Genomic DNA, 144,179 nt, shown 5'->3' with positions numbered 1-144,179 from the left:
CTATAAAAAATGTCTGAACCTTTTTGTGTTGAGTGTCTCATCTATTTTACATAGAGCCTATAACACATTTAAACAACAGATGTTGGCCCAAGGTCCTTTAGAGACAGGTACATTTACATCCCAGGTCTCCAAGAAACCCAAGTTCATAGTACATGAAAACCTGAAAGGTGTATTTTGTAGTATTAACTAATTATTTTAGAGAGTAAAAATCAGAGTGATTTTGTGGTCATTAGAATGTGTTGAGTTTGCCAATTGATTAATATTCATCTCATAAATCATGACACATTGCCACCCACTCCATAAGCTGCCTTTATAGGTTAAAAGAAGTATTGGTATTGGCAATACTGGCCCTGTAATTACTTGGTATAAGATCAATACTAAATTTGCACTATTGCACTGTGTTACTGGATACCTTGCCATCACTGAGTCAATCATGAACTCCTCTGAATACCAAAGTATTCCAGAGTCAAATGTGAGGCCATGTGTCTGAAAGCAAAAGCTTTGCCTAAATTGGGTCACGAAGCAGGGCAGTGATCCTAAGCACAGCAACAAATCTACAAGAGAATGGCTGAAAAGGAAAAGAACCAAAGTGTTGCAATAATGCAGTCAAAGTCCGGACTTCAATCTGACTTAAAACCTGTGGCAGGACTTTAAACAAGCTGTACCTAAACAAATGGCTGGAAATCAACTAGATTTTTTTTTTTAAATGGTCCAAAATTCCTCTACAATGACGTGACTGATAAAGTCATAGAGAAAATGATTACTTTGAGTTATTGTATGTTGTCTGGATAGTTTTCACAGGATTACATAAAGTCCAGTGAAACCTTTTGAGCACATCTTTATTTAAAAATTGAGCAGCTGGTTTCTGGAGAGTACATTTTCTCTTTGTCTTTAACAGTTGAACACCTCAACTGTCCTCTGGATTACCTGTAAGAGTCCTTCACTTTGGCTGCAGGTCAAACATCTTGCCAGCAGATCTGGCGATAAAAGATCACTGGCGGTGCTGTTTCACCTTGTTCAAATTTTTCTCCTGTGTTCTGCGAGAAACGCATCTGACCCTTGCCCTCTATTTGACCTGCAGTAAAAACAAAGGTGACATTGTTCCTTGGAGAGCTTCCCCTTTCTCTCCTCATTGGCTAAATAAACCAAGAGATAGCACACATCTCCTCTCTGACTCTCCTTTTAAACCAAAGTTGCTCTTTTAGTTCCTCTGTAAGCCACAGGCCTGATGATAAATAGACCCCCCCCACACACACACACAAACACACACACACACACACACACACACTCTCTGCACATTATTGCCTGATCGGTCCATTAATACAAGCAAGCAAGTAATAATGTGACGACAACAGGTTCCCTTTGGATTATGACATTTTTCATAGAAAAACATATTGTTTTAATTATTTTCTCAACTCTATACTCTATACTATACACTCAACAATGCCAAGCATTCCGGCTTCATCACTGTCCATTCCTTGCATAAGAGGGCAATTCACAGCTAGTCAGCAATGTAACTTTCCACTAGTCCAATGAATTTCTAGATTTATTTAGACTCCTATCTATCCTCCTGAATAGAAGTCTAGACATGCACCTCATCACTATTCTTTTATAAATGAAAAGGAGTTGGGGGGAAAAAGAGGAATGGGCACATTCCTTCCTATTCCTAAAAAGGGAATACAAAGACACATTTTTGCCATAATTCATGGAAGAATGAAACAGAAAAGACTATGATGGATAGTTTTTGCAAAAGGAAGGATTATAGGTGAATGTGCAATGGCACGTGAAACAGAATAGTGTAAAGATAGACTGAATGCAATGTTAAGCTAATGGAATGAAAACAGTCATTCGTCAGCTTTGATTAGGCTGCTTTCCAGTAGTTTGTGGCTATTAGAGAGGCAGTTGTTATTTGACTCATGGCTAGGTCAATGAAAAAGCCTTTAGGGAGCAATTCACATCTCACTATAATAATATAATTTCTGTGAAACTCCTAGTGTGTACATCTTCCAGTGTGTCAAAACTGCAAGCCTTCAACTTTAATTACAATTTTAGGGAAGAGGTTCAAGTTGCAAGGAACCATATCTATTGAGAAGGGCGGATAGAGAGTGAAAATGCTGTTTGTCTCAAAGTTAAATAACAAGGTCAATCCCATTGCAATCTTTGACTCAGAGGATGAGGAGATGGGTAAGTTGACGGAGAGGTTGTGGGTTTTAGCATGTTATAGTCAATGGAGCTGGCCGGGTGAGATGAACGAACAGAACAGTAAAGTGTTCCTGTGACAAGAAACCAAATTATCAATAACAAACAAAGATATTATTCTCAGTGACTTGGTGACATTCAATAGGGGCTCAGAGGAGAACCATTATTCCTCTGAATCCAAAGGAGCCAGTTGAAGTTCAGGCATCTGACTAGGATGCGTCCTGGGTGCCTTGTGGGTGATTTGTTCTAGGCAAGTCCCACTAGGAGGAGGCCCCAGGGCATACCCAGGACATGCTAGAGAGATTACATCTCTTGGCAAGTTTGGGAACACTTCACTGTTCTGAAGGAGCTGAAGGAAGTGGCTGGGGAGAGGAAGGTGTGGGGTTCTCTCCTTAGACTGCTGCTCCTATGACTTGGCCCCGGATAAGCAGAAGAAAATGGATGAATGAATGAATATTATTCTAAACATTTAGACTATGGAGCCTGCCATTGCTACTACTTCTGCAAGCAGAACAACCTGGCAATGGATTGAAGGGAAGCTGGTCCTCATTGTAGTATTATGGTTGATGAAGTAATGACATACAGATGTGACACAACACAGTTAAGATGACCTCAGAGGGGACAGTAACCGAATTGTAATCAGACTGTAATGAGAGTCACAAAATCTCCAGGTGCTAAACTGTTCCCACAGTCATCTGTCGCTCCACTGAAAGATGGAAATGGGTTTCCATCTAGTTTGATATAACAGGTGTATGTTTAAAAGTCACCTAGTTTATTGTTGCACTGTGTATGCTTAAGCTGCATGCACACTACGTGGATGAACATATAGGAGGTGAGTCACAATCAGTGACTGCAGAAAGTGAATAACATTCAGCAACTTCAAGCAATTATGGGCAAAACAAAATGCTAGCATAAGTTAGCAGGACCTGAGATAAACTTCTCTCAACTTCCAGGCAACCGACTAAAGTCACTACCAATAGGTGCATGGGATGCTGATGATTGACGTTTGACCAGGTATTAAATACATCAGAGCAGTGATGTGGGCCAGAGCCCTGAAGTGGGCTGCCAAGGTACTGCAGGTGGGCCATAGTAATAACAGAAATTCAGTTTGAAATTACTGGCATATACAGTTATATATGTACAAAAATGTATTTATTTAGATAAAAAAGTTCAAAACAACTGGCAATAAGTGGTGGTAAGCTGCTCTGAACTAAATTTACTGCTCCATTATGGAAGTTTGTGTCCCAGTTGAAGGCGCGTCACACATTGATCTTAACACTTATGTTATTAATGGTAATGGCTGCAGCATTAGTGACATAAGTGACTGTAGAAATGACAATTTATAGCCAAAAGCTTGTGTTGTTTAGTCGGCCCCATAGGATTTCCTGGTTTTTAAGTGGTCATCAGTAATCTTCCATCCATCCATCCATTCGCTTCCGCTTATCCTTTTCAGGGTCGCGGGGGGCGCTGGAGCCTATCCCAGCTGTCATAGGGCGAGAGGCGGGGTACACCCTGAACAGGTCGCCAGTCTGTCGCAGGGCTAACACACAGGGACAGACAACCATTCGTACTGTCATTCACTCGCACATTCACACCTAGTGGCAATTTGGATTATCCAATTAACCTATCCCCACAAGCTGCATGTCTTTGGACGGTGGGAGGAAGCCGGAGTACCCGGAGGGAGCCCACGCAAACACGGGGAGAACATGCAAACTCCACACAGAAAGACCCCGGCCTGATGGTGGAATTGAACTCAGGACCTTCTTGCTGTGCGGCAACAGTGCTAACCACCGTGCCTTTACTTTGGCTTATTATAACCTGCCAAAGGCACAAACATGCACACTTCAGCACCTCCATGTTCAAGACTCTTCCCAAGCCTCTGGGTAAAACAGTAATGAGTCAAAATATTTGTAAATTTTTCATATTCAAAAATAGGCAACAGAAACTGTTGGCTACACAAGAAACTTTACGTTTGTGGCTTTTGTCAGGAAAAAAACCCAATAGGTTCATCTTCAGTCCAGCAGGCTAGCAGAACAAACAGATTATGATACCAACATTTCATCTGCGAATGGACTCAGATGATGATCTCATCCAACTTGTATGACACTAACGAAAGCCTCGAGTCCACAGACTGGATCAAATCAGATTGTCCTCCTAAGGCCCTAACACCTTTCACAGACAAAATTCTGTTTTACATTTTCTCCTCTTCTGTGGCATTTCTAATACTCATGCCAACCTTTCTTCACTTGAGCCAGTCAAAACATATATGGTCAATGTCGCTCCTGTCCTCTCTCAGCATGTATGATCAAAGCCTGTTGTCGAGCGTTTTGCCAGATCCCTTGTAAACCATCACCAGATAATTCCAAAATCCTGCGCAAATCCAGGCCATGGAATTGTTCCGAGCTTCTTCCGGAAATATCAATCAAACCATAGAGGCAAAACATTTCCAAAGCTCTGAGCGGGCTGCACACCTGTGACCACTTGCGGAGGGGAAAAAAGAAAGAAAAAAAAAAACATGATACGCTGGGACAACGTTTTGGAACGGAGAAATGCTAAATATTTATTCTAGCTCTCGGGAGAGATGATGGAACATTTTTGTTTTGTGTGGTTGAAGAGAAGATTTGAAAAGAGTGAAAAACCAAGAAATCGAGGCGGGGGATCACGAGAGCTTGTCCTTGAATGACAAATAAAAGGAAAATGGATTTCATGTTTGCGATCATTGCACAACTGAAGTGTGCGACCAAAATTCGCTGTTTGTTTTCTTACTTTCATTTTTTCCTCCTCTATTTTGGCTTAAACAAATTTTCTCATTCTTACCAAAATACACAGCTGTCACTTCTCCAAATTTTCAATGTCTCTAGGAGAAGAAATGTTGATTATTTGCCCGAGAGTTCTCCAACGGCAGCAACCCCACAACTGTTTCATCCGTCATTTCCTATTTACACAGTCCACAGCGATGGGTCTAACTAGGCTTGCTTAACACATTGGGAAAGGATCTATTGTGCAATTATTTTTAGTCAGGAATTATCGAAAAAGCCAAAGTCATTGCAGAAATGTTTAAAGAGTCTGGGGAGAAGTAATCCATATTCATGTTTCTATCCAACTGTGCAGGCAATCTTACTTAAACACAACAGACTCACTTTGCTATGAGTTGTGTGTTTTTACTTATTCAACGTAAAAACGTGTTCCTTTGTTTTTTGGGGTCTTTTTTCTTCAAGGATAAATGAATCAATTTATTTTTCAACCACAAGGACTTATTTGGTTTTTGGTTGTGCAAAGACCCTGAATAAAGAGAGTTTAACAACTACAATCAAATTCAGTCTAGTTTTTAAATAAAAACTACTTTTAAGGCCATTACACACTGAGCAAAAAACAACACAAAATTACAGTTTTTCCAAGATGCGGTGTTGTCGTGTATGCAGTGGTCTCATTGGTCAGATTCATTGATTCACATCTGAAAAATCTGAAAGAAATCGAGGTCGGTTTGAAACAATAAATACCGCAAATTTATCCAGCAAAATTACACGGCCCATGTGAACAGCAGCATTAAGAAAAGATGAGTCTGAAAATTATTTGTAAGAAGCAAAATACTTGCATGGCTTTTACATTTTACATCCAGTGTGTAAAGGCCTTTAAACACAAACAACAAAAGAAAAAAGATAAAGATATTCCCAAAGGCATTTCTAATGTCACCTAATCTAGACCCAGGGTTCAATATCCATCACAGTCCAACACAGGCTAACAAAGAGAAACAGACAAGCATTCACACCTACAGTTGATTTGGAATCAGATAACATAACATGCATGTCTTTGGACTGTTAGAGGATGCCAGAATACCAAGAGAGAACCCATGCAACCACTTAAAGAACATTCAGACTTCACACAGAAAGGCTTTTGGTGGAATTGTACCAAGGACCTTACTACTATAAGGCATAAGTGCTAACTACTGCATCACCGTGTTGTACATATAATGCGTATCCTTCCATTTAAATTATATGTAAAGCTAACTTGTTTTTAATTATATAAAATTGTAGCATATTTTTCTATAACCACCACCCGCTGCTCTATCGTATTAGAAGCTCTACAGGGTAACATGAAGAGGAAGTCTGCATATTTAGTTTTATTTCTGTTTATTTCCATTTACTTACCCTGTCAGGAGATTAAAAATGATGGCCTTCTTGTCGTTAAGAGACTATCCTAACCCCTATACTGTCCCATTTAATGTATTTGACAAAATTAAATGAAAAGAAACAAAGTGAAGCAACCCAGTGAAATAATAGGCACAGCAATAATGCAGCAATTTTGGTTTACAGCACCTTGTAAAAGTTAAAACTGAATGACTTTTTACAGCATAGCATGCTGCCATTTATTATGTGGCCACGTAATAAATGACTTGCTTTGTTTTTTAACGTAGCCTCATGTCAAGCCTGTACTTACTCAGAGTTAGCTTCTTTCCTGTCTGCTGTGATCTCCATTTTCAAAGTGAGGGTTGCATGGCAATAGTGTAGTGCTTGTCACCCAGTCACAACTTGCTCCAAGTCCAAAAACAAGCAGCTACAGATTGCCAAAATACAAATAATTTTTTTAAAAAGATATTTAAATAATCACTCACTATCACCGTGGTTATATTAGATTAGATTCTTTAGGGCCTGGATTTCATTGCCATGTGTAATCTGAGTACTGTACACTTAGGGCCATAAATTGTTGGCCAAAGAGACAGTTTTTGTGCATAACACCTAGATGTATTTGAAAACAAACATCATCATATGTTGACTGAAGTGCAGATTTTACAGCTCGTAATCCAAAACATACTATATTATCTGTCAATGTTTCACATAGACATAGTTATGTATGTATGTCATGTATGGCTGCCAGTGGAACCAGATCACTAGCGATTACTGATGATCTGACCGCTGATAGAAGAAGCAGGCTGAACTGTAAAGTGTACAGGGCTATATGTTCTGCTCACATTTAGCCAAACACTGCAAAACTGTTCAACTGCTTATTAATGCAAATATCTAATCAACCAGTCACATGATATGAACTCAATGGGTTAGGTGTATAGACATGGTCAAGGCAATGTCCTGAAGTTCAAAGAGGGCATCAGAATGGGCAGAAAGGTGATTTAAGTGATTTTTGAATGTTCAATTCAATTCAATTCAATTTTATTTATATAGCGCCAAATCACAACAAATGTCGCCTCAAGGCGCTTCATAGATACAGAGAAAAGCCCAACAATCATATGACCCCCTATGAGCAAGCACTTTGGCAACAGTGGGAAGGAAAAACTCCCTTTTAACAGGAAGAAACCTCCGGCAGAACCAGGCTCAGGGAGGGGCGGCCATCTGCTGCGACCGGTTGGGGTGAGAGAAGGAAGACAGGATAAAAGACATGCTGTGGAAGAGAGACAGAGATTAATAACAGATATGATTCAATACAGAGAGGTCTATTAACACATAGTGAGTGAGAAAGGTGACTGGAAAGGAAAAACTCAATGCATCATGGGAATCCCCCGGCAGCCTACATCTATTGCAGCATAACTAAGGGAGGATTCAGGGTCACCTGGTCCAGCCCTAACTATATGCTTTAGCAAAAAGGAAAGTTTTAAGCCTAATCTTAAAAGTAGAGATAGTGTCTGTCTCCCGAATCCAAACTGGAAGCTGGTTCCACAGAAGAGGGGCCTGAAAACTGAAGGCTCTCCCTCCCATTCTACTTTTAAATACTCTAGGAACAACAAGTAGGCCTGCAGAGTGGGAGCGAAGTGCTCTAATAGGGTAATATGGTACTACAAGGTCATTAAGATAAGATGGGGCCTGATTATTTAAGACCTTGTATGTGAGGAGCAGGATTTTGAATTCAATTCTGGATTTAACAGGAAGCCAATGAAGGGAAGCCAAAACAGGAGAAATATGCTCTCTCTTTCTAGTCCCTGTCAGTACTCTTGCTGCAGCATTTTGGATTAACTGAAGGCTTTTCAGTGAGTTTTTTGGACATCCTGATAATAATGAATTGCAGTAGTCCAGCCTGGAAGTAATAAATGCATGAACTAGTTTTTCAGCATCACTCTGAGACAGGATATTTCTAATTTTAGAGATGTTGCGCAAATGGAAGAACGCAGTCTTACATATTTGTTTAATATGTGCGTTGAAGGACATATCCTGGTCAAAAATGACTCCAAGGTTCCTCACAGTGTTACTGGAGGCCAAGGTAATGCCATCCAGAGTAAGAATCTGGTTAGATACCATATTTCTAAGCTTTTCAGCGCCGAGTACAATGACCTCAGTTTTATCTGAGTTAAGAAGCAGAAAGTTAGTGGCCATCCAAGTCTTTATGTCTTTAAGACATTCCTGCAGTTTAACTAATTGGTGTGTGTTATCTGGCTTCATGGACAGATAGAGCTGGGTGTCATCTGCATAGCAGTGAAAATGTATGCTATGTCTTCTAATGATGCTGCCTAGGGGAAGCATGTATAATGTAAACAGAATTGGTCCTAGCACTGAACCCTGTGGAACTCCATAATTAACCTCAGTGTGTGAAGAGGACTCTCCATTTACATGCACAAATTGGAGTCTATTAGATAGATATGATACAAACCACTGCAGTGCAATACCTGTAATACCTACAGCATGTTCTAATCGCTCTAACAGGATATTATGGTCAACAGTATCGAATGCTGCACTAAGGTCAAGAAGGACGAGCACAGAGATGAGTCCACTGTCAGAGGCCATAAGAAGATCATTTGTAACCTTCACTAAAGCTGTTTCTGTGCTGTGATGAACTCTGAAACCTGACTGAAACTCTTCAAATAAACCATTCCTCTGCAGATGATCTGTTAGCTGTTTGACAACTACTCTTTCAAGGATTTTTGATATGAAAGGAAGGTTGGAGATTGGCCTATAATTAGCTAAGACTGCTGGGTCTAGAGATGGCTTTTTGAGTAAAGGTTTAACTGCAGCCACCTTGAAGGCCTGTGGTACATAGCCGATTATTAGAGATAGGTTGATCATATATAAGATCGAAGAATTAATCAATGGCAGGACTTCTTTGAGCAGTTTTGTAGGAATGGGGTCTAAAAGACACGTTGATGGTTTGGAGGAAGTAATTATTGAAGTTAACTCAGAAAGATCGATTGGAGAAAAAGAGTCTAACTTAACATCAATGGAACTAAGAGTAGCTGTAGATAATATTACATCTGTGGGATGATTATTGGTAATTTTTTCTCTAATGATAAAAATTTTATTTGTGAAGAAGTTCATGAAGTCATCACTAGTTAACGTTAAAGGGATGGTTGGCTCAAAAGAGCTCTGACTTTTTGTCAGCCTGGCTACAGTGCTGAAGAGAAACCTGGGGTTGTTCTTATTTTCTTCGATCAGTGATGAGTAGTAAGCTGTTCTGGCTTTGCGGAGGGCTTTTTTTATAAAGCAACAAACTATTTCTCCAGGCTAAATGATGATCCTCTAAATTTGTGACACGCCATTTCCTCTCCAGATTACGAGTCATCTGCTTTAGGGTACGTGTTTGAGAATTATACCACGGGGTCAGGTACTTCTGATTAGAGACCTTAGTTTTCACCGGAGCTACAGTATCCAGAGTCGTACGTAGCGAGGAGGTGAAATTATTAACAAGATAATCGACCTCTGTTGGGGTAGCGTTCAGATAGCTGCTCTGCTCTGTGTTGGTACAGGGCATTGACGATGATAACAGTGGCTGGATTATATTCTTAAACTTAGTTACAGCGCTTTCAGAAAGACATCTACTTTGATAAAGTCCACTCTCCACTGCTGCGTAATCAATTATTGTAAATGTAAATGTTATCAAGAAATGATCAGACAGGAGAGGGTTTTCAGGAAACACTGTTAAATGTTCAGTTTCTATGCCATATGTTAAAACAAGATCTAGAGTGTGATTAAAGTGGTGGGTGGGTTCTTTTACATTTTGAGAGAAACCAATTGAGTCTAACAACAGATTAAATGCCATGTTGAGGCTGTCATTTTTAGCATCAACATGGATGTTAAAATCACCCACAATAATTATTTTATCTGAGCTCAGAACTAAATTAGATATAAAGTCTGAGAAATCAGACAGAAACTCTGTGTAAGGCCCAGGTGGACGATAGATGATAACAAGTAAGACTGGTTTCTGAGTTTCACAGCTGGGGTGGACAATGTTAAGCATCAGGCTTTCAAATGAATTAAAAGTCTGTCTTGGTCTTTCATTAATTAATAGACTGGTGAGAAAAATTGCTGCCAAACCGCCCCCTCGACCTGTGCTTCGAGATTTCTGGTAGTTAGAATGACTCGGGGGTGTTGATTCATTTAAACTAACATAATCATCCTGCTGCAACCAGGTTTCTGTAAGGCAGAGTAAATCAATTTGTTGATCAATTATTAAGTCATGTACTAACAGAGACTTGGAGGAGAGAGACCTAATATTTAATAATCCACATTTCACTGTTTTACTCTTTGGTTCAGATGTGGATACTGTATTGTTCTTTCTTTGTAAATGTTTAAGTTGTTTGTTGCTGGTTTTTAGTTTGTTTTTTGTCTTTTTGGAAGCTGACACAGTCTCTATGGAGATGGGTTTTTGGGGGGGTAGCAGGAGGAGAGAAGCTGCAGAGAGGCGTGTAAGACTGCAACTCTGCTTCCTGGTCCCAACTCTGGATAGTCATGTTTTGAGGGGTTTAATAAATTTGTCGATATTTCTAGAAATGAGAGCTGCTCCATCCAAAGTGGGATGGATGCCATCTCTCCTAACAAGACCAGGTTTCCTCCAGAAGGTTTGCCAATTATCTATGAAGCCCACATCATTTCTGGGACACCACTCAGACAGCCAGCAATTTAAGGAGAACATGCGGCTAAACATGTCACTCCTGGTCTGATTGGGGAGCATGGTTGCATGGTTATTGGTGCCACACATTGGTCTGTGTTCCTGAAATTTCTGGTAATTTGCCATAAATGAAAGAATGGATCCATCCTGTTTTGAGTGGTGGTATTTCAGTGGTTAAGGCTGCTGCTGATTATTGGGGGATATTTTCTTGGCACACTTTGGGCCCTTTAGAGCCAGCTGAGCATTGTTTAAATGCCACAGCCATCCTGAGTATTGTTGCTGACCATGTTGATTCCTTTACAACCACGGTATACCCATCTTTTCAACCATCTTTGTGTTATCTTGTTTTTTATGAGGATAACACACCATATCACAAAGCTCAAATCATTTCAAACTGGTTCCTTAAACATGATGATGAGTTCATTCTACTAATATTGTCTCCACAGTCAGCAGATATTAAACCTTTGGGAAAGGGAGACTCACATTGCTGATGTGCAGCCAGCAAATCTGCAGAAACTGTGTGATTCAAGGTCAGTATAGACCACAATGTCTGAGGCATGTTTCCAGCACCTTGCTGAATCTATGTCAAAAAGAATTAAGGCAGTCTACAAATACTTATGCTTACTTTGAGTATGATTTAATACTTAGACCATGTTGCTGCTCTCACGCTTCCCTGTGCAGTATTGGAAAAGTTGAGTGACTTTATTGCTGTGCCGGCTTTAGAGACACAGTGAAATCTCCTGCTGTGTAACTAGACAAGGATTGATGACACGGCTTATAGAATAGTGGCTGAAGCCTAAGACTTCCAGCTGCTCTACAGTCTGGAGGTCCACTTATCTACAATCTGCTCCCGTGTATGTGGCAGCCCCAAATCTCTCATATTGTACCTTTATATTACACGGCCACACACACAAACACATGGACACAAGCACACAAACATCAAAAACATGAAGTTACTGCAAGAGCTTGTATGCTGGAAAATACATGCAGACACACACACGTGCCAAGAGAAACCTCAGCTGGTAATCCAGCATCACTTAATTCCAAAGAATCAAATGTACAAAGGTTATCTGTGTTGCTTGGCTTCATGCTGTTGTAATAAATGCAGAATGTTGTTTGGCATTATATTGCTGAAATAAGCAAGACCTTCCTTTGCAAGGACAGACTGGGTGGTCCAAAACCGGCATGCAATGCTCTTTTAATATCAAATCATGTTTTTAACCTGTTGTCAATTAATCTGATAAGAAGTGTGGGGGGTTTTGGCATTGAGCAACTTTTTTCATCTTTTGTTGCCCTATCACAGCTTTTATGAAAATCGTGCAATGTTCAAAAGAATACAGTAATAATGAGAATATAATTGGGGGGAAAAGCTTTCAAATTCAACATTAAATGTTAATTTTGTGCAGTTTTTTCCATCCCATTCAGTCATTGCAATCTGTTTTTATTTACAGTTGGGATAGTTTGCCAGCGCCTCTTCTGTGTTGAAGAATTGTTATCAACAGAGAAAAGTAAACTGGACATTTTAAATAATGTGAGCAATGCTTTTCACACAGCTAAGGAGCAGAGGCTGCTGTTGGAGCTGTTCAAGCGAATAGGCTTGGCACAGCAATTTTTGTGTCCTCCATCTGTCTTTTTTCCCCCTTCTTCATTCTTTTTTGTGCAAACATTAAGGGTGAGGATCCTACATACCCCGTGGAATTGATGCATAGCGTCAGCCCTTTTGTGTAAAGTGTAAGCACTTTATTCCAAAGATCTTAGTTTTATTTTGAAGTTTTAAATGTGAATGTTTTTGAGACATCAGTAACTTTTTGGGGGGGAGGGGGGGGGGTGCTTTGTTTTGTTTGAAAACTCAGACTCTTCACATCTTCCTCACAAACTCGGTCCGTGGGTAGTAGGGAGAAGCAGTGGGCCAGCTAATCATTTGCGGAATGTGGCGTGGATATAAGATAGGGCCAGATTGGGAATGCGCGGAGCCAGAGGAATGGTAATTACTGTGGAAATCAAACACCATCAATTGTGAGGTTTTTCAACATTTCACAGTGTCCCTCTCTCCCTTTCCCCTTCCAAAGCCCCTTCATCACTCGCTCCAACTCAAACGGCCCTCGCTGCCACTCCCTCAGGCCTTCAACCCCTCCCTCCCTCCCTCCTGCCCTCCTTATTTTTTTCCCACTATTTTCCACCCTGCTCCACTCTTCTACTTATACTTGCCTTTTTACCCTCCCATTTATTTTCCTTTAATTTTCTCCACCTCACTCCACCCTCTGCTTTATCTATCCTCACTTTGTTTTCCCCGTCTTTCGCAACGCGCCCACTTATACCTAATCCCACGGCCAAAATGCGCTTCCCTTCCCCTCCTATGCGCTCCGCCCAGGGCTCATTTGCACACAAACATGCATGCATCCAGGCGCTCACACAAATGACCACATAACACAAACGACCCTCATTGCTGTATGTCTGGAATGTAAAAACACTGAAAAACTGGGCCCGAAACATTTGTTACACATTCCATATGGTTTTGGAGACTTTGCACTATGCTGTCTAGCTAATACTAATTCACTCCATGGATTACATTTGATTAATGACTTCAAATGTTTTTGTCTTCTCCAGTGTCTGTCTGCCCTGTTCGTCAGACAGAAAAACACACACCGTGATTACTCTGGGCCTCACGTCTTCTCACATATACACTGGGGTGGCTGACACACACATGCAGAGTCAGTGCAATCAAAAGCACTTTTTGACAGTCTGATACATGTGCTCCTGCACATTCCAACCACTCTCTAGCCGTGAGTGTGGGTGTAAATATCAAAGTGGTGTTGTTACATAGCACACACTCTGTTCTGTCCTTCATCTCACTTGCCTTTATGACAAAGAGCAAATGTGAATTGAACAAGCAGGGCCTCTGCCATGGGAGACTTCCAGCGATAAGGAGGAGAGAGCCCCTGAGAGGGAGCCAGGGCCCACACTTCATCCATCATTCGAGCCCTGAAACCCCCAGCTTCAGTCTCCAGAGCCACTCCAGTCAGCAGCTGTAATATTCCTAAATGCAGTTCTTAATTGGCTGTTGAGCAGAGGCATATGCCCACACTGCTGATTTGGCATGAAGGATATGCTTGGCCAAGCCGAAGATGTGGACATTTGTCTTATTTTTGACACTTTCTTGAGTGCACACGAAGGCTTTATTAATAGCAGGGATGGTATTTGGTGATGTAAAGGTCTACAGGGCTGTTGAAAGTGTCAGAGCAGGACAAGTTGAAATCTTATCTGAGTCCACTTTGCAAAGACAGCCATCCGTCTGCGAGAGGACCAAGGAGGGAGGAAAACGTGCACAGATTCAGACGCACGCACGCGCGTCTGCACATTCGAAGGCGGTCCAGACAGCAACAGCGTTCCCTGCCAAGTGTCACTGGGCAGTGTTTGTCAGAACATAACACTCACACCGCGCCATGGCAACAGGCACTTCCTGCTTCCTGTTCTCACTGCGTGATGAGACAATCTGAGGAAATCAATTTAGCTGCAATGCTGCAAAGCAGAGCAGAAACAAAAACATGCATAAAATGCATGGATGTTTTTTTAAAGCACTATGGAAAATATTGGCACAAATGTAAGCCATATTAAAACAATCGTTATTGAACCAGTTACTGCTTTGGAGAAAACATTAGCAGAATGAATTCCAAATATTTTTATATGATGAAACTGAAAAGAAAAACTATTAATTTGCACGCAACAAAACAATGAACTTTTTCCTATTTTTCGTGAACTAGGAAAAACCCAAAGCCTGGTTGATAAACAAACTTCATAAAAGACCTTTCACTGCAATAAATGGATCCAGCCTCCATGTTTCATCACCCAGAGGAGAAAGTAAGTGTATCAAAATAAATGAATTTGCATACAATACTGTTGAAGGAAACTTTGCTCAGGTCTAAACAAACCGTAATCAAAATAAACTGCACTGATGCTTGGGTTAAAATGCTTCCTGTTTGAGAAAGTGTGCTTATCATAATATCCTGTCTGGGCTTAGGCACAAACAGCAGATTGGGCATTTAATTTCCCAAACATCTGACAGTCCAGGCTGGCCACGTGGGAAAAGTGAGCTTTTTGGTTGGGTAAACTTAAACAGGTGGACCTCTAGAAATACAGCTTTTCAATGCGAGTTTTCTAATTGAAAAACAGAAAGAGATCAAAGTGCTGATGATCTTGGAAAAAAGGCACAGATATAATTTTTACAATGGCATAACTGTGATATTAGAGCTTTAACTTTTTACTTCACTGAAACTGTTTGAGTTTATCACATTGGCCTCAAAACCTCAGTTGTTCCGTTATCAGAGTAATAGAGGAGATTACTACAGTAGCTGAAGTCGGTAAACAATAATTATTGTTTGACCTAAAATTACTCTGTGGCCTTGGCAGATTTCTTATATTAGTCTGATGAAAAATCTTGTTTACGTTGTCGTCCCAGCTAGCAGTAAACTGAGGCCACAGCCAATGATAGAGGAACATACATCAACTGACATAACTGCAAGATGTAATGATAAAGACAGACCATCAGCACTGGCTATAAAAATATTTGGAGACAGAGGGTCTCATTTCCACAGCTACTTAAATCTTTCGGTATGTTTTTTTACAGCATTTTTTACTTGTGAGCTCAAAATTGTTTTACAGAATCTTAAATTGCTCTCAGAACAAATTGCTCAAAAAATTGCACAAATTGTTTGTCCATCATGACTATGTTGTCTCTCATGGAAAAAAAAAAATTCACAGCAATGTTGTCAGTTAAGTCAAAAGTAGGCATGCATTTGACAAGAACTTTCTCGGTCAACCTATTTCACCCTGAGGATTTTTCAAAGTAAGAGCCTTAACCTCAGGAGGTAGACGGGTGCAGGTGCATGAACTTGCATTCAAAGATGCTTTTCATCACCAACATTAGAGGTGCATCAATGAGAGAAACCCATAACAGGAATGCTTTTACAGGTGGAGGCCACGATTTTTCCTTCCTGATCTTTAGTTTTTTTTCACTAGTTTTGCATTTGGCTAGGGTCACTGTTACTATTGGTTTCATAACTGGACCCTACAGAGGTGCAACCTCTGTAGGGTCCAGCTCCTCCAGGATGCCACATCAATATATCCCATTACCTGAAGGTTTGCTGTGTCTCCCAGTACAGTGCAGAGCTTGGAGGAGATTCCAGGAGACAGGCAGTTAGTCTGGGATAGCTGAACAGAGCCATAGAAGGTCCTTAACCCAATCAAAGGGCTAGTATCTGTTCCTTTGTACAACAAGGAACAGGATGAGCACTGCCAGAGCTACAAAATGACCTCCAGCAGGTCACTGGTGACCTGATGACAAAAAGACCTCATGAGAGTTCCCTGAGGACCTGACATCCTGTGCTCACTGCTGGGCACCATGGAGCCCAGTTGGCATTTGCCATAGAATACTAGAATTGGCAGATGAGAGCAGGTTCACCCTGAGCACATGTGGCAGACATGAAAGGGTCTGGAGAAGCCATGGAGAACATTTTACTGTCTGTAGCATGACCGGTTTGGTAGTGGGTCACCACAACTGACAATAGCTATCAGGTATCACCCTGAGCACATGACAGATGCTGATGCTAGGTTGATGACAAAGATATCAAGCTTGTTAGTCCGATTCTTTTGCAGCTCAATATTTTAACAGAAAATGGAACCATTTTTAATGTGTGTGTGCTTCATTTTGCTCTTAAAACTGAGCTGTCAGTGTCAACTGAATAACTGGCATCATACTTTTCTGTTTAGGGTGGAATTTCTGGTTACCACAGATTTTGCTGGATTTTTCTTTACATTTTTGCGTAGTATAGTATCATCCTGCTTTAAAATCCCTAAAAAGAGCAATCAAAAGCACTAACCAGAGCATGCAATAAATGCCGTGAGCTATACACAGGTCTACTGTACATTCTTTTATCCAGACTATGTGCGATTAAAGACAGAAAGAAGCCAGTGGTGTGCCTAAAAAAAAAAAAAGAAGTAACAACACTCTAACATGTCACTCAACTTTTATGGATAAAATTCCACTTTTAAATTAATCATCACGGATGCAAGTACCCATGAAGTGAATCGACCCTGACACACACATGCGCACAGACACAGAGGCAAACATAAGGGAGCTAATAAAGGAAATCAAAGTAGAGAGCTGCACTTGGTGATGACAGAGTGCCCCAGAGTCTTCGTCGTGCAGCCCCCGGATGGTCTGTCTGCTCCCATGGCAACGCCCGTTCTCTGATCTCATCTCTCTTATAAACAGCATTCGATACTCCTGTAAATACAAACAGTGCAGCCTGCATCCATCATCCAGTGGCCAGAACACACTATTGATTTACAGTTTACTGCTTTGGTGGCTAGTTTTCCCAGTTGTTCCCAGAATTCCTCCTTTTTTATTTGCTTTTGCATTCCCATGTTATGACCACTTGCTGCGTTGAAAGTTTAATGAATGTATGTGTGTGTTTGTGTGTGTGTGAGAGACTCGGTGTGAATGTCACTCATTGTGACGAATGCCTAACACCAAGGGCTACTGGGACGGGCTGATACGACAAAAGTAAACCCACCATCTCGTAAAACTTTCATCCGTTTTATTCTGGAGTTTCGTGATGGATTTCTTGACCCCAGAAGCATGTTACAACACAAACACAGACAAGGAAAAAGAAAAGCATTAGCCTGTATGTGTGAGTGCCAAACTCCCTCATGGAAACTAATAGTTTAATTTAACAATCTACGGCTTTCCACAATTTTAGGTGACTAAAATATATAATTTTAAACAGCATAATTTAGAAATTCTTTGCATGTCATGTCATGGTTTTGAGTTTCTGTTTCTGTCACTTAAAATTGTATTTAGAAGTCTCTTCCTATATCTACTTCTTGTGTTTGTTTCTTGCTTATCTTCTGCCCTACCTATTAGGGGTGCAACGATACTCGTATCGATATTGAACCGTTCGATACAGTGCTTTTGGTTCGATACGCATATGTATTGAACAATACAAAATTTTTAATTTATTTTTATCAACTTTCCTTCTGACGATGCTGTCTGTGTTGAGCGCTCAGTGGATCTGAGCGCAAACTAGCAAGACAGAAGCTAAGCTCTTGTTGCAACATGGCAAATTGAACCTCCCCCACCCTCATTCAGATCTGGCCTTTGGAACTATTTTGGTTTTCATGTGACGTATGACCCTGAAGGTAAGCGCGTCATGGACAAAAGTAAAATATTATGTCGGATGTGCCACGCAATGCTCAATTACATGGGTGGGAACTACTGCGTTAGCGCAGTTAGCTCGTTAATGTGTTGACGCCGTCCAGCCCCACGCACGGGGCGATCCGCGGTAGCTTGTTAACGGAGATTTGCCGTGTTGTGGCGTTAACGTCATTTCAGATTAACGCTGACAGCACTAGTGGGAACAAAATGAATATGACTGCACATTTACGCCGACATCATCCTAGTGCAAAGACAAGTGGAAGCAGACAAAAACAACAAGCACGCATGCTACAAACTTTACCCGAGTCATTTAGACAGCCGTTAGCACATGATTCTCCTTATGGGGACCTGATATGTTTAATATTGTGCTGAGAATATAGCCCAGAAGAAGCATATAGTATAGCTTTTATTTTGGAAAGAGCCATTTCTCTGTAATAAACTCTCTTTTCCAAAGATGAGTGATTTCTCGATCAGATAGATTTATTATTTTATCCCTTTGTTGTTTCAGCAACATTAAATTTCAAAACTGTACGTTTGAGTTAAAATATATATTTATAATTTTATTAAATGACAAATTAAAAAAGCATGAAAATTTTTTTGTATCGAAAAAAAATATCGAACCGTGACACCAAAGTATCGAACCGAACCGAACCGTGAATTTTGTGTATCGTTGCACCCCTACTACCTATGTCCAATGGGCATAGATTTTAATGCTGGACAGCAATTAACTGAGTAAATACAGAATACAGTCTTTCAATTTATTCATTAAGGGGAAGAAAACTATCCAAACCTACCTGGTCTTGTGTGGGGAAAAAAAGTCATTCTCCATTTATTAAATCATTAATTAACTGTGATCAACTACATTTTTGGAAAGCTGAGTTCGATTTCACTTGCCACACGTGGGTCTAATTACTGCCAGACCATAAATCGCTTAAACTGAACCTGTCTGAAAAGTGAAGTAGAAGATCTCACAAAGAAAAACATCATACCATGACCAAGAGAGTCAGCCATATCCACCCACCTGGCCTGATTTAAAAGAATAATTCCCCCCAAACAGAATAAGCTGGAATCAAGCATTTGTGATGAATGGTAATACGTCTTCACATCACTGTGGAGGAATTCTGACCCACTTTTCTTTGGGTAAACGTTGCATAATTCAGCATCATTGGAGAGTTTTTGAGGTCATGCCAAAACATCTCAATCTGATGTAAGTCCAGACGTTGACAAAAACGTTTAATTTTTTTATTTTTTGGGGGGGCCATTCAAAGGTGGACTTGCTGGTGTGTTTCGAATCATTGTCTTGCTGCATAATTCAAGTGCTCTTGAGCTTCAGGGCACAAACTGATGGCCAGACATTCTTCTTTAGGATGCTAGTAGAGACTAGAATGGGTCCATCTATTATGAATATTCTTACAGGCCCTAAAGCAGCAAAGTACCCTCAGACCATCAAACTACCACCATGTTTGATTGTTGATATGGTTTTCTATTTATGAAATGTTTTGTTAGTTTTATGCCAGATATGTAAACCTTCCAAGGAGTTCAATTCTCAGTTAAGTCCACAGAATATTTTCCCAAAAGTCTTGGATTTCTTCATGATGTTTCTTTGCCAAATGTGAGACAAGCTTTTGTGATCTTTTTGCCCAGCCGTGGTTTTCTCCTTGGAACTCTCCCATAGATGCCATTTTTGTCCACTCGCTTTCCTATTGTTGAATCGTGAAATCTGACCTGAACTGAGGCAAATGAGGCCTGCAGTTCTTTAGATGTTGTTCTGGGTTCCTTTGTGACCTCCTGGCTGAATCGTCGATGTGCTCTTGAAGTAATTTTGTGGGCCGGCCGTTCCTGGGAAGGTTCACCACTGTTCCAAGTTTTGCTCCATTTGTGGATAATGGCTTTCACCTTGATACACTGGGGCCCCAAAGTTTTAGAAATAGCTTTGTAACCCTTTCCAGACTGACTTTGTTTCCCAGCTGGGTTTTTTTGTTGTTGTTGTTGTTGTTTTTGTCACGTGTTGCTTTTTGATGTATTTTGGCCTACTTCACTTTGTCAGACAGATTTTTTGAGGTGATTTGTGGTCTGGCAGTAATCACGCCTGGCAGTGGATAGTGAAATTGCACTCAGCTTTCAAACACAATGTAGTTATTTGCAGTTAATTCATGATTTAACAAAAGGACAATGGCTTTTTCAAACAGGACCAGGTAGGTTTGGATAGCCTAAGTAGTAATATACCTGCACTTTTGCGGTCTTATGAATTACAGAATGTAAAATTCAGCTTTTCAGTAAGTTTCAGTTGACGTCACTGTGGCTCATTTTCAGGCAGCCAGTCATGGCTTAGATGAGGAACATGTGATTTTAACTTATGAAAAGGCTCTGCTTTATCCAAAAAGAATGACCTTTTCCTTAACACATATTCACATAATTAAGTGAACCCTCCTGGTGTAATTATCTGTTAGTTAAGGGCTTTCCCAATTCTGCATATGTTGTTTTGGAAGTGCAAAGTTCAAAAAATAAAGATCAGGCAAATCACACTCATGAAAGCAAAAGGCAAGTCACACTTTATTAGACAAAGATAACTTGAGTAAACACAGAATACAGTTTTTAAATGATGATTTCATTTATTACGGGAAGTAGGCTAGTAGTAATATACCTGCACTTTAGCTGAGAGGAAGAATTCATCGCTGTTCATAAGAGTTTAATTTAATCAAACCTCATTTTACGGATCTGAGTGGCTCCTCATCACTAGCCAATTCACCATTTTATTTAAATATCTGAATTTTCGTAATGATGATCCAAGCGGGACACAGAGGCTGCTAGTTTTAACACACCACAGCGACACCTTTCTTTCACACGGATGCCTGGATGTGCGTTGGAGCCGACTTTGCTACCCGCACAGAGCGTTTCTGACAGTCGGGCGTTGCTTATACAATAGAGAAAAGCAACAATACAGCGTGTTTCTCTGCTCCAAGACATCCGCGGTCCTTTCACATGGTAAGCATGTCTGTTATACCCAGCGCATAAATGTCTGTATGATTATTCAAACCCTGTTTAAAATGTGACACATTTGTTGTCCAAAAACATTTCCTCTAAATTTGCAAAGTTACGGATTTAAAAAATATATTTTTGAATTTTTAATTGCATGACAAACATATGATAGACTCTTGAGCATATTTATATAGCTAATTTCACAATGGTATAACCGTGCTAAATAAAAGATTCCCAAGCACCAATGCACTCTAATGCAAGCCTCTGAACTCTATGTTGATAAGTGCATGAAGTATACCTCTACCTCTACAGCTGAAAACAGTTTGAGGATCTACTGAATTGTTTTTAATGGCACTTTTTTTTTTTTTTGACGAACTGCAGATGATGAATTCCTCTTTATTGCAGAAACTGTCCCTAAGCTATTGTTGCTCATACTTACTGAGTTCCCTAGCTACTTCCTTGCTATGTCAGTAAACTTTTTGAACAATAAAAGGTATGATAGATTTAAAGACACATTTTAATTGAAGCAAAGGAAAAATTGGAATGAATTTTATGTGACTGTTCATATTAAATCCAACAATGAGTGAAAATCCCAAACCTGCTGCAATCCTTTGTATTAATGACCTCTCTCTCTCTCTCTCTCTCTCCCCTGTGTGTGTGTGTGTGTGTGTGTGTGTGTGTGTGTGTGCGCGCGCGTGCGTGTGCTCGCAGAAGGAAGGTCATGGCTCCTGCTTTTTTGAATGCATTTCCAATCAGTTTTTTTTTTGTTTTGTTTTTACAAGAAGTGTAGTTCATACATTGGTATAAATGTATTCTTTTCAATACTTTATAAATATGAAACTCAATGACGTCTATAAAAACATGTTGTTTATGGGGATAATGTGACAAATCTTTTGTGTCCCTATTAATGATCAATGGTAATTGAAGAGGAAGCTTGAACCCTGGCTCTGGACATTTTCATGACAAGTGACAGCGCAGACATTTGCTAACGCGAGAGCATGTTTTATCATCATAAAGACTGTGATATGAAGCATCGTCAAAGTGTGACTTCAGTAATGGATCACTTAAAACACCAAACTCTAATTTCAATGGTTTATTTTAAGTTTACAGAATATAACAACTGGTAAGACGATGAGTTTTACTTTCCACTGTCCATGTTATGTGTATCCATTATCATGTATGCTACTTTGCTCTGTGGACTGTAAGATGTTTCACTGCAGACTTTTACTGTCTGCATTTTTTTCTGTTTTTGTTCACTCCAAGTTTGACAAAACCTACAGATATCCAGAGTTGACTCAATAACAATGTGGAGCAATCTCAGTGTATTTAGCTGCTTTTTCCCTAAACACAACCAACTGAGAGAAACGCCTGTAGGCCTCATTGCGAATGTTGAAGGAGATTTGTTCCATAGACACCTTATACTAGTGTTTCCTGCACTTAATCCAACACTACTATGTTCTATTTAAATCCAGATTCCTTTTATAGTTTTCAGTGAAATTTGTTAAACCGTTGCTTAACAGGACAGAAGTACAAGTTACTCTTTACTAACACATTGTAGATAAGTTTATTGCTGGACAACATAGTTAGCAGTCTCACACACTCTTTAGATTTTTTAAGTTTTGTGTGTAAAGTCTCTCACACCTTCCCTGTTTCTCCCAGTATGACTCCCAAAGTACGGTTCAGTAAACAAACAAGGACTCTAAATTCAGAACAGAAAGATACAGCTGGAAGATGAATGATTGCGTTTTGTATGATGTGTAGTAAACTACACTCTCTTCTTCTTCTTCTCTGTGTTGTTGTTCTTGTGCGTGTGTGTGTGTGTGCAGCGGACCATTTTGCCAAAGTAAAAGTCCTTTCCATTAATAACAGTTTGAATGTAAAGACATACCAATCCCATTCAACTCAGTTATATCGATTCACTTTGCTCTCCATCTTTTAATCTCTGAATCGCATGCAGAAAGAAAAAGGGGGTTATTTCAGGAAAGTCAGAATGTATTTTCTTTCTAAACTCCTTCCTTTGTTCCTTTTTCTTTGTTTCATCCAGGACTCCAAGCTTTTTTTTCTTGCAACAGGAGCAAGAAATGTTAGCTTAAGGAATAACACTCAACGTGATGTCTTAGAAATCATGACAGCACTGCAGATGGAAAACATGCAACCAGTGTGCACTTGGTTAAAAAAATATAAGAAAAGAAAAGAAAGAAAGAAAAAGTCCTGCCATCTACAAAACCGCCTCTTCATAAAGGAGTTTTAAACTTTATACTAACTCAGTTTGACATTTCGCTGCATGGGACAGTCGGCTGTTGTTAATGGTCTTTAACAGAAAATTGAATTTTCAAACATTTTTTAAAGGAAATCTAAGGATACTAAAGCTATTGTTCTTGAGGAAAAAACAGTTTTATCTGTGGAGACAGCCTCTGAGCTCCAAGCCTGGTTTTTGTTTTTTTTAAGTACAAACAGTTTGACTTAACTTAATATCTGTCTTTTTTTTTCAAGATTTACCACTTTTGTGGACCCACTTTTTTTATTAAATCCCTTAGATGCTAGCTAATTTTGCCTCTATTCTGAAACTGAAAACTACTTTGATTGGTGGTGGCAAATGAATGTCAGGTTTGTCACTTGTTGGCTTTGTTAATCTACTAAGCATATCTCAAACATGTCTCTATCCTTTTGGCACAACACCTAACACATAGTTGATAATCACTGTCATGATACCTGTTGTCTCTATCTGGGAGTTTTAGGTTTTGTTGACCTTTTGTCTACGGCAATAAAGCCTGGCTGTGTTAAACTTCATATATACTATACCCTTCTGTCCATTAAAGATGTCTGACTATGACCTGTGTTTGACTTCTTTAGATGAAACTTTTATTTATATTAATCAGAATAACAGTTGCCTCAAGATTCTTTACATTGTAAGGTAAATAACCTGCAATTACACAAAAAACTGAGAAAACGCCAGCAATCACATGACTCACTATGAGCAAGTGCTTTGGTGACAGTGGGAAGGAAAGACTCCCTTTTAACAGGAAGAAACCTCCAGCAGAACCAGGCTTAGGGAGGGGCGGGGCCATCTGCCATGATCGGTTGGAGTGAAGTAGTCCCTGATCCAAAGAAACGCTTCTTAGGATAACAGGTGATTGTGTCCCTAAGTTGGATAAATGGTTAAGAAAAGTGGACTTTTAATTCCCTTTTATGGTTTTCTCATATAACAACATATATTGTCACATTTTCCCAGACTTTAACCTGCAGCATTGACATAAGGCCAGGTTATGAAATACTCATAAGGAAGTACAGAAGTGTGAACAATGAGACCAATAGATTAAAAAAAAACTTGCATATCTGGAGCAAAACAGTTCTGCAGAAAGTCCCATCGTTCCACAAATTCACTTGTGTGTATTTATATGAGCCAGACAATTTTTCAAAACTAAATCCCAAGCCGGCCCTAAAGTTATTATATTTTTCACAATTTCCTATGGAACAAACAGAAATCAAAGCATCGTGTTCTGTATGGCTACTATCAATTTAAAGTTATGTTAACAAATCTGAATTATTAAGCAAAATCCATAACACGTGAATAAAGAAAATCATCTGTGTCTGAGTTAGTGAACACAAACAAAGTTTTTTGTTCCGTTTCTTCATATGATAAATATTTATACCTTCATACAAAGAAAATACACAGGCAAAAAGGCAATCACCTGGCTCAGCTCACATGGGCCTTAAAGCCTGCCAAAGACTCAAAGCTCGCATGAGAGTTGTAAGGCTGCGGCGTGTAGGAGTTGTTCTCTAAAAGCCTTCACTGTCTGGGATCTGATCCTTGAGCTAAAAATAAAAAGAGCCTGCAATGTAAAGTTCTCACATTTGATTATATAACGGGATATTGGCTCTGGGGGAAACAGTATGAAAGCCGTATAGGATCAGGGGTGACTGGGTTCATAAAGTAGTGACATACACCTGTTTTTTACATGCTCCATGTGCATGCACATGCACGCAATTATGATTATATAACGTTGAAAAAAAAAGCCTAGATAGACAATAAAAAAGGAAATCACGCTATCTTTTTCTAAATAGTTTATACTGTTCAGGGTCATCCTATCTTATACGGAATACACAAACACACACAGATCCCGGCACATGCGCGCACACACTCATGCAAAATGTTGAAAACCAAACAGTGCAGACATAGCCTGGAGCAGAGTTCAGCTGTGGTGCAGATGTGCGGCAAAGAGTGGACAGATGGAGTACAACATACACACGTGCACATATTCACACACACAGTTTCGCGCAATTACTTGTCAGTGGAGATAAAGAGGGAGTCTTAAGACGAGGCGAAGGGTGAGTGAGAGATAAGCGTCACATAACCTCTTCAAACAGGTACGATATTAAGATGGGGGTTGGAAGAAACAAAGGAAATATTCCTCAAAAACAGCTGCAGGGTCAGGAAGACAGAGTGAGAGGAAGTTGGAATGAAAGAGCAGAGGAATGAGGATGGCAGCGAGTGGAACTAAGACTCTGACATGCAATTCAGATTATGATTCGCTGCCATGGGCATCCTAAAAGGAGAAACCCGTGCGTCGATCCCAAAAAAAAAAACTGGCATTGTGGGGCTGGAGGCTCCTGAGAGGGCATGAGCGTTCTGCACTACTGGCAGTGTGGTGAAACAGTGCACGAACAGGTTCATTTATTAAACACAGTACTTCCCTGAAAGTAGGGACATTTGTGTCCCGTAGGGAAATAACTCACACAACATTTAACACACTCAAACAAAACCTTACTCACTTGTTGGCCATTCCTGTTCCCACGCTGTGTCAGACAAAGTCAGCGTGCATCTCATTTTAAATAAACTGTTTGGAAAAAGCCAGCTGTCATTTGCACACACAAAGCAACATGAAATGATTCATATTTTTTCAATTTCTAATCGCTTGTAATCATGTTTTGTCAGTTAGGCAACGGAAAGCTTGCTCTCATGGTTTTTTAATTTAAAAAAGGCACAACTTTTCCCGAACAAATGATTTATGTTTTTGTTTCTGAGGTCTTAATGCACCACTGATAAACAGGTAACACAAATTAGGCACAAACTCTCATATTGAAGTAATCAAAGTGAAGTAGTTTCTAAATGTGTTCCTAATAGGGGCCAGGGTGAACTGCTACAGGGTCTGTTTCTGATCTGCAAGAAAACAAAACAAAAAATTCCACTGAACTCCAAGCAAAAAGGAGGCTCCAGCATCCAGAGAAGGACCACAAGCATCATGTGGACAGACAGGAAGTTATTAGTAGTGTGTGTCATAGTAACAGACAGCCACAATACTTAGTCATATTATTGTTATATCATCTCTTGTTCTCATGTTCTGATAAGATGTCCCCCTAAAGTAATGGTGTTTGTTGGAGTGCCTCTTTGTGGTATTCCATCTGTTCCCCTAGCAGGTACAAATAGTATCTTTTCTGTAAAGAATGGGTCTTATTGCCATAGCAGTTTACCAAACCCTTCCACACCAGGCTGTTTTCACTGATTTGTCATAAGAGTCCTCGGGTCCTCAAACTCATCTGCGCCCCCGAATGGCATTAGGAAACCAGACAAAGACAAAGACACCACACACATTTTGGATGGACTCTACTATCCCACAGATATAATCACTTCTGGAAGAGTATCCAATAGTCTGTTTCCCATTTCAAACCTCAACGAATCCCATCCTTATCCTTTAAAAGCACACAGACGCGCGTGCACACCATGGCCTGAAGACATGGTTACACTATGTCTACTCAGTGGAAAATTTCAGAACCACAAAAACAAAGGCATTTTTGGTAGAATAGAACTTTCACACCGGTCAGCCACAACACTAAAACCACCTGCCTAATATTGTGTGGGTCCACCTGATTCTCACATTACAGGTCACTGCTGTTGGTGTCTTTTTTTTGTCCTGACGGTAGTGGTGGGATCTCTGTGAATCAGGCTTTCTCCTTGAGTTGTTGGATTAGACTGGAATCTGGGGAGTGTAAACCAATGCTTTATTGTGCTTCTTAAGCCTTTCCATGAGCAATTTTTGAAGCGTTATACAGGGGAGGCTGGTCCAAGCGAGCTGGACTTGGATTAAGAGAACTAAACAGAAGGTTAGAAGGTCCTTAACCCATCGGCAAGACCAGTATGTGCTCCTTTACGCAAGGAGGAACACTGCCTGAGATACAAAATGCCCTCTGTAGAGTAGGTAACAGCAGCCTAACTGCCATCAGGTATCAGGATGAAAGCGTTGGACCCAGTATCAGACCCTACGCTGGGTTCTTCATGGTGAACAAATAAGGCCTCCTGGCCTTATTTGGCGGGAGGGTGCAGGCAGTTCCTTGACAATGAAGGAATGGATGCCACTGAATTGCCCCCACACTTGCTGACCCAAATCCAATAGAAAACCTCTCACATATCACATATCAGTACATCTAACTCAGCCAGGTTATAGATCAGACTGCCCAGGAGGATGCCCTAACACTGTTAGGTATGCATGAGTACCATTTTGAGCTGCTGCAATGGAATTTACCGTATCCTTTTTTCACTTTGATTTTCAGGGTGTCTTTGAATTCAGCCCTCTGTAGGTTGACATTTATTATTTCCCTTAAACAATGTGGCATCCTTTCTTTTCTAACACATTACCCGTTCCATATCAGTATTGCTATAGTCATGTTTTCTTCATCGATCTTTTAATTTTACATATCCCATTGATGCATGAAATGCCTTTTTCATTTAGTTAGGTTCTATGCTGCCTACTTATTTATCCAGCTTGTCAATGTCCTCATCATGTGTGTGATAGGGAAATCAATAAGTGTTTAACCTTTAAAGAGAACTGGCTTTTTTTTTTAATTCCAAATTTGAGAAATAGTCTACTTAGATGTTTGTGTCAGATTAAAAGCCGAATGTTCCTCATTCATGTTTTTGTTTTCTTCCTTTTTTAAGAACAGCAAAGCTTAACCTTCCAATGAGTTGATCTATTTAAAGACAGTAGTAAGTCCTAAAGCATTCTGCTCTTTCCTTTTCCGTGCTGTATGTCGCAAAAAAAGGAAAGCGTGTTTTTAAGCTGTAACATTCGGTCGTATGCCCTTGTTACAAAAATGGTCTTGGCTGGAGCTGTCTGTTTCCAGTGTGGGTTCTGAGGATCAAAATGGAAACATATTGAAACATCGGTACAGATCCAGCTCTCTTTGAGTTGTGTACATTCTTCAACAGCAGTGAGCACTGCTGAATCAGAAAGACTTACATAACAAAGTTGCGAAACAAAGAGTCGCAGGGCAACCAAAAGCTCCGGGTTGTCCTGTTTGTGGTAGTTTTACCTCAAGTCCTTATAAAAATGTAAACAAATTCAGTGCCTTTCACCTGTAAGAAAACCTGTGCATATTTTTGCCATTTCATTACTGTGATCATTCCTGAGAATCTTCTTTTAAAGAGTTTGCAGGATATGATTGTAGCCTGATAGAGGCCTGCACTGCCAGTTTGGCTCTGCAGATTCAGCCAGAATTGGACAACAGCAGTTTATTTTGTGCCTTTCCATGGTAGTGGTGGGAGTGATCAAATCATTAATGTCATCTGTATTTACAATTCAATTCACAAGGGAAGAAAGCCAGACCGACCACAGACTGTGCAACCTCAAAGTGGGCCTGAACACAACCATATCCTGCTTGCATCTGATTAAAATCCAACGATACAGCAGAAATGCTGTTACCATAAACAGGGATTACAGTGACACAAAACATGTCTCGTGCAGGGTAATAACAGGATATTAGGGACAGTGTACAACCAAAACACACTCGATAGTGCTGAGAAAGAGAGAGTTGGGGTAATTATTGTGATTCTAGACATGCAATGGAGCAGTGGTGATGTTTTGGTCTCACTTGCCACTCTGGGCCAAACTTAAAACTATAGGACGGTTTGTTTCTCATGTTTATAGTGCACAGAGAATATCTGTGTGTTTATTGGTGTTCCTTTTTAATTAGCACCAAAAGCAGCAGCAGTGAATCAAAGTTGTTACTTGTTAACTTTTCGTATTAACAATGGCTAGACCAGGAATTTAGGTGCAGACATTCCGTATAGGAATGACTTCAGTGATTTTAAATCATTTGTCATCTAGAGCTAGCACCCCTTCAGCTTAATTAGTACTTTGATTTCTGATCAATACTTGAATAAGTAATTACATGCAATACATTTCTAACAAATGCAGTTGTATTTTCTGTTTTGTACTAACCAAGCAGCCCCAAAGCTGAAAAATGAAGCCACTGCACTTGTGCCAAAAGCTTAATGGAATTATTTCAAAATAATATTGCTCATAGAAGAGATTTTGCCTCAGTTCTGGTGTGTGAAATGCTAGAATTTCTTATTTTTTAGTATTATTATTATTATTTTTTTTTATTTTTTTTTTTGGTTTTCTTTCATCTGCTTGTTAGCGCTTAATGACTAGTGGTAGTTTCCAAAATGCTAACATTAGGGTTTCACACTACAGAGTCAAAAAGCCAATGAGTGGCTTCACTGTGGCTACAGTCTATGGTGCTAATTAGCTTATTTGTACTGACCTAAAATGGCAAGCATGCTAAGTACTCCATCCAGCAATCAGCTTAAGCACAGATGCCCAGACCTCCCTCTCCCTGGCCACCTCCTTGAACTAGTTCCTTAAACTCAGCCAAGCCAGCCAAGAAAGATATTCTTTGCAACATGTCCTACGTGTGGCTCCTCCTGATAGGCCATGCCTTTATCACCACACTTAAGAGAGCCAAACTTCCTCTGGCTCCACAATGAAAGGAAGAATAATATCACACAGAGACTGATGGTGTCCTTCTATCGAGCTACCATTGAGAGTGTACTAACTGATGACATATGCGTTTGGTACTGTACGGCAGCTCAGAGGAAAGCACTCCAAGGGGTTATTAACACCGCCCAAAAGATCACTGGCTGCCCTCTCCCTGTGCTGAAGGATTTACATGAAAGCCATTGCTTGAACAAAATTCAGAATATCATTAAAGACTCACCCCGGCTATTCCTTGTTGAAACTGCTGCCCTCGGGCAGACGGTATAGGACAGACAAAGCAAGAACAAACAGACTTAAACACAGCTTCTACCCAACAGCAATATCATATTTGAACATCAGCATTAGCAACCGTACCCTGTACCATGCTGTGGAGTAACCTGCAACTAATTGATCAGTATGTATTGGAATGAATGTGAATGTTCTGTTGTTTTATTGGTATTTCAAGGTTTTTAGCACTGATTCAAGACAACTGTTAATCTCGTTGTTCAAGCGACAATGACAATAAAGATATTCAGTTCAATAAAAACAGACATGTCTGCTCACCTTTATGAAGCTGGATCCATATGGCATTATTTTTGTGCCACTATTCTGAGCGCACGTAAAAAAAAAATTGCAGGTGCAAGTGTTGCATTTTGAGGAGAAATTTATTTTGAGCGAAGAAAAGCTAAATTTGAGTGAACAAAATTCATTGCTGCATGCAAAAAATGTATTTCAGTGTTTGCTGTTATCCATACACACACAAAAACAGCCCCTCTCACTCAGTTTTTGGTATTTCTGACCACTTTTTTAAATAATTTAACATTCGAGTCTGTTTCACAAACGTGTGTTTTTATCATGCATTCATTCTACAGAATGTCTAATAATCAGGTCTGGGTACTGCTGTAATTTTTCATAATTCCTTCCTCACTTAAACAGCAAGAGGCAGGGAGCCATTAAAAATACTCTGCCTGTTTTAGGCAAGGAATTTGCTTGGATTAGATTATGAAGGAGACAGGGCAACCTCTCGCGACCTGCAGTTCACCTGCACTGTTCTAACATTATCCCATATCAGAAGCTGGCAAGTTAAAGACTGTTTAGTGTCCAGTCACCATTCTCACATGTACCTACACCAGGTAATACTTAGGAAAGTTCAGGGTTGCAGTATGTATCTGGAAAAAGTTGATGAGAGACCACTTTTCACTTCTGGTGGAGCAAATCAAAACAATTTCCTCCGATTTTAAACACACCAGTTCTGATAAACCTTCTGTCTGGACCTCATACAGCTGCTTATACAGCTGTAGAGTCTTGTTGTTGTTGACAAAGTAGGTCAAATTGTCCTGTACTGCGCATTGTGCAGTAACTATGAATGGCTTAATAGCAAGCACAAACTGATAAGAATCTGGGCTCTGATAAATTGTAAAATGATTCTCAGATTTTCCTTTGTGTGTTGAGTCTGGACTCGCTTTAGGGTTTTACTCTGGTCTTTCTTATCATTCTATTTATTTATTTATTTTATGCACATTGTCTATCCAAGCAAAATTATTTTGAATGTGTAGACATGATGTAACAAAGACTGAAATGGTAATTATGGTGCAAATTTTGTCTGGCTAAATGTTTTCATCCATGAACCTCAAGGCGTGCGTAAGGACTACCACTGAAACCTCCTGTTAATACTCCCGTGTACAATAAAAGCAACGCCCACCCTTTGTCATGCCCACTGGTGAGGAAACAAATAGAAAATAGAAGCTCAAAGTGTTCCGCAGACCAAAACAAACACGTGGGATCAGATTTGTGTATGAGCGACTTTTCGGGTTTTGATTGGGAACATTCCACATTGGTGTTTACATTTGAAAAGCAGAATGTACAAAATATATCAGCTATTGGAGGGGGAAAAGATGGAAATAAGGTAAAAGTGGAGTCTCTCCAATTAGAAAATAGAAAACACATGTACAGGAGGAAGGTTGCCAATATGTTGTAAGTCTACAGACTTCAAGAATGAAAGCTCACATGACTGCTGTGCTACACATGTGCTACCCATATCACAAGGTTGAAAATTCATGCGTGTTTTTGTACTCATACACACACAAACCCATGCACATTTATTTGCACCACTTTTGGATCCCATGCCATGATTAGCACCGAGCTCAGCTTCTCTAGGGAGTTCAGCAGGGGGGGCAAAATTCTCTTTTAGGGCTCGCCACTAAAAATCTCCAAGGCTTTGCAGCGCATTGATGGCCCAGTGCTTCAAAACACAGTCCAAATCCTGGAGATCACGCTGAGAGGGAACATCTGTGGACTGGGACAGGCTGCAGATAAGACTCCAGAGTGTGTGTAGGCATGCATGTGTTTGTACGTCATTGGCAGATTGTGGCTGTGTGTAGTTAAACGAATAGATGGGCCATGATTTATGTGAAACAGTATTTAAATTCATGTACACTGTATTAGCCCTAATTACTGTGGTTACTGTAGTGTGTGTGTGTGTGTGTGTGTGTGTGTGTGTGTGTGTGTGTGTGTGTGTGTGTGTGTGTGTGTGTGTGTGTGTGTGTGTGTGTGTGTGTGTGTGTGTGCATGCGCACTATCAAGTGATCCAGGTCTGACTCTCTGAAATCCCAAAGCCATCAGTGTTTCTGGGTATATAATTCTGTAATTGGTATCATATGTGTAAAGAGACAAAAAGGAGGTATGTGTGAGGTATGTGTACATTATGCTTACATTTAACTGACAAGTGACCTCTTGAGTGCATTTAAATAATGATTACAACTGTATAAAAAAAGAAGGATCAGAGTTTTCTTTTCACCATCAAGTCCAAATTTAAACACCCTTAATCTTGACCCTGATGCAGTTTTATTGGTTCAAATGTAAGCATACCTTAAATAGGAGGCAGGTTACAGAATGCACACATTCTCAGAAGGATTACACTACTAACAAACTACCTCCTTGTAAGTTCGGTATAACGACTTGGAAATCCCGCTTTGTGCTAAGGCTGCAAAGCCTACACCTCTCCCAGCTACAACGGCAACAACAGACATGCTGTAAAAGTTCACACACAGTCCAAAGACCTGATTACTGTGCAACCAAATAACCTGAACGTTATATGGACAACGTCCTTGAGTCCACATCCACATCCCTCACACATGCTGCGCTTCGAGCCAACAGCAACTCTGACAGCTTAAGCAGATTGAGTCTATTTGTGCCCGTCAGGTGCGTTGACTGGCGAGCAGAGGGTTTAAATCCAAAACGCCACTCTAAACAGAAAGTGGGCGTATATTTAAACCGGTCACCATCAACTAGCCAAGGAAAGCAGTGCTAAGTAGCCACCTCAGCAAACAGCTCGATCAAAAAGGATCTACCACCGATTTCTGGGTTAAAGTTACAGTGGAAACATTTGGAGAGAGGGTTGCTATCAACATGAATTACCATTGACATGTTAGCACATTTCAAAAGGAAGGGAAAGGGGGCATGGCAAACAACATAGCAAGGAGTGGAGAAATACAGAAAACAAAAGAAAAGAATAAGGAAGAGGAAAGCGTGGTGCTGATTTTATGAGAGGGGCCAACGACTTCCCCGATATGCGTTTCTCTGCGGGGAGCATGTTGAAGGCTGAGTACGCCCTAGTATGTGGTTTTTCCAAGGCCGAGCTACACCAGGCTGGCCCATCTCTTTTTCATAGATACACTGAGTTATACAGCACTTCTCAGAGGGAGGGAGAGGCCGGGTTTTCCTGTTCATGTGGAAAAAAGGGAGGGAAGAATGAGTGGAGGTAACCCTAGCCGCCGAGGTGGCCCTCTGGTAGGGCCCAAATTCTGCTATTCTCCTTCCTGAATGTCTCAGCCGCTCTCACATTTACAGACACATACGAGCGAACTGAACACATGGGGCGAGGCACCATGTAGGGATGTCGGTTGGTAGGGTGGGCTCTGTATGCTGCTAAAGCCTCTCCCTGTTTTTGACCACAGTTATGGTACTTGCCAGTGGGTGTCTGGTTAAGAAAATAAAGCAGCGTGTTGGACACGTCCAGGCTCATATATAAAGCATATGTCTCAAAACACAGGAATCCAAATTCCAAAGGCAGGAATTTTAGCAGAGTTCTTAAGTTCTACTTCACTGCAGCATTGAGTGCTTTGGATCCAAAGCGTGATTATCCTCCTAACAAATTGTTTTAGAAATGCATGGGTTTGCAGCATTGTGGAGAACTGGATTTAACTATAACCGTCAAACTCAGGGTTATTTGTCTCTGTCCGTATCTGGTGTCTACTTTCTTTCTGCTCCCTCCATCATCATGTCTTGCTCTTTCCTTCTCACTCCATCTTTCCCTTTCTCCCTTTCTTTCCCTCTCTGAGACACTGTGCAGGCAGCCCTCTGTATCACTGCTCAGGTCCCAGCGAGGGCTTGCTGAAGAGGGATGTGGATTCCATAAAGCGCTCGGCTCTATAAACGTCTCCAAATCCACATTCAGCACCTGGGTAAATATTATCCCAGCAATGCTGTGGTGACATCCTCAGAACACACGACTGATAATTAAGTTTAAAAAAAATCGTTGTACAAACTTCGTACAAAAACCAGTGACTTCTTAATGTTTACTTATAACTCATATTTTTTAAAAATGTCAGGTCATAAATATTCAGTATTGGGCAAAGGTCTTGAGACAGCCCTCATGTCAAGGAGCCACACTCTTTTGTAATTTTTTTTAAAGTGGTCTTGAGCAACAGTTCTCCAGGTTTTTTGAAGGATGTAGGAACGAGCCAAACAGGAGGATCTTGAAATTGATTCTGAACCTCACTGGCAACTATTGGAGAGCTAAAACAGGTGTGATATGATCTCTTTGTCGGGTGCCTGCGAGGAGCCTACCAGCAGCATTCTGGACAGGCTGGAAATGAGAAAGAGAGGACTGAGTGAGTCCAGTATAAAGTGAATTGCAGTTTTCCAAGCGGGAGGAAATGAGAACTGAATGACAATTTTGCCATCTCTCACAGAAAGGAAATGCTTCATTTTTTTTATGTGACGCAGAGATGGAAATAACCTCATCACAAATAGTAACACTGGAAGGACGTCACGGCGGCTTATGGAGGGAAGAATCCCAATTTTACATTTTTAGTTCAAGTCGTCATTATATGTGAAGGAGAGAGGTACAGGAGTGAGTGTCTCCAACTATCTGTAAAACACAATGGAGGCTCTGTCATGGTTTGGAGCTGCATTTTAGCCAGTGGTTTGGGGGGGGTCTAGTCAAAATTGATAGAATTATGAATAATGACGAATAACATCTGCTTTTGATCCACTATGTTTCTGATTGGCAATGGCTTCATGGTAATGACCCCCAAACACTCTGGTAAAGGCAAACCTGGATAAAAGAACACACAATGGGTGGTTGTAGCTCAGGGGGAAAAGCAGTTCATCTATTAATGGGAAGGTTTTTGGTTGAATCCTTAGCACTATAATGAATTATCCTATGAAATAGGAACAATGCATTTTAAAACCTCATACAGGAATTTACTGGAATCGTATTATTTATGTCTGGCTATCATAAGTTAAGAAGGTTACCAACTAAGTTTAGCAAACTCTCACTTTAGGTATAACTAATTTCTATCTTCATATTCTTATTCTTGGACTAGCATTGCAAGAGTCACAGTTCTAAACAACCCTTGTTTATCTTATACCAGGCCTTGGTGCAGCCCCTCAGTTTACCCACAGTCTAAAAAGAGACATTTTAGTTCCTTTCCTTTTAAGGTAAACTTGGTTTTTTTATTGGCTGTAAATGGCCAATTTGAACAGCACATGGGTGGGACTATTTCTGCCCTCACTGACATACGGAGCCAGCAGTTCTAACAGTTTAGACTAATGTGAAGCCTGAGATTTAGCATACATAATTTTGCACTCTATTACCTTAATTATCTGCCACTTTATAACATTATAACCTTTATTAAAGCGCTTTGGGTTCCATATGGACTAAGTAAAGCGCTATACAAATAAAGGCCATTTACCATTTATTAGAGTATGTCCCAAAAGGTTGATTCTGTTCATCTGGATATAGCGTTTTCAGTGGGAGAAACCCTTCATCACTTATACAAGAGACTTCTTCAGTCTCAGCTGACTGCAGGTTTCCCCAACCTTATAAACAGTACATTTGCACAATAACTGAAACCAGCCCACTGAATGAACAATGGGCTGTGAGGTCAGTTCCTTGATCATTAATATGCAAATTGTCATGAACATTGATCAACAACCACTGATTAAAGCCCATTGATTAAAGGGTGTGCAAAGTAAATGACAAAAAAGTATAAAAGTCTCCTTTAAGCACGCATAATAATAAATACTTACATACATAATTTAGGTTTTTTTAGTGGGGTTTAATGCTACACATCTGTTGTGTGGCTCATTTTTATTGGCTTTGTTTATGTGACCTGTAACCGCAATAGGAAACTAAGGTAGGAAGTGAATGGATGCCTCAGGAGAAAAATTTGGTTACTATATTACAGCAGATGAATGCAGCATTCAGCCCACGCTTAACACATTTGCTCTTGTGTCTGAAAAAGCATATCTTCCAAACTCTTTGAAAGCTGAAAAGCTCCCTTAGATACCCAAGAACACTGCTTTGGTACACTGAGAACTGGCTTGCTGTGTTTAGTTGCAGTTGCTAGGCTAGGGCTGGACAATCGCTCCTGTGTGGAGCAATTTTTCCACTCACACGCAGCATATTGTGTGTTTGTGAAATAAGTAGTTATTTTTGACTGAATCTGAAAGCTGAAAACACACACATGTAGGGCAGACCTAATATGTGACTGAGACTGTTTATTAGAGCTCCGGCACCAACCTCCTCGACCACACGCAACTACAAAATCAGAGAAGTTTGTGAGGATGAAAAAGACTCGAGGGTATGGTACTTGTTAGATGTCTGTTCTATTTATTATATATTACCTTATTTTGGGTGGTTTGAGTAATGTGACAAATAAATGGCAGCACATTAAAAACTTAAATTACCATACTGTATTTAATGAGAGAGAGTTCATGTGACCCAAACAACTAGAACAAAAGTATGTGACAGCTTTGGCCCCCAGAAACTCTCCCCTCTACTTGGAATGAATTCTGTTCAATCTCTGTGTAAAAGAATGTGTTGCATTTTGAAGTACGACCACAGTCACGTTTTTAGGATTTTATGACGAGAATGTCTTAACTCAGAGGCATACTGCACCGTTAATAACTGCCGGCTTGCTGAGGAAACAGGCCAGGGGTCGTTACGGACAAATGAAGGGGAAGGAGGAGTAAAGGAGCGATGTCTCGTCTCATTTTAAAGAATCTGTGAATTAAGGCGTTTGATAAATTAATAACACGTCACTGGCTTGCAAATCAGATGCATTAGCAGGTCTTGTTGCAGCTGGCTTAAAGTCGATCCAAGCCTCATTTTAAATCTCACGTGAAGTCAACAGATCTTCGTCTAGAGTCAATCTGATTTTAAAAAAAATGGTCCTTTTAGTTTAATCTCATAGCTAGGCCCAGAAGTCCAACATGCTCATTTTTAAAGGGCTTTGGTGGTTCAAAATAAAAAAGCGCTCGAGTTACCGCAGCTGCACTCTGCACGGATCAATTTGGGAAACCAGTTTGGAAGGATGGATCCAAGATAGAGATGGGTTCCAGTGGACTCGATGCGACCTGGACTACCTCAGCCAGTGCACACTGACAGTGATGGAGAAGAAAAACAAAGGGCCGCAGGGAGGGGGGGCGAGGAGTCGCAGAGGAAATGAATATCTTACAGTAACACATGGTGTGAAAGAAAGAAATGGCTCTCCGCTGACCTCCTTGTGCTTTTCATTCCTCCTCTCTACACCCCCCTCCCTCTTGTGCTCCATGGCGATTGAAATATGCAAGCATAATAGTCTGGGAAATAGGATCAAGAGGTTTATGTAGAAAAGTGTGTTTGGGCTGGGGCTGCTATGCAGTGGTAAATGACTGTCTTTGATCGACAAAAAAGATTTATGCTCTTTAGGTAAAGTGAAGTTATCACACTGCAACCACAAAAATGATGCAGAGACGTGTAAAAGACGAGGATAAAGGAGAGTACTGAAGAAAGGCAAATTAATCAATGGTTTAGGCTTGAACGACTTACTGGACAAAGGGGAATTTTACTTATTTTATTCATCGTGGGCCTCACAGCCTGATGCAGCTCTCCAAACTTTAATTGCTAGCTCACCGACACATGCTGAAGAACAAGCTGGACCTGGATAGTGACAGCATTCAAATTGAACGCGCGAGTCGGTCCATACAAGGAAAATGGACGAGCCAGGCAGACTGTGGTCAGACTACAAAGATTTAAAGATAAACAATTAATTTTCTCATCTGCCAAAAAACTGAAAGGTACCAATCTTTACATCAGCGAGGAAAAGGAAAGAACTGTTACCACAGCTGAGAGCGGCCAGAGACAGAGGTGATATTGCCGTCCTGAAATATGACAAATTAATTGTTAAACCGAGGTCACAGAACACCAGAATTAATATTTAGACTACAGCAATGTTGTCATTTGTAGCTGTTGAGATCGATTGGTCTGCAAATGTCTGACCCTATACTTATTCCCGGATTCTCCAGTAAAGATTTTTCAGTAGCTCATGTCAATATTTGTAGCCTTAAATATAAGATTCTGGAAATTCAGTCACTGTTGTCAACAAATACGATAAGTGTGCTGGCTATTTCCGAGACTCATTTAGACGATGCCTTTGAGAATAATGAATTTGAAATAAAAGGTTATAAATTGTATAGGAAAGACAGAAACAGATTTGGAGGGGGCGTAGCCCTATACATTAATGATAATATGGCAAGCAAACTACGTATGGACTTAACGCTTGACGATCTGGAAATTGTGTGGGTTCAGTTACACCCGCTCTATGGCAGGCCTGTATTAGTAGGTTGCTGCTATAGATCCCCAAGTAGTAATATGTTGTATGTAGAACAAATCTGTGAAATGCTGGAAAGAGTAACTGAGGTGTGGAAAGTTTTAAATAATATAATGGGTAGTAAACTGTAAACTGCTCAAAGTTGCAGCCAAGTTTTTCTCCCTTCCTATATGTCACATATTTAATAGATCTTTGGCATGCAGCTTATTTCTATTGCAGTGGAAAGAATCGAAAAGAATTCCCATTCCTAAAAACAAGAATGACGTTTTTAATGGTGTCAATAGCAGACCTATTAGTCTACTCCCCGTTCTAAGTAAAATTATGGAGAGGATTGTCTATGAACAAATTCAACATTACCTAACAGAAAATCAGTTACTCACTCAGTTTCAACATGCTTACAAACCTGGGGTGGTGTTTTTGGATTTTAGTGCTGCATTTGATTTTGATAAATCATGATCTTTTGATAGATAAACTAAAATGTTATGGATTTTCACCAGCTGCTTTGTGCTGGATGGAAAGTTATTTGCCTGGAAGAAGGCAAAAGGTTTATTATAATGGTTATTTCTCGGAGGGCTGTGAAATTAACTGTGGTCTACCCCAAGGCAGCTGCCTCGGTCCACTTCTCTATTCAGTCTTCACGAATGTTTTTCGGTATGTCCTGGATAAATCTCATCTTGTAATGTATGCTGATGATTCCACCGTGTTTTATTCAGACAGTAGCTACTCTGAATTGACAAGCGTATTACAACTAGATTTGCTGAACGTGTTTGACTGGATAAGTAAAAACAACATGATTTTAAACGTGTCTAAATCCAAATCCATGTTAATAGGAAGTAGAGTACGCTTAGTCAACAGCCCACAACTAAATCTTTCCATAGCTGGATCGGTATTAGAACAGGTCAACCAGATTAAATTACTTGGTGTTACCATAAACCACCACCTTTCATGGTCTCAGCACATCAACTCTTGTTATTAAGAAAATGGGACAGGGCATAGCTATAGCTAGGAAATGCTCCTTTTATATTACTTCTTCAATTATGAAAGATGTCATTAATGCACTAGTATTATCTCATCTAGAGTACTGCTCAATAATTTGGTCAGCAGCTAATAAGACAGATCTGAACAGACTTCAGTTAGGGCGGCCAGGTTAGTGTTAAGGTGTTTATATTATACAAATATTGATAAAATGCACGATAAACTTTCTTGGCTTTCTGTAAGCAAGCTTAATTTAGCTTTTCAAGCTAAATTATACTATGGCTTACTTGTATTTTTAAAGAAAGCAATACTGGTAAACACACCACACTTTTTTTATGCTCAGTTGCAGTATCCAGATGAAATACATAATCATGCTACATAATTCTCAACTAACCACAATTTAGTAACTCCTCGAGTTAAAAGTAACTTTTTGAAAAACTCTGTTATATTTAGAGCATCTTTTCAGTGGAATAAGTTGCCTTATGCAATTAGAGAATTGGCTTCTATTCATAATTTTAAAAATCACCTAAAAGCCTATTTAGGCAGTTTTTAAGAGGGTAATGTCACTTGTAATGGAAATTGTGTATTTTGTTTGAGTGTTTTTTATATATTTTTTTATATTTACATGCTTATATTTTCAGAATTGTAAAACCTTATTGTGGATGTAAGAGCCAAATTATGTGGATATTTTGCATCCACTTCATTGTGTAACATTGTATTCGATGGTATTTGATGGTTTGGGCCCCAGGAAGTCTAGCAACCACTGTTGTGGAAGCTAATGGGGTTCCTTATAAATAAACAAAAAAACCTGGCAGATGATATTTACCATAATAAAATACACTAAAATACTCAAATAGAGATGCCTTTCAGACAAAAGAGGGCAGTGTGCAAAAGCCCCAGCTAATTGCACAGTGCTAATTGCACTGTTGCCAGTTTTGATGGCCCTGGAAATAGTCCATGAAACATTGCAGGCATCAAACACGAGAAGATAACTACAAACATGAGGGGAAAATAATAAAAGGACACAAGGAAAAAAACAAGCATTTTAATCTCAGAGCTGATGCTGGAAAACTTTCCAATGTGTTACTTCCAATCAAGGCATCAGTAAGGTTAATATGGGTTCAAACAAGGATGGTCAAAAAACCTGAAAGGATCCTAGCTATCCAAGAATCCTTCACAGCATTATATGTTCTGCCCAGTTTCACCTCAAAGTCACTTTGAGGTAATAAAGGCAGAAGGATGATGAAGCATCTATCTCCCCTCTTCTGCATTACAGCTTTGTCTGCCTTCACTCACCCAGGAGGATAATAGATACCAATTATCCTGCACCACTGATTTCATAATTGCTTTAAAGGGATCACTACAACACACACATTCCCATCTTTGCCTGTCAAGAGAAGCTAATAAGATCCCTAAATTAGACTGAAGTGATAGACTTGTTAGGGACTAATTTCTGTATTGCTAAACTAACAAAATCACCTTTCCAAAACCAGCAAAAAATGATGGTCTTGATCATGTCTAGGTTGTTCTGATCACAGTGACATGTTATCCCCAGAGAGCACATCACTCCCAGACTGCAGGCTTAGTTGTAGGTCCCAGAATTTCAATGATTAAGATGTAAGACAAAGGCTTTTCCAGCTGCATTAATGCATTAATCTCAATGCATGATGCCCTATCAAAATTCAACACGCTGCACTGATCAGGTGCTATTGTGAGGTAAATCAGACAGAGATGACCTAAGCCAGCCCCAGATGACGACTTACATTTCCTATCCCCGGTAGACAGGTCACACAACTGCATCCTACTTCCTTTTCCTACAGGCATGGACATTCGTCACACCTCAGTCTCCTGGTGGCCTAAAACGGAAACATCAGATGGGAAACGCTGTTAACACCCTACAATATTCCCAACATGGGGTTGTGACTATTTGCGTACAGAAAGTTTACGATGGCTAAGACATACATCAAATGATTTAAATAAATCATCACTATAAAGATCGTAGTGTGTCTGCATGTTTGTTCTGAAACTTTTCCTAGCTAACTGATAATATAATATATTTATATAGCACCTTTCAAGAAACCCAAGGTTGCATTATACAGAAAAGCCCACAGGCCTCCAGTATGTGAGGAAAACTGAAGGCGTTTTCATCATCTTTGGGAAATTAAAGTCATTCTCTATTGCTTGGCCTTTAGAACACCAGAAGTGAGGGTGGATTCAGAGGTGGTGTGGTGTGATGTGACTCTGCACACATCATACCACCACATCATTTTGGTTTTGAACACGTCACACACTTCCATTAGTGGCCAAAATGTGCAGATGGAAACATCAGATGGAGTTTTCCAAGCGTGTTAATTCTTGCTTCTATTTTAGGATGCAGTGTACCTTTTTTAAATGAGGTACACAAGTCTATAAAGAGGTGCTAATGAATGACTCACACTTCATGGAACCCTCCACTATGTGTGTCATTCTTTCCTTGCTGGGTCCACACCTTGCACCACTGACTACTGACTAGAATAATTCTATTATTTTCATCACAGTAGCAATAAATACTAGTCACAGACCATGCCAACTCTCTTCTATCATTGCTTTTCACAAGCCCTTCATCAATCCATCTGTTACTGTTTCCATCACCAGTCCCACCAGTCTTTCTGGAAGGTCTGTACACCAATCATAAATGTGTTCTACAATTTAGGCAAATTCTACTACACAGTTTCTGTTAACTCTACACAAACCATCTGAATAAAGTTGCTTGTAATTCATCACAAACTGAGCAATATACTTTGTGACAAATGCTTAAAAAGAAAGAAAAAAAAAAACATTAATCATGGGCCAGTAAATTCAACCCCCAGGTTACGTTTGCCATGCTGGAGCTCTACTGTAAAGTCCTGAGGTGTCTGACTGAGGACACTCAGAGCAAACCAGTCTTAAGTTTGGCATGTACCAGTATTGCAACCCATCTGCCCTGCTCACCAAAGTTGGGTCCTTGTAACATGTGTCCACTTCCACCAAAAAGAAATTCTAGTTAAAGGTTTGTCATTTTGAAATGGTGAAGGACATACACATATTTTATCACACATATTAGTGACACACATATACAGGATATTAAAAATTGCATTTGAAGAGGTCTAGAGGTGTAGAAGGAGACAACCTTGAAGTTGCCAATAAATCAGGTAACTTTTTCAAAACTTCATCTGTGTAAGTTGCAGAACTTGAGTTGCACCGAATACTAGGAGAAAGGTTTCATAAATATGTTTTCATAGTGCTTAAACATTTGAAAATAACTTTTGCTGCCTTTTCATGTTTCTGCAGGTCCATACAATGGACAAACCAAACACTGAGAGTCAGTCAGAGCCCCTTTAGTGTTTCTGTTTTTGTTTTTTCTTCCTACATATATTCAGCTGGTTGTAATCTGCAACCTCACCAGTAGATGTTACTAAATTCTAAACATTGCATATTTAAGCAATTGTAGCTTCTGGGTATACTGAGGTCTACACTAAATGTATAGTGCATTATGTTGAGTATAACGATGTTGAGAGGAGCCTCATGTGTCATAAGACCCACTGTGTCAGTATTTTCGCCAGATGTGGCTCATGGGTCACTGGGGTGTGAAGAAGATGCGGGAAATGAAACTGACGGCACCTTGTTGCTAAATAATTACAGCTATGTTCAACCCCAGATTTCTTCCGAACACATTCATGTCCTGAATTGTTATTTTATGTTTTGTTTTGTTTTTTTCCCTCTCTCATGTGCCGGTCTCAGTTATATCCTCCACTGACATGTTTTCTCAGAGTCTGTGTTATTGCATATATGGTTAGAGCTGGAAAACCAAACAAAGCCTGACACAGCACTCCATCACCTGGCCCGATGATGTCATGATGTCTTAAGTATCCCACTTTGACTGTGGCCCCACCTTCCTCTCAGCACATGTCAGAGGTTGGTGAACCATGCACAGGTGTGTGTGTGTGTGTCTGCGTGTGCAAATCAGTGACATATTTTTGGAGGCTGAGAACCCCCACAGGTTGTAAAGTTGTTCCAGACCACGTTGTACCGGAGCTGGGTGTGAATGGGGGTTATGTCTCTGAACAGTCCACTCTTTGAGCTTCATTTCCAGGTCAACCCCTTCCAGAGCATGGTTCATGGTAGAGGTGTCGTCATCTGACTGGTTAGAGCTCCTGGCCTCACATGTTTGTTAGAGTACATTTTGCTGTTCATCAATCAAACCTAGATTTCCATTACTACCAAGTAGACCTGAAATTTCATATTTCCGCTCAGTCTTCTTAGTACACGAGCCTTGCTCACAGTGTGCTGCACTCATACTCCATTGACCTAAGTTCACACTTGCAGTTTCTTAAGTGCTAGTCAGAAGTTCTGCTAGTGCTTGAAGAAAACACTACTATAATTAAACATAATGATGATTTACATTGGCCAGCAGTTGAGCATGCTCCTTACAATGAGAGTGCCAAGATGCTGATGTTTGTTGGTAACATTTACCAAGACAAAAATACTCCATCCACACATTAAAGAGGTACTCATGTATTGATTTGTGGTGAGAATATTTGCTTCTTCGGAAAAAGTTCTGGATTTGCTGTCATGTGGACAAAGCCATGATCTAGTTACTTGTGCCAAATAACCGGACTGCTTGAAAGAGCGTGTCATCGCTTTCGTCTTGGACGATCTACTTCCTAATTTTTCTCACAACGTCACCTATTTGTGCTCATTCACATCTGCCAAGAAGTAGATAGAACCGGTGGGAGGGATTTTGAATGTTAGATATCCCTTCACATTCACAAGTCATTCTTTTGCCTTCCAAGGCACATCTCCAAGGACATCCAGGTCTCATTCACTCAGCCCCACTGGCTTTTATGTCCACTAAAAATGTCTCAGTGGTGTGTGCCGCAACTTGAGTGCAAAAGAAACCAAATGTGGTATTCTGAAAACAGACTGTTTATGTGATTTTGTTACATTGTCTTTTGTTTCTGTGGAATACAGTTTTGGTTTAAATTATTAAGGTTTAATGTCTAAATCAAAGAAACACTTTGATAGGATTAAAAGAGAGGAAATGGGAAATAATTATCTGGTCTCACAACACATTGGCAACATAAGAGGTTCATTGTAACAGTGGAACATGAAACCACAGTGTGCTCAAATGATGGTGGCTGGAAATACTACAACAAACACAGAGAGAATCTCAGTTGATGACAATCAACTGCCCTCTGTTTACTGAAAACAATAAAACCCCTCTGCTGACATGAGGCAGGCTTCTGGTAGAGTCTGTCCGTAGAAGAAACATTTAATGGCTCCATGTGGGGTTGTTTGCTGCTTAATCTGTGGTTGTAACATCCACTCAGACATGTGTGTCTATTTTTTTCCTTTTTCAAAGCGTATGACATTCCTTTAACCGGATAACTGATGTGGATTCTGACAGTTGGTGGGGCCAGACGCTGACCTGGCTCATGAGAGCCCTGGAAACAATCCAACAAAATGCTACACAGCTTTGGAGAACTCCCTTCCTTTTTACTTGCTCCATGTATCCCTTTGGAGCAGGATGTTGCAGGTCAGATTTACAGTAGATCTATGCGCCACTGAGCCTAACTTGGGCAAGCTAATTGAAAAAAGGATGTGGCCCGCAGCGGGTCCTTTCAGCAACTAAGCAAGGAAATCACAAAGGACGGCACACAGGTGAAGCAGATGTACATATGAATGTGTGTAAAGATATATCCTCCACAGTACGCATGTGTGCATGTGCACACAGAATGTTTTGAAGACCATAAAAAATTAAGAAGAGATTTTGGCACGCTGCTCACATTACTGAATGACATGAACAAGGAAATGAGGAGGTTGAACTTTAAGTTACACATGTCTGGCAAGCACATTGCCATCGGAGAATACACTGACAGCATCCCAAATATATGTATGCATGTGTTATATATGAAGGGGAAAAAGATCAGGCATCTATACATGTAGAAATATGACTCATTTCCTGCACTGAAAACACTGTACTAATGGACTGTTCTGCACTCTTCTCATGCAATTTTAATTCTATTGTGTTTCTAACCTCGTTTTATCTCTGATTTCCATTATGGATCGCCAAAGAGGAACCCTCTGTCTGATAAAAATGGTCCATTACATAAATGGCTCATCACTCCGAGGCCTTTGTGTGTCTGCCCAGCAGGTGAACAAGAGGTCTTCAACTTGGCAACAATAGAAAGACTTTGAAGACTTTACAGTTGGAGAGACACATCATCACAGACTCCAGCAGTAATGGGACACAGTAACACTACACCTGATGAAAATAATACTAATAGTGACAACGTGAACAATAGTCTGGTCTTGTCATTCATGACAAAAGGTTGATGTTCCAAAATGATTATTAAACCTCATTATATCTTACAAGTTCATTTACTACAAATGTTGAGTTAACTATGTGTAACGTTGGACCCAAGAAACATATGCTGGAGCGAATATGTTGACAGCAGAACTTTTATTTGATGCTGTGGTTTTATTGACTGGGACACAGACACTCACGCTCTCTCTCTGCTGTCACGTCCGCTCCTCCTCCGACTGTCACTGCCAACATATAAAGACACACAATCACTGTCAGATCCCAGCACACCTGTTCACCCCGCCCCTGCGCCGCCCCGGGAGCTCACTGTGTCACCCCTCCTCTGCAGCTGGCCAGAGACCACACCCACGTCACACTATTATAGAACAAATTCTTGAAGTTGGTTGAAAGTGATGGACTTGTCTACCAACACTAATGAAACTGAAATTGAGACTGTTTGCCTTCAAAGTAAAAGTTGCACCTTTTGAAACATGTTGGTTGCAATGCTGAGGCACAACTTTACTACAAGCAAATGTGGCAATCTACTAGAAACCAAAGCAATTACTGAGAGGGGAATACAACCTGTGGTTGTATCACATCCAATATGGCAGACAGCTGTTGAGCATTGTGCACATGACATCACATGAGAAAGATGGACGTAGCCTCTGCAGGGCAAAAATGAAGCCAATGTGAAAGTGCCTTCTAGTGAAAACTGCATTCTACCTGAAAATCACTAGATGGCAATAGCTGTTGTCTAAAAAGATTTCTGCTTAAAACTTTATGGTAGAACAGCGTTTTGACTTGACTTGAGTCCAAAATAAGGTCATTTTGTAAATCTTGGTCATACAATGTTACTAAAATGAGGATTATCTATGGTAAAACCACATTCTGACTAAACAGACATTTACAGTGATGCAATGTTGGCTTCAAAACCGGGCTTTAGAAACCGATCAGTGATGTCACAGTAGCCATATCCATCCTTTATACTCTCTATCCGGTCGTTAAGTCTGACGTCACTAGCCGTGTCTGGGCCTAAACTCCACTGCAGGTCCATATATCAAATGATCATTACTGAGAGTTGAAAAACTGTCTAAAGTCTTTCATCTTTAATAAAATGATCACCGTTCTGCTCTACCAGGTGTAACAATTGAGTTTACCATCCAGGCATCCATGAAAACGAAATTTATGACATTTAACGGAGTTAGAAGTTAGCAGGAAGTTAGCTCGCTAGCTTCTATCTAAATACAATATAGCATGTCCTGACTGCGGGTTTTTGGAAACAAATTAAAACGTACAGCTCTGTTATCACTTCCAACATAAATGAAGACAGAAAACTAAACAGCAGTGACGTTTGTAGGGTTACTGAAGTTTGGCTAGCTGGTATATAATGATGTGCTACGTGACCGCTAGTGACACAGCTATGTTAGCATAATATAAACAAGCTAACTTTTTTTCCACTCGATAAAAGTTAACGTGAGTGTTCTTGGTGGTCAGGAACAAATGTAATCGCATGGCAGGATGCTGTAAAAGGACCAAACTTCAGCCAGGAGAACAACTGAGATAATCCATCCACAATAAGAGGTTAGTCATTCATATACTGCTGCATGGGCTGGGCTGTAGTTACATACTAGGGTTTTAAAAACTGAGCTTAAATAAATGATTAGCGGTAATAAAAGCCGAGGGAGGTCAACAGTGATCACTGACTGTTTTTTGAGATTAAATAGAAGAAAATACATAACATTAAACATGTTAACAACACAAAAGCCATATTAAACGCAGACTACTTTAGGCCCGGAAGTAGGATTCGTCACGTCATCACTTAACGACCGGATAGCTAGTTCAGCTCTAGCATAACAACAAAAAGGCGCTTTCTCACCAGAAAAACACACAGTTGCAGAGAGAGCGTGTCACATGGTAACCATGGCAACATAACGCTGCCGCCTGAAACAACAGAACACAGCTGTCAAACAAAACCCAAAACAGCCCTGACCCGCTACAATATTTTAGCTGAAATAACAACTATACAACCCAACCCCCCGGCCTCGGACCGGTACCGGTCCGTAAGTCGTTTGGTACCGGGCCGCGAGAGTTGAGGCTCAGGTGTGAAATGTATAGTTTTCCGGGTTTTTATCGGTTTTCAGCGTTATTTTGTTATCGTTTTTATCGTTTACTTGGTTTTCCTTGGTCTTTTCTCGTGTGTTATGAATAAATTTTCTTTTTTTCGGTACCGGTACTAGTTTTATTTTGTTGTATTTATCCGCGACACCTTAAAGGCCGGTCCATGAAAATATTGTCGGGCATAAACCGGTCCGTGGCGCAAAAAAGGTTGGGAACCACTGCTGTAGAGAGCAGTTCTAACAGCTACAGTTTTTTCAGATATAGAAGATGGTGGTAATTTGCAGATAACACTAACTATACAACAATAACTATATAGCACTAACTATACACCTATGTGTAACATTTTCAGCATAAAAGATGAAGAAAATGTAAACACACTACTCACCTAATATTAACCTTTACAATGAAAATACAACCATGGCTAAATCATTTGTTAGCTTGTTAGCTTGTTTTTAACACGAAGAAGTCATTTAATGGGCTGACTTATTTTGACTTTATAACCTGTGTTTTGTTTTGCTTTGTTTGTTTATTTGTTTTAAGTTTGAAATGGATGAAATTATAAAATGGTGGCTGCATTTTATCCAAGAAGGCAACACTGACCTATGAGACGTCTCATTAATTAACTTCAAGACACGTTACAATGTCAAACATAAACTGTCCAAGCTTTGATCAAAATACAATATTTGCTACTATATAGCATCATTTGCCATTACTTTTTCATTGTTTTTTTTAACATTTCCATAAAATGCACTCAACATTTAAATAGAATCATACTATATATTGCCACATCATGTTATTGGTCAGGTGAGACTCAAATTCCAGTGTATTTGAACAGAGAGTCGGTTTTTCAGGCATGAAAATGTTTAGCCTCTACAATGAGACTATCCAGAGCCCTTCTAATCACAATCATTTGTATAAAACAATTGCTTAAAATCAGGGGGAAATAAATGTTTTGCTGAAGATATAAATCCTAGAGCTGGTGTCTGGATTTATGCATGGATATCGTACTATGAAATGTAGATAGATGGCCAGCTTGACTCATTTGAAGTAAGCTGCCCTAATTAGTGTACAGTCTGTTTTGTCACTCAAAATATTAAAGTGACACACACACACACACACACGGTCAGCTCATGCTTGGCAGCAATGAGCAGTGACATCCCGTCCAGTGCAGCTGGTCTGCAGCCTCTAGGCAGTCCTACGATCTGGGAGGGAAGCCTGGTTTGATTTTAGTCAAACCAGGGCAAACCAGGACTTTCACATTCCAGCTTTTCAACTGAAATTATTTGTTACTGCCCCAGAGACTCATAGAGCGCTTACATATATGAATTTGGAGGAATAATGTCTTAAAGTGTTAGCTAAGGTGCTGTTTGCCCTCAGGCTAGCCAGTGTAAAATTACACACACCACTTTTTCTTTTCCTTTTTGCTCTTTCTCTCTCTCTCATTCTCCTTGCTCTATCTTGAAGTGAGGCTGTTCCAAGCTGGAAAGTTCTGCCGCTGTTACATAAACTCCAGCTCGAGCGGCTGCGGGGTCAAGAAAAAGGGAAGAAAAGAGGGAGAAAAACAAGACAAGAGCTGAGGAATATTGTGGGAAAATAAGGGCCAAAGATAAAAAGGATCTGGATTGGGTAAAACCTGTGTCATCAGGAACGTCTAAAAAAAAACTCCACTTCATAAGATTCAGGAGAAAAGAGGAAGAACAAAAGAGCAGGAGGAAATTGGAAGCAGAGTGAAGGCAGCTTAGCAGCTCCTATCCAAAAAGCCTGGAAGAAAGGGAAGAAGGAAAAACTAAAAACAAAGCATTAAATGGCTTGGAATTGTCCAAGGCCTGCCTGAAACCCTCTCTGGAACCAGCCAGGCCGCCGCTGATACACAAAAGAGCCAACTTCAACCTGACATGTCTTCCTGTTGAAAAGACAGAAACACAACTTTCCCGGAGCACTGACGATCCAGGAATTCATTGTGTGGGTTACCTGGTGCCGATCTCTGTTTTTATTGTTGGGAATTGAGGGGTTTTGTTACTAGTTTAGTTTCTCTTTCCCTGCCAGCACACTTAATGACCCAAACATTACTTTGGGAAGCCTAATAACTTCTCACTTTCTATTGCATGTACAACCCATGGTAGATGACTGAGCGAAGCATGAGTTATTAGATTTATAGGAAGTGCTCAACAGTTTGTCTGGAAGTGGGTAATGAATCATATTCCAAATGGCTTGCAGATGCTATAGCAGATCTCGGTGGGTACATGCTGTGACTGAATACCAAATCAACTTATAATTACCTCTCAAAACCACATCCACATTTATTTACTGAGGTGTTTATGCGCATAAATCCCAATTGAACATCCCCTCAAACCACTAAAAATCACACAGAGCAACAGGGAGGTGTGTTTTACAGACAAGGGACGTTCCTATGAATAACTCCTGTACTGGCGAGAGCATCTTTTCAGGTGTGCACGCTCATTAAATCAGCCACTTCTACTGCTTCACTGCCCAGGAGCATTTTTCAGTAAGTCAGGGTTTTAATTTACCATGAATCCACTTGTATGCTGACTCACTGCATTTTCTCCTTTTATGAAGTGCTGTCCGTACTGCTTTCATCTCAGCTGTTCTCACTGACTAGCTGCAAAACACACACACACACATATTGTGGAAACCTCTGAAAATCCTGGGTGACTGACTCTTCGGCCAGCCTTTACTTCACCTGTGAGGCAGCACGATTCCCAGCAGATACAGGACATTCCCAAAAACTGCAAAGTAAACAGGTTGAATAATGGAAACATTGTGAAAGTCAGAGGGAAAAAGGAAAGGGGGGGGGGGGCTAAACGTTGAGAGGATGGGGTTGGAAATAGATGGAGTGGAGGTAGAAGAAAGGGATGCGGTATTCAATAAGCGCAGGTCCATTACCAGGCTGTGTGCTGGGCTTTACTGTCACAGCGTGCCTTTCACCATTTGTTTCCCATAAAGGCCACATGGAAACATTTAGCTGGCTTAAAGCAGATCAGCGCACGCTGTCTCAGGCCCGTAACATTTGCTACTTGTATTCCAGGTCTGTCCTAATAAAGTTTTCTGAAAAATATAGGCAGCTGCAATAAATAATATTAATAAATATTTTTTAAATGGCAGCATGTCTGCTTGTGGGAGACGGAGAACAAACTGCCTGCATGTTAGGAAGCATCTTAGACTGTTTCAAACTATGAGACAGAGAGAAGGGGAGTAAATATGAATAGCATCTTCAAAGAAGCTCCTCATGGCTCGATGAGTCTTAAGTGCCTCAAACAACTCTTTTTTTCTCTCTCTCTTCTGTGACACCATCTGCAGTCCTGCAGAGGGAATAGAAATCCCAGATGCTCAGGTTATAAGCAGAGTTAGTCTTCATACTTTCTTGCTTAATGGGTAAAACTGTGAAAACAATCAACACAAAGCTCTCACCAAGAGCCGGGAAACAGTCGACTGTTTGCATGATCGGTCCTTCTAGAAAGCATTAACACCGACGCGAGAGTGCTGCGGCGGTAATAAATTCATCCTCGCTTTGGGCTCCGTGACCAGCATGTGTGTATGCATTTGTCAAGGTAAATTCCTGCAAGCATATGGCAGAGGGATACCGGTTTTCACAAGTACACAAACCCAGCTGTCTATGCATCCCTCAGGTCCAGCTCCAAAGCTGCCAAGTCATTTACATTAAGCTTCTGAACACAACCACCCAAAAAATAGATTTCCTGAAATACTCTACATCCAACATCCACATGACAGGCCTACAGGGTGCATAGATACGCGCACGTAATGTGTTGAGCGCTCGCCTAATGGCCTCCCGAGTTTATTGTTGGCCCTTGTGGTGCCTCCGCTTTCCATTCTTTATCCTTTTAAAAGAGCGCTACCCCAGACGGGAGTAGGCAGATGCTTCAGACAATGCATATTAATGAGAAATCCCTCCATAATACATCTTATAAAGTACAGAGTTGACTGTATGTTGTCAATGTTTCTCTCATCTTGAGCCAGATCAAAGCTATTGGCACCATCTGAAAAAAATAGAGCCTTATTATTTACGTTTTCTTGCAGATCCAGCCAGTACTCCCACAAGTAAGGGAATGTACATGCCCACACCGCAATATATCCACCTTTGGCAGGAAAAAAAAAAGATAGATATACATTGTTTAAACCACATGCCCGCAGAGGAAAGCTAATGTACACAGCAACCTCTTGTGGCTGTTTGGAGAATTGACCTCAAGTCAACAGAATTTGTCATGGGTTCATGTAATAGCACTAGTAGCTATAAAATAAGAATGTGTAGGGCCTCGAGGTTTCCAGCAGCTAATGGCTGACAGATTTCTCCAAAAGGAAATCCCTATCTGACAATCTCCTTCTCTAAGTGCTTTCAGCAGACTCGTGAGTTTGGTACTCTTGCTGTTCTGTTACACAATAAAAAAATAAATAAAAATGAGGAATTAAGAAAATATTGCTAATGTTCTCCTTGTATCCAGACCAGATTTTTTTTTCTTCCTTTCAAATGTGGAACCACAGATGGATTGTGTGTGTGTGTGTGCGCATGTGCTACATCTCATGAATGGCCGCCTGTGTTTTAAGTTATTGATGAGGTGTGCAGCAAGTCTGACAGAGGTTCTGTTCATTACTTGTAAGGGAGCTATTCACAGGTGTGACAGCCCCAACTGGTGACTTTTCTGCACCCATGCAAATTGCTTCTATGGGCCCTGAACAAACATAAGAGAGAAATTAAGGCCGGTTATTGTTTGCCTTTGCAGAACAGCTCCAAAGAAATAACTTCCACAGTACACTGAAACATTTAGTGTGTTTGTGTTAGAAAGAGCTTGGTTTTAAGTGTTCAAGGTCCCCAAGCAGGCATGTTAGAAGGTTTCAAATCTCATAAATGGATGAGAAAAGCATCACATGAAATGTCACTTTTACTGAACATCATCATAAATTAACATGCCAAATAATTGGCAGCAATAAAGTGTGATTTCATTAAAAACAAAAAACAAAGAAGATAATAGACAAAAAAAAAACCCCAAACAAAACAAAAAAAACTTTGCATAAGACTTACTCGCCTTGTGCCGAACAAAAATAAACGAAACACTTTATTCATGAGAAAAAGACGTCAACGAGAGTCTTTAAACATGGGTTAGTAACAAATAAATGACTGAAGCTACGAGTCGATTCAGGTATTTTTAGTGAATCATCCATCAGCCTCTTATGCTCACATCGACTCGTAGAGATGTTATGTTGCCAGAAAAGTAACCATCCTGTTAAAGTTGAGCATGCGGTCTGATGGTGTGAATCGTGTTCATCTTTTAAAGTGTGAAAGTGTTCTGTGTTTAAATCAGTCCTCCCTCTGTGGGATGCAGGTGATCTCTGCGTTTCCATCACTCGTCTCCCGCAGGCAGGTTTTCTTCAATCCTCTTAATGAACTTCATGCGGATTTCTGTCACACTGTCCCCTCTCAGAGTGTCCTGGGCAAATTTCACATCCACCGCCATCTGGACCTAAACCACATTCATAAAGATTTTGTTTTAAAAAACAAAAAGGAAGACAGACTTTTATCCTCATTTGTTCATTTTCCACTATTAAAGTTGTGGTCAGAAGTTGTATACACTCATCATGGGCATGAATGTTCATCAGGTTTCATGTCCACAGCAAGTTTTACATTGTCATGGATTGACAAGGTGCTGACCAGGAAAGAAGCACCTGCTCCAAAATCAAGCAGCTTTCAGAAGAAAAGTATAATGTGAGATAAGACAAAGTTTGAGCTATGTGGCCACAATGACAAGAGATGTGTTAGGCTTTCAAATCTAAGAGCACGGTGCCTACTCTCAAGTATGGTGTTGGCAGCAAAAAAAAAAAAAAAAAAAAAAAAAAAAAAAGAGCTCTTGGGCTTTTCCCCCAGGGAGCATCATGCACGAGGGAAGGAGGACAACTATCTTGAAATCTTTCTATTTCACCTAGAATCAAAAGCTTGACTGTTGAAGGTTGGACACAGTTGGGTGTTCAACAAGACAATGATCCCAAACACACAACAAAACTGGTTTTGGAATGGATAAAGCTGGCTAACATTAACATTCTGAAAACTTCCCAAGACTCCGCCCTGGGGGGGCTGTAGCTCAGGAGGTAGAGCAGGTCACCTACAGGTCGGAAGGTTGGTGGTTCAATTCCTGGCTCCTCCAGTCTGCATGTCAAGTATCCTTGGGCAAGATACTAACCGATGCATCCATCGGCGTATGAATGTGTGTGAATGTAGTTAGAAAGCACTACTTGTAGAGAAAGTGCTCGTGAGAATGGGTGTGATTGGGTGAATGTGGCTTGTTTTAATCAGCGCTTTGAGTACTTTGGGAGAGTAGAAAAGCACTATATAAGAATCAGTCCATTTACCATTAACCCTATTGGAAATTTAAAAGCCAGGTCTGTGCCAGAAAACCAAACAATTTAAATAAACTCTACCAATTTTCCCAATAAGAGTGGTCAAATATCCAGCCAGAATTATGTCAGAATCTTGGTGATGGATGAAAAGAAAAAAAAAAAAAGCATCTTGCAAGTTGCTAAGAGACATTTAACCAAATATTGGTGGATGTATATGTTTGAGCCTGTGTGGATTAGAGGAAATCCAAAATAAAATTGGTAGTAGACATCATTAAAGATGTATGCCATCATTTCATAGCATAAACTAAATGTAACTGTGCACTGGACACTATCACCATTGATTTGTTATATTTTTCCATACATCCTATACACGCGGCACCTTAAAACTTCTGAGGTTTATCTTACCATCTCCAGGGCTCCTCTGAGGACGCCGCACAGAAGGTTGGAGTAGATGAGTGTGCTGTGGTTATCTGGCAACTCCACAAAGTCTACCAGTGGATTATTTTCGAGGATAAGGGAAAACTCATCTCCTGCAGGGCTCCAATTGGTCACGCTTGGGGTGATTCCTAGGTACATTTTAAAAGCAACCTAATGGAGACCCCCAATATTAACAACAGAGGAGAAAAAAGGGAAAAAAAACATTAATCATTTACAAATATTTTCTGATAAAGTCATCAGTTTTTTGGGCTTTTGTTCTTCTTTATCACTTTTTCATAGAGGGAACGGCAGGCTTTCTCATTTTCTGACAAATAAAATTTCAATGGAGCAAACAAAATCCCAGTTGCACGGCTCCAAATAATTCCAACATTAAGCTGGCCTGGGCAGATTTGCACTCATGTAAAATGTTTGCTGTCCTTATTCCAGTTTTTAAACATCACTAGCCACAGAATAATAATGAAAATATGATCCACAGCTGTAGAAAATCTGTTGTGACCACATAACAGACCTCTTCTGCGTCTATTTAACTGAAGAATTGCTGAGGTAATTTCAGAGTTTAGCTAGAGGTCACGAGATATCCTGAAGCAGTCATTCACTGCACCTTCCAAACCGCTGTCCCATAGTGGTCCTCCATTTACAGACCTGACCTCTCTCTTCATGACCACGAGCCAGGTCCCTGAGCTGGAGTGTTGTTACATCTGTGGAATGACTCCCTTTGCACGCAGATGTAACACCTCGAAAGCAACTGAAGGGGCTCAACGTGCAGCCCGAGAGCCGCCTTCCTGGTCTGTCTGTCTGTGTCCTTTTGTCATAAGGACGTCATATGGAAAAACTGACAGTCAGGTGACTTGGCATAAAACCAGACTCAGTTATGCAGCCCTGTTGCCAAAGCTGAACAGAGACCCATTTTGTTAACTTCCAGCTATTTTAACAACTATGCATGATTCACATTTGAAAATAATTCTTATTTTTCTTATACTGGGCCTTGGTAAAGCACATCACTACATCTACTACACAAACAATAAATAAATAAACTGTTCCCTTTTAAGGCCTGTAACCTTCTAATTGGCTGCCCCTCACTACCAGAAAGTTTGAATAGCAGGTGGGTGTGGTTTCTGTGCTCACAGCCCGTATTTAGAGCCTTTGGTTCATAGGGATTACTTGTAACTTGTTACTTTGGCCATGACAAATGTGAGCATCTATGATAGCAACAGCAAGTATGTTAGAGAAAATAAGGAAAAGCTTAACAGGTTCTCTTTCAAAATAAAAGTCCAAAGATGGCAAACCAGATATGTATCACTGAATTTGCATCACATTTCACACCGGATCATTTCCACACACTCACACGAATGTGATTTTAGCATAAAGTTTAGAAATATGCTTCATTCTGTATTTTAAGCTTTTCTTGTCTTCTTGCCCTTACCCTTATCCTGACACTCTTTCACCCATCCTGTGTTAGGGTGTTTTATTAGAAATGTTCCCTCTAATCTGTCCCTTCCTCCCTCTCCTATTTCCCTCTGTCTATCTTGGGAGAAGTCCATGGTCATGCTCTGATTGGCCTGGAACCTTCCAGTTACCTTAGCAATGACATCGGCTGTTTCTCGGAAATCCTGACACCTGCCGATGCTTGAGCGTGCCAGGAAGTCCTCGATCAGACGCACACCAATGTTATAACCCCTGTGGAAGTCAGAACGTCAGAGAGAGAGAGAAGTGGGTAAGAGACAAAGTCATGTTTTCTTTTTATATTAAAGGAAAAGTAGTTGGGGGGAAAAGACAGGCTAACCTGCGGCAAACTGTAAAGCCATGGCAGACAGCTTCAAATCCTTCAAAATATTTTTGGTTCATATACTTGCCAAATAATGACATTTCTGATTAAAGAGTCCAGACAACTTAACCTAACAGCAGACTCTGAAGCCAATGGATGCATCCCAATCCTAACATGGTCCGTCTCTAATCAGCTGGATGGTATCTGGCAGACTGGGCAGTGCAGATTCACTGCCTTCTAAGGCCAGGTAAGACGAGCCTCGTCCCGACAGCTCAGGGTTACCGCACAGCCAGAGAAACAAAGTACATCCAGTCCAAAGGTCTGTCAGCATGACAGGATAATTTCAATTTCTGAAGTTAGAAACCAATCATTTTGTCTTAATCTTATTCTGGGGGAGTACTGTCTCCTGCTTGGCATTCCTAAGATTCTTCTGTCTTAATATTAAATAATTGCTTCTTCAAAAGACCCCATCCAAAGAACTTACAAGAGGAGAAGCAGCAGTGTAAGAAATTAAATCCGATAAGACTACGTCTCTGCTCCATTTTGTGTCAAGCTATGTTATGAACTGAAAATAGGAAAACGCTTAAAAAGTATAATGAAGCTGTCAGCTATAAAGAGTCACCCAAGAGGCTTCAAAAATCCCAAAGGATGCATGATTGAGAGTCTGTGAAGGTTCTCAGTCATCCAGGTCATCGTAGTCAAAGGAGCTTACTTGAAGACGTTTCACCTCTCATCCGAGAAGCTTCTTCAGTTCTAAACACAGACTTAACAATGTGGTGTATGCTGTACAGTGCAGAGAGGAATGCCCAGACCTCTACATTGGAGAGACCAAACAGCCACTTCACAAGCGCATGGCACAACACAGAAGAGCCACCTCCACAGGACAAGACTCAGCTGTCCATCTGCATCTTAAGGATAAAGGACACTCTTTCGAGGATGCCAATGTTCACATTTTGGACAGAGAGGACAGATGGTTTGAAAGAGGAGTGAAAGAAGCCATCTATGTCCACTGTGAGCGACCATCTTTGAACAGAGGCGGTGGTTTACGACACCAACTCTCTACCATCTATAATCCAGTTTTGAGATCCCTTCCCAGACGCCTTAACGCCCACTCACATCCTGGGCCATCTGACCTCAGGAATTCGCATGATAAGGTGGGGCCAGGTTTCACAATGAACTCACCCGAAACTCTGGCTGATTGTGACCCAAACCCAGTTTCACACCTTGGCTCAGGCGATTAGAGGATCATCAGGGGGTCCTTTTGTCCCTCTGTGGGGGGATACTCCCACTAGGGTTATATCTGGGACTCTCCACCATTTGACCTTAGAACTGAAGAAGCTTCTCGGATGAGAGGTGAAACGTCTTCAAGTAACTTAAAGAAGTCCAGACGCTTTTCTTTGCAAGCTCCTTTGACCATGATTGAGAGCATCCATTGAAAACCACAGGCTCAACATATGCGAGACAGAAGCACTGAACTTTGTTACAGATAAATACTCCTGTACAGAATACTCGGCAATACCTTGTCATCAGCATTATACTTCCTGTGATACGTTCAAAATTATGTATGATGTTATAAATTGTGTGTTTATTGCATTATGGCTTTGTGATGCACACCTGCACATCATAACAGTTATGTAGTAAGTTTCAGCGGCTTGGAATTATCTACCAGAAGAGCCAGGTTTATGTTTCCTAATGTATCAAATTAAACAGGCTGAATGATAGCACATAGTTAATGGTACATACATGAATTTATTAACTATAAATTAAACAAAGGGTGCCTTTGTTTTGACCTCAGATCATCAGTTTGAGATGATCTGAGGTTTGGGACATGGTACTTAATCCTGCTGGAAACAACCATCAGAAGATGGATACACTACAAATTATTACATCACCAGCTTGATGCCGGACTGATCCATGCCTTCATGTTATTTAATAGCTTATCAAGCTTATCAAGCTTTTACGAGCTTAAAAGTCAGTTTTCTGTGTCACAAAAGTGGCTCTCTTTTTACCTAGCTAAATCACCGTGGTAACTTATGCTGAAGACCTGACCAGGTTATGTTCCAATTTTCAGTTTAAAATAAGCTCGATGTAGCAAGTTCGCACATGTTTTTTAATTTGGTGCCAAATCTCTTTTACATTGCTGGAATTGCAGCTACCAGAACAAAACACATCAATTTCACTTTCCTCTGCTGACAAAGTAAAATGATTTCCACATCTCCTTTGTTAGGCTACAGAACAGTAACCTTTAATGTTTAAATGGACCTAGTTCAAAGATTCAAAGCTCAAATGTGTCGCAGTCACCTTTAAAATAAATAGCAGCACACGGAACTGTTTATGTACCGCTGTGTGAAATAAACCCCAAGATTAATGTTCTTCAGTAGCATTGTAGCTCTTTGTGACAATGTTGCATTTTACTGGTATATTTTTATATTTGATATAGATTTTTAATCACTATTTTATGATCATTATCTAAAGATTTGTCTCTTATTGCAGTAGGTGATACTCACTTTGTGTGAAAGAAGAGTCACATGACCTGCAAAATCACTATTTTTATGTAATCATTCACATAGCAGAGCAGAAATGCAGCTTAACAGAAAGGTGGTAAAAAGCACTGTGGTGGCCATTTTCGGTGACTGGGGCTTTCGACTGTGTCAAGCCAGCTAACACAGAAAAAGCGCTGCGGTTTTGAACTTCATTCATCGTCTGGTGTGATCTTCTGCTGCTGTATCCCAGTGTTTGACACACTGTGTATTCACAGATGCTCTTCTACATACCTTGGTGGGAACAAGTGCTTATTTGAGTTACTGTTGCCTCCCTAACAGCTTGAGACAGGATAACCTAAATGAACTGAGGTGTTATGTGATTGGCTGATTAGGAATTTGTGTTGAAGGGCAGCAAATAGATGTACCTCATAAAGTGCCTAGTTACTGTTTAAGTGATGGAAAAGTTTACCTTCTGTGTTTCTAATTAAGTAATGCTTTTTTGCTTCACACAGCAAGTGCATTTAACAGTATTTACACAATTTTCAAACGACAGCTGGGTGTGAGCCCCAAAAGAGAATTTGGCCAGACTCAAGATTAATTCACAGTTTGTTATTCAAATGGTCACAAATTGAAGCACAAATGTCTGTCTGTTGTGCTTAAAGAAATGCCTTTACTGTATGAGGAGCAAATGGTTCGTTCAAAGACAGGAAAAATCCTGCTTGAAGAGTACTCACATCTTATCCAGCTGTTTATTGACCTCCTCATCATTCTCATAGTCTTTACAAAGCTGGGTGACCAGGGCCCCATAAGTCAGTGTGAACAACTCCGAGTTCTAAAAAACAAACAAACAAACAAACAAAAAACCAACAGATAAACTACTCAAAAACCACACAGATCACATGTTATCTTTGCCCCACACAAATGACAACCTTTTTTCCAGCAAGCAAAGCCTATATAAAACACTTTAAGTTAAATAATAATTTGGGGGTGGGATATTTTTGAGCATTTAGAAGTTAAACAGATCGTCCCAGGGCAGCTCTTAGAACTGAACTAACGTTTGATGCCAGCTTAGGATTGAAAAACGTTTCATTAATATGTGGCACATTTTTCTATTGCTGATCTTTCAGTTTTCACACCAAACTTTAAAAGCTATACAGATCTAATGCTATTACCATAAAATAACTGTTAAGATTAGAGCCACAGCTGACACGAATGACCTGTCACGGCACAGGAGCTACAATACCTGCTTGGAAAATAGTGTTTTAGCGTCGCTTTTAGAAAGGTATATTACAGTTTTAGTCAGCTCAGTTAATAAATTGTAAATTCATATACGTTCAACTGAAAAATCCTTTAAGAAATTGCTTTTAAATGTGTTTTTGTGTTTTGTTGTCATTTGTAGACTACTTAGCTTGTAGCTCCACTTCCTGTCAAAGCCAAACCCGACATTAATCAACAGTGAAATAAATGTTAAACACGTACAAATATACCTCTTGTACCTAGCCACACGTGCAAGATAAATATGCATAATTTGGCGAGTAGCTCAGTTCAGAGACATGAGTGAGTTGTTAATTTAGCCTTACAGCCACGGTTAGCATCCTGCTAGCTAAGCTTGCTATGTTGCCATTAATCCTGTGGGAGTCGCCTACCATCTTCTTGCTGTCTGTTGCCCGGTTGGCTTGTCTGGACATTGTGACGGGTGTTACGGGCTTACACAGGTGGTGCACTCGATATTAATCCTTTATTTATTTGATTCGGGCTAAGCAGTTATTTCCGTAATCGCCTGTTTAAGTCGCTCTCGTTGTATCAAGCGTCATGAGATAGAAACATGAACTTCCGGTCCTACTTAAAAGTAAAAGTTTTATTGCGGGAAATTCGCGAGTAAACCTTTGAAACAAAAGAAAACGGTGCAATGAGGAATAAAAAGCCTTTAAAATTACACTCTGTTGTTGCCGATATCCAGAGAAATGTAGCCTCTTATGTATAACACCAGATAATACACTTTATTTTGAAAGGAAACGCATTTTTTCCTACAGTTTTAGGGGTGTGTTTGACGCAGTTTTTGTTCAGCTGCTTATCTTACCGCCCTCTGGCGTCTTGGAGGGGAACAGAGGACCGCAAATTCTTGGTCTCAACAAAATCTTCCCATAATTGACCACACGATGGCGATATGGGTAATATATTGATAAATTGTGAGATTTAAAAGCCTGCTTTATGAAATTGTAAGATTCCTTGACAAATAATTTAAACCTATAGTCGTTAAAAAAGTTTTTTCTCAATAAGTGTAGTGATTATTCTTGCTCATAACATAACTTTTAACTCTACAGATATTGTCCGTGTGTGAAAGAGAGAGATAAAGTGAGGTAGAGGGAGAGGAAGAGAGAGAGAGAGAAAGACGGAGGAAGGGGGTTCACACAGAGAGAGAATATAGTAGTGATATGTAACAGATGTGCTTCAAAGTCAGCATCACATTTTGAATCTCAGACATCACATGGCATCCTCTTCGTCCTGATTGGGGGTATTTTCACCTCGAATAAGCCGCATGCTGGTTGGTTGAAAGGCAATCATCCCATCGTCGTGAAGCAAACTCTGCGCTCCACAGCGAGGAGGAGGAAGAAGAGGGACGGCGGAGCAGATCGCCCGTGCTCACACTTTCCTTTTTTGTTAAGGGCTCGTTTGGCAATAGCCGGCACAGACCGTAAGAACTGTTGTGTTGGTGGTGGTGGTGGAGGAGGATGATGACGGGCAAATCTGTGAAAGACGTTGACAGATACCAGGCTGTCCTCAACTCTTTACTGGCGCTGGAGGAGAACAAATACTGCGCTGACTGTGAATCGAAAGGTAGGTGATTTCCATCAGGGTCATGTTTCCCCGGGTTTTGTGCCCGAGGCGCGCGCCCGGCGCTTGAATCGACCCTCTTTGATCGTTTACTACGCTGGAAAAAAAATGCTGCACTGCATTCATCATCCCTCGACCAATTGCATTGTACTATGGTGCAAAGACGTGGAGCCACATCCTTACACGGCTGGAGCATGGCATGCAGTTACATCATGCCAAGCTACCATAAGTAATAGGATCTAAAAAGGGTGAGAACTGCGTGGCGGGATGAAGTGAGAAAATGCGCTCATTAGTGAAAACGACTCCAGCTATCGCCGCTCAGGTTGTCTGACAGCCGGTGTGGAAAGAGCAGGGAAGCAGGCACAGAGATGGAGTTGAAGGCACCTGTGCTGACTTTGAGTCACCCTGAACACACTGTTCTTGCAGACTGGGAGCAGGCAGTGAAACCCAACTCTTAACAAAGAGGCACTGCAATGTTCTTACAACACTGAGTTGCAATTCTCAGTGATTACCTATATAGCAAGAAGACCTATTGAGTTGCTTGATTGTAGTGGAGCCAGGCTGTCTTTTTATACACTGAATCACCATAATCAGACTGTCAGGTGCTCTATGTGTTCATTTGTGTGGAGCCTCAAGGAGGCCTTGAACCTTTATTTTTGCCATAGGGGTGGGTAAACACTGGTGTTATGGTCGCAAATACACTCAGAGTCTTGAGTCAACAAACAGACTATTCAAAGGTTGCTCTTTATTTGGTTTTTGGATGAGCCATCAACAAGTTGATGAGGCCGTGGGGCTGTTTCCTTATGTTAGTTAAAGAATCTTGCATATTTTTCTGGAAAAGGAATGTTTTTGTTTACATGCAGGTTGTGTGGGCCTTGTGGGTGGATTCTGTAGAGCATACAGCCGGTGTTGGGCTTATCGAGATGAACATCACTGACTCTAAATGTTTGAAAGGAAGCGCTGTGTGTACACAAATCACTGTAATGCAGGAGGACACCCTTGGTGAATGCAAACTTTGAGAATGATATGTGTAGACAGACCCCAGTTTAAAATGGGAGTATTCACTATATATACGAAAGTTACTGACCAGGCAAACATTAAAGGCAACCGTCAGAAGATGGGCACACTGGGGTCATAAAGGGATGGACATGCTCAGGAACAGCACTCTAGTAGGCTGTGGTGTTTAAACGATGCTTAGTTGGTATGAAAATATTCCCCACGCAGGATGGATCCATGCTTTCATGTTGTTTCTAGCAAACTCTGACCCTAACATCCAAATATTGCAGTAGAGATCTAGATTCATCAGACTGGGCAACGTTTTTACGTCTTCTGTTGTCCATGTGTGGTGAGCTTGTATGAATTGTAGCCTGAGTTTCCTGTTCTCAGCTGACAGGATTTACACCCAGTATGATCTTTTGTGTTTTGAAGTCCATCTGCTTCAAGGTTTGTTGTGCTTTCAGAGATGCTGTTCTGTATACCTTGGTTGTAACGAGTGATTCTTTGTGTTTCAACATTAAATCTGTCTGGCCATTTTCCTCTAACCTCCAACATCAACAAGGTATTTTCACCCAGAGAATTTTTGGTATCAGAATGTCCTTAATATGGTCAATCTTCTGTTTACAAGGGGCAACCAATCAGAATTGGCTTGTCTCAGACATAGGAAGCTCTAAGGGAAGATAAATAAGGATTATTCTGAACTCTGATTCATGCAAAGCTACTTTAGCAGAGTCCAAGACTAAAAACACAGACTTAGTAGTGAGCATATTAGTATCCTTTTATTATAATAATACTGAATTCTATGCATAGTTTTGCCTTAATAAAAAAATCTAAGATCTATAGGCTAAACTGTATAGTCAGCTAGGTCTATACAAGTTCAAGTGTGTAATTAAAGCTTTAGTAAAAATCAGTTCCAGCTGTCAAGCAAGTACAGCGCATCACCTCTCCTGGGAGGATGTTAATATCTAATTTGTGATAGACATTTTGTTTCCTTTTAAAACACATTTGTATATAACTTTAGTAAGATGACATGTGACCACAAGGTCTTAGTTGTATTTAAACTGAATAAGTCACCAGATCTATGAATACAACAACGAAGGGTTTTGTTAATGTTCCTATTGCCTTTGGGTGCTCTTTTAAACAAGATATTTAGAAGTGATGCTGTTCGCCTTCAGGCAAACACACTCGTGACTGCTCAGTGGACAGTTTGAAAACAGCACAGTATGATTGGGCTCCTGCAGCTTATTTACATACTGTTTGAAGGCTCGGGCGCAGACTTCAGAAGCACAGAGAATAAATGATATCTTAGAAGATTATATTTGCATATGTGATGCTAATACGATGCTAATTTTACGACCTTTTACTCCCAAATCAGGCACATGTGGAGAGAGAAAGGGTATTTAAGTTAGCTACACAAGTTTGATTACTACTACGTTTCTCCTTTTTCTCGCATATTAAAATCATGGTCACAAAGGCTCTCTTGGTGTGAACTCTTTAGATTTTCAATGTAAGAGCTCGACATCCCTGCCAACCACACCCACACACACAAACAAAAACATGTTTTCTGTCAAGATTTCACACATTACAAAATCTTTGTACAATTTGCTAAAAGGGTGTCCACACAGGAAGCCTCTTGCAGCAATGTGACGAGCAGTGACCGTGGGATGACAGTAAAAATTTGAATAGTGGTCGCAACTGGAAAAATAACCACTGGCGAGTAAGGGAATCAACCACCAATGGGTTTAAAGAAAATGATTGACATGTGACTGTGTGATTCATGAGTACACCCTGGACAGGTTGCCAGATCTTATTATTTTTGATTTTTAAAATGTAATGTTTTGTTCCAAAATACATTTTTTTACAGTAAATATAAATACAGTTTTAAAGAACAGCAAATATTATTTTGTTATAAAAAGCTTTTATTTTGAAAGGTCACGAAGTCCTGGCTGACTCTGTGATCTGAGCTGATGCTCAGAGAGTGTTTTTTACCTCTTTGCTGAGTAGTGCATTTCTCAAAACTGTAAGTACAGATTCCAGACTACACACTCGAGTCGTGCACAGCCGCACAAGTGCACACCTCAAGCACATTAGTGCCCTCCCCTGCCCTCTCTCTCTTATCAGGGTTTTTTTTTTATTTTTGGCCATATGGCTCGTGATGGGGTTTGGTCTAATCTTGTTTGCACCTGATTGCCATTGCACGTTCATCACCTACCTCCCTCCCTCCCTCCTTCTCTCAGGATGATCAGAGAGGAAGTGGTGTATGGAGCCAAGAACGTGTTTATTCCAGCGAATGCAAACACACAACAGCAGCACTCTCAGAAATTCCCCTGTCTATTATATACTGCGCCGCTGGAACAATATCTCTTTCTCCGACTGTAGCTTACTGCCTGTGCGCCGCAAACTTCCTGTCTCTGTCTGTTTCTCTGGGCTGCATGACTTTGTGTGCTATTTGTTTATTTATTTCTACCACTTCCTCATAAAGTGACAGCCCTCCAGTAAATCTTTAATACTGCCAGGAAATAATAAAGAGACAGGGGGAGAGGCAGAGGGTTAGGCAGGGTGCATAATGTAGTCAACACTTCAACCTCTGGCTTCAGTCTCAAGGGGCTGTGTACATGTGCGTGCATGTGTGTGTGCGTGTGTGCGTGTGTGTGTGTGTGTGTTTGAATGAGCATAAAAGCATGTCTACCATATTGTCTCCATTGTACTTGTGTTTACTCATGCTGGGCCCTGGTTGCTGTGGTGATATCACCTGATGATGCCAGGCTGTCTACCTCAACCATGAGCTCTCAGTCCCCTCCTCCCCTCGGACCCTTTTTAATCTCATCCAATGAGAAGTCAGCAGAGATTTCCATTCAGAGAAGAAGGTTATTGGACGTGTGTGTCGGTGTGTGTTTGTTTGCGCGTGTGTCCTTGGCTGGCACAAAGTACAGAGCCTCAGTACCAGAGAGAGGCTGGCACCGTGCTACATTGCTGTGCGCACAACTCTCTAATACACAGCGATGGCCAGATTAAGCTGCAAAGGGCTTTGGGACAAATAAGCTGCTGGGTCCCTTTTTAACAACCCTGATCCTGCCTTTACACCTGCAAATCGTATCACTGCGCAGGAGGACGCACGCGTCTACCCGTTTAAGAGTCTCGTGCTAGTGACAGCGTGACAGGATGTAAACATTAAGGGAGTCCTTCCTCAGCTGAGCTGTAATGTTGTCAGCTGCATGCTTCCTTACCAAGAAAAGAACTCATACCAGAAACTGCTCACTGCAGTGTTTTGGAGTAAATGGGTCACGATTTCTGGATAAAGATGCTACTGTTGAGTTAGTAAGCAGTTTTTAACCATGTATTTCCATTATAATGAAAAGAAGGCACAGCTAACATCACCAAAACTAGTTAACTTTATTAACAAAGAATATCAAAACAGAGGAAAAACTCATACATTTGCTTTTGGTGTGAACTATCCCTTTAAGAATGCTGAATATGTAAGCGCCAGCTTAGCAATCAGCAAGCAATAGTGGGAAGGAAAAACTCTCGTTTTAGCAGGAAGAAACCTCCGGCACAACCAGGCTCAAGGAGCTGCAGCCATCTGCCATGACTGGCTGGGGGTGAGGGGATGGAGACACAGGACAAAAGATACACTGTGGAGGAGAGCCAGAGATTAATGATTAAATGCAAAGTGGTGTATAAACACAGAAAGAGTGAAAAGAAAATCAGTCTGAGGCTGAGCTGGGCTTAGAGAGTTCTTGTACATTGAAACATTGGCCATTTTTAACATGAGCACTAACCACTGTAACATTTTATAGGATAAAACATAAAAATATTGCCCCTCCGTAAGACTATTCTAAACACAACTTTTCTCGTGGCCCCTGAGTTGCCCGTTTGGACTGATTGGTGAATTCAGCCTTATACAACCATGTAGGAAAAACACACAAAAAGTATAATAAGGTCACACGTCAGTCTGCTGGGGTTTTTATCTGTGAATTGGCCGCACGGGAAGCAGACAAAATGTCAGGAGCAGCTAAAAGAGAGCAGTTATTAAAATCCTAAAAATCATATAGCTGTGAGCTCCTCAAAGGTAAGTTATGTCACATGAATTGTGCTGTTACCTTTTCACCAGGTGATAAATTGGTTCTAAGGATGCATTTTAGTTCTATAGATAGTGGTTGTCTTGGTGCAGGGGATTGCTCTAACAGCTAAGCAAATAACACAGATGACTACTCAGCACAATAACCTTATAACATTTCAGGGGATAAAAACAATATGTGGGCAATAGGATTAAAAAAGACATAAAAGCAGGACTAGAAATTTGGACTGCCTTACTCATCTTTTTATATGTAACACTGTTCAACCTCAATTACTCACCTGCAGGATCACAGTCATGATGTTTGCATGGTAACACAGATGGTGGGTGTGCCTTTTGTAAATTATCAATAGGTTCCATCTGCTTGGCTCAGATTGGGTCACTGGGTGGCTCCAGGGTATCTGGATTGGTTTAGATGCTAATGGGCTAGAGAGTAAGGGACAAAGGCGCATATGCATGAGCGTGTGTTTTGTGTGGCGGCGGAGCAGGGCGTGGGATCCGCTGATGGCTGAGATGCTCCGTGGGATTAACTGGGTACATGCAGAGAGCACCATTTATCCTTGTGGGATGTAGGCTAATGGACCATATGTACCTGCTCATGAACAAGTGTGTATGTGTGTGAGAGTCGGTGGACCAGTGTATTTGTGTGACGTGTGCACCTGTGTGTTTGTAACTGTAAGGATTCAGACAGGGTTTTTAACAGAGATGTGTTTAAGATGAGAAGTTAATGACTAAGTCGCCAGAAATGGTATGGAAAAGCATTCAAATACGTTTGTGTAAATGACCTCGAAGTTCATTACAGATCTCTGTGTGCTCTCTCTGCTCGTCATACCCCCCGTTACACCCCAGCCGGACGTCTAAAGTCCACCATTTGATGACTATAAAAATCCCCTCCTGCTTGTCTCTGTTTTTGGCTCTCGCTGTGGCTCTGCCTTCTCCACCCCTAATGTGCTTCAGCCTGCGTGTTTCACAACCATGACCACAGCCATTTTTTAATTTAATTATTTATTTACTTTTGCCAGGGTGATTCATCAGTTGTCTCTGCTTTTGGATGCTTTTCCGTGTAAAAACTGAGAAAGGGACTTATTAGTCAGACCTGGAGAATTTAATTAGACCTTTAAATGATGTTGGCATTTGCTCTTTTGATCACATCAAGAAAAGAGGACATGTATTCACCGCTGCTGGTGAACGGTGGAGCAGTCTACACTCACTGTGATGCCAGCCACAAAGAAAAAGTGATTCATAGTTGGTTCAATCTTTTCTTCCCTTTTTAGACGTCTCCTCCACCTACTTCCTAGTATATCTGTTCAAAGCACCTGGAGGTGTGCAGTGCCGGACAGACGCACTGCATATGGGTTCTTACTCAAGCATCGCATTGATTGGAACAAGAGAAGGCTGCTTCTCTGTGGTGTGCAGGTGTGATCTGCCTTAAATGTAGCCTTCATCTGTGTGCTCTTTCTGCTCCCCCGGCTCACTGGATCAGCGCACTCCTGTGCACACCTGAGGACCATGACTCCAAACATTCATAATACCCAGCTGGAAGCAGATTAAACCTTCGCATGAGGGGAGAAAAATAACAGGCAGTGTATGGAAAGAAGACTCTGAAGCCATGCTAGCAGCTCAGTTGAACTGTATAACAGTGCTTTTGGCTAAGTGCTAATGTCAAGATGCTAACAGTGACGGTGCTGATTTTTACTGGGTATGTTTATCGGTTTGGACTTTTATGGTGAATCTTTGTTGAGCCTATGACCTACATAGAGTGGCTTGCAAAAGTATTCGGCCCCCTTGAACTTTTCCACATTTTGTCACATTACAGCCACAAACATGAATCAATTTTATCGGAATTCCACGTGAAAGACCAATACAAAGTGGCGTAAACGTGAGAAGTGGAGCAAAAATCATACATGATTCCAAACTTTTTTTTTTTACAAATAAATAACTGAAAAGTGGGGTGTACGTAATTATTCAGCCCCCTGAGTCAATACTCTGTAGAACCACCTTTTGCTGCGATTACAGCTGCCAGTCTTTTAGGGTATGTCTCTACCAGCTTTGCACATCTAGAGACTGAAATCCTTGCCCATTCTTCTTTGCAAAACAGCTCCAGCTCAGTCAGATTAGATGGACAGCGTTTGTGAACAGCAGTTTTGAGGTGTGAGGTTGTTCACTGTCAATTACTAGTGGACATGCATGCTCAAGTCACATAGGTGGCTGGCCACCCCCTTAAGTAGGGGTTGGGAATTAATTTTCCCAAGGGGCGACATGAGAAACTGGGACTGTTGTAAAGGGCCACACCAATAAACTTCTTCTTTTGGCTGCTCAAAGTGGGTTCTGTTTACTAAGGACCCACCAACTTTGAGTTACTTGAACAGAATATTGTCATTTGATGACCATTAATGGAAAAGGCACACAAATTATTATGAATGAATGAATAAGCATTCATAATAATTTGTGTGCCTTTTCCATTAATGGTCATCAAAGACGAACCATGGTGCAATACCTTGAGGCGACTTTTGTTGTGATTTGGCGCTATATAAATAAAATATATATACATATATATATAAATAAAATTGAATTGAATTGAATACACATTATGACTTCTTGATCGAACCTGACTAATTTATCAATGTTTACATTGCATATCATCCAGGTAAGTAAATCCCCAAAAGTTGATTCTGTACATCTGGACGTAGCGTTTTCAGTGGGAGAAACGTTTCGTCACTCATTCAAGTGACTTCTTCAGCCTCAGCTGACTGCAGGTTTCCCCAATCTTATAAACAGTACATTTGCATAATGACTGAAACCAGCCCACTGAAGGAACAATGGGCTGGGAGGTCACCTTCATCATAATTATGCAAATTCTCATGACTATTGATCAACAACCACTGATCAAAGCTCATTGATCAAAGACAATTGATCCATGGCCGTGAGTACCATTCACAGAGTTGGGGAATGGCTGGAATCACAGCATTGTAAGATGGCGAAAGATGTAACCTTAGGCCCCCTCCTCGATTCAGAGATGGTCTTTCCCTTCTCGCATGACTCTGCGTTCACACCAGCGTTCCTCCCTGTCCAGGATGTGTACATCCTCATCATTGAAAGAGTGTGCACTGACCTGTAGGTGTTTATGAGATTGGGGAAACCTGCAGTCAGCTGAGACTGAAGAAGTCACTCGGATGAGTGATGAAACGTTTCTCCCACTGAAAACGCTACGTCCAGATGACAGAATCAACTTTTGGGGATTTACATTGCATAGTTTTGTCTACCAGACGGCACTCTACAGATTCCCTGCTGGCAACATAACAACCAAACAACCATCGGAGGAGAGTCAGACAAACTTTTTCAATTCAATTCAATTTTATTTATATAGCGCCAAATCACAACAAATGTCGCCTCAAGGCGCTTCATAGATACAGAGAAAAGCCCAACAATCATATGACCCCCTATGAGCAAGCACTTTGGCGACAGTGGGAAGGAAAAACTCCCTTTTAACAGGAAGAAACCTCCGGCAGAACCAGGCTCAGGGAGGGGCGGCCATCTGCTGCGACCGGTTGGGGTGAGAGAAGGAAGACAGGATAAAAGACATGCTGTGGAAGAGAGACAGAGATTAATAACAGATACGATTCAATACAGAGAGGTCTGTTAATACATAGTGAGTGAGAAAGGTGACTGGAAAGGAAAAACTCAATGCATCATGGGAATCCCCCGGCAGCCTACATCTATTGCAGCATAACTAAGGGAGGATTCAGGGTCACCTGGTCCAGCCCTAACTATATGCTTTAGCAAAAAGGAAAGTTTTAAGCCTAATCTTAAAAGTAGAGATAGTGTCTGTCTCCCGAATCCAAACTGGAAGCTGGTTCCACAGAAGAGGGGCCTGAAAACTGAAGGCTCTCCCTCCCATTCTACTTTTAAATACTCTAGGAACAACAAGTAGGCCTGCAGAGCGAGAGCGAAGTGCTCTAATAGGGTGATATGGTACTACAAGGTCATTAAGATAAGATGGGGCCTGATTATTTAAGACCTTGTATGTGAGGAGCAGGATTTTGAATTCAATTCTGGATTTAACAGGAAGCCAATGAAGGGAAGCCATTGGCCAAATGAGGCCAAATGAGTAAATAAAGAGTTACACGTAACAGATGTTAGGGAAATCTATGTTTTGTGTGTCTAAAGGGACAAAATACAAACGTATAGTGGTTGGGCTCTGCCTGTTGAAGCAAAGTTAAGCTATTGTAACACATGCCATAATTTCGAAGACATTTCAGCTAAAAGCACAGACATCAGCCTCATAATGATGACTGAGAAGAGGTCAGGTCAGCTATGATTCATCTTCTGAACATCAGGAGCACCTAAACTATGTTTCATGACAGCTGATCTAATTGTTATTATAGACTCGCCTATTTTTTTGTAGAGACATCAGTCAAAACTGTGCATTGCTTAAAAGAAAAAAGAGAAACTTTTCAATATGCAAAGAATGGAAAAAGCATTCCCACAAATCCCAGAAAACATGAGGGCAGAAAATAAACAGAAAGGAAGAAATGGAACTGGTGTGAAAGAGATACGAGGGAGGCAGCCGTAGTGAGAAAGATAAGAAATGGCGGCCAGAGCACAGAGGGAGCATTAGAATAAGAGATGAGAAGGACAAACTAATTCCAGTGTTCAGGGACTTCAACACCATTGACAGCGTCTCTGTCTTTCTCTGTGTCTGTGTCGGCGTGTACAGTGGCTAAGCAGGCTTTGCGGAGTAATTCTACTATTATTAGCCAGTAGACAGCTAATGCTGCAGCTAGACAGTGAGGAAGAACAGTGCACATGGTGACTCTCTGTTTTTTGCATTTGTGATTCGCAGTTTAAAAAGATGGAGAAAACTGAAAACTAACTCTTAATAGTGCAAACAGAATTCTAGTAGGATTCAAGAAGGAGCGTATTCATTGCAGTGTTTTTCTCAGAGGAAAAGAGGAAGGCGCTGCGTGTTTTTCCCTTCTCAAACTCGACTTCCCCTTTCATTTGCATAGAATGGCCTTTTCTTAAACTCCGCACAATGCCTTTATCTGCCGGAAGAGGAGAAATCCAAATCGAAAAGCTGCTCTTCCCCCTAGTGGCGTGAAGGCCACTGTGCACGGACCTGTGGCAGCAGGGTTGCAGGGACTCACAGCAGAGATGGTTTGGAGAAGTGGAGGCAGAGAGTCGCAGAAAGAGATGGAGGCAAGGAAAGAGGAGGAGGGAGATATGGTAAAGATGTAAGAGCAGCACAAATATTATCTTTGAAGCTGAGTGCAGTCCCCAAAGACGATGGTTGCATATCTTGAGCAAAAATAAATAAATAACGATCTCATCTAAGATGTTTTTATTTATTTTGTTTTCTGAATATAGAAGGGAGATTTGCAAGCATGCTTTTAAGCTAAAAACATATGCATCATAAGCAATAAACAGGTCTCCACAAAATCTGAGTGGATCCATACGTTTGGCTCAGATCACTGTGCTCCCACACACACAGGCTCTTGATCAAATGAGTAATCATCCCTGCAGGTATCCAGGCCCTGAGTGTGTGTGATTGCTTGTGTGTGTGAGGTGCGTGTTTGTGGGACTTTGTACTCCTTCTCTCGCCTCTCAGTTATGTAGGCTAACTCTCGTATTGGATCCTATTACGTGTTAGGCCACCGCATGACTTACACAGGATTAGATGTGTTCCCTGCTGAGTTCAGACTCATAATTGAGGTTTCAGACTCGTCTCTTTATAATTGGTCTAAAATTAATTGTTTTTTTTCCCTCATCATGTTTCTCTAGTCTACTCACTTAGCCCTCTTTCTTGTTTAACCTAAATCCCTTTTATACCTTTAGCTTGACTTATCACCACCTCCTTGCATCGCTTCTCTGCAAAGACTCTCTCCTCTAAATTCTCCCCCCCCCCATTGCTCTTCCAGGTCCACGATGGGCATCCTGGAATTTGGGCATCTTCATCTGTATCCGCTGTGCTGGTATCCATCGAAACCTAGGGGTTCACATCTCCAAGGTCAAGTCTGTCAACCTGGATCAGTGGACGCAGGAGCAAGTCCAGGTCAGAGGTCTTCACTATGAAAATTTCATAACCACTAAAAAACCCAAAAGCTTTTAAATATTGGGTTAAATATTTTTGAACTGTCCCTGATTATTAAACGCTATAAATGTTGGCTTTCTTGTTTGTTTTTTGATTGTCTGTTTGTTTTTCAAGTTTCTCTAATTAGCTTAACTGACACTAGCCTGGCTCAAATTTCCTTATATGGTCATTTCAGACTAGAAGGTGGCTTACAAGGCATGGGTTCTGTTTGTGGAAGCCAAGTGAGGGGCATCCAATCAGAAGAAGGCTGTCTATTAAGGAGTGGCACATTAAAGAGACAGCTTATGAGGATGGATGAGATAAGGGGATGCATTATGACTCAGTAAAACATATGTAATTGGGGGGGGGAGGGGGGGAATACTGTGGATACAAATCACAATCAACCAATTAGCTTAGCATAAGATCGAGAAAATGCAGTATGCCTACTGTCCATCAAACCACTACTGTTCATTTTTAAGCCGATTTAAGATTATTGTGTTAATCAGTTCTAAGCTGTTGCTTCTTTTGTGAAAATCTTTCAGTAAGTAAAACCTTTAAATAAATAGATTTCCATACAATATAGAGATGGATAGAAAATAAACAACAAAATAATTTTTTGTAATTTAGTCATTTTACTCTGTGTATATATGCTTATTTTATCTGGTAGTTGGTATTTTCACATACAGTATAACTGAGGATTTTCCACCTCCGAGTAGCCTCTTTCTCTTTAGTATGCAGCTCATCTCGTCTGGTCTGATAGACAAGACAGTCAGCGTGATGCTTCTCAGTGTGAGGGGATTTCTTTGGTCAGCACTTTTTCTTTAGTTCTTTACAGCTCTCACAGAATCCTGCTTTTTCATATAACCGCACTTTAACAAGGACACCTTGGATATTGCATTTGAACATTACTAGATTTCTTTGCAATGTGTCAGTTATTTTGTTCTCTGTTGGTATCCCCAGTGTGTTCAAGAGATGGGAAATGCCAAGGCCAAACGGCTCTATGAGGCTTTTTTACCCGAGTGCTTCCAGCGTCCCGAGACAGACCAGGCTGCCGAGATCTTTATTAGGGACAAGTACGAAAAGAAGAAATACATGGATAAAGTCATTGACATCCAGATGCTCAGGGTGAGTCCACACAAACAGATCCACGTGTTTGCTCTTGTGTCTCCAGCAGAATCTGCAGAACAGGTTTGGAGAGTGAATTTCTCTTTCTTTCCTGCTACCGTCGACCAACCTTAAGTGTCGTCAAACAAAACCACTTCTTTTCTTTGTGCAGAAAGAAAAGAGTTGTGACAACATCCCAAAGGAGCCAGTTGTATTTGAGAAGATGAAATTGGTAGGTGCATCATTCCATGTTCATATCATAGCCCAGAGATTCCATTCTGGCCTTTGTTATCTTGGTTTTGTTTATTATATTGTTAAGTTGCTAAATTAATTTTAAAAAAATCAAGAGGCAACCTAAGTCTAATGGAGTAGTAGTCAATCGTCGCAACCACACTCCCTGTCTTCAAGCCTGAACAACATTTTTAAAAAAAGGTCCAAAGCTAACCCCCAACCGGTTGCCAGAGATGGTTGCCCCTCCCTGAGCCTGGTTCTACCAGAGGTTTCTTCCTGTTAAAAGGGAGTTTTTCCTTCACACTGTCGCCAGGTGCTTGGTTGGCACTGATAAGAGGTTGTCTGATTTTTGGGGTTTTCTCTGTATTTTTGTAAACTCTGTACCTTACAAAACAAAACAACTTGAGTCAACTGTTGTGATTTGATGCTATATAAATAAAATTGAATTGATATAAACATTTTAGCATCTGGGCAGATGATGCATATTGTAGAACTTAACTTTGTCTCACTAGACAATCTCATAGAATCTTTCAAATGAAACATTCTTGTTTTAAAAATTCTATGATATTATCTAGTGAGACAAAGTTAAGTCAAACATTGAAAATGAAACATTCTTGTTGAACTTAATTATAAACCTTGGTCATCCCTGTATTTGAAAAGGCGTCAACAAAAGGCAGAGAAAAGCTGGTAACTCTTATTGTGGTGATTTGAATGGAACAGTCATTTAATACCACTAGTGAGTGTGAAGAGTAAAAGAATCGGCAGACAGACTCATTCGCCAGTGCAGAATTGTTGCATTAATTACACTGATTTTCTCTGTTGTGACAGAAAAAGGACGTCAGCCCAAAGACAGATTCCCAGTCTGTCACAGACCTGCTTGGACTAGGTATTCTGCCTTATGCACCTGCACGCATGCGCTTACACTAACACAGAGTCCAAAATATTAGCACACTAGGAAACTGCTGTCTTAATATAGAACTGCTTTATGTTGCAAGTCTGCACCTAAAAAGCAAATAAACATGCCAGGCATCTATTTTAGGACAGAAAGCTGAATCATAATTAGATGAGCTGCTTTGAACGTGGATACCTGAAACGGTTGTTATCATCATTGCCTCTATTAGATGCCCCAGCTCCAAGCCCTGCGGTGTCTAATGGTGGAGGATGTGTTCCAGACAGTAATGAGAGCCCAGTGGTGTCTAACGCAGCCCTTGCACACTCTGCCCTGGATCTCTTCAGCTCCCTCGCAGCCCCCTCCCCTGCTTCCTCTACAAAAAGCACGGTAGTAGACAACACACTGTACATGCTGTAAGCTGCTGAGTTTTTATTTGCGTACATTCAGACACACTTTCATCTTTGCCTTGTGTCTGTCCAGTCTGTTTCCAGCACATTGCCTCAGAGCAGAGTGACTGCCTCGGTGCCTGAGAATCTGAGCTTGTTCTTAGACGCAGCACCCAAAGCAGAGGAGGGCACTGTCAAGAAACTATCCAAGGACTCCATTCTTTCCCTTTACGCCTCCACTCCCTCGGTACATGCCAGCAGTATGGCTGCACATGGTAAGAGTTTATAAGATTTCTGTCCGATGTGGTCCAGATCTGGATGTTGACACGGTGATAGTCTGCTCATCGTTATTGGTGTCTGTGATTGCTCTCAGCAGGCTTGTACATGAACCAAATGGGATATCCAACACACCCGTACGGGCCATACCATTCTTTAGCCCAGGCGGGGGGAATGGGAGGCACTATGATGACATCACAGATGGCCATGATGGGGCAGCAACAGAGCGGGGTGATGGCAGTGCCACAAAACAGCATGATTGGAATTCAGCAGAACTGCATGATGGGGCAGCAGAATGGCTTAATGGGCGCTCAGGGTGTCACGGCTCAGCCTAGTGGCGTTGTGCCGTCGCCCTACATGACAGGAATGATGGGACAGCAGCAAACTGGAATGATGGTACAGCAGCAGAACAGCATTATAGGACAGCAACAAAGTGGGATGATGGGACAGCAGCAGCAGGTTGGGGGTTTGCCCGCATTACCCCAGCAGCAGGCTTACGGAGTCCAGCAAGCCCAGCAGCTACAGTGGAACATCAGTCAGGTGTGTGTTTGTTTTTTGGGGTTTTGAAAGTTGGGAGAGGAGTGGATCCGTTGCTAAAGTTCATTTTGTGCCCTTCAGATGACTCAGCACATGGCCGGCATGAATCTTTACAACACCAGCGGTATGATGGGATACAGCGGTCAACAAATGGGAGGTTCAGCAGCTCCAAGTTCGGCACACATGACAGCGCACGTGTGGAAATGAGCTTGTCTATCTGAGATTCGATGGAGCGCCAACGACCCACAAAAGGAGAAGAGAAACGACGTGGATCAGACTCTCCATTAAACATTTTCTGATGCAAGGGAGGAGGAGGAGGAGACTGAGGTGGAGAAGAAGAAGAAGGTTTGAGAAACCACTACTACCTCTCTCTCTCCTCTCTGGCCGCGCTTCCTCTTGCCGTCTCATGCATAGCCATGTTCTGCAGATTTCCATGTTTGCCTTCAGGACCTTTTCATATGACGACTAAGACAAGGCGGTTCTGAGGCCACTGGTTAGGACTCCAGAGCTTTCTTTCTGCCCAGCCTTTATGAGAGAGAGCTTGTGTGCAGAAACATTATGAGGGTATCAAGCAGCTGCAGAATTGCACTGTTTCATATTTAATCAGATTGCACTGGGGTTGGCATTGGGGTTAGCCTAGCTTTAAAAGCTCAAATAGACCGAGATAATCTAAATAGGTGGCTCATACTTTACGCCCTACATTACCAGTATTTACCCAACTGATGGGGCGACATTTAGTGATGATATATACAGTGGCCCTGAGAGGTCAAACACACTGCTGCCTAATAAAACACCAGCAAAAATGAAAAATGGTGCAAAAGCACACAAAAAATAATTGAAGTTCAATAAAACCCAATGGAAATAGAAAGAAAAACACTGGAGAAGCTAATAGAAAAAAATCAAACAAAACACAACAGAAATGTTTTTGGCTAACAGCTAACAGTAAACGGCTAACAGCAACCATGTACCTACAGTGTCCATTGTGTTTTGTCCGAATTTTTTTTTCTATGTCCGTTATGTTTTAATCAACTTCTGTGGTGCTTTTGCAAAATTTTAATGTTTTGCTGGTGTTTTCTACAGTTGCAGTGCATGTGACCTCTCAGGGCCACCGTAGACATAGCTACATTTTAACAGCAGCCATATTTGCAAAGTGTAGCAGCTACAACTTTATTCAGCCAATTTCAAGTTCGAGATTTAGAGCTTTTCAAAAGTATATTTTCACATAAGTGAGATGAGCTGCTGCGAATTCAGTTAATAATCATTAAAAAATATAAAAGCTAGGCTAGCCTAATAGTCCCTTCATGCTGCATGCAGAAGACAAATACACATAACCGTTTTTAGCCACATATATCTCGACATTCTACTCATCTAACAATATTTAATTCAAGCAACAAATCCTACCTACACAGCCCGTAATATTGATGTCTTCATCTGAATATCTAGAGGGCTTCTTTTAGAATCTTTAATCTTCAAATGTCAAAAGTCCAAAACCATATTTTGGGAGACCAAAGATCAACACTAGCTTTACTGTAAGTGGACAGTATTCCTGTATGCTTTTTCCTGTTCAACCACTTAACTAGTGATTAATAGAAAAAAAAAAAAACAGCAATTCAGCAGTCCAGCATCACTGTCTTCACTGTGCTGTTTTTTCACCAAGGGTAGGACACTTAAAAAAAAAAAAAAGAAGAAGAAGAAGAAAGAAATAATTTTGCATGCAGTGTCATCAGCGCCCGCACACCTCCAGTTATGAATCTACCTGGTGCATTAGTGGCCTCAAATAACGTTGAATGTCTGTAAATAGGAGGTGAACAGAGAAGTGGGAGCAGAGACGGAAAACTTCAAGGTGAAGGTCAGCCGGGTTTCAGATGCTTCCACTGAATTGCATGAAAAGAATGTGTATCTAGCTCTGATTGTATGTACTGTACTGTTTGTTAAGATTTGCGAATGTGTCTCTCTGAATGTTTCTCCCTCTGACACAGTCTTTGATAAAGACTGACAAAAAACCAATAAAAAAAATAGGTAAAACATGTGCTCTGAATGTGATCTCGGTTGACTCGTTTGATCGCGTGCACTTGTGTTTCGATGTGTTTTTGGTTTTTATATATTCCGTCTAGAAACGTACACCTTGTGTCTCTCGAACATCTGTGCTCGATGGCATCCTGTGGGTTTCCAGTTTTGCTGTAACGGCCTCCCCTTTACGTTGGGGGCAAACAGTGAGCTGTATTTAACAATCTGGCCAAACCACATTGTGAAGCATAAAGCGATTGTATAACGGCAATCTGTCACATCTGTTTTAGCTGATGCTTTTACGCTTCTCCCACACACACCATCTCTGTGCCCCGATTTCTCTTAAAAGTGTTGCTAAATCCGCCTTTTCTGATAAATGCTTATGGAAATGCTGTGTTTCTGTTATTTTAATTTTATTTGACACTTGTGTTAAGCTGGTAAGATGCTGCTTTTAATGTGAGTGGCAGCAATATAGGAGGTGCCTATGTGGAGCATATAAGGACTTATTTCACAACAGTGTGACAGCAGCAGTCACCTTCTCCACTGAGAGCAACATTTATATAAGAGAGAGCACATCCAGCACAGCAACAGCAAATCTGTCAGTCAACAAAAGTTTCTGGAAAGGCAGTGCAAGTCCACCTCTGTGGACACTAAGGCCTCACCTGAGCTTTTCCATTTGTGATCAGGCTACTTTTTTTTTTGGTCCGATATTTTTTCAGTGAAATAAAAACGAATAAAGGAATGTAACTTTGTACGTACTTGTCGATCAAGATACTGTATATTTTAATTCTTTATCAGAATGTCGCTGTATATTATGTTTCTTAAACAACATGTTCTGTATATTAGTTTGTTTGTTTTTTCCACATGCTTTGCCCCACTTTACACAATTTCAATAAAATTTAACAACGTATATGTGACATATGATAATTGTCCCAGTGAAAACATGCAAATAAATATTGTTTTGGTTAAATTTTATGTTGTTTTGTTGGTTGTGTTCATTGCTGGGCTTTGTCTTTAGTCCCTTTTCATTATTTCTTACACTATTAAACCACGCAAATGCCTGTTCACACGATTCTTCTGCAGGAATTGTTTGCATTCTGCAGAAAATTGCCTATTCTGCTAGACTGCTGTCAACAAAAAAGAAGGGGTGGCTGCACAGATGTTTATTACTACTGTGGAAGTTTGTTAGTAATTTTTTTCTGGCCTCATGTACAGGTCACAAAGGTCACGAAGCTCAATGTAGTTTGAGTATAGACACATTAATGTTGCTCTGCATGTGCATGACTTAAACAGTAGTAAGTGGTAGGCTCTCAAAATCAACTAAAAGTGCAACTGTGTAATACTATAAAGCTTGTTTCTACTGCCCACTAGTGGCCATACATGTTCATATGTGGCTGACTCATATGCTTTGTTGTGTGGCCTACTTCTTTGTCCATTTTAATCTAATTGAGATCATAATTTATAAAATGAGCATCTCGTTGTATTAAAAATATGTGAAAGCAGCAACTGAGGCCATATAATCAAGAGAAAGGTATTTGCTGAGGTCATTAATGGTGTTTTTTTTTTCCCCTCATAGACTTTTATACGTTTGACTTCTTTTTCCATAGGGAGGAGGTGCCCCCTGGTGGCCATCGGAAAGAATGCAGCTCTTTTTACGTGACTTGAACAAAGATTCATCAAAGATACAAAGAATGCACGACCTGCATTAGAAAAGTGAAGACACGGAGAATGAATGTCTGTGATTCAAATAAACTTTATTGACTTTGCGTCCAGATGTCAAAGGGCATGCAAATACAGGCTTCTGAATCCCATTGTTTTTTTTTCCTTTTCTCCTCAGTTTGGTTCTATTTTCTTACAAAACTACGTGCACCTTAAGTAATCAATTTTGCAGCGTACAAACCACAAAAATACCAGTTTTACATTATCAAATACTGCACATAGAAAACATTTACAAAGCACAGGTATAAAATTACAGCTCCCTTTGTTTTGTTTTGTTTTGTTTTTTCCTTCATCTTTGCCATAAACCACATCCTTTCATCAGCCAGGCAGCTATGCTATCCTTTGTTTTGCTTCTTGGTGGAACGTTTAAGGCCTGTTCAGAAAAGACAAACCCTCATTTACCAAAACAGCTATTCCAATTGACCCCGTAATTTGCAGGGGAAAAGAGGCATCGAGTCTACTACATGTGCTTTGGGAATGTGATTGTGGTCCATTTAAATATTAGTTAAACCATTAGTTTGGGTTGTGTTCTGTGCTTTCCTAGGTTTGATAAGATAAGGTTTGCCTTGATAGCAGGGAGGGGAGCTACTATGGCCCTAATACAATCTGACAGACGGCAAAAAAGGACAGAAAGGTTACAAAGCAAAACTTGTGCTGTGATCGCTGACATAGACGTGGATGAAGACAAACGAACTGAGGCCGTCAGGTCAACGGCAATGTCTGTGTTTGTTCTCATGGACAGCTGTAACGCTGGCAAATCAAACACCTGGAATGCATGCGTCTGGAATGCAACGTCGAAGAGAAAATTAAACTTGTTGATCACGAGCTCTACTGTCATACAGCAGTAAAATACACTGCATGCTTTGTTAAATTTATCCCAGCACTTAAATTTGTGGTTACACTTTTATCTTATTTATGGTAGCTCAACTGATACCAGTGTTGTGCCAAAAGCCAGAAAGTTATTTCTGATGTTTCCATGAGTTTCTTTGATGTCTAATACCTTTACTCATATCGGTAAATAGACTGGAGATGTATGAAGGGGTCATATATAAATAAAGAAACAACTGGTTTTTCATTCCCTTTTGGTCCCTTACAGTATGTTTCAAGAACTGTGATGTTATACTTGACGCCCTCTTTGCCAGATCTCTCTTGAAAAAGACATTTTTAATGTCAATGAGACTTTTTACTCGAATATATAAAGGAAATATAACAGTCACTTTGCCAAAAAACCTGATTCAAGCTTCTACCTTGTGAAGGGGAACTTCTTTCTGGCTCAAAATGTCTTGATATCATTCATGAGAAATAAGTCCGATATATTTTTCACACAAATTAGGCCAATCACTTTTTGGGCGAATACCGGAAATCACTTTTTGGCGCACATGCTCAGCTCTGGGGTCACGAGAGAGAGAGAGAGAGAGAGAGAGAGAGAGAGAGTGAAGCCGTGGGCGAAGGCGCCCACGACAGCAAATGCTACAGCCAATGTTTATTGCCAGAAGAAAAACATCAGAAAATGTAAGGCTTGGCTCATGCTACTGTAAGCTAACAGTGTTTTTAATCATAAAAGTTCTTTTGCATCTCTCTGGACGCTGTTCTGGGTCTGATTGCCCCCACCGCTGTCGCTTGTTGGTCTCATCGTGATCAAACCATCATTAAAGGTTAAATACAAGGTCAGAAATGCAAAGATCAGAGTAACCATGCGGCAAATATTTCCTAGATCAAAATACAAATATAATAATTCCATCAGCTTGATAGACAAAGGGTTGGGGGCGGGGGGAGGGCAAACCCTTCTGCTCAAAACCCATCTTGGCGATTGAAATAAATAAAATAACCGCAGCTCGCCAGACGGAATTCATGCTTGTTTACAAACACAGAGCTGTTCCTTTAAAACACAAATCATAAGACATACAGTATTACAGTACAGTAAAAGTAGGGGCCGCCTGATTGGGTGCAGGCGGGGTCCCCGGAAAGTCTCCAGAAGAGACGGTATAGCAAACAAGATGACGAAAAAGAGTTACACTCCTCCTCGGTGTAAGGGTTTAGAAATACATTCATAAAACTATACATATACACATAGAGAACTTCGGTACAATATCTCAAGCAAAATACATTTGTTCAAAACTTTCAGCTGTGTGCTACAAGAGTGAAGCAACGTCTCCTACGCAAAGTAAGGCCATTGTAAACTGAACAAGCCCTCGTTTTTTTGCAAAAAAAGCTAAAAGGCGGGTTATGCCCACGCTGTCCTCCTCCTTCTCTGAATAATACCTCTGTCCTTAGAAAAATAAAATACACTTTCGATATAGTGCACAAACTATGACTCAGGTATGTGTTATTAAGATGCGTTGCACACAATACATTTTTTTGGGTTAAAAAGATGCTTTTTTTATAGCATGTTTGTGGGGTTTTACATTCTGAGCATTGGCAGCCTCTCCATTCAAATGTCACCTGAGCCGTGTCGACTTCATGCATCTGCACACCTTCACATTGACAAAAAGAAAACGAAAACAGTCTACGCGTCACTCAGCTCCACAAAAGCACGAAGACTGACAACCTGCTTGATCTCCGTCCCGCCATCCCTGCTGCTAATGAGGCTTCGACCCCCTTTTTTTGTTAATTGTGTGTCCAAATAAATCAAATGACCTTGTGTGAGACGATGCACAATGATCAGGTGACACTACAGTTTATATATATATATTTTTCTTTAAATGTAAGGTAAAGAGAAAGTTCAAAGTTAATGTTGGCGTTCATATCTAAAAACTGTGATCCACTCACACCTTGCTGCCCTGTCGCTCATTATGCATCACACTAACACACTAAATGCATCTCTCTAAAAGACATACACCCACACTACACTTTAAACAAAGGCAATATTTAAAACCTATCCTCTAGGTTGCAAGAATCAAAGGATTTGGGCAAATTTTGGCTAATCCTGCCTTTCTTATAAGATATATAATACATTTTTTTGCATCTATTCAATCATTAGAATGGGCAATGCTTTGAGGATGATTGATATATAGCAAAGGGACACACATACACACACGCAGTCTCATAAAAGCTCCAAAACGCCTGGAAAAACATTAACAGTATTTTGATAGTTTACCAAGGAGTGGAACAATCAGCAGGGAAGTTACACAGATCTATAAATTTCATTATCTTGTTTTTTGAGGATCCTTATTCCTTTTTTTTCCATATTTGCATAACATGCCAGCTGTCCCAAGAAAACAAATCAATACATAGAATTACTTCATAGGCGGGACCATACAAGTACAGATCCAGCAAGGAATAGATCCGAACCATAAAACAAATGACAACACCTCTTTAACAAAGAAAACATTTTGTATACATATGATAGGAGGATTAAAAATAAACATCATAAATCATCCTCCCAAAAATTCAAGAATGCCAGATATCCCTTTAGTTTATCCAAAGTTCAAAAAGCATTGAAACGTGAATCGTGTTGTTGTGAGGTGCTGCGAGACTAAAAAAAAAACGTGCATTTTCCCTTTTTTTTTGCAGAAAGATGAGGAGAGAGGAATAAATGAGGTGGTGATAAAATCAAATTCAGAGCTCATAAACACGCAGAAGCTTTTAAGAGAGGAACTCGAGACTGTGTCTTTGCACCGCTTCAAAATATGATCTCTGTTAGCGCCTTTGCCCGTGTTCATGTATCAGAAATATATACAAGGATTGATGTTGGTCAGAAAAAAAAAACCCTCCCCCCCCCCAGACATCTGCACCTTAAATAAACCAGTAAGAAAGCAGTAGCTTAATTTGGATGCTAGTTCCTCTGCTGCCAGTGAAGACTCCATTATCATCACACCTTTAACTGTTTTGTTGATTTTTTTCTGCAAACGCCCTTATAGTTAGTGCAAAGCGGACTCAGAGGAAATGTAAATGGGAAGAGGTGGCTGAACAAGGTTAAAAGCCTTCAAGAAGTCTAAATCCGGCAGCAGAAGTCACCTGGATCAGCTGTTCTAGTGCACTCGACTTACATTTCCATGCTGGAATTCAAAACAATTGCGCAGCGCAGTGTGACTAAATAAAAACGCGAACGAAAATAAAAAGAAGAAGCAGTCAACCGCTGCGTGCTCAGCGTGAATATTTTACAGTAAAGTGCTATTTAAAGAAAACGCAAACACGCCGCCTGACGGGAAATATAAAACGAGAGTGCTGAAGATGTGTCACTGCCACGTTTGCACCTGAAACAAGTAAAACCACCATATGGCAGGTACGCTAGTAAATGTAATGCTGACATAATAGTCGGCTATCGCAAAGAAATTCAATTCACGCTGACACATTTAAAAGAGGTTTAGTTAGCGTCAAAGGGAAAGTTAGGAGGGTTAAAGGTTTCACAAGCTGTGCGCATGTTTATGTTTCCGGTGTTGTCCCAAAAAGTCATTCCCGATGTTCCTGTGTGTTTTTAATGTATAATGTCTTTGCTTATATTGGTAAACAGACCACAGAGTCTATTGGATTTCTGAAGGGCTTATATACAAAATGAAGAAAGCTTCTTATTATTGTGTATTATTTGCACCTACATTATAATCAATCCAGTCTCTTTTGGCCTTTCTAAAACATTTATGCTATATTTGTTGCAATTTCTGTTGCCCTCTTGGCTGGATTTCTATTACAATAAGACAATTTTAATGTAAATGATACTTCTTAGCTAGATAAATAAAGGAGTTATAAGAATCACTTTGCCAAAAACTGAATGTATCTTGTGACAGGAATGTTGTTTGTGGCTCAAAAGGACTCGATATCATTCATGAGAAACAGGTTTGACATATGTTTCACAGATTATAGGCCAGCAAGGCCATTTACAACAGTTTATTTTTTGGCACAACACCGGCTACATTTGATCAGAAAAGGAGAGGTGCAGAGGCACGCCGGCCATCTCCCCACATCCCTCATCAAGTAGGACGGCAACAAAAATGGGGAAATCAACTGGAAGCTGGAACAAGTCCAGGTGCTGGTAGAGGCCCTTTCCCCAGAATACGCGAGGACGGGCTACAAAGCGGTCACATTTCTCCGAACGCCTGAGGTGAAGGCAGGGATCATAAATGCGTTTGTCCACTAATGTGTGGCTGGCTGGCTTATTTTGTTCTCGTCCTCTGCAGATAGCGATGACAGTCAACCCCTTCGCTCCGCCATCACCACAGCCCCATCCTTCTCCCCAACTCAGTGCGGCGTGCTCCCTTCTCGGCACAAAATAAAGCAGCACTACACTGCTGTCACATTGGTCAAAGCAAGCTAAATGAAAAAGGTTTAAGCACTTTAAAATGTCTTGCAAGCAAACATGCAGAATGCAGCCGACACATATATAAACACAAGTAAGTTTTTAACTATATATCTATTTTGATATATATATATCTATATATAAACTCTGCCCTGTGAAAATTATAGAATAGCAGTGTTGCTACCTCACATAATAGCCATTATGTGAATATCCGAGCCTGTTATCCAGGTATGTGTATGTGTTTGGCCTCCCGTCCCCAGCTTGTGTGCGTGCGTGTGTGTGTAAAGTGTATCGTCATTTTTTTATTTTTTTATTTTTTGGATTACATCTAAGTCATTGACTCTGCTACATATCCATATTTTATATTGTATACTAGTTCACCTACTACTTATAATAGTAATATTAACAACAATAACAATTGCTTTGGTTTAAAAAATAAAGTTTTTTTTTCTTAGTTTGGCATAGAGAGTTTAGAAACTGGCATCAGGATGTGCCCTGGGATGAGCTGTGCCACGGAAAATCTTGGACTGCAGAACACCCGGTGAATCCTGGTTTTCGTGATATGAGATGTTGGAAACAGGCGGGTGGAAAAATGCTACATGTTCAGGTAAATTACGCCTTCTCCCGTTTTGGATCTGCTAATCGTTTTGCCAGTAAACACTGAGCGGTGGGTGAGAGTGTGAACGGACAGTCGAGAGGATATTCCAGTAAAGACTATGGCAGCATGTTGAGAGTGCATGTGTGTCAATGTGGCTGGGATCAGGTATTTGTGTGTATGTCAAGTGTGTCTTACTGCACGGATGCATCGCTTTGTGTATGTATGCCTACCTGGCTTTGCACTTACATAGTCGTCGTGTATATACAGTACGTGCGCCTGTGTCTGCGTGACTCTGCCTTGCGCGCGCGTGTGTGTATGTATTCTGGGTGTCTAGGTGCATGAAGGGCTGGTGGCGCTCTCCAGGGAGGACTGAGAGAGGCGTCGGGTGAGGGGTCCGATGCTGGGGTCTGCCAGGGAGGAGGTAGGGAACAGCTTATACCAGCCGCTGACTGTGGCAGACAGGTCCAAGTCCTCCAGGAGGATTTGGGCCATTCCCATGAAGCACTTGTGGTCCATACGCCCGTAATCCCCCCACACTATTACCTGGAGGAGAAATGACAGCAATTTTTTTTTTACTGATTCCCAGTGCTGTGGAGACTTCTCAGCTACTGGCAGACCCCAAATCTATTTGTCATACAACAAATTTACTAACTCAATAATTATAAGTCCTATGAAGTTTTTGATTGGTGCATAAGAACTTTTAGTATCACCCAGTTTAAACCTGTGAGACCAGCAAAGACGGCGTAAAATCAATTATTTGGGGTGTTTGGGATCAAAAGAAAAATGCGTGAGACGTTTCATTTTTGGGTGATGAAGCTTAAAATGTTTGGCGTAAAATTGTAAAGGCTAGAAAAAGAGGATTACTTACCTGTAGGACTTTGCCCTGAGGACTCTCATCGAACAACAAAGCCTGCTGGTAGGTGGGGTCCAGAGTCTTCTTCACTACTTTGGTTTTCTTCTTAGCCAAGCACACGCCGTTCTCCAGAAGATACACCTTCACATAGGTTGCTGCAGATGAAAAAAGAAAAAGTGAGCCTCATGCATGTGCTGCTAAGCCCACAGAATTGTAGCTTTCATCAAGAAGTGAGTACCTGGTATGTTCTTGGAGCCTGGTTTGGGGGTCAACCCTCTGGCCTGGTTGACCTCCACCTCTAGCTGCCCTCCTCTGTCTACCATGCCTACATTTACATCCCCTATAGATCAAAACAAACCAAAACTCAATATAACACCATAATAAAAAAAAAAATTATTTAAAAACCCCTGAAGTTTCAATGCAGCTGAGATCTCTGCCTGGACTGCAGCTGCAACAGACAATGTCCAGCAGCAGAGGGCCACATAGAGCTACAACGCCATCTTCACCACCAGATATAAAGGAGTGCACTGCTCTGGGTAGTTATTTTTTCAAAACCAGTAACCTTTGCATGAAAGATTTATAGCTCACGCAGGAATAACTTCATTCCTGCTGAGCGAATACACGATTACTGGGCAGTATTTCACGATGCTGTTGTGCATTTAAGTGGATGCATGCTGCAAAAAGTTTTAAACAGAAACCGGAGTTTCTGATTGATAATGTATTAACTGAATGATCTGACTGTGCTGGTGTGCGATATATTGTCCTGCTTAGTTTTGTATGATAAAAACAGATGAGAATGGAGTGGACTGCACGGAACTAGATGGTGATGCTGGCCGACTTCACGCTTACCCATTGGGGGTGTAGCTAATGTTTGCCGGCCTACGATCTGAGCGGGGCCTAGTCCGTCCAGGAAGTCACTGAACTGGCTCTCAGGCCCCAGGCGTGTGGTAGGGAAGACAAACCTGCAAGAGGAGAAACAGACTCATGCTGGATGAACAGGTATTGTGTATATGGACGAGCGAACGGATACACTGTCGGACGGGACACGCACGTTCCATCGGAGCTGTTTGAGTTAGTGCTGCCGTCGGTTGAGTCCTTGCTGCCCTGCCGTGTCACTCGGTTTCTCATCTCGACGGCGATTCCGGTCTCCGTGCTTCGCCGGATGGTGCTGCGGAGCTTCTTTGTCCCGCCATCTGAAAGCAGAACACAGAGGTCATGTTCCCTTCTTTAAGTACCTTTATTTCAACAGGCTAATCCACTAAGTATAATAATCTGAGGATTATTAGAGCTGCCTGTTAAGGGCGCCAGGGGTTAACGGTGAAATGATGTGACCCTTATGAGAATTTAAGATACTTCGTAAAGCCAAGCAAAGTTTACACACATACACACTCAGTTGCACAAATTGCCTAAAAATGTCTGATGTTTCTCTTTAGTTATTTGTGAGTGTGTTTCTGTGTAAAATGTTTGCTTTTTCAAAGCTACCCACCACAAATAACCAAGAATTCAAGTTTGCCTTGAAAGCTCAGATCCCTGCACTCTTTATTATGAAGCGAGGCCACTCTAGCGAGAAGGCAATATCCACTGGGGTGTCCCTGCGCTACTGAAAAACAGCTCCACATCACAGGTATAACTACAGTCCATTTTAAATGCACAAAGCCCATTTTGCAATGGCTGTTGCAACTAGGGAGCAATAAGCCTTTAGGAGGACCTCCTGAGCCTCGGCTTGTAAGGCAGAAACACAAATTGGCAGCATGGGGAAGAGTAGTGGGTGGCAGGGCAAGGGGAGAGGTGAGAGGCTGAGCTCAGAAAGATGAGGAGATGAGAGGAGGAGAGGGGAGGGTTATCAAGGCTTTGCAAGTCCTGCTGACGTTAGGAGAATGAGAGCAAGCCAGAGAGTGCTAACCCCAGAAGAAGCTTTCAGGACATCATCCCCTGTAATGACACACTGTATCTCCGTGTGACTCGGCATGCTGAAAAAGCAGCAGCAGGGCACAGATGAAGTGATTTGGGTTCAGGATATGAAGTGTAAGGTTGTGCAGCTCTTTCCTTCACTTTTATCAGTCCACACCTCGGCCTCGATGTCATTCTTGTAGCATTAGCCATAAGGTTTTAGGTCAGTTTTATCAAAGAGTTGGCATTTCCGCTAATTTTTCAAGCAAACACTCCAAAGAGTCTCTGGTTTCTTATTTAAAATGCAGAGTTCTTTCCTTTTATTTTTGTTTGGCCCTAATATTTGCATCTGTGCATCTGTCATTACTGTGTAATAAATTGTGCTTTTTACCAACTACACTTAAAGAGATCGATGTCCACAACTGTAAATTCACACCTTTACACGGGTATGCAGCTTGCGCACTCACACCTCTGTGCAACATGTGCACAAAGTGTCTGCACGTGAACAGCCCGGGCCACACAGTGACAGTTTAGTCACACGGGAGGATGAGAAAGCAGCTGTGAGCTGTCATGTCAGCAAAGCTCACTTTAGAAAAACCTCCACAGTGGCTCTGACTAATTTCTGGGTCAACCGTATGAAAGGAGATTTTCTGGCCAAAAAATATTTTTCAAAAACTTTCCAGTGGGGATTAAAAGCTTTCCTCTTCTTTGAGCATGTTAATTATGAGGCAAATGGCTGCTTATCAAAGCAATAACAAAGAGAAGTAATACATCACAGAGCGCCTTTACGACTACAGCGGTAGTTGCTGTAGAAACACGTACATCTGCCCTGTATAGGAGCCTGGATATATAGCAAAACAGTGCAGTGAAGGCAGCACAGCAGACTTAACAAGTGGTTCCTTATCACTGCCAGTTAAGCGAACACCCAGCCGTCCCACTTCATTAGCCCGAGCATCTCCAGTCTCATTAAGCATCCTTACCATGCCAGGCTCATTACCATGACAACCACAGACACCCTGCATCATCACCATCACTGTGGAGATAAACAGACAGCAAAACAGAGGCCCTTGATAATAGTTTTGGGTGTTAAAATGATGATAATGACAGAGGAGGACAGATCTATGTATCTCTCTATCAATCTGCTAGACCTTCTCTTGCTTTCACCTGAACACATCTTAAAATGCTACAGGTTACTGAACAGAGCTCTTTTGTTCAAATGAAATCCAGCTGAAAATAAACTGTGGTGCATCCCATGTTAACAAAAACGCTGTCGATGTCTGCAACAATCTAAAAAGATGCATGTTAGGTTGAAGCGGACTAGCTGCATCTGTGGGGCTCTAAAGAAGAGAGAGGACGAGTGCTGAGGATAGATGGGTGAAAAGGAAGATGAGAATGATAGGGTCCCATGGGCATTGAAGATGAGGAGAGGGGTGCTGCCTTCTGGTACCTTCTATTTATAATCCTGCAGTAAAGAGTATTTCCAACAGCCTGTGTGTGTGTGTGTGTGTGTGTGTGTGTGTGTGTGTGTGTGTGTGTGTGTGTGTGTGTGTGTGTGCGTGTGTGTGTGTGTGTGTGTCTGTGTGTGTGTGTGTGTGTGTGTGTGTGTGTGTGTGTGTGTGTGTGCACGAGAGAGAGACACACAGAGAGAAAGGGAAAGGTCTGTATGTGTTGTAGCATGACACCCAGACAAACTCCATGCACTCCTGCTGCCATGACAACCCCCGCCCTCAGATCTGGACCTCAGACAATGCCACCTGAGACAACTAGCGCCATAGCGACAGGCTCATCCGCTATTGCCTTTTATTTTATTTCATTTTTTTAAAAATAAGAATCGTAACTTGTACAGGAAATACTTGACTGTAACTTCTGCACTAACTTCCTCTCCAAAACTTTGTCCTCGCTCACAACCAAACCGCACAAGTCTGCTGAAGAGTGTGTTTAAATTTTAACACAATTTGGGCGCAAGTGCGACGACGCCTCTGTTACGATGAGTAGTTTCATGCACACAAGTGGGAGAACTCCAGTGTTAAACTATCGAGAAGCTATTCATTTAACTCCATTTCCACACTTGTTACTCATTTGTCTACCGGCCCCTCCCCTCTCGTGAAAACAGCCCCCTCCACAGTATGAGGCAGTGATCTCTTCCTTCCTATTTAATCCCCTCCTCCTCCTCCTCGTCTGCTCTTTCCCTCCATTCGTTTCCATGGCAATGCCTTCTGCATTGCACCAAGAGCCCCGGCCGGCATGTTCGCTCATAAGCCTTTCCCCCTTACTCTGTCTTTCTGTGCTCATATTGTCCCCTCCACAAGTCCCACTCTTTGAATCGAGCCTCCACTTCTTTTCCACTGTCTATTCTCCTCTTATTGCTCCTCTTTCTCTCCAGCTTTTTGTCTGCTAGTTATCTTATGAACCCCTTGCTAACCAATACCTTTTCTTCTTTTCTTATTGTATCTGCCTCATCTTATTTCCCGCTTCATAATCATTTTGGGTGTATTTTCTCCCAACCTGCTGGTGAATTCAGTCTGTTATACTGTTAACATCAAAACACACAAAGCACACATCCCGGAAGAAGTAATTAGGGGTTGTCTGACATATATGCCATTTGAGCAGCTAAAACAAAAACATCGCATAAGCTGTTGTGCTTTATTGTGCTACAGTAGAGGGTTTTCAGTTTCTGTGTGTTACAAAAACAGTTAAAGTGTCTCCTGTTGGCTTCACTATGATGAGTAATACCCCGCCCCTGTAAACAACCTCATGAATCTCGCAGAAATGCGAAGCACGGGAATAAAAACACTAAACTTTTTTTCTAGGCTGCTTATGCACATGTTATGTATCATGGTGGAGGAAAAAAAATATAAGGGTGGAACACAAAAGTGTTAGGGTGGAAAGAACTAATAAGTTCAACGCTGAACACTATTAGGAAGGTGAGATTGCTTAAAAATGCCAACAATGCAGAAAAGAGCCACACACTGTGACTGCATGCACACTCACACATGACATATAGCTTCTTTGTGTGTGTGTGTGTGTGTGTGTGTGTGTGTGTGTGTGTGTGTGTGTGTGTGTGTGTGTGCTCAGTAGATCATTAAAACTGCTCTGACATTTGGAGAGCACACTGATGAAGCCATTCTCATTATATGCTGTAATATAGAATGCTGTTTTTAGACTCCCGGGCTACGCCGACATGCCTATTGGATGCACCGGTGACGGCAACGATCCACCATGCATAGCAACAGTAACCAAGCATGGGTGTTGGAGATGAAGGATATGTTGTGGTATATTTACTGCCAGACCCCAGCTAAATTTGGACTAAGGGAAGATTCAAAGTGGAAGCTTAAGTAAGACCAAGAGGTTATAGTGTACATATTAATCAGAGATTCAGAGCCATATTTACAGTTTACACAATTCATGTGTCATATGACACATTTGGAGCTATTCCTGCAGCGGGTATTATGGAGTTTATTCAAAATGAGTCAAGCCAGTTAACAAACAGCAAATAAAAACTTAGATTAAGTTTAAAGGTTTTGTTGAACACCCCACAATGTAACCCTCAAGTTTTTACAAAATAATCAACAATCATTAGCGACCTTCTTTGCTTGTCCATCCACCTTAGGAAGCTAAAATCCTGAAAATGAAAACTCCTAATTAGCCTGGCATTATTGCACTATTTGTGACCACAGACTGTATATAAAAGATGGACCACTCAAAAAAATCACCCATTGGTTTTTTGACTACTGCTTTAAAATCTCGAGTCTGGTGTTTTGGTCATTGCTGTTGTGGTTTAATAATGTCGAGAAGTGACGAGATCTGAATAAAACTGAAAACATTATCTGGTAATGCTGGTTATCTTGATTAGCAATGTGCGTCATATAAACTGATATACCCGCCAATTACTCATAACACAGAAAAAACACAATACTAGAATTTCAAGTGACAGAAAAAGATGGATGATTAATACATTAAGTTCACAGCAAAACATGTTATTAGTAACATCATTTTTTTAAATAACCCAAAGCAATTTAATTAGTTAAGGTGCAATTTGGTAGACAGCTAGCACCAATTATATTAGCCTCAGTGACACTATTAGCATGCTTCTGATAATGCATCAAGTCCTTACACAACACAAACTTCACAGCAGCCATTTGGATATGAAATAGTAGGTAAACACAGGTTTTTAGCATATAATTAATTTGTTCTTGTTACGAAGGCAAAGGTTTAATGAGTGTGACAAAAGTATCATTGGATGTGTCTATTATTTTATGTCAAATTGGCTTAAAAAAGCAAACTAGCTAAACCGGTATAATTCAGCCACTGATGAATACATGGTGAAATGAGCTTAAAAGGCCCACACTGTTAAATAAATAAAATAGGACAAACAAGCGTGGCAATCTTTAGAGAATGATTTCTGATGCTTTTAGGACCAATTTCAAACGACTGTTGGAGGATCAGCAGTTTTTACTCCAGTTAGAAAAAAAAATAGTCTAATAGCAGTTGGTTGACTGGCCAGTTTCACTCTGAAATGTAACCAAACCACATCTACACGGACGTAACATTTTTTAGTGCAGGGCATAGTTGTCTTTTGATAAATGTCTCAAATGTGCATTTGTAGTTTTTGCCAAGAAGTCTATAGGATAAATACAACTCTCATTTCAATACTAAAGACTGGATTGATTCAGAGATGAAGAGATATACAGATATTTGCAAAGCCAGTTTCTTTATTTATATAGAACCCCTTCAAATATCCTCTTCACTACAGCCCATTTACCAATATCAGTAGAGATATTAGACATAAAAAAAAACTAAAAGAAACATCAGAAATCACTTTTTGGCAATCCGTTGTGTCAGTTGAGCTACCACAAATAAGATAAAAGTGTAACCACATTTTCAAACACTGGGAGCAACTTAACAAATCACGCAGTGCATTGGGGTTTACTGCTGTATGACAGTAGAGCTTGTGACCAACAAATTTAATTTTCTCTTTGATGTTGCATTTCTTTTAGAAAGACGCATGCATTCCAGGTGTTTGTTTTGCCAGCGTTACAGCTGTCCATGAGAACAAAAACACAGACATTGCCGTTGACCTGACGGCATCAATTCGTTTGTCTTCATCCACATCTATGTCAGCGATCACAGCACAGGTTTCTGTCCTTTTTCGCCATCTGTCAGATTGTATTAGGGCCATAGTAGCTCCCCTCCCCGCTATCAAGGCAAACCTCATCTTATCAAGCCTAGGAAAGCACAGAACACAACCCACAACCCCAATGGTTTAACATGGAGCCTCTAAATGAAGATAGCTGTGCTAACATTTAAATAGGGAAACATGTGATAACATTTAAATAGATCATGATCACATTCCCAAAGCACATGACTTAATGCCCCCTTTTTTCCCAATGATGAATTATTCAGTCAAGTTGAATTGCAATAGCTGGTCTTGGTAAATGAAGGTTTGTCTTTTCTGAACTGCCCTTAAACATTTCACTGAGGAATAAAAAAGGCAAAGCAACACATAACAGTATAACAAGTAATAAAAAGCATGAAAATCACTACAGCCAAGTTAACTCAAACATGTAAACAGCAGTAATTTACCGTGCAAAAAAATAGCAAGTTGGCTCGGCTGGCTTTTTTGTTTTATTGATTCCAATCAGCTCCCAAGAGACCCCGGGCATCTGTCTGCAGTCACGAGAAAAAAAAAGTCCACCTCTTTCAGTTCTAAGGTTTTAAATATTAGTAAGTACACCCCATGATTCAGTATCTTGTCGAACCAAATTTAGTCATGACTTTATCAATGTTTCACATCATCATGGAGGAAATCTGGGCAGCTCATGGGGCCAAAGAATTGCTTCAGTTCATTTTGCAGGCATTTGGTTATGCACAGTTGTTATCAGTTTGATGTTTGGACTCTGAGTGGACCAGTGCAACATTTTTATTTTCTTCTTGAGAAATTCTGTTGTAGATTCATTGCTGTGCTTGGGATCATTGTCCTGTTTTAAAACCCAGAGTTGGGCAACTTTTAGCTGTAAGCTAGATGTCCTCACCTATTTTGTCCTGTGGCTGTAAAATAAGGCCAAATCATCACCCTCCACCAAATGTAACACTGTGCTTTATGCTTTATGACCAATCACCTCCACTTTGGTATCCTCTGAGATCTGCACAGTCTGAGATAGAGCCTTTTGTTCTTTGCAGCTTTTTTCTTTTTGATCATTGAATATATATTGACATTGGATTGCATTTGCTGAGATGACCACTCCTGGAAATCTTAGTCACAAATATTTTCCACATGTGAATAACCTCTTACTGTAGAAAGCTGAAACTCAAATTGTTTGAAAATGGACTTATAACCTTTCCCAGATTGATCAGTGTATTCCCAAAGATCGTTGCTGATATCTTTCCATCTTGGCATTGTGTTAACACACCTGGTTGTTTACTAACCATCCTGATTTCTATGGAAACAGTAAGAATGTACTTAATTTTTTACACAATCTTTTGCATTTTGGTTTGATTTTTGCTAAATAGTGTTGTAATCATTTGTTTTTTGCATTTACCTCATTTTAAAACCAGCCAAGGATATGATTTGTATTTATTTTATTTTTTACTGTACATGAAAGCAGGACTTGATCAGCCATAATCATGGTTTGTTTCCCCATCTGTATACTAAGATAAGCTAACTACAAGTATTTCTCACTTTGAACCATTTGTTTAAGGGCATATCAGCTTTTTGACAAACGACAGCCATAGAATGAATATAATGTAGGGACAACAGTACAGAAAGTAGCATAAAAACTATTTACAGTACAAGTAATTAGGTTAATGATCGTGACTTCTCAAAATTGGTTTATTATGTTGTATTAATGTGCAATCATAAGCTTTGTTTCCTTGTTTTTTTCCCCCCATTTGCTGTGCTGCATCTGTATTTTTATCCTTCCAAAAGAATCCTTTTCTCTATAATTTAACCATTTATGAAACACTGCCAGCATTCCTCTTTTCCAAGTCAGTTATTTAACTCTAACAGAGTCATGTAAAAACAAACAAATGTGGTCGAGGGTTAAGTGTAGCCTAGTCTTACCCTGTCTTTAATGATAATGCATGGGAATTAAACAAATCGAATTTCCCCTTTGTGTGCACGTGTGTGCACTGTCACTGTGTGTGAACTGCAATGCAACATTTCAGGCAAAGACCTAAGTTAGGGAGTGGTCAATGTGAAGTAAGTGATTAGAGCTTCTCAGCATCGAGTTGCATGGGAAATTATTTCATGAAATAAAAAAAAACGTTCATGTATGGCAGGATGTCTGTCAGCGAGTTAATATGCCACACAGGCTCTTGTCTAACGGCAATTAATTACGATGAGGAAAAGAATAATTTAATTTAGATGTAATTTCCTCTTGATTACTTGACTCTGTGGCTGATGACCAAAGGATTAGGAATGGCAGAGCATTTTATTTTTTTAGAGAAAAAGCAGATGAGAAAATAAGACAATATGGGCAAAACATGGCGAAAAAACAAACGAAATCACAAGACCTTCTGCTGCTTGTTAAACCACCACTAACACACAGAGCAAAACATGTAAAGAGCAAAACAAAACTGATCTCAAACCTGCCTTTACATAAATGCTTTGTAAAATTCTACTACTGGGATGGAATATTTTAATTTCCTTCTGATTTAATTTAGCTGTTTTCCAGGTTCCAGCCCGTGTATCTTCAATAAAAGCAGGATTATGAGAGCAATAACTTTGCATGAAGAAAATTTCATTTAGGTCAAGAAAATTCCCCAAACAACCTGATCAGAAGGGGAGCTCTATATCTAGCTTACAGATACTTTGTGCTCCGGTTTAACAGGAGATAACATTTCAGGGTAGAAATTAAATCGCTTGTTGAGCGCTTCCTGCAGTGCAGCAGCAGCGTCTCTGTGCCATGAAACAGAATTAGAAATCAATCTGCCTGTATGTTCCCATTGCTTGAGAAGGAAGCAGAACTGTGTGCTGCTCCTATGCACCAAAAGCTGTTCTCCCCATCCCCATCCAAAACACCGCACGGCAGGCAGCAGGAGGCTTGAGTATGCTCTGTGTAAGCGCAGTGTTTACTGTGCTTTGTAATTTTACCTTAGACTTAGATATGTTACATATGAACACGTTGACTCATGCCTCGCTTAGTGACATGAGCAGTTTGGGGATATTTATTGAGAAAAGACCACTCTGCTGTCAAGTACAATTACGTGACTCTGATCAAGTGTAGAGGTCTAACATTTTGCAAAATGTTTTTTATTAAATACACAGAACAGCAGACAAACAAGATAAAATACTGCATCAATGCACCGATGTATGCAGAAGAGCGTCTCTGAGTGGACAACACGTTGAACCTTAAAGCAGATAGGCTACAACAGCAGAAGACCACACCAGGTGCTCCTCCTGTCGGCTAAGAAGAGGAAAGTTAGGCTGCAGTTCATACAGGCTCACTAGAACTGGACAAGAAAAGTGTCACACTTTTCCCTGTTTCATTACCACTCACTGGCTAGTTGGCAGTGTTCGAACAAATGTACAAACCAATTTCATCTAGCGGCAATCACCCATCTCTGGCAATCACCTGCAAACTGGTCGGGGAACATTTTTCCCTTGCGACCTGTGGCTAGCGGGCGCTTGCTGACTTGTCTTTAAGCCTGTGTGAGTGAGGCATTTGGGGTTGTCAAAAGATTTATAGCCACTTGGACAGTTGGCAAGCCTTTTTGCAAAGTCTAAGTCTATTACGGTAACATAGGACACCATATCAGCTAGCATATCAAGCGAGATGAGCTAACCCCCCTCCCCACCGAAAATCCTTTGAAAATATTGGCAAGTATGCTGCTGTAAACGGTTGCATCTTAAAGACGGTATATCAAATGTCAACGTTGAATCAGATTGCAGGCAGTGTGCTTTGAATCCACATGCTGTTTAGATGTAGTGTTTTACATGCAGAAGCTACACTTCCAAAATTGCAAAGGCACAAAGAAAGAAAGAGTGAAATAGTTCACCAATCTGTCTCGCTAAGAATAGAGCATTGATGGGTTGGTGGGCGAGATTGAGAAAACGTGATAGATGCTGCGTGAAAGTGAGAGCCAAAGAGATTGAGATTAATCGCGGAGAGATAAAGGGGAGGGAAAATTACGATGTCGGCGAGCTTGTGGAAACAAAGGGAGGACAATGAGGAAGTGGAGACATGAGAGGCAGAAAGAGGACAGAAAGTGATCGTCGGTCAGTTTAGCTGTGGGTTTGGCGGCCTCCAGAAGGACCAGTATGGAGGACAAAGCTTTTAGAGACAGGAGTAAGGTTTCAGTTTCTACAGTATGTGTCAGGAGAGCCAATCACACAATGTCGCTTTCAAAGCAAAAAGAGGTGCCAGCGCTTGAAATTACAACAAAAAGAGCAGTTTCACCTGAAATAGCAGCTTGAAAGATGCAAGGACTTTTTCTTTGATTAGTCATAGTGGATAAGAATAGCAATCAAGTGAGTCATCCACAGAAATAGCTTTCATTATCAAAAGGGCAGCGCGTGTGTTACTACAGTTCGGATGCTGCAGAGACTCAGCAACTTTCATTGTTATTATTCTAACAATTCATAGTCTTTGCTCTTGCTCTTTTTGTCCGGGCTTTTCTGAGCTAAAGTGACATTTAAGAATCTCCCTTTGGAGGTGAGTTTTCCCTCAAAGGATCTAAATCACTGTAAGCTTTCCAAGATGCGCCTGCCAAAATTCCTAATGTGTGTTTCCTAGCTTTGACTCAGAAACTGAGCTGGAAGTAGGGCATGAGTCACCACAAAAACACCCTCAGAACTGAAACGCAAGGTCTCTAATCTACTATAGTATAGTGTAGAGGACACGCTTTAACTTATTGCCTTTAAGCGTGTTGTTGCTGGGCTTATTTCTCCTGTCAAAGCACTCTTTAAAAACAAGAAAACATTATTTACAAGATTGTGAAGAGAGAGAGATCATTTCCTTTCAAAACATTTTCAGTTAAGAGTGAAAAGAGAACCTCAAAAATGAGAGAAAAAGACTTAACTAGATGGAAACGGCTCCTCCGAAAAATGTATCCTTTGCTATCTTCCCTCTGCATCACATCATCCTGTCTAGCCTGAGCTTTTTCAGACTGGGGGAGTACAACCTTCATATTATCAGTATTTAGGAAACTAGGAGAACTGCTACTGGCTGCCTGGCATTGTCCTGCAGATATACCGCTATCAGCTTATATAACATCTTATCTTCTTTTTTTCTTTCTGAGACCCTGATGCTTGTAGCAATTTTAGAAAAGTCGTCACCAAATCTCTGGCTCCGCTGTTTAAAATGCTCTGTGCACTGTCGGCCACACACATAGCATCACAGCTTAGCAGATGTTGGTGCAGAGTCAAGCAGTCTCTTTGCAATAAATTGCTAAATATGGGTCAAACACTGGCTGAGTTTTTCATCCACAGCTGGTTGCATCTTATTGTAGCTGACAGAGTGTACAGTCATATCTAAAAGCACGTTTGCACAGTCATGTAAAAAAACTAAGCACACCCAGATTCATTGGCTTTAGAAACAATAACTTGAAGTAATCTGTTTCTGCATCACTTTATCAGCCTCTCACATCTTTCCCTCATGCCTTTACAGCGTTGCTTCAGTTCATTGAGGTTTTTGGGCATCCGATCATCCAAAGCTCTCTTAAGTTCCCACAACAGCATTTCAATCAGGTTGAGATCTGAGCTTTTACTGACTGGGGCAACTGCAACACTTCGATTCCTTTCGTTTTCAGATTTGATGCAGTGATTGGGATCATTGCCCTGCTGCATCACAAAATTTCAGCTGAGCTGTCAAACAGATGGCCTCACATTTTAATATTTCGGTATAGAGAGGAGTTCGTGGTCAGGCGCCCAAATTCTGTGCACGGTTGTCGGAAAAATTGGTACCCGGACACTAATCAATAATAGAAATTGCTACTGAATTAAATATTCTTTTGCAACAGTATCAATACCAACAGTGCCATCTTCGCCTCCTGCTGCTGCCACACAACCTCAGACAGCCCCTCTCCTCACTAGCAGCTGAAGTAGTTGACGTTTTTCTCACACCTAATGAGAAATTTCAAGAGGTCACTATAGCTCACATTTCAACAGCGTTGAACAGTTATCATAAATGTTAACCTGTCTGGGGCATGCGAGCCATTGAACTATTAGCAGTTAACCACAAGCAGCATTAGCTATCATTAAGTTAGCGGCTAACAGCTATAGCTAAATAATGTGATAGCATTAATGTGGAAGGTAGGCAGTTATCAGTCCCACCCAAATATAACAAGAATAAAATTGTAAACACTTTCCTGGTATTGGTACTGAGTTTAAAATACTAGTCTTGTGACAACTAAAGCTTTGTCGCTTAAGTACAATTTGTCCTGCGTTGAGAAACAAAAGGCTAATTTAACATAATTTAAGTATTTGCTCTATTTTTTCTCCTTTGGTATACAACAACAAAGTAAAATTCACTGGAGGAAACACCTGTGTTGTTTTCCTGAAAGACAAATATAAAAATGAGTCAGAAGCACTTAACATTACTGGCAATGGTGCAAGTCCCTCTGCATATTTTTCACAGCCTGGAGCTAGAGTTACAGGCGGCCAACTCAAAAATATTTGTCTGACGACAGCATACTCAGAAATGTGGTTGCTATTGGTCACAGAGCGTAGCTGGAATCATTTTAATAAGCAAAGGAACAAGTATTCTCGTCACGTGTCAAACATATTTCCATTTCTGTCTCTGTTTCTTTTCCGTGTCTCTGGCGTCCTTCCAGCAGGAGCTACAGCACCATAGTAATAAATAATAAATAAACACACAGGAGTCAAGATTTTAAAAAGGAGGTCAAGGAAACAAAAGCATGGATGCTGAGCTAAATAGAGCAGGAAAGAGTAAGGTGTTTTAGACATATATGAGCTGGGGTGTGTGTGTGTGTGTGTGTGTGTGTGTGTGTGGGGGGGGGGGGGGGGGGGGGGGTCTTTCAGTGGGACACACAAACATGCATATCTATGCCTGGTTTCCTTTAATCTAACTCTCCTGGTGCACTGCATCACATGATTGGTGCTTGTTTCTCTGAACACCACGTCCCTCTGTGCAGACAGACAGTGCACTGGGAGCGCTCTGCTGGCTCTGTTTTCGCAGTCATGGATAAACCTGCTCAGAAGATAAGACCATGTTCAGCTGTGGAGTGACTCACCCAATAAACCTGGGAAACCGTTTCTGTGTGTGTGTGTGTGTGTGTGTGTGTGCCTTCTCCTCACCGGTACTAATAATAGCAGGTAATAAATAGAACACAGACAGAACCAAAATGCCATCCCCAACACTGTTACAAAACCCAGAATAATGAGACAGTGGGAGTCGGGGCTTTGAATGGAATAACATGAGGAACACTGAGCTGCATTACGGAAGAAAAAAATACACCAAGTCGGTAGGAACGCGTGAAAATGGCCAAGATAGGGAGCTATACATGGTATCAAATGTTACACAACAACAGTACGCAAAGTGTACTGTACTTTTATACGACATGCAGGCACTCACAGTGTATGTAACCTTATTTTCTATACTACTAGATAAACTTGTAATGTACATACTGTAAGTGTCTTTACTCTGGCCTGATGCTTTTATTCATGCAGTTCTCTTTAAAGAGACAATTGCTGAAACATTTCCACTGAATGACAATTACCCATTTTGCTGCAAAATAGAGACCTGACCCCTAAAGTCTTTTTTTTTCTTGGAAACACCTAAGGGCACAATTAAATTTCACGCATTAAGACGACGAACTGGCAGAGGTCTCAGCTGTTGTCTGACAGTGCTGACAAGTCCTAGAAAACGTCCTTGCCCTACATCAAATATGTAAAATCAGTTTATGTATGAATAATATACTTGGATAGGTGGGTCAATTCCCAAAAGCACTAATTGAATAAATTAATAATCTTGTTGCATTCTTCACTGCGCACAGTTTGTTCGCATTTTCCACCTTGTGACAAAGGAGATTTGAGCATGTGTCAGAGATCCTGAGTGCTTTGCCACTGGGAAATTTACCCTGAAGCAGGTTTAACCAAACGGACTGATCTCAAATGATTGGCCTGATGAAAGACACAACACCAGCTCTCCAACTTAAGAGGTTGTGTGTGGCAACACTGATACTTAATCAGCAGTTCTGCCTGGAAATTTACAAGTGGCTGATTAGGAAAGGAATTTTATCTTTGTTACAACCCTAATGACAACTCCTACAGAAACTTGATTCAATGTAATTAAGCCTACCTTGACAAAAGGTCAAGAACCCCACTAAGAGCATCAGATGATGCTGATGTTGTTATTTGGAAATCAGATAAAATAAGTGTGCTTGAACGCATCTGTAGAAAAAAAAAAGTTTGCATTAGACCTTACCTTAAGTGATTCTGCAGATCGCCGTAAATTGACTGGATCCAATTCACAAAATAAGAACGTACCTGGTAGGAACTGTGACACAACAATACCATAAGCGCATTACCTCCTAAAAGCGTTTTATCGGTAAGATGCTAACATATTCCTTCAATGTCTTTACATTTTGGTGTCTCTACCAGTTACCTTGCTGCTAAGTCACATTCTTCATCATTCTCCTTCACCGTGTTCACGTTTTGCACACAAACTGTATTGTTTGCAGCAGCAGAACCATCCATTTTTTTACTAGATAACAAGAAGGCTGCTTGTGATCTCATTTTAAAAGTTATGAAAAAATAGAGCACAACACATTCAGAACACTGAAGTTACTGTATATGCATTTAATAGATTTGCGGAGTGCTGTGAGAGTCTGTGTTTCTCCTCAAGGTTCCCTTCCCCAACAACATCCAATCAAATCCATCAATAAGTCATTTAATGAAATAATCTATGTTGAGTTTTGGTTTCGTTTTCCTTTCCCATTCATGCATCCAGTCCAAGACCAAATCTGGTCATCTTTTCTCCACATATCTACCCCCCTCTGGTAAATCAATGCTGGTGTCATTCTAAACATGGAGCACTGAGAGCTGACCGGACTGGGTCATTAATGACTGCCACAAAGAAAAGAAAGGACCCTAATCGAACCCGACCAAGTGAGAAGGAATGTTGTGTGTGGGTCACATGCCTAATTATCTGCATCTGATATGTCCTTCTAGCTGCTGTAAACTATGAGCTGATGACATGTTAGGTTGGAGTAAACAACCTTGTTTTTTTTCTTCCAGCAACAGGTTTTCAGTCTTTACCTGGTTAAGCTTTGAGAAACAGGCAAATTCCTAGTAGAGCAGTGACATAATCTTGTTGGGTGACTGTTACGTAAAAAGACCTGGACAGTGATTCAATTTACACCTAAATCAATTGGAATGTTGACTGTCTGAGTCTGAGCCTACCCTCCACTTAATCAGCTTGGAGATGCAATGGCCAAACTGATTCTGATACTCGGGATATCTATCAGTACTGAGTCACAAAGCACCATCAGTTCTCTCTTTTTCCCCAAAACATTGAAATCGATATAACACTGATGCCACTGTCACCAGGCTCTGTATCTACAAAGCTGCAGTTGACTCTATGAGATTCTGTTAGATGGGCTGCACACAATTTACCTGTGTGTGTGACCCATCTCTCCTGCTTAAGTGACACTTTATAGCTCAGTTTATCAGATTGGCTGCTAGTAGCTTATTTTTAATAAGATATTGTGTCCACGGTCATGATCTAAACCACTCTACTTTAGAATATCTTGTTATAGGACTGAGAACAGATTTGTTTATTCATATCTCGTACTGAGTCTCAGCTCATCATTTCATAACCTGTTGCCAGCGCAGCAAAGGGAGAAAACTAGCGAACCTCTAATGCGGTGAGATGTGGTATTGACAGAAGAAGAAGAAGAAGAAGAAGAAGAAAGAGCCATCTATGATACTGTGATTTTGTTCCAGGCACAATGTGCTGCTCTGGCAGCTGAGAACATCTAAATTTAGATGCACCCCTTGTCTCCCCTTCCTCTTCTCTACCTCGTCAGCCCCTCCTAGCCTCCCCATCTGCACTTTCCCTTTGTTGTGCTCTCTTCATCACCGCAAACACGACACAAAAGCCCCCGTGGTGAAAATATCGACAGTTCTCCCTGCGTCAGACAAGTGTCAGCTGTGATGAGTGAAGCAAGCTCTTTGTTTGTGTCACTGTGTATGAGTGTGTGTGTGTCCAAAGAGCCCTGGTTACAACAGCCATTTTAAGCTGATTTCAAAGGCAGGTAATGATAGGGGATAACAATGCAGAATTATGGTGAGTGGATGTGTTTGCATTTATCTAATGGTTGTTTTCTTCTTACTTATCCTTCAGGATAAGCTGTCGCTGGAGACAGAAAGAAAAGCTAAATTGCCTGGCTTTGTTACATTTGCGGTACAAATAAAAGTCAATTAATAAGTGAATCAAATGACCTTGTTTGACAAACATGCAGTCCTACACATATCAAGATGCGCTATAGCCAGAAAATTTATACTTCGGCTGCTATACAGTGTTTAAACATTGACCCAAATGTTTTACTTAAATAAATATAATGTCAAATTATAACTTACGGGACATGCCAAATGAGTTCAATAAAGAATCTGTACATAAAAGATGAATGTAGCTGCTGTGTCTGAAGAGTTGATACAGATGTGCCTCAAACCGGCATACTTTCTTTAAATGTTACAATTTCCCCCCTAAACTGGAGTCAGTTACAGAATTTGCTTCTCTCAGTTAAATAGCTCCAAAATAAAGTGGTCTGCTACTGAGAAGCAGCACAAATAATTACACGGACAAACCTGACATTTTTCACTTTACCAAACAAAACCAGGCCCGACAGAGTTATGTAACAAAACAAATTTCAAGTACTTACATCATTTCCCAGTATGTTTCTAAATTCACCAGACACTTGCACTTCGTAATTATCCCCATAACTGCTTTGATCCTCTTGCTCTTACCAGGGCAGCTGGCCTCTGGCTGGCTCTGAGCTCTGGACAGCCACATTGCTTTTGTAAGCCTCTTTAAAGTGTCCATGTTCAGGCTGAAGGTGATTTAAGTGTCTGAATAGTTCTGTTTTTCTGAACATTTTCATGTTGCTTCATGTTCATGAGCTACCACGCTAACTGCATGCTAGCGTATGAATGTGAGCATGCATACAGCTATGTGACTGCGCCGCTGTGCATGTGTTGCCCATGCATGGAGCAGACCAGTTCGTAATCGGACTTTCATTAGGCTGAAGAGCTGGTCTCTGGTTAGGGCACAAAACTGTCATATGCCAGCCGCTGGCCAATTACTCAGTGGAGTTCTAAGAATAAATCACAATTCTATGAAAAATAATATGCTTTAAGGTCCAAACTTAGCATCCCACAGAGTATCACAGTGTCAATTAATAGCCACTAGCTCAACTTGGCAATATACCATCAACTATCACAAAATGTGCATGGGGTCGTTGTAGCAACGCAAAAGTCCTGTGACATCATTTATATGCGACACCAACACCACAACAATGGAGGATGTTGAGACAATGGTATACCTGCTGCTCGTTGTATGGCTTTTTGTCAGACTCGGAAACCACTGTGCTGCTTTTTGTGTAGCCATTTCCCATATTGTTGGAATGTATTTTCGTAAAGGGACTCATGGGGCTCATGACTCATTAACTGAAGTCATTGACTAGCCAATCAGTGGCATGCAGTCTGTTGATGTCACATTTTCACCTCAGATCGCTTGGAACCCTGGCCGAGTAGGTACTAAAAAAGTACCTGGTACCAGGTACTACCACTTAATGGAAAGCCCTAAAAACAGCATCGACCCACGCTGGTACTAGTGGAAAAAGGCTATAAGATATCTAGGGCTAGAGTTAGGCCCCACTTGCATAGCCAATCATGCGCCATACGGCAATAACTAATAGCGAGGAGAAAATGTGCATTCTCTAACCAATTGCTGGAGCAGTCACTGTGAAATTGAATGCTCCACTCACAAAAGCTTTTAGACCGGTCAATAATGCCCACTTGTAAGCACTGTTACCCAGGGACAAGTGTGTATTCTGCAACCAGTTAGCAAGTGATTGCTGGAGGCTGCTGGGAGTCACTAGTGTTAAATTTGGCGCAAAGAGCATAGCACAACTTCTACTTTGAAGGTGAATGTTCTCCGGTTTGTGCTACACCTTTTTTGGTTTCAAAACAGCTTAAAAAATAAATGGCAAGTGTTTGCAGATGAGTCAACGCCGTCTATTGTGAAATCTTTCAATTGCACCGTTTTGTCTGACTGACAAATATGCACAACTGAGCAGGTACAATAAATACATATTTGACATTTTTGTTTAAAATAAAGCGCTTATATAATTTAAAGTACCGGTAAAAACATGCTGCTGCACAAAGCAGCAGAGAGCCAGATTTTGTGATATATTTCAACACTTACACAGAATTAGACACAGACGGTGTACAGCTAGGCAAGAAGAAAGAAAGAAACATGCAGACACGAACACACTGCTCTGTAAAAGTTACAGTTTGATGTGCTGAGATGACAAACAGAATGTGTAAGAGGACACGAGGAGATGAACAGCTTCTTTCATACTGACAGATAGAGGAACGAAAAAGAAAAAAGGAAAAGTTTGGCTGCACTCAAATAAGATGCATCCCCTGCTCCCCTTGCCCCTCCTGCCCATGCCTCTCAGCTTTTACAAAGTCTCAGTGTGTGACATGTTTTTCTTATTTTCCACCAGGAAAGAGTAGGTTTGTGTTCGCCACTGAGGCGCAAAGTGAGAAACGCTTTTCTTGCAGCTGCACAGGATCTGTAATTATACGCCGCAGGAGACGCATTAGAACATAATGCTGCTACCAAACAATCACCATGCGTACTTGCTGCTGCCGCTGCAAACCCGCTGCAGAGTTCAACACACGGCGATGCTCACAAATGTGCTGCAGCCTTTCAAAAAGGACTCGCTACAATACTAACACCTTAAAAGATAAAGCTTGTTCAATCAAATACTGTAGCTGTCAAAATAACCCCAGATACAGTGGAGTGGATTATGCTAATGTTAACTGTAATAATAATTATTCTGTTATAACAGTTTTAGTGTCATTTTAACAATTGCAGCAAGGTATTTAAATCAATTTAAAGGAACAAGGAAAATTTTCCCATGTTAAAGAAAATTCAGGAGGATAAAATTTATCCTCCTTCCTCTTCGAAATAACAAAACCCCAATTTTAAAAAGAATCTAAAATCTTCAAACTTTTAAAATCACAATAAAACAGATGGGGAGAGACCAAGTTAGAACTAAGGAAAGGATACAGGAAAAAAAAACAGAAGCTATGAGGATGACGGCTGGGGAAATGGGGAAAAACAGATGAATTTGCCTTGGTGAAAGTGTCAGAAAGGTGGAATCAGAAAGTGAATATACATAGAGAGAACGACTGACAGATTAAGTAGTTTAGACTGTAAACTGACCTTGCTGGTTGAGCTGCTGTGTGCTCTTGCTCCACTGTGACAACCCCACAATGGCCACCATCTTGGCACCCAAACTGGAGCGCCGCTTCTTAGTCCCAGTCAGCGATGCAGAGTCTGGGCCCCCGCTGCCAGGACTTTTCTCCAGGCTGTACATGGCCCCCGAGATACTGGAGGAGCGCACCACGTTCCGGGCAGCCGTGCTCAGCCCGCTCAAGCCACTCATCCCTCCCGGGCGGGGCACCTCCACGGAGCTGCTGAGCATCATGGTCCTGTTGGACTGGAGGGCCAATGGGCTGGGGGGGGAGAAGGGGCCGGAAAGTCGGAGCGGGGCTTGACAAAAGAGACGAGAGAGGACAGAGAGTCAGGTGATCGTGAAAGTACAAATAGGGGAGAAGAGCTCAAATAAAAGGACGTCTTGACGTGCAGTGTGTCTCATAAAACACCGTGGAAAAGCTTGTCTTACAGCTGCAGCAGCAGCTCCCCGGGGCTGAAGGACACCAAGTTTCAATTTCCACCACAGTTTGGTTTTACACACTTACTGCAGAGGCAGCAAAAATGAGTTCTTACACTATAAAAGACACAATGAAAAAGTGATAAGCTCTAAAAAGTCTTTTTCATCTTCAACAGTTTTGAAAACTGAGAAAACAAAGAACACAAAGGTCAGCAGGCGAGGACAGTGCAGATGGCAGCACACTGTCCAAGTGAGGTAAACTATATCTGTGGCATCACACACACTCACACACACAAATGTCAGGACTGGCCTGCTGTTGAGGGGTGACCCTGTCAGCTGGTATTTGTCTCCTGTATTTTTTTTTTTAATCGTATTTTTTTTTTGTCTGACCTTAAACAGCGACAGATGATAAACTCCAGAGCCAAGTCATCACTGGCTGGCTGAATCATGGCAGTGCGCGCGTGTACTCGCTCGCCAAACTCTGATCACCTTTGTATTCTCAAACTAATGGGTACGGCACCTTTTGTACTGGCAGAGGTACAATTCTACTAATAAAACTTTTTTTCACTAGCTATTAAATGGGATTGAGCCATTGCTTACACCTGCGGTTGTGTTAAGCCAAAAAAACCAAAAAACATCTGTGACTTGGGACCTTCTTTAACTCTGCTCCTTTTCTCTCCCATCACAAGAGCGATCATACGGAGGCTAAACCGACAGCCTGGAGGCACATTAAATATGTAGTTGCGCTGTGGCCGACATTGTGCTTTTATACTCGTCCTAAATATTTCTTGTTCATCACTGCGCATTTTCTGTAACACTTGTCTCATTGCTTCATAAACTTTGTATCACATATCACACTCAGGTAGTTTAGATGCCTAAACTTAAAGTAATGCAGATGAGAACTAGGTTAAGTCAGAATTACATCACTACGACACATCTATTGAACCTTAGAAGATAGCTCTCTTTCAAATGACAATGGCACAAATAAATGTAAAACAGAAAGAAAAGAGCGGTTTGGCCACCCTTTCTTTTGCAAATTTAAGACCTCACAGTAGGATAATATACTGCATTAATTTAGAGCCTTAGAGCTTTCAGCCAAGTGCCCCCTTGTCTTTGGGTCTCTCTCTCCCGGACCTAACTCACAATACTGATTCTCTCCCAATCTTTAAAGCCAGTCATAAAACACATATTTTATTTAAAAATGACCTATTCTGTTTGAATTTGATGTTATGATGTATTAGCTTTTTATTCTATGGCGTTTCTTAACTACTTTATGTGACTTTGGTAAGTAATTCCTCGTCAGGTGTTTTTATTTAAAGGTGAAAGTCACCTGTAAATGAAATGTATTATTATTAGTAGCAGTATTATCCTATCACAGCACTTCACTCTCAGACTGTAGGCTTACTTGTTTTTCCTAGAGTTTTGAAAAGTAAGAGCCTTCAGCTGTCAGGAGACAGACAGCATCTCTACTTTCAAGATCAGGCTTCGACGATTTTCATATTTGATAAAGCAAATAGTTAGAGTTGGATCAGCTGCCACAGGCTTAGGCATGGCAGAAGATTTCCCATAATGCAATGAGCACCTCTTCTCCACTGCCCTCTTTTCAGTCCCTGCATGTTTAAATGCCATGATTGCATGCCATTGACTTTTGTCTTCTCTCTCCAATGGCTTCTGTTTGGTCCTTTCTTTCAGCTGCCCCTCACTGAGCCTGGTTGTGCCGAGGTCTCTTCTTCATCCTTCCCACTGTCACCTAGTCCTCCTCGTAGGGCATCTGTTATTCTAACATCTTTACAGTCTAACGCACTTGGAGGTGATTGTTGTTGTGAATTGGTGCTATATAAACAAAACTGAATTAAATTGAATTTGCCTCCCTGTGACTTTATTTACTTCCCAATGGTGAAACGCAGTGAGGTCCAGCACACATCAGAGGAATAAATACAAATGGGGTTTTAGGGCTTTTTTGTTTGTTTGTTTTTTTACAGAGTGATCCAAAAACTGCAAGCACGCTTATAACAATTCAGAGGTGCATGAGAAGATCATCTTAAGAGAAAGATCAGTCCAAGTGTATGTATAAGGTGAGGTTTTGGATTTTTAATAGAGTAATGTCTGGGATTTTTGGTCTTCTCACATATGATGCTAAATGAAACAATTATACTACAACCACTGTGATGTCACAGTGATGCATAGTAATGTGTTTGACGCACTGCAGCTGAAGTTGCCCTGTTTTAAGCAGTTTTAATCGCCCTGTCCTACCATGTTTACCATGCATGTTTAGCATGCCACAATGTGCTAGCCTAATCTGATGGTATAGGAGAGCTATGGAGTTCCTCAATGTCAGTAGAATTCATCATTTTAGGATTTTAAATGTCAGTGGAAAACTTGTGGCAATCCTTCTATTCATTATTGCCAAAAAAGCAATGGAAATTTCCATCTCTCCAGCCGTCCCACATGTGTGGCTAAGAGACTCAGTCGGTGATCGCTGGAAATGGCACAAAATGAGTTTGCTATTAAAACATCCCCACTGCTGGAAATCATAAATAATATATACATACATGCGGTAAAATATGCCCTTTATGCATCTTTGGAAGAGAATACATGTAAAAGCAGTGCGTTTCATTTGTCTGCGTGAATCATTCTCCCAACCACTTTCTGCCACATCACCGTCACCATAATCCTTACAGCCCAAAGTAGCTGGCTGATTTTTAGAAGAAAACAAAGCAAAAAAAATGACCAGAATAGGCAAAGTGGATTATTTCGAGGAACAATGAACTGATGTAGCAAAGGGCAGATTTTGGTATTTTGTAATGAAAGTCATAATAATAAGCTGAAGAGGAGGAGGAGGAGGGTGAGGCAGCGGGTCTGCATGCTTTGACATTTGTTACTGAGAGGAAACAGAGGCAGAAGGAGGGGGAGGAGCAGGGGCTTGAAAACAGAAATCCAGGTGAACATGTACTCCCTATATTTTCTTCTCATGTCTTTCTCCTTTTCCCCTCTCTTCTCTTCTCTCCTTTTTCTCTATTCCAGCTCTCTCTTTCTGGCTCTCTTTGAACATGCAGTGATAGAGCGGGGGGAAATGAGGATAGGATAGAGATAGAGAGAAGGCTGCGAGAGATAAATAGAATAACAGTGGTTTTAGAGAGGACACACAAGAAAAGTGAAGGAAGCGAAAGGATGGGGACTGAAACGTGGGAGGAGGAGAGATGCTTCATAATGAATGGACAGTGTAAAAAAGGGGGGGAAACTGCACAAAGCTGCAGTCTGATCTGTGTGAAATAATGGAGAGAAGGAAAGAGGAGAGGGAGAAGAATATGACACTGACACTGACAGTAACTGAGACATCTATCCCAGCCTCCTTATTCTTTCTAATGAGATCTTCCACAGTATCAGTGAGTGTGGATCACAGGCTTAAATGTGACACAAGCTAAACTGAATGTGTGCTTCATATATGTTAATTTACTACATCAATGTATTGCATTAGAAGCTAACAAAAGCAAGTATGTTTGTTTCTTTTTCACAAAGAAAGAGTTAGAAACAGGCTGCACATACAATCAGTTACAATTCATTATTACTTATTTTCATTCATTAGTTATTAATAATCTCGGACTCTCTTCCACCACGTGTCTTTTGTCCTGTCTTCCTCCCCTCACCCCCAACCAGTCATAACAGGTGACTGTGCCTCCCTGAGTCTGGTTCTGCTGGAGGTTTCTTCCTGTTAAAAGGGAGTTTTTCCTTCCCACTGTCACCATAATGCTTACTCATAGGGGGTCATCTGGTTGTTGGGGTTTTCGCTTTTTTCTCTGTATTTTTGCAGGGTCTTTAAAATTTAAAGCATCTTGAGGCAACTGTAGTTGTTATTTGGTGCTAACTAAAAATTTGAAAACACACTTGATATAGAAACCAGCTCTGCAAAGTGGAGCCAATTCAGAAGGGACTTTAATCTGTCTTCATTGCAGTACCCCGCAAGGGGAAAACTAATCTGCTTGTCAAAACGACCTCAGTTGAATTGGCAATCATGCTCTTAAGGAGAGTAAAATAGAAGATGAAAAAGAATATTATTTTGGGCTTGCTTACATCGTGATTAACAAGCCATGTGAGATTGACATTCATGTCATTCAGATTCATCCCTCTGGTTTAAAATAAAACAACAACAAAAACCCACAAGACAAAATACTGTCTTCGTTTTAAGGCTTCAGAAATGGACTTCCAGTGGGTGGCGTCACTGTGGCTAAATCCATCTTTTATATACAGCTATGGTTCAGAATCAATGTCTTAAGCACTCCTCCACTTCCTTACACTGTACCTTAAATATAGAGCCGTGAGACGTTGTCTTAGCCCAGCGTTGCAAAAAGACTGCAGAAACAGCATACCTGTCTCAGTCCATATATAGTAAATCTGCCTACCAGCAGTTCTGGTTGTCTCCAGTGGTTTCCTGGCAACCAAGTCAAATGGTTTGGGATACCACGTAACTGCTACCCCCACAGTTTGTTTCAACTGTCAAATCTTTGTCGCATACCACACATCCCTCATTCTTTGCTCATTTCCTAAGTATCAAAAAAAAACTTAACCTCCTAAACAGCCACACATTTTGGGTTTTTACATTTTGTTTTGTTAAACAAAGGAGACATAATGATGAGCTTTAAAGTCACTAAGGCTTCACACTGCAGGTCTTAATGCTCAATTCCAATTTTCTGTCTGCTTGTTCACACTACAAATAAAATGTGACAGCAAACGCGCTGTAGTGTGAACCCTCAAAGCCGCCCGGGTGCGCAAAAGAAGACGGCACAAACGCACTCTGTTTAGACCCAGACTAAACAGTATTGTTTGACTGATGGCCGTTAATATAAAGATTTGTTTCGGACTTGACGTTTCCCAATAGTGCTTTAAGTTATAAAGTCATTTTGTTATTTACATATGGCCTAATAATTATCCTTATTGCTGTTTTAGAAAGGAGCGGTGCTTCAAAGGATAGTTGCAGATTTCTGTCAGAATCTGCAGATTATACAGTACAAATAAAATGTTCACGTTTCTCCAACGTTGCCTTCCAAACAGTTTCACTAACATCTACACTGGATGGCCAGGAGGCGTTCGCGATGTCTTCTCGGGCGCTTCTCCGGCAATGATAATTGGCGTGTGTCTTGTGTCAGTGACGTAAAAGACGGATTTAATGCGACACGACCGTTCAAACAGCAGTCGCTTCTAAAACATCAGATATGTATCGGATTCAGCACCACATACGAAAGTGACCCAGTTCGGTGCACACCATTGTTTTTCTTGTGACATTACCAATAAGTTTGATGAGTCACATGGCCCTCTTCCTATTGAAAAAACAAAAGTTGTATCCAAGATGGCCGACTTCTAAATGGCCACCATGGTCACCACCCATCTTGAGGAGTTTGCCCCCTCACATATACTAATGTGCCACAAACAGGACTTTAATATCACCAACCATTCCCATGTTATTACGGTGTATCCATATAAATGGCCCACCCTGTATTATCAGCATGATTTTTTTCCCTTACAGTGTGCCATGATGTATCAAGCCAAACAAAATATAATACATTTAAATAATGAGTAATGATTTTGTTTGTTTGTATACTGCAGTGACATGGTTACACCACCTAACATTCTTTCAGTCTGTCTACTTCTAAAATCTAAGATATAATGTCACCGCTCAATATGTCACTATGCACCTGTCCCCATACAGCGTTTTCCTCAACCTACAGGCAGACTCAGAGCCCATCCATCCTCATCTCTGTGTCAGACAGCTCCCTCGCCATATGTCTCTGTGCTCTCTAACTTCTCATCTGAAAGCTCATTTATTTCCCCTCCTGTCAGCAAACCACCCTCTCCACCCATTCTGGTGGCTCTGAGCTCACCCTCCACATAACCCGTCTCCATCCCACAGAACCCCTAGCTTTCACTTATTAAAGTGAATCAGGTCGAGTCAAGTAAAAGTTTATATCTATAGTACATTTTAACAACCTGAATTGATCAAAGTGCTGTACATGTTATACAAAACATACACTAGACATAACAGTTACTAAATTAACAATAAATATACCGTACAACTCATCCGGTAAAATAAAGTGAATAAGACTGCATAGTCAAAGCCAGGGTACCCTTCTCAACTGGAACTGAAAGCAAACGGGAATAAGTAGGTTTTCAACTGTATTTTTTTGAGAAAAAAAAAACCTCTTTCACTCTCCTAAGGTTAAATATGACTTAAAGTTAGCATGTCCAAACCAATTCACTGTTTTGATCTTTACCTATTTTTAGGCTTTTGTGCAAAGTCTTTTTCTGCCCTGTGCCTTCACATGTTTTAAACACAGATTAGAGAAGCATCCATTAAAATATGAATTTGATGGTCCTCTCATTTAGCTTTCAGCAACAACACAAAGCATGTTTACCAATGTTCACGTGTTTCATAGTTAACAGCTTATTTTGGTAGTTAAATGGTCAGAAAGGCCCATAAAAAAACAAGGAGAGCATTTATATATTCAACTGAGTTCAATTCAATTCAGTTTTACTTATATAGATCACAACAACAGTCACCTCGGGGCGCTTTATATTGTAATTAAGAGACCCTATAGTAATACAAAGGAAATCCCAACAATCAAATGACCCCTAATGAGCGAGTAGTTGGTGACAGTGTGAAGGAAAAAACTCCTTTTTAACAGGAAGAAACCTTGGGCCGAACCAGGCACATGGAGGTGTAACCAGTTGGGGCTGAGAGGAGGAAAATAGGATCAAAGACACAATAGGACGAATGACAGATACACTTTATGTTTTGAGTCTTCCAGGTTTAAACTAATACCAACTTCCAGAAAACCATGTAAAGAACCAAAAACAAAACTGGACTGTTTATAGGCAGCATAATTCAGCTGCTGAAAGAAAGCCCAGAGAAAACTTCTCTTTTCTCTTCCTCTCGTAAAATGCCACAACCTTGTAATTAGATATGGCTGAGCAATCCATTAATGGTCTCTTAAAAGTTGCTCTCTACTATGCAAACTACACTGGCCGTGCACTTAATTAATTGGCAATTTAGCAGCAGTGTAGATATTAAAGATTTACTATACAGTAGGTGTGAGTGTGTCATCAGGTGACTCACCCCTCAATGTAAACTGACCCCGATAAACAATCTTACCTATTTTAACTTGTCTTTTCTCATCTGCTAATGCTGTTACTATTTACTCCCTCTGCTGATAGTTATTACTGTTTTTAGTTAGCTTATATTATTTTCTAAGAGACATATCTATTTTCATGCATCTTTGCCAAAAGCCTTTGGCTATGGCAAGCTGAATTTTCCCACATGGGACAGTGAAGGGTAAAGTGAGCTAGATCACAACTAAATTAATATGGGGGAGTGTATTAATTAAGACAGTGTTGTTCATTTGATATCAGTCAGATGACATCAGGCATTTAGAAGCACACAATATACAACTTACACTATGACAACCAGATGTTAACCATCAAGAGCTTGTGTATTACTGAAGTTGATAACAGCTGTCCTGGCTCACAGCACTTTTTGGTTCATTTTAGAGATGGCATGATACCACTTTTTTATGTCTGATACCGATACCGATATCATAAATTTGGATATCTGCCAATACCGATATGAATCCAATATAGTGTTTTTTTAATCAATAAAACAGTTTTTTAATATCTTGCTGCATTTTGTAGTTCATACTCAAGTTTTAAAAAAACAACAACACTAAAGCTATTCTGTTATACCTGTATGCAAAAAATACACTGCACCCAAAATATTTCATAATTCAGCAATACTGATCAGTCTAATAAACTTAAACCTGCACCATCCTCCCTATTCCGGTATTTTAAAGAGTAATTAGCGTAAATATTAAGCAACCTAACTAATAGGGTTCCAACTCCCAGAAACCAAAAAAAATAGGGAACCACCCCTCACGCTCCACCTCATGATGCTTAATCGACGTAATCAACCTTAATTTGATGCAGTGTGAAAAAAAATGCACAGAAATAAATTATTTTTCAAGAAATATTAAATAGATTCAACATCTTTCTTCAACAGAATTGCAGACTGCACAGATGGTGCCTTCCCAAAGGAAAAAGTACTATAGCTTACTAGGGTATATTAGACTTAATAGTTACTATATACAGTAATGGACTTTTCATTTTACATCAAATTAAAACTTTGGGTGTAAGATTCAGATAATTATTTAATACAAGCTAGACATTTTAAATGAGAATAAGAAAGAAAAGTATGTCTTTGTGCCCCCTTTTCCCTGTTAATGCCCTACCTGCTCCCTTGGCTAAACTTAAAACTAAACTAGATCCGCCCCTGCACAGTTACCAGCCGTCAGCTACGTGGAAAAGGATCCTGGTGTAGAAAGTAATATTAAATGGTAAATGGCCTGTCACACACACATTCATACACTGGTGATGGCAAGCTACATTGTAGCCACAGCCACCCTGGGGCACACTAGCAGAGGCGAGGCTAAAGGAACAAAAGGAACAACATGCCAACTGATTTAAAAAAAAAACCCAAAAAAAACAGAATCTGAGTTTGTCATTTTTCCCTGTGTCTCCTCGGGATGTTGTTGTTGTAATCTCTCTCTCTTGCTCTCCTCTGCCAGGGTGGAACTCATTGTGGGTTCCCGCCTCTGGCCCACGCACCAGCAAATAATCACGCACCTGCTTCTTGTTCTCCAGACACTCCAGCTACTACTTAAGGTGATGGCTCAGTGTTTCTCATCGCTGGATCGTTACGACACTTGTCGGTGTAGCCCCAGCTCTTTCTTGTGTATTCTCATTGTTTTTCCTGGCTTCCAATCGTGTTTTCTAGTCTATAGATCTTCCTGGACCCGTCCCCGTTTCCACCCCTGGAGTTGTGACTGTGAGCGTGAGTGTCTTTGTACAAGAACCATACAAGGACCATGTTAGGCAAGTTCTCCAGCAGCTACTTGAGAATAAACTGTTCATTAAGGGGGAGAAGTGCAAATTCCATGTTGAGACTGTTCCTTTCCTGGGGTATATCATTGAGGAGGGGAACCTGAAACCGGACTCCGTCAAGGTTCAAGCTGTTGCTGAATTGGCCCGAGCCCACAGATAACAGGCAGCTCCAACGTTTTCTCGGTTTCTTTAACTTTTATCGTAGATTATTTTCGTGACTTTAATAAAATTGCTTTTCCTCTAACCCACGTAACCTCTCCTAAGATTTCTTTCCAGTGGGATCAGGATGCCCAAGCTGTCGTCACACTTCTCAAGGAGCACTTCGCCTCAGCTCCCAACTGGATCTGGGTCTCCAATTCAAGGTTGAAGTAGACACTTCCAACTTGGGGGTGGATGCCATGCTCTCCTTACAAAAGGATGGAGTAAGCACCGTCCATGTGCCTTTTTCTCTCACTCTTTGTCCCCTGTAGAACACAACAATGACGTGGGAGATCAGCATTGCTGGCAATAAAATTTGCCCCGGAGGAATGGAGACCTGGCTCAAGGGCACGGTCCAACCTTCATCTCATGGACGGATCACAAAAAGCTAGTGTACCTACAGTCTGCCAAACTGTTAAACACCCGGCAAGCCAGGTGGACCCTGTTTTTCACCGGTTTCCATTTTTCTATTACCTATAGGCCTAGGTTCTCATTATGTGAAACCGGACGGTCTATCCCAGCTCGTCTGGTTGGGTCCTTCTCTGAGGACCCAACTGACACTGCACCCATCCTGCAACCTACCTACACCATTGGGACCATTGCATGGGAAATCGAGTCATCGTTCCAAGAAGCACAGGGACCAGGCCACTGGCATGCCTCTGTCTTCTTTATAAAATATCTGGTGGACTGGAAGGGCGATGGTCCTGAAGAACACTCCTGGATTTTGCGGTCAGTGGTTCTGGACAAAACCAAGCTTTGAGAGTTCCACCCCTGCATCCTGACAAGAATGATGGGTCACCAGCAGGCTCCCATTTAAGTTCGGGGGGTACTGTCATGGTTCCCTGTGTCTCCCCAGGCATGTCTTTGCTGAGTGGTGTGTGTGGCCGAAGAAGAGTGTGCCCCCCCCCCACCCCACCCCACCACCACCACCACCACCACCACCTTTCCACTCACACTTTGTATATGGCACCTGGTGATTGTGTAAATAAACTGTTATTTTTTGCAACATCAACAGAGTTCTGCGCCTGAGTCCGGTCATTCATTGTGACAGAGTTTTAAACACATGCAAATCTAAAATAGGTACAAACCTATTCTTCTTCTTTCCACCATCACATTTGTATTCTTAGACTCTAATAAGAGTGGCTTAGCATGAATCACCATTCAAAATAATCCTCATTTACCATAGATTGGGTGTTGGTGCAGCAATGCCATTCTTGCAATATCTGAAATAATCCATTTTAGATCCTCTCCCTTTAAGCCAGATTTCTTCTGACTGGCTGCCCTGGCAAACAGAAGGTCTGAACAGCAGGTTGATCATCCATCTGATCATCCATATCCTGATCATACACTTTCTTTTGTACATCCTGGTAAGTAATGAAGAATGAAAAGAAATATGAACGAAATTTAGTACACAAGGGCAAGGCAGCACCATTAAAGCACTTCGTCTTGGGGCCACTATGGAAACTTCCCAGGTTATGATATTGTACGTGTGAACCCCAGCGCCTGCTGCCATTGTATTATACCAGACCTTATGCCGTGTGTGTGTGGGTTAGGGGAGTACTGTATCTCTGTGATCATAAGGGGTCTGTGAAGGCGAGGAAACAGAAGGCCGGTTATACAGCTACACACAGAGGAGAGCGTAAGACTGCCAAGCTGTGGGAAGACTGGGAGCCAAATGGATCACACACGTAATCGCACACAGAGAAACGCAGCATAGTGCAAACACACATATGCTGTGCTGAATGTATGTGCCAGAGTGGGGCAAAAGACAGAACCAAAGTATTGAATGACAGAGGGTGTTGACACTGATGTATTGGCTGCTGGTCTTGAGCTAATATCCAAATCTTCTGTGAACCACTCAGCTCACACACTCAGATCCGATTTCTTCAGTCTTACTTCGACTTGAAAAAGTACAAAGTATCAGAAGGCATGCTGACCAATAAGTGAGAGCACCACTCAATATTCACAAATTTCCATTTCAGACTTTGCAGAGCAATATTATGCCTGATGCACACAGACACAAATCTGAATCAAACACTAACAGCCATGAAATGAACAGAAAAAGGGATTCATAAGGAGCTTTTCGCTTTCCCTCTCCCGTTGGCCCAATCAAATTTTTATCCAATAAAATCTTTAATGAGGTGAGTCACCAAGTCACTCCCTCTACATCACCTTGTGACAGCAGACATAAATTCGATTCGTCACACCACGTTTTCGCACAAACTGCTGAAATTGTGTTGAATCAGCTGCGGCAGGGAAGCAAAGCTTTGCATTTTCCCTAATCACAGTTACAATTACAGCTCAAATTAGCCTGTCGGAGGTTGTTAACAATGAAATGTGGCATTAAAAAGTGCACATCTGTAACTTATGATGGCGCAGTAAGCAAACAGATAGATGACACTGTGTCCTACTACCATCAGGCAAATGTCAGCCAGTGACCAACATCTCTTTAAATTTTGTTTTTAATTGTAAAAAAAAGAAATATTTGTGATTAAAAACAAATTGATGGTAATACAGAAAAAGCACAAAAAAAGCTAATGTTAGGTATTAAACGAAATGGAAATTTAGCTTTTTCTCTACCTCAAATAAACAAATTGCTTAATATAGATGGCCAATCTATATACAATGGCCAGCAGGGGGCGACTCCACTGGTTGACAAGAGAGGTTCAATTGCATGGAAGGTTGTGAGAAAATTATGCTACTTTATGAATTCAGGACTTCAGCAAACATTTTCCTGGTGAGCTCTTAGATTAAAATCTTCTTTAATAAAGTCTAATGTTTGTTTTGTAGCAAAGTGACCCTTTTAGAGCAAAAAAACAGGCTCTAAATGGTATACGATAAACTTTAAGGTATAGCCCACTTCAGTGTATAGCCCTTAAGTATATAAGTTGCTTCCTCATGGACATCCAGTTTTTTGGGGGGGGTTTTTCTTTTTTTTTTTTTTTTTTGGGGGGGGGGGGGGGGGGGGTTACAGTGCATAATGGATACATCTCACTAATCAAACTAACAAGCAGCAGCTGCAGCTTATCAGCTCTACCAACCTTCTAAATGTTCAAAATATCAAAAAAAAAACAGCACAGGTTGGTATTAAAATATATTAAATATTCACTCACTCATCCCCACTTTTCCAAACCTATTTCTCTATAGTTGAGCTAGAAACATTGGACTTTCATTGAATTAAACACCTTGTCCTGGATTTGAGCCCACAGCTTTTTGGATAAGGCTCATATCATCATCGCATGCCCCACAGAAGCCTCACTAGCTCACAGGGTTTCTCTCTACGCATCACCATGGGAAATCTGGTGTGAAAATGAGACACACTTTATCACTGCGCTGTCTTCTTTATCTGCCTGTAGTGATACGAGCGAAATAAACTTCTTTTAATCATTATGTTTATCGTAAAAGCTGTTTGGTAGAAGACAGTGAATTTCCTCGCCGTTTCCCTTGTTCCACTACAAAGGTTGACCCTAAATCACTTTCCGCTTTCATCTCTCACTGCAACCTGCAATCTGTCCAGCACTGGACTATTCTCGTTGCACTCTCTTTCTCTTTTCATCACCATCAAAAGAAGGATGCAGAGTTACTCAGTCAGCAGGGGGATGGAGAGCCAGCAGAAAATAGAAAAATAAAAGTCTGAACGGCTGGGCTGAAAGGAAAGTGGGTTAAGAGGGACGTGATGGATGAGACGGCGAGCTTTCCTGACTCATGGCCTGCTTTTGCTGGTGACTAATGTGGCCAGTGACATCTTTCTCACTATCCCTCAGCCCCCACGCCCCTCTGTCTCATCCCACCTGGGACACTTGTAGTCTGCCTGGGGCGGAGTATCACATAGGATCTCACCCAGCTCAACATGTCAAATCACCAAGTTCCAACTTAGAATGCAAGGGCTTGTGTTGTGAGGTTTTCGGGGGCTGCAGTAGGTCTGTAGAGAGATAGCTAGGTTTAACCAAAGCACAGCTTTCTGTCTTATTTACAGCTAAACATTTTAAAGGGATGTGTGCAATGGAATGCATACAGATCCTCCAGGAAGACAGGATAAGAGTTACATGTTCATCTTACTTATATGTCATATATATATATATATATATATATATTAGGGGTGCAAAAATACTCGCATCGGTATTGAACCATTCGATACAGTGCTTTCATATGCATATGTATCGAACAATACAATTTTTTTTATTTATTTTATCAACTTTTCTTCTGACGATGCTGTCTGTGTTGAGCGCTCAGTGGATCTGCGTTCGACTACTCCGCCTAGGCTGCACTGTCGAATGCAGATCCACTGAACACAGCACAAGCTAGCAAGACAGAAGCTAAGCTCGTTGCAACATGGCAACCTCCTCAACGCTACCCAAAATTGAACCTCCCCCACTCTCATTCAGATCTGGCGTTTGGAACTATCTTGGTTTTCATGTGAAGTATGACCCTGATGGTAAGCGCGTCATGGACAAAAGTAAAACAGTATGTCGGATGTGCCACGCAATGCTCAATTGGTGGGAACTAGTGCGTTAGCGCAGTTAGCTCGTTAACGTGTTGACGCCGTCCAGACCCACACACGGGGCGATCCGCGGTAACTCGTTAACGGAGAGTAACGCTGACAGCACTAGTGGGGACACAACGAATATGACAAGGTGGTGACAAAGACAAGTGGAAGCAGACAAAAACAACAAGCACGCATGCTACAAACTTTACCCGAGCCATTAGACAGCCGTTAGCACATGATTCTCCTTATGGGGACCTGATATGTTTAATATGCTGCTGAGAATATATCCCAGAAGAAGCGTATAGTATAGCTTTTATTTTGGAAAGAGCCATTTCTCTGTAATAAACTCTCTTTTCCAAAGATGAGTGATTTCTCGATCAGATAGATTTAATTTCTTTTATTATTTTGTTGTTTCAGCAACATTAAATTTAAAAACTGTACTTTTGAGTTAAAATATATATTTATAATTTTAATAAATGACAAATTAAAAAGGCATGAACATTTTTTTGTATCGAAAAAATATCGAACCGTGACACCAAAGTATCTGAACCCAACCCAACCGTGAATTTTGTGTATCGTTGCACCCCTTCTTTTTTTTTTTTTAGCTAGACCTAAATGTTTTGCTTGTTTTGCTGATATAAATGATTTCTTAATAATAATAATATTGACTATTATTATATTTCAGGGATTTATTTTTATCTGCAGCTGAATCCATACTGTGTTTTTACAACATAACATGCAATCAATTATTATGTTTTATTATTATAAAATTACAATCCTAGGTTTCTTCTAAGGTTTATCACAGTTGGGGTTCTTCTTCTTTTTCTTCTAAATGTGTGTCAAGCAGCAGTGCTGAAACTAGCTCGTGACACAGAACATCACCACTTTGGTGGGGAAAGAACCTGAGTCAGTGTGAGGTTGAGAGATACTGGCTAGATACAGTCAAGCTCACCTCAATTCATGGCTTGGGCTCTGGAGCTAGCGTCCTAAAGAGAGGCCGAACTCTAATAAGTGCACACGGCACCAGGGCACCCTAGGTTGCAGGTTGATGGTCGATTTTGTAATCATTTTATTTGATCTGCCGCTCCATGTCTTGGGTGAGAAGAGGAGCTGAGCTGTCAACTGATCACCAACTGACCAGGAAGGAGGATGCTGGACAGTTCTGCACACTCATAAGCATAAGGCCCCAGTCTGTAAGACCTTCAATTCCCACATTCAGCTTTGACAGCATTCCGAGGGAGGCTGGGGACACTGAATCTGAATGGACCACGTTCAATGGCTCAGGAAGCTACACAGAGCTGGCCATCAGAGGTGACAAGAGCCATTAAACGGAATAAAGGGTCCTATCAAGGTTGGTTACCCTAACAGAACTCCAAAGACAGCTGCCAGATGCCAGCAGGCCAATCAAAGTGCAGCTCTGGTAGTAGCTAAAGCAAAAAGTCAGGTATGGGAGAAGTTTGGCCATAGAGCCAGACTGTCAGTTGGCCTTGAAGCGATTCTGTCAAATCATCACACAACTCGGGAGGCGGAAGCAATGCTCTGCCCACACAGTGTTAATAGTGCAAGTGGGATATCGCTGCTCACAGCAGAGCCGATTCTTCTACACACTGAAAGAAGCTAGTTGAGGTGGTTTGGGCACCTGACTAGGATGCTCCTAAGCACTTCTAGAGTGAGGTGTTTTAAGTATATACCACCAAAAGAAGGCCCTGGGTTAGACTCAGGAGATTATGTGGAGAAATTGCTGGAGAGATTATATCTCTCAGCTGGCCTAGGAATGCTCCATTGGCTAACCTGAAGGAGTGTGGCTGAGGAGAGAGAGATCTGGGCTTCACTGGGCTGCAGCTGCACAACCCAGTGCTTGATAAATAGCGGATAGCAGGTAGTTGGATGGATGGATGGATAATTGGGCCAAAAAATGAATACACAGACACTAATGGATAGTAAAAGTTAGTGTTGGATTAGATACTCATTTGCAACAGTACTGCTACCGACACTGCCATCTTCGCTCCTCTAACTGACACACAACTGCACATAACATCACTGCACATAGGCCAGAACACCCCCACCCCACCCCCAACGTCACTAGCAGCTAAAAGCATGATCAGTAGTTTATTACACTGAACAGCATTCTATTAGGATTCCTCGTGAGGTCAGCAAAGGTTATCATCATAGTTAACCCTGTCACTGCACATGTTAATGTTAGTCATTTAGAAATTAGGTAATTATCAGTCAGCCACATTAGCTGTCTCTTAAGTTATCACTATGGTAGTGGCTACTGGCTATGGCAAATTAATGAAACAACATTACAAATAACCTTAATGTGGAAGCTAGACACCAAACTTTATCTGGCTCATAATTAACAGTGTTAATTTAACAGGATAATAAAAAATTTTGTGTCTAAAAAGCACTATGGTTCTCTTAAAATCCCAGATTGAAGATGAGGAAAATCTATCGACAACTAATTAGAAACAACGGCAGCCTACATTAGCTTCTTTCAGTTGTTTCCTTTTTAGAAACATTAGCCACACTAGATGGATCCCCATCTTTGATTTGGCAAGGGTTTTCAGAGGGGCACCATAAACACTATTTTGTTTTGTTTTTTCATTTTTTTTTTTTAATTACTGGTCTTTCAACCTGGACAATTCCCTCACTGTGTCATGAAAAATGTAAACTTCAAAAATATAGGTCAAAAACCCCCATCACATCCATATGGGCTGACCTCTTCTGGGCAAGGTTCAGTCCAAGCATGCAAAATAATCTTATATAACCCCTTAGTGTCTCAGTGGTAAGTCCAGTTTGGAGTGGGAGGTGAGGCTCGAATCAAGCCAAACAATAATCGTCAGCCAATCACAACCACCGCCATTGATGACACATACCAGTTGGCTAGTGAATTGTGCCCCACAGATGGCTGTCCACGAGTGCACGCAGCGACATACGGTGCAACAATAACACACATATAAATAAGCACCCAGACACGCACACCGGAGCCTGTTCATTGCTATGATAAGTGTCTAGCTCTGCCTCTTGGTTGTTTTCATTTGATTTTCATTTCAAAGAGCACCAGAACCAGCAGCAGGCAACTACAGATCTGAAGTGTGATCAGATGTGTCAGTGCATTTATGAGTGTGTGTGTGTTGCACTGCACTTTGCCTTTGCCCTTTCCAGCTATTGGTTTTTAGTATTGTGTGTGTGTGTGCATGTGAGCAGAGGCTCTTTGATGGAAGATGATATAGTGCACAAAAGTCAGGCTGGCCTTTGGAGCAGCTCATCTGATAATATGTGATGCTACTCTCCCCACCACTAAGACTATGCACAATCATACAATTGTGGTCACAACTTTACATAATATGATGGTAATTTGAGGCTTTTATTCATTTCAACTTTCAACTTTTCTTTGTCCACGGTGAAATGATTGTACAGCAGACATGTTTACTGACTTACTGGCTTATTTTGGATTTTCTCAAATCCATACAGTATACAAACGGACGTATTCAAACAGAAGTTTGCATACAGGCTCAAACATATACATAAACTTACTCTAAATCGTTCATTAAATTGTGCTGGATGTTCTACAAGAATTACTCCAAGATCATCAGTTTGAATAATGGTGTGTCAAAGTTATTCGGACGCGTCTCCACTTCGCCCAGGTCTGGAAAAAGACTCAAACTGTCACCCTCAGATGTGAGGAAATTGGTTGGGATGTTAAGGAACAACCCAGAAACCACCAAGACTAGAGCCTGCCATGAACTGAAAACTGTTGGAATGCCAGCATCACTGTCCACAGTGAAGCAAGATTAACAACGCTGACTGAGAGGGTACTCATCATTTTATGGTCAGAAAAGAGAAAGATTGGTGTTTCTGGCCACAATGACAAGAGATATGTTAGGAGGAATAAAGATGAGGCTGTACTAACTGTCAAGCATGGTAGCGCTAGCATCGTGCTTTGGGGCTGTTTTGTTAATATTCATACACTGCACAAAGTGGATGGAATAATGAATAGTAATCAACGACTAGACGAAGCTTGGAAAAAACTGTGCGTTCCAACAGGACAATGAACCTTAACACACATCAAAACTGGTTTGTGACTGGATTAAACTTCTGGAATGGTCTTCCTAAAGTCTTAACCTCAACCCTACAGACTATGCTTGAAATCCAGGTCCATGCCAGAAAACTTATGTTAAAAAGAGAGGTCAAATATCCAGAGAGAATTATGCCACATGGTTGGTAATCGCTACTATGAGAGTCTGTTCGATTTTTAACTTACAAATATTTAACAAAGTATAGTGTGGGGCTGTATGTATAAATTTCAGGCTGTATTTATAAATTTGACCATGTGTGGATTAGAGAAAAGTGAAAATAAAATCAAACTTGTGCATCCAATCCTTGTGTTTTTTTTTAAAGCCATTAAAGATGCATGCTGTACCATCGATCCACCCTGGAAAAGGAACAGTTCATGGAAATCACTGTGTATGTAAACTTCTGACCACAGCTATATATTTCATCAAGTAAATATTTTACAATAAGAGGCTTTTGTTCCATCCCAGACCTGCAGCTCAAAAGCTGCTTGGAAAGACACACCCAACCAAATCTGGAGTAAAACTGTGACACGCGCACATGAATACTTCATAAGCAGACATGTGAGCTAAATGGCAGCTTTTGAGGATATAAAATGGGATGAGTGATCCTTGGTCTCTCTTAAATCGGTACAGAATAGCAAATTTATGAAAACTGGCTTCTGTGAATGTGTGAGTTCAAGTTAAATGGAAGTACAGGGCCACAGCGTTCCACAGCACAAGTTTCAGTCATTTTAAGATTTTATTTACTCAGTTGCGTTTCATTGGATTATTCAAAGGATCAAGTCTGAGTCACGGTAGCATTTTAAGAGTTAAGCATGAGGATAATTATTCTCTTTCTCCTTGAAACAGGCCGAGAAGATACAGTCCTTTAGTGCCAGTTAAAGCACTTACTCGCTCTCGCTTACTCATGCTTAATACTAACAATTCCAAGTGTCACAAATATCAAACTGCCTTCATACTATTCCCTTCACACGATTGAGAGAAAGTCAAAGTACAGCTACTTTGAAACCAAAGACTCTTTATTTTAAAAGGCCTTAGAAGTGTTAGAGAGAAAACCTAAGTCTTTCCATCACTGTCTCATGCTTCAGAAATATAATATCTTCAGTTTTAAAAATGTTTAAATGTTTACTTTTGCTTGTTCTTTTTATAAGATCCTACATGGACTTGCTCCACCCTCACTGAGTGAGTTCATCATGTTTAAATCCAATATCAGTGGAAGAGTAACCAGATCCTCTACTAGAAGGGATTGCACAGTACCTTTGGTATCTCACTACCTCTGGCAAAGATACTGAGATGTGGAATGGTATACTAATCTCAAACAATGGCTAAACAAGAATCAGATTTGCAATCACTAGTTTTATATTAATATGTGTTATTTTTAATGTTGCATATTTTGCATTTCATTGTAATATAACATTTTGTGCTGTAATTTCATGTATTTGTTGTCTGGACTAGATTGTTGTACAGTGTCTGAGGGTTTGCTACATTCCGTATTTATTGTTTTTGTCTGACCTGCCAGGTGCTACAGATGTAAATTTAGCCTGTTGGCTAACTCTGGCATATTTACATTGATATATGTTCATTAATATGCACTGTCCCTTTTTATTCAAAAGAAGATCCTGAGTCACATGTTTCAGTTTCCTTCCACAGGTGGGGAGCACAGTCTGCGCTGCCATTCTGGTGTTTGCATCTCCCTTCATTTGTGTGCATACACGTTCATGCAGCCATCTGATACAACCTCACACCTCAGCGTGCACTTGGCACAGGCAAGGGACAGGCAAGGGACAGGCATCTTAAAATATGCTCAGTTTCACTCACACTCCCTCTTTCCACTCCATTCACTGTCACGTGCAGTATAAACAAACACCATAAGAAAGGGGCAGCAGTGCATAAACTGAATTATAGCGAGGCACCTTTATGCCTTTGACCTCATGCAGCCATCCACAGATCACCAGAAGTGCACAGCTGACCTATGACATGCCTGAACTTTCTCCCTACATGTCTAAATCAGCAGAGACAACTGGTTCCACATCTCTTAAGCAAACATCAGCGTAGACTAAGAATCATCAGAATCAGAATACTTTATTAGTAAAAATGAAAGCAAGAAAATTGTGTCTATGAGTATTTAGGCCACAATGCTATATCCACCACAGCATCACTGTGAATCATATCTACTGTCTCTTATGACCGTATTAATCCCTTTAAAGACTTAACGAGATTAAAGTAAGAGAAGACATGAACCTGTAAGCTGTATCGTGGCAATTGCTTACTAACAAAGATGAGAGCATAACAGAGGGAACCAAGTATTTCCAGCTGATGTGCTGCAAATAATCTAATCCAGTCCACTACCTCCAAAATGCCTATAGCCTGTACACTGCAAGATTAAACAGAGTTTAAGATATTTGTGTCATGCTCCTCTCATCTTCTCAGATATCAGTTGTATTATTCCGATCATCAGTTCATTGGTGCGATCATTGTCCTGCACGGACACTGAGCACCGCGAGCCGCGCAATTAAGAAGGAATCAGTGCACTTACCACTTACAGCAAGGAGCGGCGAAGGCAAGGTGCGGGGAGTCGGAAGTTGTCAAATTAATGTTTGCTTCTGTCGTTTTTGTAAGTATGTCATCGTTTGGGTTTTATTTTCGCTGTGCTGGTGTGAGGACGGCGGTTCGCAGGACGGCTTGTCGGCTCTGTGATGCTGGTCACACGGCATGCAAGGCGCGGCGAGAAACGCGCTGCTGTGGCGAAAGGGATAGGAGGGTGGGAAGGAGGGAGAGGAGAGATGGATTACAAGCAGGCCCAGCCGCTTGGAGAAGACAGGCAAACAGCGACTACGCGTGGACATGTGTGGAGAAAGCGTGAAGGGAACTGTAAATGTTGTTTACCTGTGCAAAAGCGTCCACCTGTCCTCACATTTATCATTGTGATTCACCTTTGCCATTCTTCGTTTCGGCCTCAGGAAGAAACTGTTTTCAGGCTGGAGAAAGTTACATTTTACGTTTTATTAACTGCTTTGCACCAGCTTTTAGCCCAGTGGTTTTCAAAAAAAAAAACTATTTCTGGCATGACCCAGTTGTGAAATAAAATTTTAGAAAATTATAATTTTAGCGAAATAAAAAAGTAAACACAGCAACCTTTTATTAAATAATAATGCTAATAATAATAATGCAGCTGCATTTAAGAAAAATATGTTACAGGAACTGCCTTTTTAAAAACCCTAATTAGGCACTCTAAAGTTTATACAAAGCTAGCAGTAGTTGATATGCAGTTAGCATATAAGCTAGCTTACCAAGCTAGATAGCAAAGAAAACACGAAGAATAGAAGAATTGAATAGGCAATTTATAACGTTAATCACATAAAGTAACAGCTTGTTACTACATAGTACTTTTTTTATTCCCCCAAAGTGAAATATTAATCATAGCTGGTGTGTTAAATCCATAAATTTAGGGTTTTCATGTAGCAAATTCACAGTGGGGATGAGGCTCACTCCAACAAGTCACAGTCCATGGCTGTGAAATAGTTAACACACATTATAATGTGTTAATTGGCGATTTTTAGATGTGTTGTCATTCTTGCAGAGAGAGGCAATAACTTTGCCACTCTTGCTGTTTTGTTAAGCTAATGGTCTCCTGGCTGCACAGCCTCATACTTAATGGACAAAAAAGAGACTAAAAGAAATCTTCTAATGTTAATTTCAACAAAACAACTAAAGGGTGTATGTGGCAAAATGTCAAACTCGTTTACTCTGAAGCGTTGTAATGAGGTATATATTTACATGTGTCCTAGCTCCTAAAGTTATTTAATCCAACAAGTGTGAAGAAAACAGTTGCTTTTCTTTTGCAGCCACGCTTGATGAACTTCAAGAATTGTTGAACTCTTTGGCAGTCGCTGCCCTTTGACAGACTGAAATTATTCTCTGATCTAACTCAAACAGCTGCAAGCAATCGCAGGCTGGAGTACGTACAGTAGGCCTATGCAAGTTAAGACTCTTGGCTTGGACACAGCATTTAATTTTTTTCCATTTCTGTAATGTATAAAACTCAACAAGTATACTGGATGTTTGCTAGAGATGACTCATAACACATCACATTGTTACTGTCTGAGTTACCCAGTCTGCACAGCACCAGTACACTAGATTAATGTGAAATGAAATTTTAAAAAAAAGAAAAAAAGAAAAGCAGACATGATCTTTACTGGAAAGTATTTTGAATTTATATGAGATCTAATGAAATTGAAATGGCTATGCTTCCGTTTCCACTTAGTGAGTATGCAGCAGTGTCTGCACAGTTAAAATTGATGCTTTGAATTTATTTTCTATCCAGCCTTTTTGGATCTCCAGTTCAATATTTGAGACTAGCCCAGCCTTAAATGCAGCATGTGCATGTGCAGTATATTCTCTAAGCCAACATTTCTCACTCTCAGTGTGTTAAGCGGAAGACACTAATCCTACTATGAAACCATAAACATCCTCAGCATGGAAACACAGGGCCAGACATGGACCTATAAAAATATATTTGCAGGTGAAATATGTGCCACCAAGGCCTCTTGCAAAAAGCCAGACAGATAGGCATAAATCAGAGGCCTTGGATCAATGCCCTGTTTCCCATAGGCAAACTGCTGTGGCACAACACAATCAATTCTACCTCTGGATTCATAGCTCCAATTACTAAGCCTTGTTCTCTGCTACAACTATAAAAGGGGTGGTGTGTGTGTGTGTGTTGGAGGGGGGTGGGGGTCACCTGGAATCATACCCTATTTATAGTAGTTTTGGATTCAACTCAGTTCCTCTGAAATGTGCAGAGGGGCAACCGAAGCGTTTCTTTCTTTCCGAGCGCCCAGTGCTGACATCAGCTGATGCAGACACCACAGTGGCAATGGAAACAGCGTGCATTTAGTCACCCTATAATAAAGACAAAAATTGCTGATCTGGAAAAGCTAGCAGCAGGCAGAAGTCATAATTCAAAGGATCCACTTGGAGCTGCTACACAGCCGGAGCATGCAGTCTAAAGAGGGCATCAACCAGACAGACAGCTCCTGTTTCCCTCTTATCGATAGGTGTGTTAAATATATTAAAGCACCATATACTGTGTACATCTGGTCCGTGTTGCTGAAGTCAGGGCACAGTCAATTGGATTACAGTGCACGTTGTGTTGTTTAAGCAGTGATTTCACAGGAGGGTTGGGAAGGGAAGACTGAAGGAGCATATGGACTCAAGTCTTGACGCTGTATTTCCATCATTTTAAATGTAGGGTCCCTCTTGGGGAATATTTAATGATCCATGGGAGGAAAGGAGGGTACGCATGTGTGTTAAGATTACGCACAACTGGTCAGACGAGCAATCCAACATCATCACTGAGGTGATGTATTTGAGAGTGAGTAAATGATACCAATGAAACCCAGTGCGTTTCTGTGTGTGTATTCAGGTATCCACAGACTCATCCCCTCACTCATGCATACCCTACATAAACACAAGCAATGCTATCGATTTGATGCCGTAGCAAAGCTGCTTATTTGGTGTGGGGCGGGTTAACAAACACTCACAAGCGCCCTTATTTATCAGTTAGATTGCTTTAAAAGTCACAGGACAGCAATACAAACACATTTCAGCGGCACGAGGGAGCAAGTGCCTTTTCATGAGAGCGTGTCTTTTTCAGTCGGTTATTAATCAGCTGAATTATTTATCATCTTCTAGCAGGGGGTGGGTGGGAGGTTACTGCTGAGGGACGGAGGAGCAGGAGAGAAAATGACTATGTTGCACACTGTTGCTCGCCGTTAATGTTCAGTATTTATAAGAACACATAAAATTTGTATTAATTATATCTACAAGGCCTTTTTGACCTGGCTGTAAAACACGGACACACAAATGCAGGCAAACACGAAACCCAGCTTCACCTCCGACTGAAGCTACGCACTCCCCGTCAGCTGAAAATACGCTCGAGTCAGCAGAGGTAGAGCCCCCTCAGCAGAATGGTTCATTGCTGTCACATGGATCACTCTTACTGTCCCACCATTTGCTCAGCACCTAATAAATACATTCTGAACAGCTTATTTATTCTCTGTCATTTGGAAGCTGCCTCACTTTGCTCTCTTTTAGCAGAAATCTGGTGTAAATAAAGGTTTTTTTTTGGTTTCCAGGCCTTGATTTTGTTGTTTTGTCACATTACATTGCAAGGGAAAAAAGTAGCCTGAAGTTAAAAAGTACTTCTAGGTTAAAACACAAGTTCACTTAAATGCAGAAATAATAATAATAATAATTAAAAATAAACCCTCATGGACATTTGAGCTTGTGTTGTGACACCACCTTCTGACTGACACATGTAATTACAGCAAGAATTCCTATCCCATGAAACCTTAAATGAAACACATTTATTTACCTTTAGCCCAACACACAGATAATCTCAAATTTACTCCACATAAAGTTCAAGAAGCTGATTTGCTGAATTCTGCATGTTTGATCATTAAAAATTAAAATAAACCTTTAAAAGATTTTTTTCCCCATCAACTTTTCTTGCTGTACCCTTAGGTGCTTAATAAAAGGGGAAAAAATGAACAAATTAAAAACCATGCAACCTAAAATCGTTCAAAAATAGAACTTTTTATGACAAAAGATAGCTCGAAAGTACACAGCACACTTCCAAACTGAGTTTTCTCCACCTACACCGAGGAGAAGTGTGTGGATGTCAGCCACATCTTCAAAATTACTTGCACAGAAAAGGTTTAAAGCTTAAAGTTTACACAAAATTATAGTTTTTAGTTTAATAATCTACCCATATTCTCCACAGCATCACACCACTAGCAGGTTAGAAGGGGGGGGCTTCAGTGGAATCTGTCCCAGAGTGAATTTCTTAGCCTTGAACTGACTCAGTTCCTCTTCGGTCAGTTTACTCTCAGGGGAAAACAGACTGTCCGACGCCCCTTCGGCAGACCCAGTTCCTGAAGTGGGCTGAGTGGCTGCTGCCCCAAATCCTCCACTTGTCTGCCCAAAAAGACTGCTGCTTCCTGTTGTCGCAGGGGCTCCAACCCCGAAACTGCTGCTTGCTCCAGTGGGGAAACTAAATCCAGAGGCAGATCCAAATCCTGACGCAGGTGCTGGTTTGTCCGTGGTGGTAGAGGCAAAGGAGAAACTTGAAGCTGAAGGTGTAGAGGAGGACGCAGTGCCGAACCCAGAGGGAGGCTGTGTGGGAGCTGCTAAGATGTCACCAAAACCTGTTGAAGATGACTGTGTGGCTGCAGAACCAAATCCACTATTTGAAGCAGAAAAGCTGAAACCGCTGGCCTGGGCTGGTGCTGGGGCACCAAAATCTGCAGGAACAGAAGGATTTAGAGTTATCATGGAGTGATGGATAATTTTATAAAATACCTTTTATTATGAAATTCTGAAAACCTACACTTTGATTAATTTAGTGCTAAAATACTAAACTACATGCAGTCTCTGTAAAATCTGCTCAAGCATCATAACTCATTAGAAATGGGAAGTACCTTGGAAAAGAAAGACAGTTTATGATTCAATAAAGAAATCGTTGATCTTTACCTTTGCTTCCAAAGCTGGAGATGGAGGATCCAAATCCAGTTGCTGTTGTCGAACCAAACCCACCTGAAGATCCCTGAGGTGCGGCACCATTTAATTCTGCAAGCTGCAATGAAAACAAATGAAGTAAAAACAACATAAACAGCCCCAAAACAGACAGGAGCAATGCTAGTGTGAAATCAGAACGTCAGCATTAAATCTAAACCAGGTGTTCGATACATTCGAGGAGTAGAAGGAAACTTTATTAAACGAAAATTTATTCTGACATTTCCATTGCTGCACACTGCTGACATGCACACCTAATGGTAAAAATTCAAACACATCTTCTCAGTGCTGTTTGGTTTTCACGTCTCATTAGGGACCAGTTATGGACTCTGGAATTGTAACAAATGATCTAAAGTTGGGAAGCGATGTTTGTGAGGATCTGTGTGTCTTACCAGTGCCGCACGAGTGGCTGGATTCATAATCTTCAATTCCTGGACTCTGTTTTTCCACTGACTGAGCAGCTGATTGATGCCATTCATCTAAGCACAGACAAGAGGAATTTCTTATACTCTTAGAAATACTTAAACACATTTAACGTTTTGCCTTCCGATATTAAATTAGAGCTTGATTATAATAATCAAGCCCATGTAACAAAAAGACTTGGGGCCATGCTTCTATCCACGAAGAAGATGAATACTGACCCAAAGCCAAACAGACATGACATTACTAAGGAACACTGCACTTACGTAGCCCTGCAGATCTCCTGAAGGTCTTGTGGAGTAGTATTCCAGCCGGAGCTCTTCAGGGGAGAGGTCAGTGAAACCTGTAGTCAGAACATAGGAAACATGTTCAGGTCCAGTGTTTCAGTTTTTAAAAATATACATTTAAAATGAAAAATCTCATACACACCAGATACAAGTGTCTTGAAGCTATAATAACACGAGAATCCCCACTGGCCAGACTTCTCCCAAACATCCATGTCCATCTGAATGACTTCCCTGGATAACAAATATGACAATAATTTCCTTACGACTGATAAAAAAATATTTAAAAAAAAAAAAAAAAAAAAAAAAAAGAACGTTATGTTTTCTCATAAAGACTCACAGTTTTTTGTCGTCGTCTTCATCACCAACTGTTCCTCCCGCTGCCCTTCCTCCTCCTCCCCCCCTGCCTCCCCTGTCAAAGGTGCTGGGAGTATTAAGAGCTGAAAATCTGTTTTGACTTGAGAAACTAAAGTCGGAGCTCTTCACATTTTCTCTTCGCCCTCCACCACCACCACCACCTCCTCCTCCCCCTCCCCCACCTCCTCCATGACCCCAGTCGTCACTTCCGTGAGAAGAGAAGGATGAAGGCTGGATGTAGTTTCCTTTTTGCTGGGAAGGATTCACCCAGACTCTGTTTCCAAACCCTGGAATCAAAACACAAACCAGTGTCACAAAGCATTACAAATTGTGTAAAATACACTCCATAGTGCATCATCATTATTAACCAATTTTAATCCTTGTTTAAATCACTTTATTAGCTCTCTGGATAGCTTTATCCTTGACTTTCTGCATTACTGAAAGCTGGTTGTCTGCTTTACATTCATTTATTTGAAAACCACCATGAGGTCTCATGAAGTGGTAACATGAAATTAAATTGCTGTTGTTTAGCACACACCTGACCTTTGTAAAATATGTATTTGTTTCCAGCGTATTGTATGACTGCATTGGAAAAGAAACTATGACACAGTAATATTACCCATCCCTCCTATACAAAATGTGCATTCATGTGGCTTCAGAATAACAGGAAAACCTCATCTGTGATGCCCATTCAAGTTTGGGGGAAAAAAAAAAAAAAAACACCATATGCCAAGTTGTTGACATCCTTAAAACTTAACAGAGTTGATATTTTTGACTGGGCCCCGTGCTATAAAGTGAATTCAACATACTCAGGCTACCCTTCCATTTCTAAATAAGTTAGCATGACGGTGACACACCCCAGTAAGAAGTGAACCACAGTTGAAAATCCAGGGTTAACTCCATGGTTAAGTTACCTAGATAAGCACAAATCCTGCTCCGGCTGCCGGGTGTGTTTGTATCTCAGCCCACTGTTCAAATACGATACCCACGAAACAAACTTATTTTGCCTACAATTCAGTGGGACAGTAAAGGAAGGCTAACAACAGCTAGCTAAGAGAGCGAAACCATCGCAAGAAGAATGCTAAAGAAACTGAAAGTACGTTTAGATTAATGTTAACTTATCGAAGACGCTACCTCCACCTCCACTTCTGGGCTGTTGCTGACCAGAGGAGCGGTTGCTGTAGTTGTTGTTATATCCTCCACCACCTCCTCCTCCTCTGCTTCCTCCTCTTGGGTGCTCATTCCAACATTTTTCGCCGTAACGACAGCGGCCCTGAAGAAAGAAGTTGCACACAGGCATTTCCAAAAGGTGCAAAAGGCGTCTTTTAATATTCCACTCGGCAATATTTTCTGGTCGTGTCTGAACTGCGGTCGCGCGAGATTTACGTCACTACTCGTCCCACGTGGTCTTTTTTTTCGGGTGGGATTCTTTTTTTAAATTTCTTTACCAGATAATTTCTCTATCAGATATTTTTTAATTTTAACAAAAGTTATATAATAATATAAAATAATAATAATAATAATAAGAAGAAGAAGAAGAAGAAGAAGAAATTAAATAATTATATTAAATTAAAAACACATTTTATTTCATTTTTTAAATTTAACCTTTACCAAAGGAAAAAAAAAATCTGTATTTTTATTTTCTTTTATTTGACCAAAATGTAAGGAGAAGAAACTACAGATACCTGAAAATTGTAGTAGTATTAGTATTTGTACTTATGAAAAATTATGGTAAAGTCCTTGGTAAATGTTGTTAAATGATGTCACAACTACTAATAACTCACTCAGATCACTTTTTAAAAAATTGTAAATTACAGCTACAATGTGTAATAATGTTAAAGTTAAAAGTGATTTAATGTTTGTAAGACCTTAGAATATTTAATAATTATTAAATATTTGCACAAACTCTGACTAAAATCCAAGATACACCTTTCATCACACCTTTGTGGTTTGGAATCTCAGAGTTGGAGAAACTTTTTGAACCTATGAAAAAAAGCACACTGAAGATGTCAAACACTTTCTTACCTACAGTTTGTAGCTGTCAGTAAATAGTAACCTTAAAAGCTATGGTGGAACTATAAGAAAGTTACGGTACTTACTGTAATGTAAAAAAAAAAATAAGTAAACACTAATTTAAGATAATTAGAAATGGTGTGAATAATCTATATCAATACCTCACTGACACACAGCGACTATACCGCACTCATTCTTGATTTCCAAAAATGTAAATGTAAAAGATGATCATTTATAGTTTTCAACACAGGAATCCCCCAATGCACTACTTTTTCTAAACGTGTACAATAAAAGGTAGCTTGCATCACATTTATTTTTCTATGGAGGACACAATTCACAGAAAATATAAAAGTTTTATTTTTACTTTCCGTGTTATCAAAATGATATACTTTGATACAGACAACTACATGCAAAACACTTTCTTTGAAAGCCCAGTAATATAGTCTTTCTTAACAATAAATTAGAAAGTAAGTACCAGTAAGGTCATGAGAAAAGGAATGTCATGAAAACGTATAGTTCATATATGAAAACACACGATCTTCTTAATAAAAGCACTACTTTTTAAAAATGTCAAAACTGTATTTTATAGTGTAGCTTGTTTTAGCAAAGTCTGGTCTTTAAGAGAATGTTAAAAATAAAGCTTTCTTTAGGTAAAAAAAAAAAAGTTTAATGCTATTTTGATTATTAAGATGAGCAGCAATACAATGCCGTACCATTTAAAATTAAAAATCCTTGCATGAATTGGCATGTAGCATGTTTTTCACCACATAGATGTGGAAAGGCTAGTTATTTTACATACCATAGGCATGGAACAAACTTCAATTTTTTATGTTAATTGAAAAGCTTAAAATTGCGGAAGTGTAGGGGTCAGCCAGGCAAAAGAAAAACAGAGCTATATTACATTATGATATGAAAAATCTAACAATATACTTTTCTTGTTTGTTACATATATTTTAATGTTAGTACAATATACTTTTTTACGTTTGAATAACATAATATCACGTTATTACAATATTCATAATTATCACGTTTGAACGTAAAAGTTTTTTTGTTATAACGTGATAATTATGTTTATTGTAATAACGTGATATTATGTTGTTCAAATGTGAAAGGTATATTGTACAAACATGTAAAGTATATTGTTAGATCAATAAATGTTTCACGTTATAATGTGATATAGCTCTATTTTTCTTTTCCCTGGGTGGCAGCTCTACGCTTCTGTATAAAATCATCAACATGTAAACATTTCTTGAGCTAAGAAATCTGAACTACCTTTAGCTTAATCGCCTTTCAAGTGATCCCTGGTTAGTAAATTTTCTAAAAGATGAGATTTACTAAAAAATAAAAAAAAAATTGTGTACCAAAAACTAGCAGATAAGAACGTCTGGATTGAACTTGTAGGACAGATTACTGTAAGGCAGGCGTCTCGAACTCTAGTCCTCGAGGGCCGCTGTCCTGAAATGTTTCCATGTGTCCCTGTTGCAACACACCTGAATACAATTAGTAGGTCCTTAGCAAGACTCTATAGAAACAATTCAGCCATGTGATTCATGTTATAGCAGCTCATGAGTGAATGAACCTGGTGCAATAAAAGTACTTTTAGAAGTGCATTTTTCCAAACACTTATACTTGAGTAGGGTTATGGGTTGCCACGTCAGCATGCAATCAAGTTCTATACTCTTGCTAATGACCTACTAATTTTATTCAGGTGTGTTGCAACAGGGACACATGGAAAAGTTTCAGGACACCAGCCCTCGAGGACTGGAGTTCGAGACCCCTGCTAAGGTGTCTAATCAAACTCTGTGAAAAGTAAGAAAATGAAACAATATATCATATCAGGGCTGCCCCACAATATATCAAATCCTCCTTCAATTAATCACTATGTATCAATATATATTTCTTTTTTTCAAAATACATGTTATACAATGTTTGTTTTAAATAATAAAAACATATTTAGGAAAAAAAATATTTTCCCCTGCTCTGTAACAAATCTAAAGCAATGTATTAAAAGTAATAATGATAACAATATGAAAAAGTCTTGTAACAAACTATAGCAAGCTTACATGCAATAAGATTTTACAATAAAAAAAGAAATGGTGCAAATACAATCAATAAAAAAGGAGAGGGAGTGCACACTCAGGCACTACAACTATTAAAGTGCATTGCAGAGCAAACACAATCCATGGATGCTGAGGAAGAGGACCACTGGTAGGACTCCTGCATTATCTCTGGTTTCCATCCACAGGCGGTCAGCGTCTCTCCTTAGCATCACACTGGCGGAGGAAAGTAGCTGCTCTGCCAGCTGAAAGGCCTGGTTATCCTGCAGCAGGGCAGGAAGAGACTGAATGTTGAGAACATCGCTGCTCTTTAGCTTGCACGCCTGGGGAGATAGGTAGGTGGATCAGTGGACAAGCTCTTTGTTGCAAAATGCTGGTTTACAGATTAGAATTCTACTTTCCTCAAAGAACTAAAATAAAGAAAGATGAAATGGCTTAATAAAAACTTTAAATTTATGTCACAACATTAGATATAGAGCTAAAATTCCATAATTGGTTGTAGTTAGCTTAGCATAGCTAGCCTGGTTAAAGCAGCCACCAGAAAGTCACAAGGAATTTGGGGGGGGGGGGGGGGGGGGGGTAAAAAATACATAGAAGTAGAAATATTATTATTAATTGAACTTTAGAAGGTCAGATAGGTGTGTATTTTGACACCTCTGGAACAGAGATAGGCTAGCTAGTTCCCCGTTTATACTAAGCTAAACAGGTGCTTGTCATGTTTAGAGATGTAAAATTTATTTTTAATACATAGTTTTCTTTTGTGTGTGAGTGTGTTCTACGTACATATTGAATTATTGAAATAACTCAACCACCAATGTACTAATCATGGTACCAATCATTACCAACAATGTGCACTAAACTGAAACAAGTTAGCTAACCAGCATGTTGAAAGCCTGCAGAAAATCAGGAGCGCTCTTGCTCAGAAGTTCCAGGGTTTCATTGGGCAACTCTATAAAAACATTAAACAGAACACATGATGAGGTTAAACCTACTAAAAAAAAAAAAAATCTGCAGCACTGCTTTGTATGCTGAGCTTTTTTTGTCTGTAACTTCCTCTTACCTTCCATGGCACTGACCAACAGGTGCGCTGCATTTAGGGTGCTTTCAGTGGGACTCTCTGCACTGGGTTGCTCTTCTTTTGGGGTCCCATTGTGTATTTCATTGCTACACAAATCTTCAAGCTGACATAGAAAAAGGGCTTCAGATTAGAAGGAAAAATAAATAAATGAATACATTTTAGGATGCTGTGGTTACACATTTATTCACACAACCGCGAGACAGATTATTTTAGCCAACTGGCTAGTGGTCACCACGAGCATCTGGTCTACAGGGCATTACCAGTTTCACTCACCACAAGCTGCAGATATGACAGAGCAGCTCTGTCATTCAGAGTTTCTTGGAGCTTCTTGAATAAAGCCCATCGGGTCGGCTGGGGGAGCTTTGCCAGAGGAGAAAGGACTTTTTCCTGCGATTCTGCAACAAACCAGAAGATACTATTTGTTTATTATCGATTATTATAACCATGTGACTGCTGTTCTTTCATATTGTCATAATCATTTTTTTAGGTATTACAGCTAGTTTTAGTGGCAGTGTTTACTACTGAGGAAAGTCAGCTCAGCTATAATGTTTGAGAATAAACCACAAAATGCAACGGCATAGGCAACGTTTCAGTTAAAAAAAACGGATAAAATAACAGTTGTATTTGGGACAAAAAGGAACCTTCCTCAGTTTGCCATAAGTCTACTGTGGTTCATTTGTTATATTTTTTTCCATCAACAAGTAATTGTGTGAATGTATGAATGAAGGGACAAACCATTATGAAGTGCAATAAGGGGTGCTTTCTGTGGAACCTTCTGCTCGTTGCACTTTCCATCCACTGTGTCAAAGCTATCATTAGAAGGCCAGGACCTCGAGATGGAGTCTGACTCAAACCCTCCAATTGCACCAGGTTGTAGACATATGTCTGAAAAATACAGAAAACATCATAAACACATGGGCAAACACATATCACACACAAATGTTATCTGATTATTGAGTGTGTAAACAGAAGAACTTACTGTTGCTATTATATCCTCTAACCATGTTTGCCTATCTATCACTAACACTTCTCTATTAAGTAGATGGCAGCTACATGTGTTACTATAATTACAACAATCCCTGACGAGCATGTACACCCTCATTAACCTCTCCTGTCTCTAACAGCAGTACAGTACCTGTAAGCGAGCATTTCATCCGTGGCAGGGGAAATGGCCAGAGGACAAACAGACCGATAAGACTGTTGATTGAATACAACCTGCATCATTGCTTCATTGTTGTAAATACTACCGCTGCCATCTTGGAGGCTGCTGTAGGATAGTTGTCGGAAGCTCACCTGGGCATTCCAGGCAATATAAGCTAGCCCCAAGAGGAAACTAAAAAAATGCAGCCAACATGGAGTCGCAGTTTCTGAAGTTGCACTTGAGGCTAGTTCCAAACATGAGTCAATCCCTATAGACTGCCATTATAATCACACAAATATCAGCAGGGTTACTTCAGGCCATTGAAGCAATGTGTGTTTAATCAAAGCAGAGACCGTAGAAAAGCTATGATATCCATGTAAAACCTTTGCCACACACAGCAGCAGTTTTTCAGTGATTTGGTTGTATGTGTGGTCAGTGAGGTCACACCAGAATGTTAAAGTGATATTGTCATTCTCACGTTCATAACCACACATGTGGTTTAGCACACACACTCTCACTCACACACACTCACAGTATTGTCCGTCTTTTTTAACCTCCAGTTCCAGGATGCTGTACGCGATGACTGTACCAGAGGGGATCTCCACGGAAACATCGCTGTCTATCTCAATGCTGTTGCTGTCCCTCACACACACCTGGGAGCACACATATACACACACATGTAGGATTGATTAAGGAAGGCTGACTGATTTCTTTTTTCTTATATTTTTGGGGGGCATAAACAGAATTTCACAAATTTATGGTGATCAAACTAGAAAATATGACATATGCTGATAATAATTTACCTGATAGAATTATTGAAAACACTCATGGCATCATGACTAAAAAAGCTTTTAAGAGGCCTACCTTAACCGAACTCCCCAGCATGCCAACCAGCCCGAGCACCCCTTGAAAGGTGCACTCTTCCACTTTTGTCTGGGTGATGGAGCAGGGGCTGGTGGTGAGGATCCTCTCCTTCACTAGCCCCACCACCTCAGCCCGCTTCTCTATCTGCCTCACCAGCACGTGCTGCATGTCCACCGACCTGATGTGAAGTGAAGCTGGTGTTAATGGTTTGAGACAGACTGATTGACAAATGGAAAATGACACCACGCCGCTGTGGTCTGAGGTGTTTAGCATGTGATGCCTGAAGTCCACATTTATAAGGAGTTCATTACATCACCAGTGAAGACCTCATCTCCTTACTCTTCGATGACAACCTGTATATGTGAAAGCAGTTTTTAAAAATAAAATAAAAAGTTTTTAAAATATTACATCATACCTGTTGTCAGAGTCAAGTAATAGCTTCTTCACATTCACCTCCTCTTTCTTCAGCTGGCCAAAACATGACTGGAGCTTGGTAGTGCCACGCCCCTCCAGTCTGATACTTGCAGAGCCGACTTCGGGGCCCAGATCACTAGCAAGTTTAGCTCCGTATGTCCCCTTGTAGGTCAAGAATTCTGACTCTGACACTCCTGAAAAAACACAAGGTGTTACCCCGATATCAGCTTTGTTGAAATGTGTCTGGGAACTCACATGCACTACATTTTTCCTGTAACAACTTAAGTTTGAATCTGCACACCTACCCGGCATGAGCTCCTTGTCACCCAGCAACAAGTCGCCAAGAGTGAAATCTGTTGGTTGGTACCTGGGTCTCTGCCAAAACCAGCGCTTGCGTTTGATCACCAGGGCCATGGGAACCAGTTTGTGAGAGTCATTTACTCGAGAGACGTGGATGAGAAGTCCTTCGGGGTCAATCTCACGGACGAAGTTGGCAGTGGCCTTGGAAAACATGACTCCAGAAGACGAGCACCGCAGACAGCTGGAAGAGAAAGAAATTAAAGGTTTCAGCTTGGGCTTAATTTCTCTCCAACAGCAACCTAACTGTAGGTGATTTCCAGTTGGTATTCTCTCCAGCTCTCTACCCTTGATTGTTTATGAGTGACTGAGAGGCCTGTGTCGGGGGGGTTAACCCCCAAATAGCAAGAAATCAGTGACTCATCGGACATAGAGGAAGTCCCCTGGATGTTAGGATACAACTTTAACAACAAAAACATGAGTGCACACAGACACCAAGGTCCACTAATACTGCAGTCTCAGCTTTCATTGTTTAAATATTCACAATATTTGGATGTACAATAAAGAGGGGTGGGGAGTTTGGAGGAGAAGGCTGCGCAACATTAGATGGTAGAGGAATGTTAAATAAAAGAGGACGATGGAGCTCAGGCTTTTGAAAACTATTCTCATGAATAAAATGTAAGAATGTTCAACTTCGCTGTTGAACATTAAGGCAAACTAACCATGACTTGACATAGATTCACTGTGTTGAGTCACTTGGGTTAAATTATTAAGCAGCTGCCGTAATGTCACCTGGGACTGTCCTTTAACCCCAAACTCGCACTGTAAAAGCTCACATTCTGAATATTTCATGTTTCTTTTGTTTAGTGTGTTCTGAACCAAGGAAACAAGGGGCATAAAAGGAATAACTGTCACATGCAGTAACAATGTACCAATAGGCGATAGATAGATAGATAGATAGATAGATAGATAGATAGATAGATAGATAGATAGATAGATTGATTTTCGGCTCAGGCTCCACGACCACCCCCATACACACGTGTGCCAGCCCTTTTCCCGGCAGCCCACTTTTTCCACTTCAAGCTTTCAAGCTACAGTAGCTGGGGCCGCGCGCGAGCTGGCGTAGTGAGTGAGGTCAATTGCGCACGAGCCTCAAGACGCATGACTTGGATGAATTTAAAGGGAGCCGAAGACTCAAAAATACTCTGACCGCAAAATAACAACACAGGATGGGACAGTGAAACCATTCTTAGTCTCGCCATCGCACAGAAACACAGACTGACACGCAGTAGCCAATAAATAAAGTTTTTACCTTTCTCAGAGTTGACAGTCAGTAACGGAATGTGACCGATGATGACGTAATAAAATCCAAAAGTAGTCCTTTGGCTTTCTAAGTGAAAGTTCACACACAGCTATTTGAGCAAATGACGAAACTGTGAAGCAAATCCCCGAAAGACAGCACTGTCCGGGAGAAGCTACAGGCGAGTGCTGAGAGGACTGTATAGCTAACCCTAACCCTAACAGAAGACCGCCTCCTGGAGTTAATTCTGATCATATGAGCACACTGGGATGTGTATCTGTGTGTATCTGTGTGTCCGTTTCGGAACATGAGAAGTTTGAGGTTTTAGTTTTTTTCGTGAATTTTCGAGTGGAAAAAACTTATTACTATTATTCATTCATATGTGATGAGTAATCTTTCAGCAAAAGTTTATTCAGCAGCCAAACCGCATCTTGCCTCACAACACCACCTCTGCAGTTGAGGTGGTCAAGCAATTTTAAGTTTTTATTTATTTATTTAAAATGAGCCAGAACATTAAGCTCAAAGAGAGTTATATGTCAAAAAGATAATTTAAAAATAATAATAAATGAACTTAACATACTCATATTTAAAGGATACGAGAAAGTTTCCACTTAAGTATGCACGCCCACACATCCACATTTACACTATGGTTGTTAGGGTCTGTGAGCCAGCATTTGGACTTTATTTTATATTTTTGATTTTCTTATATTATAATGGAAATATGTTAAGTTCTTGTGCTGTAGGTACTAATAGTTAGGATTTAGCTGACTTTTATTCTAGTTTTTGTTTCATCAATTTCTCGTGATTTA

At 40.7% G+C, this 144,179-nt stretch overlaps 5 protein-coding genes across 7 annotated transcripts; 1 reads left to right on the top strand and 4 right to left on the bottom strand.

The window, feature by feature from the left end:
- Positions 1-53,088: 53,088 nt before the first annotated feature.
- Positions 53,089-61,142, bottom strand: trappc3 (trafficking protein particle complex subunit 3). The gene is made up of 5 exons (XM_006787583.3): positions 60,963-61,142; positions 60,051-60,148; positions 56,646-56,745; positions 55,036-55,218; positions 53,089-53,759 (listed from the first exon to the last, which is right to left on the bottom strand). The coding sequence occupies exons 1-5, from the start codon at positions 61,002-61,004 to the stop codon at positions 53,640-53,642; spliced, it is 543 nt and encodes a 180-aa protein (XP_006787646.1). The 5' UTR covers positions 61,005-61,142; the 3' UTR covers positions 53,089-53,639.
- Positions 61,143-61,693: 551 nt separating this feature from the next.
- smap2 (small ArfGAP2) lies at positions 61,694-79,700 on the top strand. Its single transcript, XM_006787585.3, has 9 exons — positions 61,694-62,154; positions 73,141-73,274; positions 74,253-74,417; positions 74,569-74,628; positions 75,456-75,513; positions 75,749-75,906; positions 76,000-76,180; positions 76,279-76,721; positions 76,800-79,700. Exons 1-9 carry the CDS (start codon positions 62,049-62,051, stop codon positions 76,923-76,925), a joined length of 1,431 nt encoding a protein of 476 aa, XP_006787648.2. The 5' UTR covers positions 61,694-62,048; the 3' UTR covers positions 76,926-79,700.
- A 4,462-nt stretch (positions 79,701-84,162) lies between these two features.
- rims3 (regulating synaptic membrane exocytosis 3) lies at positions 84,163-128,545 on the bottom strand. Of its 3 annotated transcripts, XM_006787587.3 has the most exons (8): positions 128,457-128,545; positions 128,107-128,306; positions 107,435-107,764; positions 88,180-88,321; positions 87,978-88,090; positions 87,367-87,468; positions 87,144-87,283; positions 84,163-86,818 (listed from the first exon to the last, which is right to left on the bottom strand). In XM_006787587.3, the coding sequence occupies exons 3-8, from the start codon at positions 107,697-107,699 to the stop codon at positions 86,606-86,608; spliced, it is 975 nt and encodes a 324-aa protein (XP_006787650.1). In that variant the 5' UTR covers positions 107,700-107,764; positions 128,107-128,306; positions 128,457-128,545; the 3' UTR covers positions 84,163-86,605. The 3 variants fall into 3 exon arrangements, with proteins under 3 accessions (XP_006787650.1, XP_035762342.1, XP_006787651.1); XM_035906449.2 differs by lacking the exon at positions 128,457-128,545 and having other exon boundaries at positions 128,107-128,317; XM_006787588.2 differs by lacking the exons at positions 128,107-128,306; positions 128,457-128,545 and adding an exon at positions 112,186-112,274.
- Positions 128,546-130,674: 2,129 nt separating this feature from the next.
- On the bottom strand, positions 130,675-135,587 carry nup42 (nucleoporin 42). Its single transcript, XM_006787589.3, has 7 exons — positions 135,341-135,587; positions 134,190-134,493; positions 133,995-134,083; positions 133,832-133,908; positions 133,538-133,624; positions 133,104-133,206; positions 130,675-132,874 (listed from the first exon to the last, which is right to left on the bottom strand). Exons 1-7 carry the CDS (start codon positions 135,504-135,506, stop codon positions 132,357-132,359), a joined length of 1,344 nt encoding a protein of 447 aa, XP_006787652.2. The 5' UTR covers positions 135,507-135,587; the 3' UTR covers positions 130,675-132,356.
- A 2,735-nt stretch (positions 135,588-138,322) lies between these two features.
- Positions 138,323-143,432, bottom strand: LOC102783958 (gasdermin-E-like). Its single transcript, XM_087835126.1, has 10 exons — positions 143,383-143,432; positions 142,079-142,314; positions 141,775-141,967; positions 141,360-141,537; positions 141,028-141,148; positions 140,090-140,239; positions 139,628-139,749; positions 139,337-139,457; positions 139,155-139,225; positions 138,323-138,599 (listed from the first exon to the last, which is right to left on the bottom strand). Exons 2-10 carry the CDS (start codon positions 142,284-142,286, stop codon positions 138,372-138,374), a joined length of 1,392 nt encoding a protein of 463 aa, XP_087691252.1. The 5' UTR covers positions 142,287-142,314; positions 143,383-143,432; the 3' UTR covers positions 138,323-138,371.
- Positions 143,433-144,179: the final 747 nt, after the last annotated feature.

Source organism: Neolamprologus brichardi, chromosome 22 (genome assembly GCF_056152115.1).
Source record: "Neolamprologus brichardi isolate AB-2024 chromosome 22, ASM5615211v1, whole genome shotgun sequence".
Classification (NCBI taxonomy): Eukaryota; Metazoa; Chordata; class Actinopteri; order Cichliformes; family Cichlidae; genus Neolamprologus; species Neolamprologus brichardi.
Note: the sequence above shows the minus strand (reverse complement) of the source record. Positions and strands in the feature narration are given on the sequence as shown.

Coding starts and splice junctions, on each gene's coding strand:
- smap2 (XM_006787585.3), top strand. CDS start 62,049: ATGATGACGGGCAAATCTGTGAAAGACGTTGACAGATACCAGGCTGTC. Junction 62,155..73,140: donor CGCTGACTGTGAATCGAAAG/GTAGGTGATTTC, acceptor TTGCTCTTCCAG/GTCCACGATGGGCATCCTGG. Junction 76,181..76,278: donor CAGCAGTATGGCTGCACATG/GTAAGAGTTTAT, acceptor GATTGCTCTCAG/CAGGCTTGTACATGAACCAA.
- trappc3 (XM_006787583.3), bottom strand. CDS start 61,004: ATGTCCAGACAAGCCAACCGGGCAACAGACAGCAAGAAGATG. Junction 55,219..56,645: donor CAGCCGATGTCATTGCTAAG/GTAACTGGAAGG, acceptor GGTCTCCATTAG/GTTGCTTTTAAAATGTACCT. Junction 53,760..55,035: donor TCAGAGGAGCCCTGGAGATG/GTAAGATAAACC, acceptor AATGTGGTTTAG/GTCCAGATGGCGGTGGATGT.
- nup42 (XM_006787589.3), bottom strand. CDS start 135,506: ATGCCTGTGTGCAACTTCTTTCTTCAGGGCCGCTGTCGTTACGGCGAA. Junction 133,909..133,994: donor CTTCAAGACACTTGTATCTG/GTGTGTATGAGA, acceptor TTCTGACTACAG/GTTTCACTGACCTCTCCCCT. Junction 133,625..133,831: donor CAGGAGATCTGCAGGGCTAC/GTAAGTGCAGTG, acceptor GTCTGTGCTTAG/ATGAATGGCATCAATCAGCT.
- LOC102783958 (XM_087835126.1), bottom strand. CDS start 142,286: ATGTTTTCCAAGGCCACTGCCAACTTCGTCCGTGAGATTGACCCCGAA. Junction 141,968..142,078: donor TGACAAGGAGCTCATGCCGG/GTAGGTGTGCAG, acceptor GTGTTTTTTCAG/GAGTGTCAGAGTCAGAATTC. Junction 139,750..140,089: donor CCTTATTGCACTTCATAATG/GTTTGTCCCTTC, acceptor GGTTTGTTGCAG/AATCGCAGGAAAAAGTCCTT.
- rims3 (XM_006787587.3), bottom strand. CDS start 107,699: ATGATGCTCAGCAGCTCCGTGGAGGTGCCCCGCCCGGGAGGGATGAGT. Junction 88,322..107,434: donor ACAGCAGCTCAACCAGCAAG/GTCAGTTTACAG, acceptor TTCTGCTTTCAG/ATGGCGGGACAAAGAAGCTC. Junction 86,819..87,143: donor CTCAGGGCAAAGTCCTACAG/GTAAGTAATCCT, acceptor TTTCTCCTCCAG/GTAATAGTGTGGGGGGATTA.